The 144,179-nt window shown below is 34.6% G+C and overlaps 1 protein-coding gene across 1 annotated transcript; it reads right to left on the bottom strand.

Moving 5' to 3' along the window:
- Window positions 1–31,798: 31,798 nt before the first annotated feature.
- Window positions 31,799–126,420, bottom strand: LOC143433639 (zwei Ig domain protein zig-8). The gene is made up of 7 exons (XM_076911080.1): window positions 126,318–126,420; window positions 85,218–85,542; window positions 46,658–46,842; window positions 46,075–46,288; window positions 34,556–34,742; window positions 33,422–33,543; window positions 31,799–32,208 (listed from the first exon to the last, which is right to left on the bottom strand). The coding sequence occupies exons 2-7, from the start codon at window positions 85,372–85,374 to the stop codon at window positions 32,075–32,077; spliced, it is 999 nt and encodes a 332-aa protein (XP_076767195.1). The 5' UTR covers window positions 85,375–85,542; window positions 126,318–126,420; the 3' UTR covers window positions 31,799–32,074.
- Between the last annotated feature and the right edge of the window lie 17,759 nt (window positions 126,421–144,179).

The raw sequence follows: 144,179 nt of genomic DNA, 5'->3' as shown, positions 1-144,179 counted from the left end.
GGACGAGATTATGTCTAAAATAAACTATTTTTAATACTTATACAGAATATCTTACGCACACTTTCTCAAGTTTCCTTCAAACACGTCTAAATGTGTTTTAAACGTCGATAAACTTTGTTTTTGATGACCCTCACTTTTACTGTAAAAATTAATTATAATATATTTCCATTTAAAGTGATTTTATTATTTTTACGTGGCTCCTACCAGTTTGCAAATTTATCGAAATATTTTCTGTGCGACCATTGCAAGTTCCGGCATTGAAGTCTCCGCTTTTAACGTCGTAAATTTAAATCATGTCGTTCCTTCCGTCACTGTAACACTCTATTGTAGAGTCGAAAAAAACTCGGCATACCGAGAATGCGGGAAAAGTTCCACCTTGTAATCCTCATTGGCCGAATTATCCGGGACAAAGCGCGCAACATCGATGATGCCGGGTAACGTAATTGCAGGGTGGCGTTGATTAACACCACCGATCGAACTCACGTCACTGATCGATTGTCCCAGTAATCGGTATGCGTGCATCGATCAGGAAACGCGTTCAATCTTCCTTTAAACTAATACAATTTGCAGCCTCTACTCCTTTTCTCTTCGTACTAGCCCTGATAACACGTTTCAGACACACTAATTCCCATCGACCGAGGAAGTAATGCTCTTTGGAATTTGTGGCTTTTAATCTTTTTTAATTTAAGGAAAATCTAATTAAAACTAAATAATTAGTAATAGTCGGAATGTACAATAATTAAATCAAACTTTACAGTGTACATAAACTATAATTCTTGTTCTACTGGCAAGAATGAGATCAATTTGATTCCTAATAAAAATTCCATAAATACATTATAGAGAAGTTGTAATAAAAAATCTAACATTTGAAAACGTAATATTAATACCCTTTTCTTTATTTAACACAGCGACTCAATATTCCGATATTCTTAATAACCTGACCATACATATACGTCGTAAGTTTACCTTTAAGGAAATTATAAATAAAAGAATTTACAATACGGCTAAATAGACCTAAATTAATGAATTAAACGAGTGAAGAACAACGAAGTGAAGAGAAGGCATAGGCGCGTTTTTAAGACGCAACTTACATCTCATACGCATTTGTTATAATGACGTTCTATTCTAATTTTCATCTGCTGAGCACATTGATAAAGCTCTGTACTTAATATTTCCTAGCGTATTTCATATTTCGTCCTCAAAGAGAGTCTTCAGAATTGTTATTGTGACCGACGTGAACGCAACAAATTTTCCATGAAATGTGACGGAATGTATCGAGGATAATGTCACGAACACATGTTGCATCGTGTGAAACCAGCAGAGTATTTGTACCATTCTTGCGTCTGTGAACACCTTTTGTTTACTGAGGTTGTCTTTCGTTTAGCACTTAGCCATCGATCGAACATTTACTGGATTGTAGCTTTCACGCGTTCATAACTGCCATTACAGGGTAGAGTGATAGACATTTCAGGGATATGATATGCATGCGAAAATTGTATGAAAAATGAAAATAAAAAATTAATTTCTATCACTAATTTTAGTCAAACTTTATTCGGAAATCGTTGAACTAATTAGATTATTCTATGTTACGTACACGATTTACTAATACCAACATTCGATCACTTAACGTACACTTGGCAAAACAGTTCCGCTACTTTTGACGGGCACGCGTTACGCAGACGAGGAACACAGTTTTGTACAATGCATCAACTGAAACCAGGGTGAAACCGCAACGCGACCTCAAAGCTAGACGCTGAAGTACGTGACCACGCAGTAAAGAACATCGGCCAGCCGTAAAATGGTGTTCGCAAACTTTATCCGTCAGATCGTTCCCGTGAAAACATTGCTCGGTACAGGTCATAAAATTGTCCTTGCGTCGTTTCAAGTGTCACGGATATGCTATTTCTAGCCGGTCGTGAATTTATGGAAATTTAACCCGTTGCTAGAACCCCCGCTAACTTTCAACCCCGGATAATATTAGAGTTCTATACCGATTAGCGATGTTTACAATAAAGTTTATAATAAAAGCGGTTAATTCGGTTTATCATGCGCACGTTAGCAACAAGCGTATGTCAGATATGAACTTTTACAGAATGTTTCGATAGCTGATTTAGACTACGACTATTCCGCGATTATTGATGTTACAAATGTCAAAACATGAAACAAATTTCACTAGATTGTTCGATTTTCCACCGAAAAATATTTTCCGTTACTGAGATAATAATAATAGAGATAATAATTAATAATAAATGGAGATAATAAATAATTGTTTGAATTTTTAATGCGAAATAATTAACGAGCAATATACATGTATTTAGATAATGATTGGATTCAATGTATCGTGTTCGACCATATCATAGAATTTTATGTTGGAAAAAAGAAGAATTGAGAAGCAGAAATTTTGTAAAAATAATCATTTTTCCTTCGACTTGAGCTAAGATTTAGTGGCGAACGCTACAACACAGGGACTAAGGACAACAGAGCCACCAAGAAAGACTACAAGCATTTGCAGTGGTCACGAGGGTAAAATTAGGAGACAAGAAGATAAACTTGTGAGTCTGCTTAATGGTGTCTGTCCTGTTGCCGCAAACAAACACGTAGTCGCTTCGCGAGCTGGGCATCAACTCCTGCTGAAGGGTGTATACAATTTTCTTGGGCAAACAAGGGTTAACAAAGTGGAGGTTCTCTTTACGAAGTGGAGAACAATATTAATTTATTAATGATATAATGAATGCGCTGATCATTTCCCGTGGCACGCTCGAAAGTTTATTCAAACTGGTAACAAAGTATAACGCGCAGCTCGTCACATGTGCCACTACTCTTTTAATTAATCCAATTCCATTAATCCCCGTAACGAGTGTTTCCTGGTCTGCGCGGAAAATTTTTAGTTACATCCTCTCCCTTCGTTCTGTGTGTATTTGTATGAGGAGACATATACCTTTGATTCGGAAATTGTGGTGCGTACAGTTCTTTGTATACAGCTAACAACTTTTTATTTGTAGAGTTTCTTTTCATTGAATCTTTTCTGTATTCTATTCTGTGTTTCTGTGATATTTTTCAGTATTTCAACGTTATTTTATATTTTATTTTTGCTACATCCACTTATTAATAGTAAGAAACATTAGAGTCATATGCTAAACTGCTTCTCCTTATCTCGAATTCCGATGTTATTAAATTTTTTTACATATATAACGTACAACTATCTTATTCAAAGACCAAATAATTAGATAAACTATGTATCGATGAAATTGATAATAAAATCAGATTGTTTAAAAAGTATATTAAACATATTTCTAAAGTATTTTTTAATCTCCACTGTAAAGGCTGCTTTCACCCCCTTAACGTAAATAAAACAAAGATACGTGTCAATTTCATCTTTCATTAAACTGTGTGCTTGATATTTTTAGACAGTCTTTTGTCACGGTAGAGAAAAAGAATTCGCTTACGTAAATAACATTACGAACACCATAATTAAGATGCGTAAATATTAATAGGCCTCTAAAATATTCCTCACTCATATGAACACACAAAATAAAAATCATTTACAGTATTCTATTAGCTACGTACAATTGATAAAACGTTACATACAATTTACTAACTGGAAAAATAAATCGTCCTTAACAATTTCATCTCTGTGAGCAACGATAGCTCCACAACTAAACATTAAACCACCTCATTGTCTCTCGTAAAATAAAGGCTGTCAACGAGCACAGTAGTTTTTACAATAACTAACCTGTAGACAGCGCGACGGGCATACATAAAGAGGGGCAGCAGGTTAACCGGCACGCGTGACGAAAGGATAAAAACACGATCGCCAAGTAGGAAGTGGAATGAGGTCTCGCGCGTTCTCCAGCTAGCTGCGGGGCAACTTTTATTCCGCGGCACAACAACCCTCGACGCGGTATCGCGGCACTTCAAGCGAATTCTACCAGCATCCGTTCCCTTTGCCACCCCACTATTGGGCGCGTCCCGTTTTCTGCCCGACATTTCCGTCGTCGTCGTCGTCGTCGTCGTCGTCGTTACCCAGTCCCGTGGTCGCCTTCTCGTCCAGTGTTCCTGACTGGTCTCCTCTCTTTCACCACCCCATTTCCGTCGTGCTCTTCATTCACGCGCGGAGAAAGAGACGGCAATCGCCAGCGGCACCTTTTGTCTTGACTTTCATGAGCCCCGTCATTTTTTAGAATTCCACTTTAATAACGCGCCGCGCATCCGAAAACACCTCCCAGTGGACGTCTCTTACAGGTCGCGCACGGGAGGGTTGGCCTCCGCTACCACTGTATGTAACGAGGTCGTCAAAGGAGCGCTTTGTTTCCGGTCCCTTGTACAAAGGAATGTACGCGGCTATTCGGAGGCATCTTCGTGTCCTAGCTATCGGTATAAATAGCTCTTACGCGCACACGAGCTCTGTTCAAACGAACAGTTCACGCTCGAGGGAGCAAAGAAGGGCCGGCATCGTTGCAGTCGGACGTCGCGTCGCGATACAGTTTGGTTCCGTTTATACGACGCGTCGTCGCCACTTTCACTCTTGCGCTTGGTTTCCTCGTACACGCGCGACACTTGAGCGGTTTTTTGGACGAAAGATATTCGAAGAGTAGATTCAGGCTACTGCCTTTGTTAGTCTTTGATAATGTCGGACTAGGTAGTGTAGACGTAGGAAATTGTTAAATGGAGATTTACTTTCTATTAGATTCCTCTAACATTTTAAAATTTGCAAAAGGTTATTAAGCTATATTTTAGTGACGCCAAAAATGAAATTAAGTATAGAAATGGAAGACTGAAGAATGTCATAATTTTCAACAAACTTGAAGAATGTACGATAAATTCAATATCTTTGATGCTAACTGTGAAACTCATACCGATTCTACAAATTCAAAAAATCAATTGTATATGTGTAAATTCTGCAAAATGTTTTGTAACAAATTTTATCTAAAATGATATGGTTCTGTATTGCCTATATTCTCACATTCAACATTTAAATTAACACCTGTTACATAAAAAGGAAAGCTCTGAAAAGGCCAGAAACTTTTGAAAAATTTTTGTTTCATTCTATCAATGTTAAATAAAATGAATAATCGTATAAATGAGTAAAGGAATGCTTATAAAATGATTACAGATCAAAGAAAGAAGTCCTTTTCCAATTAGATCAATACTAATAGCGTGGGAAACAAAATACAGCAACTCCATTTATATCGATTAAAAGTAAACTAAATAACAAACGAATTAGGATACTAAAGAGATAAAATAGAATTGACTAAAATTATTCCATATAGGTCAATATACTGGGATTAGAAAGTAGTTTCGAAGTTTCCGGAACTGGGTGCTCCAATTGATGAACGGCTGTAGATTCTGAACTGATCGAAATTGAGGAAGAATTAAACGAGAAGATAATACTGGTATACTCTATTCTAAAAGTAGTTTAGCAAATTGACACCAATTGTATTTTATTATATCAAAGAATATTGTATTTATAGTCTGTCCAGAATGAGTTGTTATTGAAGAATTATGCAATATTTGTATCTCTTGATGAAACTGATAAATGCAATTCCTGATTTTTTGCAAAGTGGAAACAGAAAAATAAAATATTGTTGTTTGGTACATTTGTAAAACGTAACGATTAGTGGGTAAACCAATGTACCGGTAGAATTAGGTATGAGTTCTATCTAGAAAAAAGTATTCGATTAGAAAGCACGAATTATCACGTAATTAATTTTGCAAATCTAAGGATTAATACACTCGTGTTTGAGAAAGTTCGAGTGACGGTCAACTGCAGGGTTAACGATAATAGATAGATTTTAGCGCATCACCGATCTCGATAATATCTCGGCTAATTGCTGGTTACCCACACACCGTCAGCCGCGTATCCCTTTGTAACCTGCAGTGGTTTCCACCGAACTCCATCGTACACTGTCCACCCTTAGGACTGTCTATCGCTTTGTCCATGGTATATCATTTCATCAGATAGCGGATGTTCGATAATTGCAAGGTGGAAAATGTAGACGGTGATCGAAAATAAAGAGTAAGAAAATAGACTTTAAAATTGTGTGTTTGTATTAATGGCAGAATGGTAAGGGTTGATAACTTGTTGACGTTATTAATTTTCTAATCCTCGAAGACTCGAACAAATGTTATTTATTTATGCTACTTATGTTTACAATTGCTACTTGGATTTTTCAGAGTAACGCTCGAATTTTATTCAACCAATCATGTAAAACTTTGATTATGCACTAATACGTCACTATTTCCTGATGCGTTTATCGTGTGATATTATTAAATATTAATGATATTACTGCTTGGTAGTTAATTGTTTATTTTAATTTTTTTTTAAATCTGTGTTTCGCTAAAAAGTCCTTATTCATGCAACACAAGATAAATATTTTACGTGAGCACGTGTATCACCTTTGTCGATATACACGCTTCTGATAGAAACTCAAGATTGTTGAAGTTTTAAATACAATTCTGTTGTTATTGACTTACTTCCTACTTTTATGTTTATGGTTTAAATTTTTCTAACAACACTGCAGGATATTTTGTACATACGAGTAAAAAGACTTACTCCATCTATAATACGTTAAACGATACAATTTGAAAACTTTTGGAATATTCGAAACCTTTTTGTTTATGAAGCATACTTTACATAATATCCACTGAAATTTTTATTACTAATTGTTCACATGTAATTATTCTGGTACACTCTAAGCATAAAAATAAAATTGATTGCTATTTGTTAGAATCAACTTGCTTACACATACACCATATAGGGCAAGTTGAAGCAAGTTCAATTGGCCCACTTCAGCGACAATGAAAAGTATTAAATTTTGATAGGGCGTGCGATTGCGCTACTGTTTTATCAATCCAGCATTATCAATCGATCGGTGCACAAGTTACGGCGAAGAGAATAGAATCGAGGAACTCCGGTCCGTAGAATTGAAATTCGCGTAACGAGCGTCGAAGATACTTCCCTCGGAGTTAGAGATCCGTCGTAGGCGTCGGTCGTTTTCATTGACGACGCATCGTGGTAACCACACGATTGCGTACACGCGCGTGCATATGGAGATCGGAAAATTTGAATATTGTAATCAGTGATGGGAGCCGACCGCGTTACGACAGCGCTACGTGTTGTGCACAATGGTTACCACGTGGTATTTCGTAACTCAGAGGTGGACGAAGGGGTGTGTAAGTGAGAGTGGCCGGTAAGGTAGCCGCGTTTATTAACGCGTATGGTATCTTCAATTTACGTTCTAATGTACCGAAGCATTCGTTGAAATCTAACGCAAATGACTGTTTGTTCATTGTGACACGAGCTTTGAGTCTTTGGCATGCCATTGGGCTGCTATAACATTGTTTAACTAGCGTACCCTTTCTTTGGTCATGTTTGTGAACCTTAGATGATCTATATTTTCATTTTATCTGTGTTGTCAACGCAACAATTCTATCACCTTTTTCTAACTAATCACATACTGTAGGATATATTCCTGTAGGTCACAACGTATATACATGTATGACCACGTTGGTCACAATCGTTGGCTACTCTGACCGATAAGAAGAGAATAAGGAGTGTTAAGAAATATTAAGTGACATAAGAAACCGTATATGTACAAATGTTTCAATATTCTCTTAATATATATGAAGGGCGTTAGTTCGGTTTTGTTACGGATGAAGGAGGAGAGTAAGGCTACCTAGCAGCCCCTGCCTTAGAAGTTGTATATATTGAAACGAATAGGTAATTACGCACTTTCGGGAAACTGTAAGCGGTGATGTCCCTCTCGTGGCGAGTGTCGGGAGGCCGCCACATATTCAATAATATATAACATTTTTTTTATAATACTTTGAATGATGCTCGTTCGGAATAACGAAACAAATAATTTATTTTAACAAATAACAAACTTGGTACTCGCTCTATGTAGGGGCGCTATGCTGCGCAAATCTTAACACTTTGCCGGCCGCTGTCACGTATACGTGACTTTTTTGGCCAACCGTTACCGGCCGCTGTCACGTACGCGTGACTTTTCTTTCTCCAGCGGTTATGCTTAATTTTCATGTTTGTGTTGCGAGATACATTGTTGCAAAGCAATGTTTGACGAATGAGGAACTGTGGTTTCAATTGTTTTCCCCTCCCAATTTACCAGATTGTGTATTATTGAATTCTTTAAATACTTTGCCGGCCACATCGAATCGGATGCTTGTTCGATTAGTTTGACACTGTCTTTCGCTGCCTTCGAATATCGGAAGCTTGCGTTAAATTTTTTAAAAATTATAAAATATTTTTCGAAATGTCATACAGTGAGGAAATGTATGCTGATCTGTTATCAGACGTGAAGAATAGTTCAGATAGTGATAGTGATAGTGACAGTGATTTGGACAGCGGGAGCGATATCGTTGTAAGATTATTCAAAAATAATGCAAGACCAATAATTAGTGATTCGTAAGAGATTAGTGACGAAGAGATTTCCGTGACAGATGATTGGTCAGAAGTTGACTATGAACCTGAATCTCGCCGGCGGCAGCGCAACGGCGACTCGAGAAATGTGCGGCCGGCAAAGTGTTAACTGATTCTTGAGGGCTCCTTTCCCTCACATTATATCTATTTTCGCCCCCTAACCCTCGAAGACGAAGAGAAAGTTTGGAGTCAAACATATGTTTAGTGCCTCCAATCTCTTCGCATCGAGGGTCAAGTATTTTCTACCGTCCTGCGCCACGAGGTGCAAAGGCGACTACGGTGGTCGCCACAATACACTGTCGTTGTAATAAGCATTTTTTGTTCATTTCAATCCTGCGAATACTAGTAAGTGTAACATTTTATTCTATAAATAGTAGAAATGTTTGTATATAACATCAATAAATGTATCAAGTTAAAAAAATAAAATTAATTCAAAAGTATTAAAGTAAAGTAGTAGAGTAGATCTACGAAAATTAATCTATATTCGAAGAATACGAAATAGAGGCATTTTATTTCAAACTTTACAAGACTCTAAAAGTGTACACTACTGACATAATAATAGTTTTATTAAAAACCAAATGTACATTAGGAATTTCTCATTTGAATGAATCGCGCTTGCAATATTGTTAAAATCATATTTTTTTCTACGTCGGTACATCTGTCAATTGTTCATATATCTCTTTTTAAGCGCAATATGTCAGATAGTTTATGCGTAATAACTTAGTAAACAAGTCATTGTTTGGTGTACTCTGGGAATTTTGCTATGTCGAATTTAATTGAGCAAAGAGACTGCCTGAAATTTGGTATTTCTAACAAAATATCATGTACGGAAATGTTGAAAATGTTAACGGTAGGCTAAGGGAATTCGATAATGTAGAACACATAAGTATACGAGTGGTAGAAAGAATTTAAAGCGGGTTGTAGTGTAGTTGATGATTTACATTTGATAGCAGTTGATCTTGGTGTCTCGTTCGGATCGGTGGATGAGATCGGTTGAAGCGCATTTGTACGCGACTATTTGACCAAAAACCTCCGCATTCACCTGACATGGTCCCGTATGACTTTTTCCTGTTTCCATCACTCAAGTTACCACTTCATGGAAAGTCTTTTGAGACGATTCAGGCAATAAAGAAGAATTCGTAGAAGGAGCTGAAGGCGATTTAAAGAAGCATACTTTGAAGGGAATAAAATAAATATGGATGAACGATTGAACCGTTTTCGTTTTACTGACTAATTCCAGGTACTTTTTGATCATAATATAGATGAAGGATCATAAACTACGATAAGTAGTTTCAATAAAAGCAATGAGTGTCTTAAAACTTTTGTACCACAATGATTTTACTAGAAAAAAATCGTGAAATATTTATACAAAAATTTATTATCAGATATATTGAATATCATTTATATAAAATATGGCAATAATTAGAATAATCTTACTATTTGAATTTTATAACAATGTAAAATATATATTTCCGAACAAAAAGTTCCGAAAAACTTTGTTCAATGTTTCTTAAACAACATACATTCAAGTCTTCACAACGAGAGCGAGAGTACTTGCTGCATCGCTCACAGTATTGCATCGTTCTCGCATATTGTTATTGTCTTCCTCCAGTTTCGAAGAAATTGTTTATCATAAAATTGCTACACACGTTGCACATCATACAGTATACACTTTATCGTTAGGTTCTCAAAGTCGCACGTTAAACTACGTATAATGTGTACTATGAAGAAAAAGCGGATGATTTATAGCTCTAAAATGTTCTTCTAAAACGACTATTAGTGAGATGAGCAAGAAAATATATGTAAATCGTCAAAATTTTGCAAATGAATCATTCATTATTTTCTTTTACAGATTAAGAACAAAAATGCATTTTGATTAACAGATCAAGTAAAATTGTAAAACATTTAAATTATAAGATAAAATGTTATTTTAAGAAACTAAAAAATTTATAGAAAATTTTATTTCTTTTCTGTTTCTAATTGAAAATAACCATTATCGCACGAAAATACAACATTTTACATCTTATGTTTATGGATGCAGGTAGTACGGTCACTGTTCAGTAGGAGAACCTTTAGCATCTGTTATAACTAAATCACGTTTGCGTATAAGTATGCAAAACGTATTGCGATACCTTTAAATACATAATTGCACTTCATTAAGTCTCTTATTAAATTTCAAAATTAAAGAAGAATTGTTTCAACATCGGTAGCCAACATGCAGTACTCGCACGAGATATTAACAGTCAGTAGTATAGGTACATATATGATCAGATGCCAAAGTAAACGCACATAACATGCATTAAACGAAATGTATGCGTTTCTCAATATATGTATATCCAGAATATTCAGGACATATTCGATCAATGTTCATACGAATTAATAGGTATATTACCTTAGAAAATTTGCAATCGCCAAAATACATGTACTATCAAATTCAAGGAATAAATTACCTGGTATTTAAAATATATATAATATAAATGAAGTTTATCTATATTTTAAGTTTTTATTTCATTTTTATCGTTTTAAATTGATGAATATTTAGATCAAATAACAAGTTATGTTAAATTAAAGAAATAACCAATTTTATTTTATATCACTCTTGTGCAGTTGACAATTTTTTCTTTACTATGCATTTGCAAATACTTTATATATATACAGATGAATTAGGTTCAAATATTTAAATTAAAATTCACAAACAATACGTTTATTCGTGATTTTGATTAGAACACTTCAAACATAAAATCGTAAATAATTAATTAGCAGATGCAAGTTGTAGGAAGAAGGAAGGCAAAATTCTTCGAAGGTAATTCAATGGCATACTATAGAAAATTCAAATTTCAGCATATGTGATAAAAAGGATATAAATAGGAATTATACATTCAAAATAACTATCCTCCTGTTCGTAGTTACGTTTCCGATTAAAGCATTCCGAAGATAAGGTTTCTAATGGCGAACATTACGTGCTATCGGAAATCAGGAAATGGGAAATCGTGGAAATTCTCTGTGATCGAAATGGCACCGAAGGCGGTGAAGAAAGGTAAGAATATCTGAATTTCTCATTATTAAACGATCCGTTTGTAATTATACTGTAATATACTTGTCCTAAATTGATCTAAAAAGGAAATTGATTTTGGATATTTTCATTATTTCAAGTAATTATGCTTCCTTATGCTATTTGTTTATTATACATCCATTGATTCAAAATTCTTCGTTCATCAAACTTGTTGAAACGCGATATTTCTCTTCCTATCAATAAAGTATTGATTTCAATTGAATATTTATATAACTCTATTTTTATTAACTCAGCAATAAGACAGCCAAATGAAATTACAGTTGAGTAACGATTTCATTAATTTTAAAGTGGAAAAAGGAGATACGTGGTATTGGACCAAACGTTTTCCTTTACAAGATTATTGAGTTTTTATTACGCAAAGGAAAAGAGAGCTTCGCTCGTATTGCGTAATGGTTTAAACAGACTTATTTTGTCTGGCAGAATTATACTTTCGATTCGGAATAATTATCACGACATCTGTGCAAGAACCTCCAATAAAATTACCAAATCAACGAAATTTTAGAGAAGAGCTGCAATTGCCGTTTCCATAGTACAAAAAGAACCTCCCGTCATTTTATATGGCGTGTTCCAACTGTATATATACATTGCGATAGGAGAGAAGGAACTTCAAAAGAATTTAAAATTCAACTAGCAAAATACGACCAGCTATTATCCCTATCATATTGTTTAGAAACAATAGCTTTTCGTTAGATTTTGCGAAACGAATTTCGAAAATATTTCATTGAAGGGGAGAGATAATCTACGTGGAAAATAGGATATAGAAAAGTTTCTACCCAATTTAATATTCAGCCTGCGAAATAAATATTGTACAATTTGTTTCCTGCTGAGAGATTATTTTTTTATTGCTTACTATAATTTATTGTTTGAAAACAAATGCACTGCAGACGTTTTCGCAGAAGTTTCAATTATGGAACATAATTTCAATAATCATAGTTTTAATTAAGAACTTAATTAATATATCATACACGTATATATGTACAGAATTTTATTTTATATTAATAAATATAAAGAGATTCTCAAACATGCTGTCGTCGTGTAAAATCGTTTCGTGAAATTTCATTCGCGATATATTTAGAAATAGCAATTGTAATTAAAATTTAATTTTCATTCCAATTAATGGATCGATTTAGTAGAATTTATTTTATCAAGCTCAATAATACCTCATCAATGAAATAATCGTACTCGTAACTTACGGTACAAAAGAAAAGGAGATGATTCAATATGGGATCGAGTTGAAAATTCGATCAGTGCGCTTGGCTAAGTGACAGATGAAGGTAGTACAGGCAGTATGATTAACAGGAGTTATTGTACATTAAAAAAAAAGTCAAAAATGTAACGTAAGGAGTGATTTTTTTTTCATATGCATTTTCATTTTCAAATAAGTTTATTGCATTCATTGTCTTTTTCATCAAGGACTGCACTGTGCTTTTCATTTTTAGAATTATTTATAAACATTTAAAGATACAGTGTCATTTATGGTACACTTAAAGGAAAGACAGTGTAATAAATTATATATTCATTAATAGGATTAAAAATGGAGAATGTAAGATTTAGTAAAATTATCAAATGATATGACACTTTTCAATAATTCAATACAATTCACCACTTTACCACGGCATCTTCAAAACTACAGGTTAAGTATATTTAGATAAATACAGTAGGATATAGCCTTTGTTAATATAGTTAGTACTGTAATAAATATTATATGTATAAGAATTTCGACGCATAATATAATAAACTTTGATACAAGAAATGAAAATAGATGAAAACGAAAATTTTCATATACATATGTATTACAGAAAATGTGCATAAACGTTTTTAAGAAATAATTACTTACTTTGAAAATGTTCCAATACTGATGACCAGTATAGTATAATACTTAATATATTTTACGTCCTGTAATTTATCAGAGTCGTTAACGTTCTCAGCCCATATATTTATTTAACCGCAACGGTTACCCAGAAATTTATCAGCCGAGCCTGTAATTTATTTATAATGATCATCCGTTATTAGGTAGAAAGCGTCGGGCGAGGCTTCAATTCCCGCAACGGTGAAACGGCTACGACCTAAATGCGCGAAGGACGCAATGGCCTGTAACAGTAGATTTCTTTGCCCTGCGAATATTAGCGAAATAATAATTGTTGGCATAACCGCGTGGCAAGGCGAGGCGAAAATCCGAGCAGTCGCGCGATAATTCCAACGTAGCTGCGGTATCGTGGCCTACTGCCGCAAAATTCTACCCCTTTGTCTTCTTAATTCACGCACCCATACATAGCTGCACTCGTTACTACCATTTCATTTTTCTTCTGCCGAGCATCAATTTATTTCAATTTCTTCGTTTCGGTCAGAATTTTATTGCTTATCTACAATATTATTTAATTTAGTTGAATATTTTCACAATTATATTCGGAGACGGTGCTGAACGTTCTCACTAGCTACGCGTACTTGTACTGCTTAACCGTCCTAACTCAACTATAGGTTCTAATTAAATTGCTCTAACTGAACTGTTCTAAACGAACTGAATTGTTCTAGCGAACTGTTCTAATCGAACTAATTCGTATTGTAATTTTGGGACAGAAATATACGATCTCTACGAATCCTAAACAACTGCGTGACTACAGAATCGTAGCTGTCACCTATTGATTAATTTTTTTTTTAAATTAGTTATACACGTATTTTTACTAGTAAATTTACGGAACATTTGTCTTAATTAATTAATATATTTTTAATTGGCACAAACAGACAGAGTCTTCTTATTTTAAAAATTTTGCTAGTAGATATATGTTGCAAGTACGTTAAGAAATTAATTAATTTTGAAATTTGATGTTGTGATCATTCGTCGATTTGGTAAACTAGAAAATAGCTAATTAGCGAGCACTGCAAACAAATGTCAAAGAACCGTCACTCTGAATCGAACAAGTTGAAAACATAAAGTTCCCAAGTAAAATACCGTAGCTCGTCAAAATTAAATATTAAGTTTAGCAGGCAATTTCAGTGGGATGCCATTAAAAATTCAACTTGTACTGCGCCTCAAATTCATGAAACAGTCGTAATTAACACCAAAGTTTTGAGTCATACTAATTCCTGTCCGCGTAATGTCCGGTACGAGGTATGAATTATAAAATATTTATAACATAAATCCGTAAGACAAAGATGTAAGGCAAAGAGTATTTTTGCTCCAATAACCTAATTTTTAACAATTGCAATTTTTTTCTTACAACCGAATCTTGCTATAACTGTATTTGTTACGAATATATATTTGTATATACGTATTTGTTATAAATATAGTACAGTGTAGAATAATGATAAATAAAATTTCTTACACTGTTGTGTAACTTCTATATTGTCGTCTATAATAAACTGTAATTTTCAAATATATGTTTTCAAACATCTTTTCAACGCCAACACAAAAATTATACACATTATAAACGATATCGAGTGATTAACAGCTTAAAAATTTTGATTGGAAAACCATCTTTGAACCATCGCGTATACATCTTGACTTTTGCCTATAGCAGGAAAGAAAAGCGAAGTAAGGTTAAACGCGTATAGGATTCGGCGATTTCATTTCCGCAATTGGAATGAAACGTCGCGTTACCTCCAATCCAGCATCGCAGTATGCAAATAGTCGTGGCTCTTATTGCATTACTGGCGCACGCAGTGCGTACTGGTACATTGAATGGCGTACTGATCGATCGTTCCCCTGTGACTGTGACTGTGACTAGCGATCGTGGTTTTCCTCCATTTCACCGACAAGTACGAGGCTAGCTTCGGCCACTGACGCCACGTGTGTCGTACGTGTTCTCCGCGTCTGTGTACAAAATACAAGCGCAATGTTTACCGTGACACGTGTCATTTCAGGGGACAAGGTATTCTTTCTTGTTTCGTTCAATACAACTTCGATACCTTTCTGCCAACGATACTCTACCGGAATGAAAGGAATTACGTTTGAAGTTATTGAGTTGCGATATAAGGTTCTCTGTGAAAGTCGTGCTTCAGACGTCGATAGACAGTTTGTTAATGGCAGCGCAAAGAAACGCTGTTTCGCGTTCCTTTTTTTCCCCATTCCGTACCTTTTATTGCTTCCTTCCTGCAGCTTTAACTCTGTTTTCCTGCAAATGCAAATCTGAATATAATTAATAGGAAAATATTTACGTTATAATTAATATACATAGTGCGTACTTAATTATACGTTTACTTCTTCAAGACGGTTTCTGCTATATAATGCAAAATGAATTATTGTTTGGAAATGATTGTGTAATCAAGAATGCGAAATTTTAAAAGAAAATTAATTAGCGTGCACCATGTTTTAGTTATTTTTAATAGTTTACTTTCCTCTAATCATTTTTTTCTATTATTAGCTCTGGTTACGTTAGCCTTATAACAGCCTAATAAGTAGTAACCCGCTAACATTGTAATTGAATAATTAAAAATATTATATTCTGTTCGTAACTCAAGAAGTCAGTTTTCTTTCACATTATTTTAAATATCGCAAAAAAATATCTTCTCTAACCTTCAAGAAATTCTTCAAAGATCTAATTTGGATAAACGCAAAATAAATTAAAGTGCGAACGACATCAAAGAAGTGAAGGTTAACTTAAAAGATTAAAACCCCTTTTACTGTTTTTCTGATGTTTTCAAATTACGATCTCATTTCTCTACGTAATCGTACAGTTTCAGTGCTGTTTGCATTCATTTAATCTGACGAAGTCTCTCGTCTGGAAGCACAATCGCGTTCTTTAAATATCTGAAAAACATTCAGAACTCACATGTATTTGATAACAGAAATGGAACGCAGATTGCGTTTCCCGTTCGATATAATTGAACAGTCACCTTTTTTAATTCGTTGTTCAAAATCGATTGAATTTGATAATCCCAAGGAAACCGAATTAAATTAAAAAGCTATTAACTTAGTTGATATACAATAGAAATGAAAAAATGGTTATTCGTCAAAGCATATATTAGTAACGTCGTTAGCGTAGTTAGGAACCGTTGATCCCTCGGAGAGGACTTATTCAAAGTGAACAGAAGAAGCGTGACGCGATATAAACCTGCATTTCTCCGTGATTTAAGATTATTTATACCGGGGAATCGTGTTCACGTTGCGTTTTGGGAACGCAAGCTATGCTAAATAGAATGGGGTTGAAGGGGGTTTCAATTACTCCCTGAGGTGCGGTGTACAGCAAATGCAGGTTTCCTTCGTTACAAGTAAACACACCATCTTGTATCTAGTTGATCCCGCTTCTGTGGAGGATACGGTAATGCTCGTTCTATGAAACGTTTCCAGGTAAAACATTAAGCTCACAGATTTTTCCCAGAGGAAACTAGAATGTATTAGTTTAGATTTCGTTCGATAGTTCTGAGAAAATGTATACCTACTTAAATTGAAGCTTTGATTATTTAAAGTGAAAGATTCGATATTTATATCGAAGTTGGTTTTCTTCATTCGTACAAGTATTTACCTAATTCAAAAATTAATTAGAAATAATCAAAATAGTCAACAGATACTTTAATGCTAATTTACGATTGAAAAATATATCAACTATTATCGATAACACTTTACGTTTGAAGAAAAATTGTATAAATAAATAATCTACAATATTGATTCACAAAACTGGTGATTTTAAATAGTTTATACGATTATAAGTTGCGGTTATAAAGTACCATCGGTATAATTATTTTGGTAGTATCGATTAGAGTGATGTCGTGAACAGAAATATGTTGTAGCGTTGGAAACATTGGCGTTTCCTTCGATCCTCTGAAAACTGTCATTTTTGCGTTGACTCGTCCTGATTTTTATCCGCTATCCTTCCATCCCTCCCCTCCACCTTCTTTCCGGCCATCGAAATCTACGAAACGAATAATCGAAAGATACTCTGGCTACGAGCATTTTATTTCGAAATTCCCAAGTACCGCATTCCATTTGCAGCGCTCGCGTTGCATTTACGCATTGCGTATTCAAATGAACGGCACCGGATGTTCGATTACGCCCTCGAGACTGTGCTATCTCTTCGTTGATGCACCGAATATATATTTAATCAGAATAAATAGTAGCGCTATCGCAAAATTCGCAAAGTTGACGTTGTAATTCACCATTTGCGAATTGGCTGTTTGTAGTAGGTCAAAATATGAAACTAAATATCTGGCGCTCCAATCTGCCGTTCCTCGGTCATTTAAATACATTACCAACAACTATTTAGAATACTTTAATCAACTGTTAATACATAAATATTGTAGCAATTGGTTACACGTCTGATAACTGTTTCTTCACCAATACCAACTGGCTATGCTTCTATTATACATACATGGTGTTCACAATAATATTATAGATTATTATGACTATTATTTTGTAATAAGCTTGTTGTTTTGTAAAGCTTAAACCAAAAATTTGAATTTAACATTGAAAATTTATTTAATTTATTACATTTCGATACTTGATGTTGCCCTCCCTGCAATTAACGATGATCAAAAAGGCATATTTTCCAGCTAACACCAAGTAATGTTAAATTCAAATTTTTGGTATTAATTTAATAAAAAACATCGTTTCCAAAGGAAGAATATTTTAGTTTTTTTTGTTCATTAGAATTCAGATCACATAATTTAAAAAATAGTGGACCAATTTTTATGATGTTGATATCAATTTAAAGCTAAATGCCTAATAATTAAAAACTAATATGTCTTTTGTCCAAAATTTACCTTATGTGCGTATCTGGAGATTGAGTCGATTTACTTGCTGGTGAATGTAGTTCTCCATTTATGAACAGATTTCATACAATGAAGAAAGCATTGAAAATGATATCAAAAGTCAACTTCTACGTTCAAAATATTTTTTGATAAATTATAGTAGGTTAATCTTCAGAATACTATTCCAATTGTATAGTAAAAGTAATAGAAGTTTATTTTTAATAACGTAATGCACCGTTGCTTTTCCCTTAAAGATTGACTTTTTTCCATACACATATTCTTTATATAAAATTATTCGTCCAACCTTCTCGAAATTATGCATTTTCTTATTTTCAAACATTCACATTTACACACATACGTGCTCTTAGGAAAATTCTCGAATGTACTGATTATTTTACACACGTACGTACATATTCTTAGGAATAGTCCCGAATATTGATTATTCTTTTACTGATATTATTTAATTATGTTTATATTTTATTTAATATACTGTTTCGTAATAGACGAGATTTAAAAAATAATTTCCCAAATCGTGATCGTCTATAAGTACCGATAAATATAAATTATAAAACTCGGTTGTCAACTAAATATCTTTTAAACGAGATTATTCGAAGCTTATCGTAGATCCTCTTTACACTCGATAGGACCATAAGTAATTCACTCAATTCCCTTTTAATCCATCCTTTACGAAACGCTGCTCCATACATTCCTAATTTCATTTCATCGTTCAGGACTCATCCTTTCGTATCATCGTATCATCACCTGTGCCATCAAACTGTGCCATTTCAACGGTCCCATTCACAATTGAGATTCAATACTTTCACCCGCATTCCCAATGCAATTGACTGCTATCTTTTCTTCCTTAACGTTTTCTACTTTTTCTTTACCATATATACATATACAGGTCGTTCCCGGAATAAACACCGCCAGCGCGTTTAAGACTGATTTTAAGCAAAAAATAGTTTATAAAAACTTCTTTTCATCATTCAACAAGTACTAATTACCTTAGAAATTATGAATCTCTCTTTTAAATAATGTTATTTATTTAATTTTGTTATTAAGAAACGTATTTATATGAAAAACCTATTACATGTGAATACTGGAAGCTGTTATTAGTTTTACCATTAATCGATGCGATGTTTGAATTCCATTTAGAACCTATTGCTTGGAGACCGACCTTGTGAACTCTCGCGTCTCTATATCCAATTTCTTGCTTCTTGGTATCAAAATGTGCATCAAAAAATCACTTGATCTAAGGAGAAGATCTGCAACTGTAGAAATTATTCACCCGAAAAAGGTTCTTTCCTCCATTTGATAGGATACAATTATTTCTACTTTCCATAACTTCTTACAATAGCAGAGGAACAGTGTATATACTTACTTATTAGTAAGAGAAAAAGTGTTAAAGTTTTTAGACGATCTGCCGCATCCTCTGTACTTCCCAGATCTTTTTCCATCGGAATATTACATGTTCCTGTCGTTAAAAAATTCTCTCCATAATAAATGATTCCAAACGAAAATAATTTTCAAAAGAGGAAATAATGAGGTTTCCTAAGAGATGGGAGAAGTTGATATAGAGCAGAGTGGTTCATATATGTATAACGCAATAAATAAACCTTAAACAACAAATATTCTGTACTCATTTCGTATCAAAAAAAGGAAAGAAACTTTTGGTATACCCTAATAATTATCTATTATTTTGGATAACATGTTCGTACTTAATTATTACAATTACGTGAACATTAAAAAGAATGTTCAATTTTAACAATTTCAACTAATTAAAGTTAAGTAAATATTATGTAGTTTGTACATGTCTGATCAGTTTTTGTTTCAATGATAATCATTAATAATGAAGACATTGGTATAATTTTCATTTTTATAGCACATCTCTTACAGATCGCATAGATATGCTAACACAGCAACAAAACTGTATAATATTCTATTAGGGTATGGCAGTGACTACTCGAAAGTAAATAGCCTCATGGGGTTTATATCCCACTGAGAGAGACTTTCTCAGAGCATCCATAAGACGAAAACTCATCATTCGATATATGTACGTAGAACCACGCGCTTCGACTCTCAACTTAAAAAGTTGGCAAGTTAAACTAAGAACAGAACATGAAGTTAATCGATATAAATATTAAACAAAACCGGTAAGAATGAATTGATTGGACAGAAAGCAAATTTCAATAATATTGTTTGTACACGTGCATGTAATATTTTAAAGTTTTATTTCACGGCGTGAATTCATAAATCAACAAAAATCAATCGAGCACAGAAAATACAAACGAATGCGTAATACGTTATCGTACACACTATAAAAGTTGAAGTAAAATAGTTGCACAAATATTTAAGAGGAATATAAAATTATTATTGACCAATGCTGCAGGAATAACGATTTGGCACACCCTATATGTAGAACTGTCACACAGATATTTTTAGAGAGCAGCGCAATAAATCGATAGTTCCGTACGGATCGGGGACTAATACCAGTGAATGATTTGTGGCATAATGAGAATTTAACGTGAACGTGGTGCTGCAGAAGTCGGGAGGAAAAAACGGAACGGCATAGAAACGAGTAGAACGCACCGGTTGTTTTTCTCAATGGTTAATTTACCAGCCGTTCGAACAATTTTATGCACTTAATCACTCGATACAAAATTCGTTGAGTGAAAATTATTGTAAAATCATTGTACAGCCGCGTACAGGATTATTTTATTTCTTAGTAGAATTATTTGAATACTACTTATAAAATGTAAAAAATTCACAATTAAATGAAGTATATATATTTATCATTTCTACCAAACTGTTTAAACTGAAGGGGCTGAAAGAAAAAGATTTTGCATTGTTATTTTTTCTTAGACAGGAGGAGCCCAGTATTTAGTTTTTAAGAGAGTAATTTTTTAATTTTTCTTCCATCCATTTCCAACATAATATTTTTTTTATAATGCAAATTCTAAACTATATAATATTTTAAGACCATATTAGTGTAATACGCGTAAGCGTTTAATTGTCAGCTGTTCTAAATTTCGACGTACATACGTTGTGAATTGTTCTCGGCATGAAAATTACTATTATTTGCCCAGCTAGCTGAATATCCAAAGACGAAAGTAGAAGACAACGGAAACGCAGCGAACAATTAGCGCTTTTGCTAAAATCCAGTCTGAGTTGGCAATTAGAAGCTACAATCAGCCAATTCTCGCCGTTCCCGCGTTGAGAGCGGCAGATTGCCCGCGAGCAATTGCAGTTGGCGATTATACCATCTAAGTCGAGGTAATCGGACAAATTCACGTGCAAGTAAGATGAAAAAAAAGGCCGGGATGGAAAATGGCTAACATTACCGACACATTCAACCATCGATGGGGAGGCTCGTGGAATTTTAATCGATCTCTGAAACGTTCGTCGGCAAATCGCTTGAAAGCTTTCGAACATTTACAAAAGCAAATTCTAGACAGGAATAAGAACATCTTTTTTGACAAATTGAAATGTGCTTTGATCGAAGGCGTATCTTGCGATTGGGAAACAGAAGATTCGAAAGCAGGAAATGTTGCCATTTGAGTTTTCAGTGAACATGAACTGAATTTGAAAAGTTACAATTTCATTAATTTCATTAAAATCGTGTGTATAAGATTTATATAAGAACCTGTTCAATGATAATTGTTTATCTAACATAACAAATTACTATTCAATCCACGCTATTCATGTTATCATTTAAATATAAGAATAATACGATTATATAAATTATGTTTAACAGTTTATCTAAAGTATATTTAACAGTTTAGAAATAAATAAATAAAACGAGCATATCGCTTATTTTTAGAATATCTCACCCCGAAAATACATTTTACATAATCTATTATATTATATTTTACGGCAGATTGATGTGAATTTTCAGAAAAATCAATATTTGAACTGGTGAAAGCATTAAAAGACTCGCCCTCGTTCAAATCGATAGCCCGTCATGCCCCGTACCGCTTCCTTTTCTCACGATTTATGAATATTTCTCGCGATAATGACTCTCCCGAGATGGGGAGCCGCCGCTTCATGTCGTCCGCTTCTCGCGATTGTTAGCCGTGATGTTCTGGCCGATTAATCCTGAATTTGTAATCACGATGAGAGGCCCTGGTAAAGTTCATCGATACCTCTAGATTCTTCTCTGTTCCAAATTAATTTTACACAATCATTCCTACCTTGTTTGGAAACGAAACAGCAGTGTAGTTCTATTTTGCTATATTACGAGTTGCAATTTTCCAGGTCAGTAACGAGAACGTAGAAAGAAAGGTAAGACTTTCAAATGTAATGACACTTGGAAATATTTTTAAGAAACTATTGTTATGCGTAATGTTTACGAATTTCCACACGGAACAGCTCATTGTTTTCGTTAGAATTGCACTGCGTAACAATAGTATTAAAATCGAATTTACTGTTGGATTCCGGTTTGGTTAGTTCCGGGGAAATCGAGTACGATACTTATTGAGAGACTTTAGAGACTTATTTAGTCGCAAATTCTACAGGCAACTAATGACTATAGAAATTTGAGCTACGACCAACAATACCTAGTACTTGTGTGGTTGAGGATGAGTAAGTCAAGGTACGGAAATCAATCAGGCAAAATCAGGCAAAATTTTTATTCATTCGGCATACTTGCAATTTTCTATAGATAGTTATTTTGGTATTGTTTTAGCGAAAATGAAGCAAAAAAGAACGATGAATCGGATATGCGTGGAAATTTAAAATGATAGGATGTTTGGAAGGGTGAATCCGAGGAGCGAATGAAGTCAGTTAGTAGCGAGCAGCGACAGAGTCAAAATACTTAAAGTTGGAAAGTAAACAGTGACTAGTGACTAATAACGACTGCAATAGTTAATAAAGTATACAATTATATTAATTAATTTTCCTACAAATATAAAAGTGATCAAATAATCGGAAAATATTTCACTTTGTAAAAGAAATACCCTTTATAACAATTGCATTAAATGAGAAAGCTTAAACTTGCATTTTTGACAATCCAATTTTAGAGAAAATTACTTACACTTAAAAAGTTTATGAAAACCTATGACGCATATTATTATACCAGCCTACGTTTGCACAAAAAGTATTTAACTTTAATATTTGGTATAATTCCATAATTCTTTCATTTTTCAAATTTTGTTTCTTCTCGCTGCGCATTCCACGAATCCAAAATCCTCTACGTGAATTATTCATCGATACCATCTTTGTTCGGAGAATTCTATGAAGAATAGAGATGCCGTTAATCACTTCTAGGGCGCTTTGTGTGCATTTTTTTCCTCTCAGACTGTCATATTATATTATAAATATTGTTCCAACTGGATGGAAATGCGTCATTAACCCTAAAAGGTCAGACGTGGCACCGAAATATGGGTCAGTGTCGGATGAATGCATTTATCGGGCAACTTCCCCCATAAGATTGGAAGACGAGCCCGCCACCACCTCAAACAACATGTGTTTGCGAGCTCTTTAACGGCCGACATGATTTATGCAACGGAAGTTTTAATCCTACAAATGATAAAGTTTCACCAGAGAGGGATGATTAATTATCAATTATGATTTATCGCTCAGTTACGGATTGTTCTCACCCGCTCGTGTCGCTGTGTCACGTTGCTTCATTTTCCTGATGCGTTTCAGGATTTTTCGCGAAAACTTTAGAAAACTGTTGGAACACATTATGACTGCAATCAATTTCACATTATTCAAATATTTTTCAAATACCTTAACTTTATCAGCACACGAATATAAATGTTTTATTTCAGATATTATTGGTATTAAACAAAATTTGTGAATTTAAGAAATTTGATATCACGGAAAAGCAAAATTTCCATTTACGAACCATTCCTAGACAATACAAACAAAATTATGTAATAAACGATAGAATATACTTACGAGCTTCAAATAAATGTTTCGATAAATTCAATTTTGCTACTTATACAAAGTCATTTTGCTTTTATCCTACGATTGACAGAAATTCATTTTGCGCGATCAACATCGACTCACGGAAGGGCGGTTCCGGATGTGTACAGCATGACGGGGACAGTTTCCGGATGGATTGTCTGACACGCTAAAGACAATCCCAGGATTATGCAAATCGATAAGCATCGACCTTAGATTTACCGAACGCGACCGAATCTTTGATGGACTCAAAGGAAATGACTACGTTCTTGAAGAAATCAATACGAATGAACTCTCATGCTAAACTTTGGCCGTATCGCAATTTTTAGCTGACGTTCAAATTAAGTGGATTCTCTCCTTTTTAAAAAATTTCCTAATTTCAAAGCGAATACAAACATTTTATGTTATTGCATTTTCCTACTTTTCATACTTATATTTTAATAATACATATCAATTCGACTGGCAGTTAAAAGGCTGATAAAACTTCAAACATTAAATTAGAAAATAAAAATAGAGCATGGAATTGACTCTTCAATACATTTATTTCGTTTCACAGTGCAACGAACAAAGGAATGCTTCATAAAATTGGGATGAGTGATCAAGGTCAAGACATCCTAAAGGCCTGGTATTATTCCAACTTATTTCAGCTGAACAGAATTCAAACGTAATATCTTTAACCTGAATCACTGCCAAATTATTCCAACAAAAGAGGCCTAGCAATTTCTTTCTCTGTTTGACGTCTCACAACAGCATTCTACTCAATATCTTGCAAACCTATATATACATATATGATATATTAAAACGCTTTGAGTAAACGCATGCATAAAATGTATTTTAACAAACGATGTTATTTGTATTTTTCCTATCACAAACTCATTTCTTCTCAACAAATAAATTTCATTTCGAAATAAAGCAGATTTGAACAAGTTCAAAGTGGTCCTTTAAATCGTAGAATTTAGAGGCAAACGGCCTTTGATAAAATAAAAAATAGAATGCAACTTCTTAGAAGGTTTCCCGACACTCTTCGAGGCTTGGGGAAAGTAGCGGTAAACGAAAGAAAACCTCGCTTTCCGCGAGTCCAGAGACGAGAAGCAGTCGTCGTGTTCCTTTTAATTAAGGTTTATTGGAATTTTGGTAACGATGAGTCTCAGTTGAAAGGTATCGCATGCTTCCTATTCGAGAAACCTAAATGTGGCTAACGATATCGAAATGCACCGCAATTACAAAGGGAATCGTTGCGTTTCGAATTCAGCAGATTGTTCAACATGCTAGATCCACCACTAATATTACTTTACGGACTCTAGCCCACCTTAATTAACGAATTATTTGATTGGTATTGATCGATTGGTAGGAATTATTAATGACATCAGGTGACAAGCAATCGAACGTAGAGATTTGATTAGATTTTAACAATTACTGTGTTTGATATTTTCTAAAACATGGTCATAAATGTCACTTTTGATTACCGAACCTTTTACTGTATTTCTGTACGGAAAATTTCGCCATTCCATATCCGGATCTAATGAGATCGGAATAGAATTGTTAACCATTGAGTATCGTAGGCTTTCGCAGAAACCCAGTCCGAAGATACCATAGAGCGTGATAAACTGTCAAGCAGTACAATAGCGCTATACTGTTTTTCTATTTACCAGCAGTAAATCTTGCGTTAGTGTTGTGCCATTCTTATGAATGTACGTAACAAAATTATATGCGGTCGACAATCGCATCGACAAAATCTCAGCGTGCAGTCAATATGTCTCTTCTTGTAGAATAGCTGGCACTTTTAAACTATTGAACAGGAGGAACGCAATCTGGCAAGCGCCGTTTGGCAGTAAAACGGTTAAGGAATAAATTGTAATTCATTTATACATTTTTATGTAAAAAGTTTGCAGTATAAGCTGATACAAAAACGTATTATGCGTTTCAAAACAAAGAACAACGCAGAGTCCTACATCATAATCTTCACATTTGTACCGCGATCTTCCATTGTAATATATAGGTAGTGTGACACTTCAGTGGCACTTTCAAAAACATGATATCCACGAAAGCTACTATAATAGCCGCACCATTAGAAAATATAACATCTGCGATAGTCATTGTAGTGAAATGCAATAGCTAAAATTAATGTTAAAATACATTTAATTTTTGTAATTATAAACGATGACAAATTCTTATTTATCAGATAAACGTTATAAAATAATATCTATGCTTATTCATATTAATCAGAAAATAATTACTGATTTCAATCACGAATAAAGAAAAATTCTTGATGAAATGTAACATTTGTCTAGATTTATTGAACGAACTAAAAAGTTTTTGTAAATATGCTCAGCTCACGGTTCAACGAAAGTCTTGGATTAGAGTTTGCGAATGAATTTCGCTGGATATCACCAGAAACTGAAGCTCGCGTATGAGAGGTACGACGACTGTCTAACTTCTGAAAAGCTTGCGTAACTTTGTTAGATCTGGTGTTAAAGAAGTTTTAAAAATAATGGCGCGAGCTGAGAATCTGTTATACCGATAGTTCGTAACTCGTACGAACCTTGCAAGACTTCCACGTGCAAACTTCCACGAATAAGATCTCATCCAAGTAGTTATTTTAATTTCATTCATGTGCTTATAATAAATTCGTCGTGAACACTTTATCCTTAATTTGGATAAGATTTATTATATTTGAAAGTCAATTTTTGTTTTATATCATTTTCATTTAAATGTGAATTATAAAGAGAGATTAAGGAATTAACGTAATTGATGTGACATACTGAAAGTTTCCGAGTATTTTGTAACTTTAAACGAATATTAATTCGATTGATATACATTAAACTTGTCTTTTGTATATATTATTAATTGCAAATAATAAAGACCAACTTGGAAATTAGAAAACATTTAGTTAAGACGTTTACATTGCACACTGTGTGGATGCTGTAGTACCAACAATTTGTTTTCAATAATAGCTAAAATTATTATAAAAATTAGTTTCCTCTGTATGCTACCGTTGGTCGAAAATCTAAATTTTACCTACCGAAAAGTTACCGTTCGTAGATTGCAACGTTTCCTAAATGTACATCCGCAGATATACACATATGAGTTTCTGAAAATATTTATGACAGACGAGTTACAAGATCATCAAGATTCAACTAACGTATTTTTGTATCCTATGATTCGAGAATCTTGTAAAATTCTGTGTCACTCTCTTTAATGTCATTGGTAATGTTATCGATTCAACACAGAATGGTTTGAATTCGAACTAAACGTTATAGTAGTAGGTGTAGTATATAGATCTTGTATCTTGTCAGTGGTAGTTGGAAAATGATTACGCAGAAACTATATTCTACATTTTGAAAAAATAACTGCGAAACGTATGTTTTGGGTTTTTAACTTTAACCAAGCACCAAGCTACTGAAAATTGCTATTTGTTTCAGGTAAACGAGTTATACCTTTTTTCAAAACAATATCATGTTAAGGACTATGCGTAGGATTCAAATTATTTACAATCCACTTTTTCAAGACTTGAATACTCTGCATTAGATTCTAGATGGAATAATGTTGTTCCGTAGTTAAAAATATTCGTTGCATTCTTTTCTACAGAACTATTCCTATTTTGCCATTATTCTTGATAAATTATAGTATTGACAGATATTAAATATTCAGTGTATTTATTGTACTATTCTACTGAATTGAAAAATCTTGAATACGAAGTCGAGGCACGAAACTTGGAAATAACCTCATAAAGTACCTCCATTGTCGCCTACAATCCGTATTTCAGAGCGTCCTATGTATCATAGAACTTTACATTATATACATATATAAGTAACTTTGTTGTCTTCCGTCGTATTATTTGACTAATCACAAATCCGTGGTTCCCTTGGGGAAAAGGAAACGACGGATTCTTGATTAGTCAAATAATATGACGGAAAGTAACGAAGTTATCAGTTCGCGAATGAATTAAAGCTGTAATCAATCGCCGAACGATAATAAAGTTGTGTCCACTGTGAAATCTGAATAGCAGACGTAACAAGAATGAATAACAGAAAGACATATGGAGAAGCAAAATGACGATGGCAATTCAAATCAAACCATCGTACTAATGGAAAAGCGACGGCCAGCAAAGGAAATAAGATAAAGGCAAAAATAAGATCGAGAAAAACAACGACTGAGAAATGTCTTTTGACTGAAGTGATGATTAGCGCGATGAAAGTTGAAGAATTGAGGGAAAGTCTAAAGGAATTTGAGTGAGTGTGAATCGGAAGATGAGAAAGAAAATAGATAAGAGTATAGTAAACCACCAATCAAGAAATGAATCAGTGACATCGAAGAACTAAGCACCTTGTTCGAATGGAATGATCTTCAAAAGCTGTTATATGGAAAGATAATGCTACAATGATCAGTATCCTGAAAAGAAAGTTGTTGGGCGAATTCAAATAAAAGTAATTAGTTAGTAATTAGTAGTAATATGAAGGAGCCATGCGAGTAATCGCTAGCCAGGAATACATAAAAGACGAAGCGTTGATAGAGCAAATCATAAACGGCGTGCAGGACAGGGAAACAAACAAAGGTATGTTGTATGAGGCGTGTATTCTGCACGATCTTAGAAGAAAACTAGAATTTTACAAAAGGAGGAAAAGGAAATGATGGCGAAAACAAGAAGACACGGCATCGGCCAGTTAGAGATATAAAATCAGAGAAGACATTTGCTTTGCTTTTCCGATGGTTCAGAGGAACATGAAATAAAAAACTGTGAAAAAAGGACAAATGGATCCAAATGTTTTGCGTGTGATGAATTCGGACATTTCGCAAAAAACTGCTGAATACGGATGAAATCGAAACCTAAAGAAAACAGTGTTAACTGAGGAAATAGTTTAAAGAACAGGTTAAGTGCCTCCAGTGGACACGAACAGGGAGTGAAGTAAGTTTAATGCGGAAGGATGCGCATCGTGAAATCCTTGTAATCCATCCCTACGGTTGACTTTTAGAATTTTTACTATTTCGATGTGGAAATGTTCGTTGTCTCTAACGAGGGTATGAGGACCGAAATAATATTAGGACAAAACTTTCTAAAAGATGTCGAAACGTACATAAACCAAGGTGAAGTTGTGATTAGAAAAGTGGTATCGAAGAAACCGAAGGAGTCGAATGCACCAGCAACGCGAAGACACAACCAGAAGCCGTGCATAGCGGCGATTTAGCGAGTATTATTTTAACTGTGTAGAACAAAACGAACCGAACGTTACTGATGGACGGTATAAAGTTACAGTCAAAGATGTTAAGGCAGCGATCGAATCACATTTACATCTTTTGTTTCCACACATACATAGCTTCCAGTCGCAATAAAATCATTCACCTATGCTATTCTAGGCTGTCAATCATTTTATTGGGACTGTGTATATAAAAAGCTGCGTTCTACAAATATATATATATATATATATATATATAGATAGATAGATAGATAGATAGATATGCAATCACTGAACAGCTACGACTCGACAGTTATTTTTTCAACGCCACACAATTATTTATGATTCTTAGGTCACTTAAAATTCCTTTTAAATCCTACAATAGATTTCTGCAGTCCTACGCGAGCCGAATCGCTGTACGTCCTTATCCTCTGAGTAGTGACCGTCCCTAAGAGTCCTTAGGATCTCCCAATTGTATATTATTTATTTATTAATCCTATTATTCATTAACCGTTTCCGTTCCCTTACGTATTCCAAGTAAGTCTATCTCCTTCTACCTTAGCTTTTCTTTCTCTATTCGTACGTGATAAGGAGCGACATTTTCGTCCTTATGGTAATCAGAAGTTAATGAGTTACCGAGTACGCGTTACACAGTTAACTAGTCAGAGTGTTACAACCGACAAGTGCAGCGAAGAAGTTAGCCGCAGCACCGTATCCCGAGTTATAGTTATAACAGACATAGTTATTTCGTTGTGTCGTGTTATATTTATTACAAATTAAGTGCTGAAGCTGTGCGTTGCACTTTCATTTCATCCATATGTCTCGCAACCAACAAGCTTTGACGATCCACGGTATCGCATTTCATACGGAATGAAAAAAGAAATATAGAAATAAAAAGAAAAGTCATAGCTCAGATCAAGAATCATAAATAGAATATCATTTCGCTTTCGTAACACTTTCATACGAAATATGGATTTTTCTATTAATTTGCTTAAACATAATCGAATAACCTACCATTCTTGTTTAAAGTGCTTTATATGTTATCTTAATACGATATCTTTAATTTCTCGCACGCATGCGTTGGTCAGCGCAACATTTTTCCAGTTACCATCACCACTCGAGGCGGCGCGCGCACCTCCCGGAAGAAGAAGTAGGTCACACGGCATTGTCAGGAATTCGGTCACTGTTCCGCATTCCATCGCGTTCCGAACGTAAACTTTAATGGAGATATCGTTATGAAACGAAATCTATTTTTAATTATTCGAGGTCTTTTTTCTCGTATCAGCTGATATAAATTCATATCAGTTTATTATTATTAATTTTTATTTCACATTGGTATCCTAATTTTAAGGTATCTTATAAAAGTTTTAACAACTTCGATGCTATTACATAATGCTACGTTAATAAGTATAGATACTTTTAAAAATTTATATCGAAATAAATGATTTCTATATAAGATTAATTTTTATTTGGAAGATATTTGTAAGAATAGAAATGTTTTCTTTTTGGACGAGGTGGATAAAATGATTTCGACAAAAAGAGATGTTAGATGAAATTAATTAACGATAGTTTATTATCCAAGAAGATATGCGCGTCTGCGTACTGGTCGATTGGAATTGAATAATTTGCGCGTATTTAAGGACAAGCGATTTACACAACCGCAAAGTAAGCGTTAAATCGCAACAGGTCGACCAATTAAGCATAGTGCTTTCCCCGCTATACAATATAATTAAGGTGTTTTATGTACAGGCCATCAAGAATTGAAGATTGGAACAGTTATTTATTTAAACTACCAACATTCGCGATCGTTCACTGGGAACAATTGCGTTTTGACCTAATAAATGCATGTTACGATACTATTATGTTTTGACGTCATTATTTATTCATTGATGTTATTACATTCTAATTAAAGGTTAATTAGAACTCCGTTTTCGTTGATACTACGAATGTTTCGCGTTAATACGTTAGACTTGTTTAAACTTTCATCCAAGAATGAACAGAAATATCGTACAATACTTATCAATAATTATATCTTATGCTTTTCTTAACTTTATATGGACGCCTCAATTTTTTTGTAAAATAGACAGAAATCAATTATTTACTGATCATTATATCAAATATTTGTAAATGTACAATGTCATGTAAAATTATAGTCATAAGTGTATAATACATCCATTAATTCATTTTTACAACGTTTGCGATGTATTTTTACATAGATATACCTTTAAGAATTTAGTTGGAAGCTTAACAGGTATCTCAGAATGTTTTAAATATTGTCTAGGGAGTATATAAAAATTGTATAATATAAAAGCAACATGTTAAGTTAATCTGAATATGAATTTATAAAACAAATTTATACACCTTAATGATAAGTCGAAATCTAAAGTAAAGGAAGGAAATAAAAAGTGAATGGTTTCTCTTAAGACTAGTTACACTCTAAAATTGTCTACACTTCTGTTATAATTTTGGAACACTGTTCACATTAATTTAATTGATATGTTAAATTTGTAAAAGAAAAAAAAAAATAGTAACATGCATCCTTCAGGTCCAATAAATTTCTTAATATAAATCTTTATGATGTACATTTGTTGTCAGATTCGACCGAATCGGATTAATGTTTGTATATATTTCTGCGATATTGTTTGCAATGTATACTAATTTATTGCATACAATCGCATGTTCGGCAGTTTATATCCATTTTAATACTGATCCGTTACTATAATATAAATGTTTTGTTTTATGATAGACACTTTTAAGTACAGGGCGATGTGAATTAGTGTACATTCATGGTTTCAAGTTTTATAGTAAATCGATCAACCAAGTACGAAGAACAAGAAGACCAGTGATCGTGATGTACAAGTGGTTCATTCCTTCGTGATTGTTCGTTGATGCTGAATTCCATTGATCGTGATGAACTGCTGCTTGTTTTTCACCTAAAATAAAAATAAGTATTACAGTCGTACGAAATACCTTGACAGTTAAACAATATTTCACAATATTAACCGTGACACGTATAATGTAAAAGTGAAACGTGAAAACAAATTTTCTTATTGTTTCATAAAATTGCTAACTGCCTACTGAATGATGAATTTAAGATATGTAAGTTAATATATTGATGGTAGTACGTGTTTAAAATTAATGCAGTACTGCCTTTATTTGCCAGTATTTTTATTGCCCAATATTTTTAATGAAACTTTAATACACAGGCTATTAGAAAAAACTATTCAATATTTATATGGCACATAGAATAGACTGTACTGAATAAAAAAGCTTTACTGAATATAGGTCGAACATTGAACCGTTCGTGTAATATAAACATTTTTGTTTGTTACCATCATGATTAATCTAGTTGTTTCCGTTATAAACCGCATTCTGAATATTTTTATTTAAGTGCCGACAGATAGATTTTGTCCGGAATCAATTGGATGTGTATCGATGATTGCGACTCTTATAGTAGTATTACATAGTTGCAAAGTATCTAATTGATGTATATGTTCGTGCTATGCATGGAAGTGCTTTAGCTACGTGATGTCTTTACATGGAAAAGTTTCCTAATCGAAAAGTTCCTTCTCGGAAGCAACCGAGTTAATCCTAATACTAGTAAGCAAAAATGTTTATATCTTACAAACGGTTCATCTTTCAACCTACGTTTGCTAAGGCTCTTTTACCTCAGTGTGTTTTATGTATCATTTAAATATTGAATGGCTTTTTTCTAATACCGTGTACAATATGCGCTAATATTGTTATAACAATGTTTGTATTCTAACATTATCAGACTATACAACCCAATTATTTATATGTATTCATTTTTATTTCGCTAATGAAGTTTGCATTATTTTAATACAATATTTCTCTGTTTTTAAATTTGTTTAATATTTAGAATTTTCTAGAAAAAATATTTAATGAATTATATTTTTTTTATAAAAGTATACATTTCCGCGCGTTTAATTTCAATTTCTTACTCAATTCTTACTATATATATAAATGTATTTCTACGTTTCTCTTCCCTCTCTTTGTCTCAAAATTCGTCTCAAAAAACACATATTCCCTTTATCGCAATTTAACTAAAATTTTGTATACCGTTCTGTAACATTTTTCCATAATATACGTAGTCGAAAGCAACGCACAATATTTAATTCAATTTACCATTCAGGACGTGAATATGCACCGCGGCGGTACTGAATTGGCTCACTGAACACGAGTATTCGCCGCTGTCAGTCTTTTTCGCCTGCTCGATATACAGCTTGGTCACCAAATCTTCGTTCGACCTGAAAAACCCGTTGTCATGTTACGCGTTGCACATGCATACAGATATTTTTCCAAAATCATTTGAACGATACCTATTCAATTGTGAGACTATTAAACAGCACTAAAAATTAAAACAATTTGTAAATAATATTAAACTACTTATAACTTATAAGATAGTCAAAAATAAAAATAATAGTGAAATTTTATAATTTTATCAAAGTTTGATTTTAAAAGTTAAGCTCGTAAATGTGTCGCAAACCTGTAGTACTTTTTTTTATCCACATTTTCGATGCGCTCCCTTATTAGTTGAATTTAATGTAAATTTTATTCGATCCTTAGCATTGTTATTTAAATGATAAGAGTATCCCCGACTAGGAATAAAGCCCGACTAAAACTTGATGGATGGGACTTTAGCGTACTTAGTGAGACACTATCGACTCCTAATCTAGCAATTTAGATTCTACCGCAGCAGGCAGAAGCATGCTGCAGTCTCACTGCAATAAGAGAAGCTAGTCAGAAGTTTGTTATGTCTTGTAAATATTTATGCATAATGTTCGTATTTACGTAAAACTTGAGTAAGTTTATGTAACTCAGTACATACCATATTCTTGTATATATTAAAGTATCAGAAAATGAACAGTCGATTAGGTAATATCGATTAAAATCTCAATCGTATCGTTCTAAATCTAACGAAAATTCCATCGCGCACAAACGAACAGACGGTCGAAATAAAAAATGTAGGCGAACAAAGCAACCGAGATACCGGTGGTAAGGTCGTCGAACGACTCGTCGAACGACTCGTAGAACGCCTCAAGGGAGATTAAACGGTTCGCTCGTTACCCAGAAAGGATGCAAGCGGGCGGTAGGTAGCTTGCTTGGTGGCTCGTAGCGGAGAGACGGGACGATAAAGTGGAGCGTGTCCGGTGATACGCGGGGCACAATTGCGCATCGATAAGCGGGCGCAAATCGGAACGCGGCCTATCTACCTCCGTGTACCGTTCGATCCATCGTTCTGTCGGTGTGTATACTCACCCATTAATGTGATAAACGTTGACACGATCCGGCAACGTCTCGCCATTTTTCCTCCAGACAGGATGTGGTATCCTCGAGTCGGGGCAAGATGGCCGTGCGACACACGCCAGCTCGATACCGCTCCCGGTTTTGTAGTACCGATCACGTAATTCGTGCCTGGCCTCATCCACGATTCTGATGTCTGGAGCTGAAAGCGAACGTGACAATAGAATACATATTGCATTTTCGAAATGGCGCACCGCCGCGGTCACTAGATTCCCTTTATCAAAATTACTTTTTCGGCTTTGGTTATCAATTAAAAAGGCTGTCTATTTATTCGAAACTTTAGTCTTTCTTACCGATGACGATTTTTGTTTGGGAAATATTGATCTAATAAAAAAATCCGGGAATTTAACGCACCTAGATATTATAAAACAATATGTGGTCAAGTATCTTTGATTTTTTTCAGTATTTGTTTAAATAAAATATGAAATATAATATACGGTTATTAAAAGATAGCGAAACAACTTAACAAATGCGAAAAAACACTGACTAAAAATGAAAAATTGTAATTTAAAGTACAGAAACGATTTGTTACATAATTATTATTCTCTAACATTTGCTTGTATAAACTTTTTATGTTTACGGTGAACACGTGTTCAGACTGACGTGGACGTCACCCGTTCGCAAAAGTAAACAGCTCCTATTTGATAATTAGGTAAGCGAGCGTAAACGCGGAAATTTGTAGGAAACGTGCAACAAGGTGTCACATTCTTTCGGCTACGCTTGAAAAACAAAGCGAAAAATAGAGCGTGGAGAGTACGTGACACGGTGGTTGCTCCCGTTTCCCGGGTAAAATCTTGCAGGCTGCGGAGCCTCCCGAGATTCCCGGAGTGTACTTAAGTGAATTTTTCTGGCCACGGAATTCGAACTCGTCACTGCGGTGAGCGTTATGTTTCGTGACCAATTTGAATCGATCGATCTGATTTTCACGACACGCAGCGATGCTATGTGTAGTCGATGAATTTAAACGTTCTTATAAATAAGCAATTTGGGAATAACGGTCAAAGTCGAAGAATAATAGTTGTTATCATAGAACTCATATACTCAGAGAATCTTCTTTTGATTAGACTTTGTGATTAGTCTTTCTTTTGATTAGACATAAGTTATAGTATCTCAACGACCTGAAATGTGAATTTTTTCATTTCTGTTCACTATTTACGTATTTCGATTTATTTTGCTTTAAATTAATTTAAATATATCTTATTAAAATATAAGTACTTTGAAATGGAATAATTTTCTATTATTTTCTAAAGAACCTACTAGAAATGGCATTGCCCCACATTTAGCAAGATTAATCTACAATACATTTTCCAAGACAAATTTCTATTTTTTCAACTGTACTTGCGTATTTTTCAAGCTCGACATATATACATTTTCCAGAGCGGATCCAGGTTTCAACGAAAAGAAACAAAACCGCGGATTGAACCGTGTGCAAACGACTGAAAATTTATAAGGCGTCTTTAGATTGAATGCCACGAGTGAACCAACGACGCGAAATATCGAGCAAGTTTGTAGTTGCGATTCCTTGTGAGAACGTGTCCCAAGTACACGCCACGTTAAAGGTAAAGGTTCCGTTGGAAAATCATCTTATTGTGCATTCGCGGCATCGCTATCGATCGAAGAGGCTTTGCTGCGAGAAACTTTCCACGTTGTGTCCTAATTGAACATACGCCTCTTCAGGAAACAGGATGAACAGTGATTGATATGGTATGCGAAACTTGAGCGTCTCGTGTCCTTTAGCGTGGAAACCGCGAGGATCTATGCTTCTGTGCTGATCAGCGGTGAGAATGCTTTCACAGGTATGCGGAAACTAGAATAAACGATTCACTTTGTTTCTTCCTACCTCTAAAGAGTACGATAATGGACAAAATATGTTTTAATTTGTAACGCGCTTTAACCCTTTGTGAAAAATAATTTTACCATTTGAAACCACAATTGAACATGTTATTAGTAATTAACGCTTCGCTATTTAATTTTACTTCATATATATAAAAAACATATTTAACTTAATAAAAATTACTGTTAAAAAAATGCTCTTCTTGCGATATGGGCGTGTGCTTTTTCTCGAGGCATACGAATTCACTATTTGCAAATTTTACAGGAGAAGTGAGAGAACGATAATTGATCTCTAAATGGTTGATAAATATGTACATGGTGGAAAAGGGGGAAGAAACTCGACTAAACGGTTGTTCTTCGCTAAAGCTTACTCGAAGGTACCGTTGCACCTTCAAATGACACGTAAAGAAATTCCGTGTGCCCTAATATTACTGTACCAAGCAATAAATTCGAAAAACGCCTCGACTTTTGACGATAGCATGCTACAAACTGACTCGAATTATCGTTGTAAAATGCTTATTAGAAATCTCGAAATAAAGTAATGGCTCCTTGGGTATTGTTGCCATGGGTAAACGTATTGTCACTGTATGTTTAAGTAAATGATGCTTTATTCTGGTCAACATTGTAGTTTCTGCAATTTCTGCCGATTGTTTTAGTACATATCTATAGGTTACGGATATTTTGTTAGAAGCGAGTACAATGTCCAACACAAATACCAGAATCACGTTAGCTGTTTGAAACTTGTAGAAGAAAGGTTTAGAGTATAGTCTAGAAGTAAGTGGATTAAATGCTGCGATATAAATTATTGTATTGATCTTTAATCAAAATACAAGAGAAACTCATCACAATTTACCTGATACAGTGTAACATAAACTTTTCGAGGCTTGCACTCATTTGTACGTCGATTATAAAAGTGGTCTATGTAATAGAATGAATTTGTTTCATATAAATTTACTTTTCTATTACATTGTACCTTAATATTGCATTAATATCTCTCTAAATATCATTTTTGAACAATGTATATCTGCTTAATGATAACAATTATAGTTTGCAAGTTTTAATACAATCATTTTATACATACAAATATCGGTACTTTTAAATAATTCAATTTTATTAGTACCATTCCATTAAATCTACCGAAATATTTGTCCAAAGTTGAAACGATTTCGTACCCATGCATTTTAAAATGGATCCATTTGTGTGAAGAACAGACGAAACCCTTCGGTACACGTTGGAAAGTAACAGCACATATACGAGCCAGCGATACACTTTAAATGGTAACCATTTCAATCGGCAAGCGCTCGTTTCTCCCAGGTGTATCAATGAAACCGATCGATCAAGATGTTGCAAACGATACTCCAGAACAGAACAGAACAGTACCGTTTTTGTGTTCGGTTCGTCAGCTTGTTTTCTTCCGTGCTTGTTCCAGATAAAAGTCTTCTCCAGCCAGAGTTTCGTAAAGCGCACCCTTTCAGAACTATTATTCGGGGGATGATGGAAGTCGCTAATGCGCCAGGGGTGTTTGCATATCGCGTTTATGCTTCCCGTGGAACGATAATTTCTAAGCTTTCATCCTATCTCGAATCTGATCAAAATAAATGATCGATCTAAAATCGAAGCATCGCCGTTAGACGATTAGACGACAGAAAAAGGGTGCACTTTGTGCTCTTATCAGGGATTTTAGTCGTTCCGAACTCCTTCTTAAATTTGTTCATTTTTCAGTTTTAACTTAGTTAATGGATGTCACGCTGAGTTTACAAACATTTCTAAATTTCGCACAAACATGTTTATGAATGATTTATGTTAAAGCCATATTTCCAAATTCACGTAGATTTTACATTTTAATTACGAGTTGTACAACGATTAAATGGACTGAAGAAAAAGTGTGGTTAATATAATATGAAAGTATATGAATTACTTGGGAATTAATTTCGTAACATTGTAACTAAAAGTTTAAAAACAGCGTCATTCAAGGTAATGGCCAACAAAGCTTATAATAAATTAATAAGTTAAAAAGAAATCGAAATTTTAGGAAATACAATGTTACATGTTTTATCATTCGATACTTTTAAGGTCCTTAATTAGTTTTTGCAATTAACGATAAAACAAGTCGAGTGAAACGTAATCACATTGAATTACCAGGTCGAAAAATCATACCTAGCAAAAAGATTATGCAGATTGAGGCCACTTTACCCTCATTATAAAACTCATGAATATGCCAAAACCTAGTAATACGGATTTCTCTCGCAAACTTGAAATATTCTTAACAACCGAACCAAAAAATACTATCCACTGAATACGCTGTTTTTATTCGAGTCTTCTTTTCAGTCGACCACCGTTCGCGTTCTCGATCGCATAAAACGAAAATTGGTATTTAAAAAAGAAAGGAGAAATTCTCCAAACAAACGAGAACTCGTTCACCGTACGATGACGTCAATAGATATTGCCTCTGCTTTGCAAATTTAATTCCGCCTAACGAGCACGCGGGAATACGTTAAATCTCCGGCTAGTCCGGCTTGGCACATAAAGGCGAGGCCTCGTATCGACTGGTAATCCGATGTATTGGTCCAGATGTTGCTCGACGTTTAGCTTCTCAATTAAGCTTTTATTATCCGGCTCATAAGAACGATCGCGTAACTCGTGATCGTATCCACGAAACGACTCGAGGAGGAACCATCTTCTAATTAAAGGGACGCTCTCCAGCTGCCGATAGTCTCAAGTCGAAATAAGAAGAATGGAACGGAGAACAAAGGAGGCGGAAAGACGAGGACTGGGTCCTCGAAACCGTTGGATATGATCAGAGAAGGAAGATACAACAGGAGATTGGGCGGCTGGAGACGCGAGGCGGCCAGCGAAAATACTGTGTCGAGTTTAAGATTCCGTGAAGTCCAACGGAACGAGGACTTCCCGGCCAGAAGCTCACGAGAAAGTTTTCCTACTTTTAACCGGATTAGAAGCAAGTTTCGCGTCCCCTGCTCCTTTTTCTGTCCGTGTCTCGCGAGAACGACTGGGAGATGGAACGTTGTCGAAACGTTGACAAAGAAGCTGACTCGCGACCAATCGAACACAACGAATAGAGCGAGTGACAACAGCGTGCTTGAAAAGAGGGGAAATCTGTTACGGTAAAACTGATTTCGTTATTTCTCTGCTTTTGTCCTCTCGTACCGATCCAGCGAATTCGTTTGCACTGATTTTTATGGCATTTTATGCGACTTGTGAATTTACGTAAAGTTAAAGAGAAGATATTGTTGCGAATCAACCGCTGCTCAGTCATTGTGACACAAAATAAAATAACTAATAATTGTTTAAAGGTCTTTAGTCGATAGATAAATTACAACTTTCGTAACGATTGGTAAAATGAGTCGTTTGGTCTATCACGACCGATAACTATTTCTTTGCCAATGTTAATTGGGCATGGTATTACACATGGCCAATGATATCAAACAAGGTGCTCAACAATATCAAAGGCGAAGGCGGTTGAAAACACATTTTATATTCAAAACATATTTTGAAGCTTTTAAATGCTTGTGTTACGAATAGATGTATGGAGCGTTTTTAATTGCATTTACTTTGTGAATAAACGTTGATATTAATATTTGAAAAAGTAGTACATTAAAAGTATTTAACTGAAACTTTTGGATTTGAAAAATGTCCACATTACAACTACAACATTACATGTATTACCTATAGAAATAAGTATAGATGGTGGTTCTAAAGGAATTATTCTAACAAGCATTTCCTTCCCGGCAAAAACGGCTTCTAGCGTCATCCTTGTCCCATTTCTCTTTCAATTTCCACGCTTATGTACAGACGAAGGGCTACGAATTTAGAATAAATTTCCATTTAAAAACGGAACTTCTCCCGTTTTATCAGATACTTCTTCAGTGTTTTCATGTTACAGTAAATTTAGAAATTCCTCGAAATAATTATAACAAAATGCTGTTGGAAGAAAATCGTTCCGATAGATGGGAAAGGAAACGCGTTATGCAGAGAAACAATCGACTCGTATAACAAGAAGACGATATGGCTCCATAGTTTAATGGTTGATTTTATGAAGTAATTAAATTGGATATTATAACCTAAATTAATCCTAAATTAGATTAATTTATTACTTCTGAAAATATAAAAAGAAAAGTGTTATAGAGAATTACGTAATTTCAATGGAAAATCTCAATGTCTAAATATAATGCAGTTTACTAAAAATAGGTTTAATTTCATGAACAGTAAATAATAAATAATGTTCTTCATGTTCTACAATTTTATAGAGTATCGTCTTATTCGACGCACCAATATTCTCCAATTCATTGATAAACAAACAAAGTTTAGTGGTAATAATGAGTTAAAACACGTGAAACTTAATTATAATTTATTTTCCTTTTTTTCCCTACCCTTTATGGATTGGTTACTTTCTGCATAAAGCGAGGCATAATTTAGCGAAGCTTGAAGAAAACCGATCAATGAACAGAGCAAAGAAACGTGCGGGTCGATCGTGTTTTACAAGCGAAGGTCCACTTCGTTACTCCCTTGTGGCAGCCTTGTCGTGAGCTTCCTATTAACCGACGGAATAACAATTTTTCCATCGCGTTCGAGCGGTGCCTGGTGAATTAAAGATCAACCTGGCCGGAAGCTTGGCAAACGTTAACGAGAATTTAAAACGGGCCGTACCGAGTGTCCGTCGGAAGTTTCGACGTCGAATAGAGGACGACGATTTGTAAACTCCGTCGCGAAGTGAAAATAGCAATTTGAAGTAGCCAGCCGTTTCATGTTCCGCTGAAGGGCTTCGAACTCGAGGGTATTCGAACGTAGCCCGTATAAGCCGTCCGAGCAGTTTTCCGATCTAACAGACGAATCTATAATTTCAGAGAGCTCGATCGTCGATGGAAATTTTTATTAAAAATGCACTGAAAACCCAATAACCGTGCAGTTTTCCTAGTGAAATGGATGTATCTTTCAATTAGGTACAGCATTAAAGGCTCGAAATTTATTCAAATACATTGTAATTGAAAATTGATTGAAATAGATCAAGTAAAACGAGTAGTACATGTGTATACATATAGTTATAATAAAAGAATAGATGTTCGGAACAACAAATTCCTAGCAAAAATCCTATCTACAGGAAATTAAAATTAAACAATAATTTCATGGATCAGTTACTGCTCGGATTCGAAAAACATTATAATTGTTTCTAATTTCAAGAATTTCCAACAGTTTCCAACATTTCCAGTCCCTTGAAGTATTATAGAAAAATATAGGTTAATAAAATATTTCCGGGACATAGTTCCATCATTCATTAACGGGTTTCTGGGATTTTTGTAACAGATACCGTTACGAATACCGCAACGTGGAAGTTTCATGATCTGAATTTACAATGCACACTGAAATGAAAAATGCTCGGGTGTAAATGATATATGCGTGACGTCTATGTGCGTAATAAATGCAACGCAGCTAGAATGTAACAGTGAAGAAAGAGTTATAAATTGAGCGTTACTGCCTGGTGATGAATGCAAACGGTTGCGAATAAGTTAGTATAAAATACAATTAATTGATATAATCTACGTGTATATGTATAGCGTTGAAGTTTAGTATTTCTGCCGTCGCGGTAAAAACTAATAAACAATCGCTATATTTGGATTCGTTAAGTTCATTCTATATACATATACACTGTGACATGGTGACGTCATAAGTCAGACGTCAAGATCATACGTCGGACTGTGACATTAAGCATAAATAAGAAGGCGATCGACGACCCGAAACCCACCCTCGCGAAGGTTGCGCGTCAAGGCAACGGGAGAAGGCTCGACGGTAGACAGAAGAAGACCCTGGGAGATTGACCTTGTAGCAGTCCCGCCTGGTGAAGTCCCAAAAACCCCAACCGCTACTCCGCTGTTCCAGATGATAGCCAGGAGTTATTCCATAGGACGCGGAAGGATCAACTCCCTCCTAGCCTCTAGAGAAGAGCGATCAGCCCAGAAAAGCGCGTCGAGAACGAACAATTAGGAAAACCGGAGTGCCAAGGGGTCGCCCCTGGGGAGAAACAATTGTCGAGATCCACTGATCGATGCCCCGAACAATGCCGAAACAGCAACAATGCAGCAACAATCAGCGTTGAAAGAGTAAGAACGAGACGCTATTCTTATTGCGATCTATTACCTTTCTTTGTACAACTGATAACCGTGCGTGGTACCTTCCGAATCACTCGTCGCGTTTATTCTGTCATTTCTGTAAATCCCGTGGCCCTTTCTCGGCCGATTTCGGTTCGAGGCTATCGAGAAAGAGCCGTCAGTACCAAAGTTCGATTTTCGAGAGTGAACCCTGTCTCTCCCTTGCCCATCCCGTTCTCATACTACCTGATTCGCGACTCCCCTGTATAGCTCAGAAAGCAACCTTGTGATCGAAGGTTGTGGTTAATCGAATAACCTATACTTTCCGTTTCCGGTTTTCGGTTGTATCCCAGTGCGAACCTAGGCAAAATTAAAGTAACGATTAAACTATTCCACGTTCATAACGCCACAGCCTTCTAACAAGCTATCATTTAAATTACTAGATCTTACATATTCAATAACTTCTTGACATAACTGCGTTTATTAACCATTTTTCCTCTTCTTCTTCATCATTCTTTCTTCTTTAGTTTTTTTGCAGCTCTACAAGTGTACTTGCGTCCCAAAATATTTGTCATTCGAAAGCGAAGTATGTTAAATAGAACATATCATGTTTCATAAGATACTTCGTTGTGGATGTAAGCCACATATGTTACATACGCGGAGGAGTAAAAAATTTTTAAGTGATTTCTATTTTTTTCTTTCTTTTAATGGAACTATATGCTTTTTCCGTTAGATTAACATATAACTTGCTCTAAAGAATTCATCCACATATGGTTACACTATTATATTGGTTGATCAGCTGGATAAGATTCATGTCTACCATAGTATATCTCTTTAAAAATTGAGCAAGTCCTATTAAAAATATTCTCTTTGACTAAAAAATAGTTTGAGAACTATTACTGAAATCTTACTTACTACTGAAATCAGAACTATGAACGCAAAACAAGTTCTTTCGAAGATTTATTAAGTCTGTTGGTAATAAACGACGTCGTTTCAAATCTGATGAATAAAATTTCAGCCGCGTTAGTTAGGGTTGCAAGGATAATAGGAAGACCTCTAAAAAAGTAATTTAAGATGAAGCGAACAGACATCGTACGAACAGATCGTACATTCATCGGAAATCTTCTATTTTACGAAAACAAAAGGGAATAAAGGGAAGTGTGCAATCTCGTTCACAGACGAGGAATTGTAAATTCTTGTATAAATACACCGTGGAGCGCTATAAAATGAACGTGCGCACCCTTTAGCGTGCGCCATTACTCCAGTTTCGGTAGACGCTCGAGACGACGACTTCGCCAAAATCTGTACTGCCATCGCGTTAAACTTTCGGTACAACTGTCGTTTGAAACTGCCTCCGCCTGTGGGCGAAGTTGATTAGCTACGCGATACCGACCCACGTGATAGTAAATTTCTGGCTGCAGCGAGAATTTACTCCCTGGCTGCATAATTAACGGCAATTTTTCGTAGCGTGTTTCTAGCTCCACAGCGAATCCTTTGGTTTACGACAACGAAAGGGAAAGGATTTTGCTTTTGTTTACAAATGGAATACAGTGAATTTTACTGTAATTGTTATATTAATGTTCGTGAATTAGCACTTCTAGTAAACAATTATCCTCGTGTAAAATAAAAGAATGGACGATTTGGAAGCGCTGCAACTTCTCTGCTCACTACTATGTAAAATGATATATGATACGTAAAATGAAAGTATCTTCATTCTTCGTTTTCATAAAAAGTCTATCTATATTTCGCTTCGTATTAAACAAACTAATAATTGCTTGTAAAATATTCTCGTGACCAATTAAAGTAGATACCGTATACAATTTCTGTTTACGTTCGTTGTATAAAATTATGAGCACCAACCACCTAACAGGTCGTAGTAATTAGCTAACAAGATAGTTGTACCCCAAACTCCCTATTTACTTTGGAGACAAGTATACCAAAGTGCGACAAGTTCAATAACAACTCGTTCATTAAATAGAATTGCTTCCAGCAAACTTCACGACAGATAATACTACCACCGGTGTTCTAATCAATGATGGTAACGATAAAAGAAAACTTCACCAAATTCTTTCCAACTTTACTGTTCTTATATCATTTTGATAAATGGTACAAGTTTCTAATAAAATTATCAATATCATTTTTATATAGTGAAATTTGTATTATTTATTGGATTGTAATTTCGCGAAAGATGTAAATAGATCAAAGAATTTTTAAGCACTCTACCTTAATTACTTTCCGATCTAATGGACCAAAGAGCTCAGTATTCCCGTACTTCTTAGAAATCCAGTAATTGTTGATTATCTGTTGTCATCTACCACGTTGGTCGATCATAAATTATAATCGACAGCTTCGATGTGATATTTTTGAACTTCTTACAAGTGATATACTCTAGGTGTTCGAGGTCTGCGTAATTAACGACGTTGTAACTAATTCTCTGAGCTCAATTTCGTCATTTATATATTTATTGTATATAATCAATATGCATAATTCTTCTGCTTTCACGGTATGAGAATGGTAAATTCATGATTTGGAATTAACCAAACTGTGAATTCTATCTAAACGATGTGAATTACATCGAATAGCAATTTATGTAATCCCAAAAATAACGGCGTCTATGTAATATTGAAACTTTAGCTATCGATAACGTGGAACTTTGGTCAACAGCATGTTGCTGAGCTATCTTGCAATGCTGTTCAAGATATTATATTTAATGGTAAAACTTGAGGCGCACTCAGATCAAGACACATGGGAAACGATAGAGAAGGCTCTGAAGTTCGTATGACTAATGTCTACGGACAAGTGAAACAGGAAATTTAGCTAACTCGAAATTGATGATGGAAATTTAATGAAATAGATTCCGTATTCGTACGAAATACGAGATATGTTCTAACGTACATGATAGATATCTCTCTTTTTCGCTCGCTTAAGTCATAATATCAAAAATGCATTACCTTGAATAAATTTGCAACAAATAGAAATCAGCGTGTAAAAGATGCACAAGTCATTGTAGATTGAAATTTCCAGGTTTGCGAAAGCGTAAATATTCAAATTTTTGAAGATCTAATGTCCATAGTGATTCGAGTAATTAATTCAATGGTTCAAGAGTTTCAAGAATTCAAGACCTTCGAGAGGTTTAGAGAATCCAGTCTGTGCGAGGTCCTCGAGTTGCTGACCATCTTGGGATTCCGAAGATTCTAGATTCGATTGCATATTATATCACGTAGATTTGTCAATCTTAATCGCCTTAAATAAAATAGCCAATATTTCATATTTTGCTTTTCCCGTGTATCATGCACACATCTATGAAAACCGTCTCATATCTTCAACATAACAAACAAATATAAAAATATAAAATATCTACAATATATAATATTCATTTATAAGAACACTTGAGAATGTTAAAGAAGAAATAAGTCAATTTGTACTTCTAACGTATAAATAATACAGTTTTTAAAGCTGTAAACATATACGAACGATATTCGTTGATTTATACTACTAGTACTTCCAAATACTTAATTGTAATATATCGTAGAACGTTACCTAAAACGGTGACGTTAGTGACGAGCATCCTCGGGGGGTGCGTGTTCACTTGACAGACGTACAATCCACGATCCTCTCTGCGCACTCCGGCGATAGCTAGTCTCCAGTTGTTTGGGTATTGGAAGCTAACGCTGTACCTGGGATCGGAAATGTGAGTAGTATTACCCAGTGTTAAAAGGGATGCCCAGTCGGCGTTGCGGCGTAACCACATGACCTATAATTATGACACAGTTTCTGCAATTACACGTGATTCCGCGCGAGGGAACGTGTGTACAATTAAAATATATTTATATCGTCTGTGAGTGATTCTGCCACCTTTGATCGACAATGAATTTATCGCTTACTTATTAATTATCATTATATTTACGATTATTACAAAGTTCTAATAGTGTTCTTTATATACACATAATATATCGTAATAATTTTGAAATCTTGCGATGGTAGAAATTGAGATAACAGATAAATTAAAAAAGATTAGTAATGTTCTATCTTTAAAATGAATTATTTAAATTATTTGTACGTATAGTGACGAGTGAGAAGTGTGTTTCATTGAAATTTCAAAATGTAATATATAATATAATACCTTCTTTCCAGAAAGCATTGCAACGCGACAATCGAGTAGAGCTGTTGAACCAAGATGCAACGCCACGTTCTGGGATCCATTTATCCCCTGGCCCTCTGCATTCTCGAAATAAGGATCCCAATCCGTTACTCGGTGGTGCCTCAGCCGAGGTATTCGAAGGGGTGGTAAATTAGCAATTATTTCCTCTGCAACAAACCCGTAAAAACCTTTTGTAAGCGTGTCAGATCTTCTTTTGTTTAACTTTCCCTCTTGCTGACCAGTGCTTCGTCCGTTTTCGTCATAACCTGATGTATCTCCAAATTAAAACTTAACACTTCAACAAATTTTTCCTTTCCAATCGAATCCACTTTCTCTGTAAACTTTTAATATCAACAGGTTTTTTAATCAACGTATTTTATTATTATAATATTATATTTTTACAATATTTTTTCATAGATTATCTAAACGCTTCTAACAGGTAGAAAGCGCACGACTTTTATATACATTAAATAAAGTATATGAAATGTATAAATAAAATAAAAAAGTAAAAAGTGCAAAAGATATATATTATTGTATAAATAATAGCGTATGCTTTGGAAGAAGTTTTCCAATTTTGATTACTTTTTATTCTGGAAATTGTTCGTTCAAAATAGGAGTCGTTTAAGCGCCCCGTATCATATAATACTTATCATACTTAGATGTTAAGTGAAATACTCCCCAGTCCCGCAATGTATCCCCATTAGTTTCATTTAAATGAAACCCCCATAAATCTGAAATGTTTTCCTTCCACCGATTATATCTTCTTAATAAAAGCGAGTTCGTTTTATCTTTTTAAAGATACGTTACGAAATGGTGGGGGCGAAATAAAACGGCGACTCTAATTCCTCGAAGGGTACAATTTCGCCAAGATTTTCCAGTAAGCTGCAAACATCTGTCTTGCATGGCGTTGTTGTAATAGGATTCTCACGGCCGCGTCAGCTTGTATAGGGAAAGCGCGAAAAATGCGAGCGAAGGCGTTCAAGTAAATTGCACTCTCATTCCATGAATCATTCCGTGATCGTTGATTTATCAGCTGCGCTGTCGTTTGCTAACAACACTATTTGCCGCCGCGTAAATCATGGGAACGCTTTATTAAAGCGTTATTAAAATATACCGCCCTTTGATTTATGACGCTGAGGAAAAGTTTTCTACAAAACGGTAGATCAATTCGAACAAATTGACTAGTATGATTTTGAGACTTTTATGTCCTATTAAAGCACGTTTGTCGAAAATTTCATTTCATTCTTCTTATTTTTTTTTTTTTTTTTTTTTTTTGTTGCTTCAAGCGTAGAAAATGAATTTATTCTGGTTATTAAATGTACAGGAACACTTATTTTTCGTTCATAAACAATAAAAGAAGTGATGAAAATATTACTTGCAGTGAAAAAAGATACCATGGTAGGTATGCAAGATTTAATTAAAGTTTCAATTAACATTAATTGCAATATAGCCGTATACATTGTGCCACAACAATTAACGATATTAATTAATCTTCACAGTAAGAATTTAATTCATTTCTTAAGGTAACGAATTCTTAAAAGTAGAATACTTATCACTGATTAGTAATCAGTGATTACTACTTCCGTCTTTGCTTCTAAAGGAGAATAAAATTTAATAATATAATACGATATAATATAAAATAATTTAACGAAATACGAAGATTAGTCAAAATGCGTATCTACTATATATCTTATTCGATCTTATTCGATATTTGCCCTATCTGAACTCGATCGATCATGCGTATCAGTAACTTTCCCCCCAAACAACCGAAGTTTACAATCCGATAACTAGATTTGAATATATGTAGATTCCTCCATGCCGTAGGTTACTAATTTCAGTGAAATTATAAGGGTTCGTATAATTGGAGTGACTCTTGGTAGTAATTCAGATAATAAGAGTTCGACAGAAGTTTACCAAATTGGACATTGAATTAAATTGGCTAAAATTTCATCCGAGTAAATGGTGTTCTACCTTACAATCATGCTGTAAAGTCTATAAATTCTTAGTTATTAATTACAGGTATAATACGAGTGTATCATAATTCACCATTTTAAAGCTAAGAGAGAAAGAGAGAGAGAGAGAGAGAGAGAGAGAATTCGACTACTGGATTCAAGTATTAACGAAATCCAAGCAGTATTTAGGGGTACAGTATGGTAAAATTGTTGGAAAGCTCGAAATTGTTCGATGAGGTTTTCTCGTGTATCTAGAGAAACATTGCAATTTGAGGTTTATGGAATGTGTAGAATTTGTCTAGAACATTGTGCACGGTGTTAACATTCATCGATTATGATCCATGTGCCTTTTTTCGCAATTTATTAATTCTCGATTAATATTGCAAATGTTGAAATAGGAAACACATACTAATGGAACGTATTTATGAAAATGATTTGTCTCCATTTATAAATGTATATACATATTATTAAATTAATAATTTATACCGTTATTTATTTCACTGTAAGCCACAATTCAGTTGTTTCATCGAAATGAGCAGTCGTAATTATATCTTAAAATTGTAGCAGTGGTAGCAGAAATTAATTCAACTATGGGTGAAATATTATTATTTTTACATAATATGTTATATGAACATTTAGTTAGGCTGATTTTAACGGCAATAATAATTCGAAATCGATATTTTATACTATGAACTACTTCTTGCATAGCATTGAATACATCTATTATGTGTGATACAAAATTTATGGTAAATACTTTGCAATTTGTGCTTTTGAATCATTTTCTAATTTCAAGAATAAATCTTCAAGATCGAACATACCATATCATTCCAAATGTTTTCTGAATCGATGAAAACAGAGCCGATGTTCTTTGACTGACAGGGACTGACATTCGTCGTCCCTTTTCGCGGCGTCGAGAAGATGAGGTTCTAGTGTTTATTATGTTAAAGTTGATCTTGATCTGTCTAGCCTCCCTCAGACCTTTTTGGGCATGCCCTTAGTGACTGACCCTAAGGAAACACAGCGTTTATGCCACGGTATAAATTGTTAAAACGTCTAATCCTAAAAAATAACCTTCGTCACGAACGTGCTGTAAACACGAGCTTCGGAAATCCCACGTTTTCTGTTTCTTTATAAGAACGAATAAATAATTAAACTTTATTCTACACGATGTCAGAGTAGAAACATTTAATCAAACAGAGCACCATTCGCCGTGCGATTTCTTCCACCTTTGGGAGTAGCGCGACCGGATTTCCCGTTTCTTGGATCACGGAGAAGGCACCTTTGCCGAGCAGATCAAATCAGCGTGTCGAACAATCGGTTCGAGCGTCAGACGATGTTTGTTGCGGGGGAGGATTTGCTTCTTCGAGCGTTCAGATACGATCGCTTTCCACCCGATACGATGCGACGTCGTCCGTTTGAAACGCATCGAAGCATCAAAATCTCGAAATTCCAAAATAATCAGTAAAATCCAAAATAATTCCGTTGAAGACGAGAAAAACGTGACAGTGACGAAATTATTCAACGTCTCTATGCTAGTTGGCCTTCCTCTCTATATTAATTATTCGAGCGATGGAAACGGTACAAAAGAGGATAGAGAAGAGGGTCGAAGAAATCGTGGAACGATGGATCAGAATTTCGCCACTTAACCTTCCGACCTCTTGCGCCAGAAACTTTCGAGTAGATTTAACCTCAAACGATTTTTGTGCTTCCTGCTTGGGCGAAACAGGAAATATAATTATACAACCGTGAATAGACGAGAAGGAGTTTACGAAAGTTTATATAGAGGGAAGCGAATTCCATCGTTTCTTGAAGATGAAGTTTCTTTGAGGAAAGGAAACCACGCAGCGGTAGAAATAACAATAGAAATTAATTACATCGTTTACTTTGTTCGTTCTATCTTCTACCAATCATACTCTTAGATCGTAAATTCGTTACTGTTTTTATTAATAATAAAACTATTGCTGGTAAACTTATTTGTGGAACGAACTTTCAATTCTAAGTTCTTAGAATTTTTAAGAATTTTATTTCTTTGGAAATTTTTTCTGTATTTTTAAATAAATAATGCATCGATGTACAAATTAGTTTATGCAAATTATAAACAGCAATTGTGACAGTTAGAGTTTCTTGAAGGAACGGGAACAAATTTTTTAGGTCAATGACCGTAGAAGGGTTAGAATTTGCAATGGTAATGAGCTGTTTTAGGTTGAAAAAATATGAACAGGCATTATGCGAAAATAAAAGTTACTGAAAAATTACTGCTCGTACATTATCGGCCCGTTAACTAATGTTTATGGAACACGTGACACGACACCTCGTCAAATTTCCCTCTACGCTAATGAATTTTCTGCTACGCTGGAGAAATATGACTTTAACCTGATCGTAAAGTATCAAAGTATTAGCGATTATGCAAAGCAAGTAGCATATACTGAACGCGATTTCCTGTCTATTTTTTCAGTTGGTGCGTCGAAAAGTGACCATTTGTGTGCTGTGTCGACGAAGCCGACGTAATTTGGAGAACCTGAATAAATGTTACGTTGTACACGTTTGAAAAATAAAAATTCATTCACTCACATAAATAAATATCATATCACTACCTATATTACTATAATAATAAGTAGTAATTATAGGTTAAATTTCAATTATAAAAAATAATTCTAATAAAAATTTATTCTCATAAAGAAAGATACAATATGCTGCTAAAAAACAAATGCAGAAAAATAGTGCAAAGAGATGTAAGTAAATCGATGCTGGTATGGATTCCGAAAAGATATAAGAACTCTATAATTGACGCGCAATTACGCTCACCAATTTCTGCCATTGCTTCTACGAAACGGTACATCTTAACTTAGATGTTTTTCGCATATCCAAGAAACGAACTAGTTGCGCGTGATAATTGCGTATGTATGTAAAATAACTCAGTGTTTGCATACTGAGTGTAATAGAACATGCAGTCAGTATCATTTTAGATAGTTTTATATAATGCACATACTACATAGAATACATAGTTTTAGGATTGCGTGCATCAAATGGACATAATATAGTGTTCTACAAATTGTATTACACCTCTATGAGACTAGCTTGATTATATAAGCTTTCCGAACGGAATTAATGTAACACACATGTAAATACAAGTCACATAATGTTTATAAATATGCTTATAAAACTAGTAGTAAATGTACTAAAAATTTGGTATTTTCTACCACCAAATATGGATCTGCATATCATGAAAAATCAATTTGAACTATATAGAAGAAGGATTCGTCTAATTTATACAAGCTTTGTAAAATTTTTAACAAAAGGCGTGAAAAAAAGTTAGACAAATTTAGTTGTATATCATTTCTCTGGCGAGCAACGTCAATCCAGATATTCGATACAGAGCCAAAGTCATTTTGTTCCTTTGATAATTCCCAAGCTACTGGTAGGAAGATATTATTGAGAGCCACAACGAGTCAACATGTTACTTTTCGGACCCGTAACAGGCTCCGCGTGGAAAGTCCGTCGAGGTCAATCTCTGATCTTCTTTCAGACATCGAGGCACAGATATCCAATACGCTCTTACGTGCGTCTATACACCAACGAAAGTCTATTTTCGGTTAACGGAAAATCTTCCAGCATAATTTTATAGATGAAATAGAAAAATAGAAGGATAGATATTCGTGGTTTAAGTGTTTATCGAATTTAAATAAACAGATATAATATATACTATAAAAAAAGTTTTTCAACTTAACTTATGAATAAATAGTAAATTGAAGTTTTTAGATCATTTATTTGTCGGCGTTTTAAGTTTATTGTTGGTTAGATTTTGTTATACTTTCTTTTTGAATTGATTGAGAAAGTTTCTATGTTTGCTTAGCATCGAATTTCTTTTCATGGTGATTGAATACTTTAATAGTAATAACAGTATGCTAATAAAACGTTTTCGTAATATATATTCTATATTGCGTTTAGAACGAAATGAGTTTTCAAACATCTGCAAGAAACGCTCTCTGCAAGATATCTGCTTGATAGTTTTCTTATCGAGACACTATCACTTCGCTATCTAGATTTATGATCGGCGATGGTGTAAGAATTCTGATTGGCTGTTTACAATTCTGCTGACCTTTCTTCTAAAGACTGACTGATTAACATTTTTTCAAAGATGTCACTCAAATTGTACGTCACTATGTGAACTAGTTTATATTTATGCACTTGTGAAAAATATGTATGCAGAATTTAAATCATTTTTTATCAATATTGCTTTGTCAGTATTTAATGTGTATTCAATTTCCAAAAGGGTAGAGAATAAAAGCTAATATTCTGATTCTTGTTGCCAATCAAGAAACTATGCATGCATGTAATTGTGTTAAGGAACGTTGTCTATGCTATCCGCGATAATTGTAAGGCGTTCGCACGCCATACAGTGTATTAAGACCCATTAAATTTGATGTGTTGAAACATAGCCTAAGGCAAAGGTAGGTTCAACCAGGTCGGCTAATTCATAAAACAGCAAGCAGCTGTCTGGAGTAGGAATAATATCCAAAAAGCTACTACTTTCCAAGTCGAGTTAATTATTCTTTACTGCACGTACCTACTAAAGGTCTTATTGGTTGCTACGGTCAAGATTAGGATACGCGGGTAAGTCTCGATAGCTGCGGGAGACCGATGGTTTGGGGCGGTTACTTTATCAGAATTTCCATTAACCAATAATCTTCGACAGCCGCTTCCCTCACTGAATTTCGTAGAATGTCCACTGACGAATCCGCATGTCCTAGTTACAAAATACACCCACCGGCGAACCTTTACAAGATCTCGTCATCCATAGAAAAGAGAGTTAAAACATATGAAACATCATTTCATTAATTACTGTACTCCAACCACTCAACCACACCAACGTTAAAACTAAACGTTGGCATTTAACACAGTGTATGTTAGTAATAATGTAAATGCCACGAGACCAGTTTCTTAAATGTACATTAAAATATAGGAACAAGTTGAACTATAAATTTGAATATTACTTCAAATGAACAGAACACATAAATTGGGACTAATATCTACAATAAATATGTAATACTTTACTTACATTAAATAAATTACTAACGTACTTACTTACTAAGTAAAACTAGTCTTTTAAAAATGCGGCTGAAGAGCGACTGAAGAGAAAACATAGTTTAATGTCTGAAAATTATACTTTAAGGGGTTTACTTTAATGTTACATACACTTTAACCAGATTACATATAATTAATCAAACATAGCCTCTATAATATTCCATAATTTATAAATAAAAGATATTCTCCATAAGGAGAACAAATCTAACTGAATATAATAGATCATTCTAATAATAAAAATAAAAATAAATTGATATATATATATATATATAAAATAAAACTGATATGTATACGGATATAACTATCAGGTAACGTGGTACTTCAAAGGGTTGAACTAGAAACGGAGATTAGTAAATAACGGACCGTGAAAAGCTGAACGGCGAGGCTGTACATCTTTCCTCCAGGGGCCCCTCGAGGGGCACCTCCAGGGGCGGGATTAACAGACCGCGACGAGTTCCTCGGAGCGCGCCGGCAATAAATCGGTTTTCCGTCAACCAGCAGATCGAAATTACAATTATAGGGTCTTTGTCCGCGTGCATTTTTCCGTCAGGCTCGATATCCCGCGAGTGGCCTGCTTTGTTCCGTTCTAGGAGGAAATTACCCATCCGTTGTTGATTCGATTGTGCCAGGGTACTCGGGGTTAACGGAGTAGAGAGCTAAATGTCTTCGGCAATGGGCGCACTCTTCGCCGCTGCCGACGCCACGCGGACCGTTCGGCCCTCTGGTTGCTAGAGGAACTCGATCGTTTTACCCAAACGATATTTTTCTCTCCTTTTTCTCCCTCTTTCTCTCTTTTTATGTGCACACGCGTACTGAACGCTATCTCGGGTGTTCGGCTGTTTACGTTTAATGCCTTTTCGATGACAATCTCGCAGTTCGCCGGGTTAAACGCGGTTTAGTTTATAGTTCCCGTTCTCGATCGGCTACTTTAATCGAGTAGGCCTTTTTTCGCTCGTCTTTAAGCTGTAATGAAATTGTGAAATAGGGCATGGTGCGCGGGACGGAGTGAGAATCACGATGCAATTGGCAAGAAGTGGTTTCTCTTGTAGAGTCGCAAATCGAGGGGGTAGGCTACATTCTTTTTTATGCCGCACTTCCTTTCTCAAAGTACTTGAAGTGTGTGCGTTTGCCTGCGGTTGCTTCAACAATTTTTTCATTTATTATTGAAGAAATTTTTCATCGATAGCTACACTTAATATTATATAATATTTCTGTTAGTAAACACATTTTCCATTAATACCACTAATTAGTACTTTCTATGTTATCCTTATGTTCGAAAGTGATATTTCCACTGAAAAGGATTACATTAACTTAAGTTAACGTCACATGGAAAACTCGACTCTCTCGAAATGTTAGTCTTTCTGTAAGGATAACGAACAGAGAAACCAACGACTGGAGCACGACGCAACGTCGATACTACATATTACGAAGCAGCTTCAGAAACAAACAGGACTGAAAGTGCTTTACTGGATTTTCTTGAAAGCCTTTCGATGATAGGTTAATATCGCTGAGTTATAAGGACGAGCATCCTTTGTGTGCCAAGGATTCCTTTTACACTGCTTGTAAACAAACGTATAGGAAAGGATTATACGATGTACTAATTACTCGTGTTTGCATTTGCAATATTCACTCTTGTTACAAAGTTAGCTTTGAAACAGTAAAAAATGCATTTTTGTTATTATTGATTCTTGACAATTAGTTATAGGATATTCAGAAAATCACGTTCGTTCTCTCAATTGTATATTAATATCGCGATTTTTGCAAGTCTGCTCGAATTGATCGTTTAATCAATATCTCTAACGTTAGTAGAGATCATTCGTATATCCATATGTTGATGGTTTTAATCAATGCTCGTTCGCAGTTCGTCGTAACAGTCTCTTAGGTGCTATAGCATAAAATTAAAGTGATTATTTCTGTGACAATTCAAATATCTTTATCACAATCAAAACACTTTCATAATTTCTTGAAATGTTGACAATTAACATTCCAAGGTAGTTTGATGCCGCAATTATACGTATAATCATAATACCATACATATATGTATATATCGTTTAATTAGTTATAAATATATATAGAAACTTATAATTTTATTTTATTAATGACAATTTAGTTCCAAATATTTTATTTCTATATTTTGTTCATACGAGTATTCACAGCCTATAATCGAAGTAAATACCAAAATAAATACCACTAGAGGAATTAAACCACAGTGGTTTCTTGTAAATTCTCACTTAACTGTCCAGTTTCTGTGTAATAACTCTCCGAGTTAACTCTACTGTGCCGGAGTCCAACGATGTTTATTGACGAGTCGATCAGCAGATTCGGAGTGATATACTCTTCCTCTTCTCTTCCCTTCCACCTTCCTCATTTTATATCTATATTGTATTAGTTAATGCACCTATTTTAGTAACAGAAAGTGTATGCAAAATGAAGGTATGTGTTGTTTATTGTTCTTTAATTCAACAATTAATTTAATATAATCAGCCATAATTATTTTCAGTGATATTAATCAAATTGATCATAAAAAATCAAGCCGAATTTGTTAGAAATTGAATACGTATGACATTGTTCACATACAGATCAGAAATAATGCCATATTTTCCGCAATGAAAGCATTTACTTCATTTTCGTAACGCCGAGGTCTATGGCAATCTATATAGTAAGCGAGAATGAATGCAGATTTTATTCATGGTAAGACAAAACTGTTTAGAAATCCTAATTCTTATATTCGACTCAATGAAAATGAACAAGAATTAAAATTCTTCTTGCTATGGAAAAAATGTACTCTAAAAGAAATTTAAAGTAAAAAGGACTAAATAAAAATTTACATAATATCTCTCGTTTGTACGAAATTCTTCTCGCAATAAGAATGTTTAATTCAACGCGCAGAAATTTCTGTTAAACAGTTCATAGAACCAGGCACAAGAGATGATTCATAAAAAAAAAGAAGAAAAAGAATGGAGTAGTATTTTAAATACATATCGCCATTTTTATTTTCCCAGTTCAAACGAACGTTTGTCCTAATTAAGGTATGACATGTCATTTGAACTCGCGGATTTCGGATATTTCAGCATCGACCAGTTGAATGACGTTCGCGTCTACTATTCGCAGTTGCAATATTCATTAATTAACGGCGCGAGAACAAAGGTTCGTATCATTTATAGAAAACGTTCGGACAAAATCAGAACGGCTATGTCCCGTGACTAAAAGTTCCACTCATTGTTACGCTTGAATGACGCCCGACATATTCATCGGCGGCGTCCTCGCGTGGAGGGTAGTTCGGCCAAAAAGAGCATTAATTAAGCCTGGTGTGTCCTTCAGGCATTCGACAACTCGTGTATACCGCGAGGTGGGACGAAAAAAGAGGAGCGAAGTCGCTGCACGGATCTTTCATTAGCGCTAATGGGAAGCGGCTGAGCTCGTGCTGAAATATCTCTCCCCTGTCCCTCTGACTACATCCCTGTCCATGGCCATGCCCGCCATCTCTTTTTGCCAGTCGATTCTGCGGGAAGACTAGGATTAAAGTGGACCATCGGTCGATCGAAACTTTCCTCTCGATCGAACCGCGACCCTCGCATTTGTTAATTAGCTGCACGTTTAGACAAGTTGCGCGGTTTTTACGCTACCTTTACTAACGGCTGCGAATTACTTCCTTAAAAATTAATTTTATTCCAGAGTTTCTTCATTGCAATAAATCAAATTATCGTTTTACTCTACTCGCTTTTAACAATAAATAGCATATTCTGAAATTGATCACTTTTTTAAACACTACTTGAACTGCGTAAAACATCATTTGAATGGCTACGAATCAAGTAAAATATCCAAGTATATGTATACCTTTTAAAGTTTGATCTCTCACTACTATTACGTACTAGAAAGTATAACAGCCAAGCGGATTCGCTGTTGTCATAAAGGAGTCCGCAATTTACCATTCATTGTATAAACAAAGAAACGTGGGAGAACGGCTTTCAGAAACTCGACGAATTATTAAACCGTGACTACTCACTTGTTTGCGGGTGAACACCGCGGTGATTATTTTCCAAATGGAGCGTTATAATCCATTAACATGGAAAATTCACGAAAAAAAGCTTTTTAGAGAGAGAGAGAGAGAGGGAGAGAGAGAGAGAGAGAGAGAGAGAGAGAGAGAGAGAGAGAGAGAGAGAGAGAGAGAGAGAGAGAGAGAGAGAGAGAGAGAGGAATTTACAAATTCGTTACAGATCAGCTTCAAAAGTGCAACCCTTGAATATGACAAATTATTTGATAGAAAGTATGTTACTAAAAACATGAAACGATCTGTCTGAGTTGTATGCCAAATTTTACAATTAATGTGATTAACAAGAGAAACTGGCGTGTAATTGAATTCTTCTTTGTAAAACATTACAAAGGAGGCACTATTTGTAACGAGTATAATCAAAATGTAATAATACAATTGCCGATCTTTTCTAGGAAAGAAATTATTCACTTTAAATAACAATAATAATTTATATATGAAAATTGCTGAACATTATAGCGACTTAATTTATTTAAATTATATACAGCAACATTATAAAAATATGAAAGACATAGAATAAACAGAACAACGAATAATTTTGGACTCGTGTACAATGCACCTACAAATAAAACCTTGAATCATTAATAGGTGTTTCTCCGTTCTCAAGTTTCTCTTACAACTTGCCTACTCCTCCGTTGACTCATTAACGTGAATTCTGTTTTAAACATGAACAAGATGGCGACGATGTAAATGGCTCATTCTGCCCTAAACTTTGGTTATTCATCCCTAAATATTGCAACTTGTGCTTACATCGCATGTAAACATTAGTCGATTTAAGCTATCCTGATTATATATATTATTATTGGAACGTTAGAAATTCCTAAATCATTGGTTAATTCAACGATGTTTCAAAAATTCTAATACAAAGTGTCATACATTCATTAAGTTTCTACAGAGATACAAGGATATAGATATTGGTTGTTCAGGTACATTACTGACAAGAGTTTCATTTAAGGTAACCTTATTAATACAAACTAATTAAATGATTTAAAATTGCTTGCATAAGAAGTTTTTTTTTGCGAAGTTTCTTATGCGATAGTTTACTTATACAAGCAATGTCTAATGCACTACTGTATTTAGAAAAAGAAACATCATTGTCTTTGTATTAATCGAAATAAAAATGAATTCTCTGATTTTTATTAACCTTTAACTTCGCTTTCGGGGAATCAACATAAAATACAGTAAATCAAGTTAAGCAATTTTCCTTTCTTCAATTTGGTATAATCTTTTTGTCCTGAGCCCCAATTTTCTCCAGCAAACGATGACATGTATCATCGAAATATGTGTGTTTCACGCCACGTTCAATCGTAAATCCATTTATTTTTTATCCTAACAAACCAGTCCTACTCGAAAGCCACGTGTTCCTCGAAAAAATATTTGTATACAACAGCAGTGAAACGCTTGTCTCAAAATCGTAACAAGTGAAGTCAGCGAAATAACCCCGTTCAGATCTTTGTTGTACTCGAGCCCCCTTACTTTCCTGCGTCGCGACAGCGCAACGTTTCATCGGAAAGAAATGCGCCGACAAGGAAACCTTTGTCCGCTGCGTTCTTCCCCCCCCCCCCCCCCTTTTCAACCCTCCGCCGTTTCGTCAGCACCGGCAGCCACGCCTGCAACCGACGCATCCAACGAGGTCACCAGTGCGCCTCCCGCAATCGAGGTCGTCGCAGACGTCCCGACTAGCATCGGCCATGTAATAAATGTACATCCAAAACATCATTTGTTTCCGTGCATTGCCTTATGGCGGAGAGCATCGTCCAAGGTGAGAGGGACCATTCGTCTTGTCGGTCGTTTTTCATCGAAAGGTACTGGCGGCCGCACTGCTGATGCGGAAACCAACAGCCTCCTTCGAACTTGTACCGTGTGTAAAATGAAAGGAGGTTGCCATCTTGGTCCCCTTTAGTGCGCATTGCCTTTTGTTCAGTTGAGGTGAGACTCAGGAGGATGTACTGTTAATTTTGAATGTTGTTCGTTCACGCGTACATTATTGGTGTATAAGCAAGTCCAGAAATCAGTCCAAAGTAGGTGTCTGTGTCTGAATGCATTGTCTGCATTGTCGATTGGATGTTGTCATCAGTTGCACTAACTTGAATTTTTGTTGTTATTAAACTATGTTCAAATTGGTCAAGCTATTGCTCGAACTGAAATAATTTCGAAATACATGTTATATTCTCTGAAATTTCATGTGAGATATAGATTTTCTTAACTCATAATCTAACTCTGTATGGTTACGTATTGATTTTATTAAATTAAAGAACGTTGAAGATGTTTTCTCTTTCTCAATGATACCGCATATTCGAGTCGGTTAATTACTATGTATTCCGCGTTTCACAATGCACTAAGAAGTAATTATTTGTGTAATGAAGAATTTGGAAGTTTATTTCTGATTTATTATTATTTTTATTAAAGTGACATATAGCACAATATAAATATGTTGCTTTCAAGTAATTTTTAAGTAAAACGACTCTCGTTTATCATAGAATCATTAGCCTATTCTACGAAAAACGAGAAGTATAAGAAGAACCCTTGAAGACGGCTGGAAACACGTGGAGGGTTTAATAACTAAGCGACATAGATCAGTAGATACATGAGTACATAATTACGCATCCTCTCCTGGCCGACACCAACTTTCGTACTTCCACTTTACCGATATAAACTTGCTTAATCAAGCAAATACACCAACACTGTCCTATATCGTAAGTTTACCGAAAGGATTTAATCCTAACGTGTCAAGATTCCTTATCATGCAATTACAATCTTATCCGCGAAGGATTATAATAGCATGCATATATAAAATTTAAAAAATGTCACATACACGTCGAACACGTAAAGCAATAGTGTTTCTTTAATACTTTTTACGAAGGATGTTTACATTTTTACGACCAATTTGGTAATGGCACTCCAAAATGTAAATTCGTTGTTGAAAGAAAAGTAAAAAGAAGGGATAAAAAGAAAAGAGGAAAATAAAAGGCGGAGTGTTTTGTGCTAGACCTGTTTTTCCAACCAAGGCTACCCAACAGTTGCAGAAAATTATTATATGAATACGGACTAGATAGCCAAGTGAAGTCTTGCGAGAAATTGCTGCAGTCTGATTCCTCTGGTGGCGAATAGAAGTAAGAGTACCGCTACAATATTAAACGCGAAGAACAAAAGAATGGTCGAATTAGAAAAAATCAAATATGCGTGGTTACTATTTTAAATGTCGGAGTTGGAGGAAAAGATGATATATTTGGTGGAGGACAATATAGAATACACGAACACATGCGAATATAATATAGTGATAAAATAGATTTTTTAATTCGGCGCATGTAACGGAATAATACGAATGGGGGATTAAGTAGATCGTTAATTGAGACGAGTAACTTCGCAGCTGAAAATATTTAGCAGAGAAAGAAGAAAGTATTAGAATAATTGAACTTTTCTCTTTTTTTTTCCTACGAATAGAAAATCCTGGTAAAATTACAATTTAATTTCCCTCCAAATTTTATAGTAGAACATACAGCTTGAATAAATTAAAGATATATCATACCCTTTGGTTCGTTTCTTTGTCATAAATTAATAGATCTACTAAAAGTTATCTAACAATCACTATCAATTATTTTTCTATTTTGATTGGTTTACAAATGTTATTGCTTTATCTGAATAGTAATCGGGAAACAATGAACGCTTTGAGGTTACGGTTGAACATGTTTATATAGACGTGCGGAAATATTTAGACGGTTTCACGAAACAAACTAGCAAGCTTGCCAATTAGATTGTTTAACTTCGCAAGTTACGCTCCAGTTACAAAGTTTACTTTCCGCCAAGTTTAGAATACAGCAGCGGTTTATATCTTAAACAACACGCCGTGAAAATTCACATTCTTATCTGTCTTCAGTACACTTGCTGTTATACAATAATATCTTTATCACAACTGTTCTTAAAACTAATTGTTTAAAGTAAACATCATTTTTATTGAAGCAAGTTACTTCAGTTTTTATGAAGTAAATTTTTTCAGCATGTGCCACAATATAATAAAATCTACATGAGAAAGTGTTATATATGTAGATGTAAATTCTTTAAAGCTTTATTAAACCGTTGCAATAAAAATGGAAATTAATTACTAAGAGAAAAGTAATGACCTCGTAGAGATTATGATAAAAAGTAAATACGAACACAATGGGGAGAATTAACTATTCATTTGCTAGAGTGAGACAAAATTTAAATAAATTTCTTATGGTAATAAATTCAACTTGTTATTGTTATTAGTGTTGTACATTTCTATTATAATAATATTATAATTTTAAATGCAAAAATACCTCCTTATTTGCATCCATGAAACACGTTAAAAGTCAGAATGTTTGACTGTAATCTGAAATATCCGGTGCATGTATACAAAATACAAGAGAGCTCAGAGTATTGTAGTTTCTGATTTAATCCAAATAGAACATTCATTGATAAATCCTTCTACTGAAATTAGGTATAATCAATATTAATGATTCATCTTTGTCATAATTTCCGGATAATGAGTTTGAGATGGGAGAAAAGGTGTCTGCAGACGGGACAACACTAGGCTAATACCCTGGCATGATGACATGTTTCCAGTAACGATGAAACTTTCCACCTAATCCACTCCGTAGCTCCTCAACCGATGTACAATATTAAATCTCACGGGACTTCGTTCCCCCTGATAGCAGGTCCTCCGCAAGAAACACTTTGATATTTATTATTGGGTTTGCTCTTAGCTCGCATATTCGCGTCAAGTTCTTGTCCTAAAGTTTAAAAATTTTCAAACAACACTTTGATAATTAAAGATGTATATAATAAATATTAGGATTTTGAAAAATGTGTGGATTTCGTTTATCAAGAGAATATAAGCTAAAACTAGAGTTTTCGTAAATATTTCTATAAATACTTATTTCTGCAAATTAACTTATTTACTTATTTCTTAATGGTCTTTCGTTATTTCGTTTCGAGAAATAAATGCGATCGTGGAAAAGTAAACATTTCAGTTAATATCTTTTTGTGAGAGCCAAACGAAACGTAACCGAAATTTAATTATTTAACTTGATCTAAATTTATCTAATTTTCCATTAATTAGTACCATACATAGTATTTCTTGTTTCTATTCACCTTACCTTATAATTTATTATTAAAATTCATAAACGGTATTAATAATCATGTGAAATTAAAATTGTTCACTATCTATAACATATGAAAAAAAGAAAAGAAAGAAAAGAAAGAAAATCGAATAATCCTCTAAATTTCTTGCATCAGCTACTGGCTATTCTGCACAACATTGTCGCACCGCGTGTCAATTTCCAACTAAAACATCGGTAAACGTCGATCAAGTTGAAACCATTAGGCGTACTTTAATCCATCACCAGAGAAATATGGAAAACGTTCATGGCTTACTGTAGATTGATACAGAACGCGGCTATCCGTCGAACGATTTTGTCTGCCCGTTAGTTGTCCCTCGGTTCGTCACGAGAAAATAGTTTGTCCGACTTCCTACCGCTAGGTCTGTCGTTCGCAAGCAGGTTTCGCATAGCTCGATCCATGGGATCGATGAAACAATCACGGAGACCTGAATCGGCCGCCATGGCTGTACATATCGCTTCGATCGAATTCCGACTTTTGTGTCCCACGCACCATATCGACAACGATAGTTTACGAGTGTCGTAAGTCTTGCAAGGTATGCCCGATCTGTGCTTTCGTCGCATCGATGGCTGCTGTGAAAGAGACCCTGTGCATTCTCTGCCGCACGAAAACGTCTCTTTCCACTGTGGCGCACTCTGACTTCGGCTGGTAGTAAATTCGAGTAAATACGACCGGTGATCGTGGCACCGCTGGCCTCACCAATGTCCGACCAATGAAAAATGATGACAGCTAGTAGATACAGGCGGTTCTATCCGTGTAACCGTGTTACGTGTTTGTGTTAACGAGACCAATATGGTCGGAATCATTGCACCTCTTCGCGTATACGTGAGAGTACAATGATTCCGGTACTAGCGGACGTGACTGTCCAATCAGAGGACTGATGAGAGCAGAAGTTGGGTTGGTTAAACGGATACGAACAGAATTATTTCTTATGTTGGTGTGCACGTTTCGTTTTGAACAGCTGCATAGATGTAGCAAATGGAATTGAAAATTACGTGAATTATTAAGTCGTAGAGTTTAAAAGCATAATACGACTGGTGTAAGCATACATATACAGTTATAATTTTGGTAACTTCAAGGTTTTATCGAATCCAAAATATCGAAGTGAAAGCCAAAATTAATGCCTATACCGTTTACTATACCGTTTAGTTAAATTCGATTACCATATAAATTATTTTTTATATATTTACAAACGTAACAAACTCGGCTTGATGTAAAGGGGTTTTAAATTTGCTAATTTAAGATTGCATTTATATTGTGGTTTGCATACTGTCTAATTATATTTGTCAAAGTGATATCAAAGAGATATCAAAGAGATATCAGCAAAGGATGTTGTTAAAAAAGGAATTTGCAAGCGTGTCGCGACAAATATTCCATTCAACTTTGTAGAGTGTACGTGACGACAAGCTGTGTGCGCAACGATTCCTATCACCTTTGATTTAGTGGGAAGGTGCAATAAGCTAATGTACACCAGTGTCTGATCAATGGCTGACTTTATCTACTGTTCGTTCCCTCGCCGTGCTTCCGTTCGCCGTCGATTCTGGAAGGCGCGAAATTGTTTCGGGAGCGTGATACATCAACGTAGAGCGGCACGTGAGGAAATAATACTTTCGTTGGTGGTTGGAAAATCGCCTGCGAAAATAGTTCGTCTGTCTCCTGTTTTTTAGGGCATTATCCATTTCACGTTGAACAGAAAATAACAATTGTTTTTATAATATAATGTATATTAATTGTAATGAGATGAATTAACATTTTTTTAAAACATCTTATCAAAATATCTTACGTTTTATTTGTTTTGTATCATTTTTTAAAGAGTTTCGAGGAAATTAATGCACCGTCCATTACTTATTACTTATTACGTTGAATGCAATATTGCATATATCGATGGATTCATTTTTATTGAAATTATTAACAATTTTCATTTTAATATGCATTGAAGATAAGATAACTGATAAATCAACAATAATCATTATTTTTTTATTTGAAAATCGGAATATAAATAGTGAAACTAAAAATTGGACCGAATACTACATATCCTCGTCGTTAAATTTTACTATTAAAAGGAAATTTTTAGAAAAAATTCCCAGTCTACATTAAGCAGCGATATTTTTCGATTCATCGATAAGTCAGTTTTTCTTTCCTATAATTCCAATCAAAGAATTTGTATCTCTCCAAACATTATTATCAACGATTTTCCACGACGTGACCTCTCTAACATCAATTTGAAATTGTCAAGATTCAACCTAAGAGTCTTTCAGTACCTCTTCAAGTCTTGAAGGCATTCTAAGTAAAATGGCGTGAAAGTTGATAAAAAAAATTTCTCCGTCAAGCTCTCTCGTGAATAGGAACGGACGAAGAGTTTCGAGCAAACTGAAATTCACAACGAGACGATGTGTGCACATCGCCCAATGTTGTTCACTGTAGTGAACAGACGTTTGCAACCTAAAGAGTCTGCAGTACAACTGCCACAGGCAAGTTGTGGCTGCGACAATGACCATTGTGCCGTTGTGGATTCCCGACGCAAAAGTACGTCTCCTTCCACTTAGGGTATCAGTAAAAATATCCATCTGTTATACCCTGTACGAGACAGTAGAATTCCAATCGATTTTGATAGACTGCCTCGTATTAAAAATAGTTGGATTGTGAAAAACTGTACAAAGACAGCTCTATTACCAATAATTATTTAAGATTTGTTTTTAGCTTGCTTCATCTTTACGGACGTAGATACCTCAAAAAATATATTGGCTATGTATTCTATTTTTTGTGCAATAGTTTATCACTTGGCAATACCATTTATCTATACCGAGATTCAATATTTTTTTTAATTCGACAAATCATTTTGACGCGAATGTTACTTCCAACTAATTACTCATAAATAAAAGAAACGAATTTACCATACTAAAGTTAATCACGAACATTAACCTAACGGTTAAACACATATATGTTACACGATATCAGTCATACATAATCATTCCAAGCTATGGATCACTCATCTTACTGTAACAGATGTCCGTAAGAGGAATATAAATTTTTTGAAATTTTCTCTATTCCATTTTGTGCCATGTTAATTACATACTATTAATTGGAAAAATTGGTAAAATTAGAAAATAGTCTCGGATTCTTAGCTCCACTATATCGCATTATACTATATTACAAATAAACTTAAAAAACACGAGATGGCGTATTAGACACGCATTAAATCTTTAACAGAGATAAACGAGACCTAGGTTATGCAACTGAATTATTCCGACCATTGGAGAGCTCCATCTTGAACACAGTGAAACGTGTAATGTAACACGATAACGGCCTCCTTTTCAGAAGCTGAAAAGAGTAAAATGTCTGCGCATTTACGAGAAAATACTACCGTAGTAACGACATTTCTTAATTTTTAATATTTTTTAATGATAGAATAATACAAAGTTTGATATAATTTTAAACATATCCACCGATTTTCTTTCGTTATTGTCCCTGATATATCTCAAATCAACAACAAAAGTACAATCGCTGTTATTCTCCTTTGTTCTACTGAAAAATACGCATTGAAAATAGACTAGTGTTTGTCTGATTGTCGAGTAGACGCACTATATCGGACAGCAAAGATTCATCAAAAGTGGCAAGCGACGTGGTACTTGTGAACGACTGATTGCTCGTGGTATTGTAGGAAGTTTCTAATGTATCGACTTCTTGACCGTAGACCAGCTGAATTATCAATCACTATCTCTACCGATGAAAGGTAGCATTAGTCGTTAAAAGCCTCGAACGTATAGCCATGGCGCTGGGAGAGAGCTTTTAGATCTCTTTCTGGTCTATATTGGCGGACATTTTCCTTTGTCGTCTACGAACTTCTCTACGAGCGTAGAACTTCTTGCGCGGCTAGAGGTTTCGAAACCCGACTTCCTACAAATCGATTCGCACTTCCGGCCGATGATCTGCTCGACCGACACGACGCCTCTGCTATGATGGAACTACTTGAAAACTTCGGTTCGCCCAAGTGTCTTCCACTGATTGAACTAACAAGCAAAGCCTGCTCGACTACTGTTCGGATGTTCGACATACCGCCGTTATTTCGAATGACGGTAAGTTTAAATCGTTCATTTATGAAAAGAGTTAAGATATTTGTCGAAGCCAATATGTATAATTTAAACGTTTCTTGATTATGTACATTTCTTTTTGAAAATAGCATTCGACAAACCGTTACTTTAGTCAGAACTTTTAATTTTCCCTTATTACTCTATTCGTATTCGTGACAATATATATTATAGTTCTACTAGTCGTCACCCGGGGGTGAAACTGGTACATCATTATGAGATATGTATAATCAAAACTTACTCTAGGAATACAGGAAGCTACACATCCCACGCCTTCTACCATTGACAAGTCAGCGTATCCCCCCATATTTCCCCAATATACGTTTTGCGAAGGTTATTTAATCTTCTGCGGAAGTGCAAAAAAGCAGAGTAAAGCATTTTTATACTTCAAAAGAAGCAATTTTATTTCAATTTGTCGTCAACCCATATTGAAAGTCTCCTCGAGTCCACATTCATTTTCATTTTACACACTAAGATAGTCCGCTGTGTGTGTTTGCAAACACGGAACGGCAAACAAGTTCGGGTATACATATCAGGCAACAGTATCAAATGTGCAAAGAAGAGTGAATATTAGTGAAGTATTAATCTCTTTTTTTCTACTAACGCTAATACAAATGAGTTATTAAGATTTTAATGTATAATTTTTTATTATTTTTATTATTTAATATTAATATACAACTACTTTTTGCATGAACCAATTGTCAAGTCAAATTAAACTTTACAAACAAAACTTTAACAAATAATATCCTCTTTCGAACTGCAATGACGCGAAAACAATGAACATTGAAACAATGCAGGGTCGACTTTATGGTACAGTCAATCATGTATAGAGTTTCGTCTTTTGTCAGTTTTGGTAGACCGGCTGCAGGCAGTATATGGCACTTAAAATAATTTCATTTATTAGAATATTTTTAAGGTTATAATACGCGTATCCCTACGTTTAGAGTTAACTTGACCTGGCGGAATTTATGCGCTGTTGCCAAAGTTTCGTCTATCAACCACTGCCCAGTATCATTCCCGCTCCCAAAATGTAACGTGCTTTGGGCAAGCTGGAAGAGGTTGACTTGGGGGATTGGTTAATCGGGAAACTTCGCACCTCCCTAATGGGCCAGCCACTTGGGGGAAGGGTCCAAAGCGGGGACTGTGAGGTATTGAATTAGGAAACCTTGTAAATTTTAGTAAAAATTATCAGAAAATTGAGCTAAATTAAACTTTAGGTATAATAGTCAGTGAGTTATTTCAGAGCTGGAATCAGCCAGTTACATAACTCAAATCACTCAGTCCTTCGAAACTTCAGAAGTGCGCGTAGTCGACCGACGTGTACTTAACAAACATTTAATAGAAACCAGAGTGAACATAAATGTTCCGCCGTCGACATTATTGAAACTAACACGCATCTATATGCACATATCTGTGGTGCATTAACAATATTTTAAGGAATATTCAATAGTACAATATTACTTTAACTTGTACGTAAACATTTATTTGCAGAGGTTTTAATTACTAATCGACACATTCGGATGTTAATAACTGTAAATAAAATATTAATTCTATTAGAAAACGGAAATTACTGTTAATATAATTAAAATTTTAATATTAGCAAAGCAACTTTTGTAGCGAAATTTCGAAGAATGCAGAATTACAGATGTCCTATATATTCCTTAGCTAAATTATACATCCCAGTAACCCATTACAGTTTTTTTCCTACGCGAGAGCAGAAGAATAAAACGATCCACCGTCCGATAAGTTTTTCGTTTCACGACCCCGTCCTAGTTTGACGTGAGAGAGATCCCCGCCAAAATTGTACGTCTTTCACTTGACGTGTTTAAGGTAATGCGGTGTATTGGTGTGGCCATTTTTCTGCGGCTCCACCGAAATTACATCGCATTATAGCGTAAGTGGCGCTTTCAAGAAATCCCTTTCATGAGGAATTCGGAGTAGATAGTCCCTCGACTAAGAATAAACGGGTAACCGTAATGTCAGCTACGCTGTTTGTATTGCGATTAACTTACGCTCGTTACCTTTTCTATTACACGTTGCTTGCGTTCCATATATTTGCGTCAATGAAAAGTTTTTACTCATTGTTCAGCATCGAATCGATTCAGAAAAAATTCTAATCAACCGAATATCAAGTATCGAAAGAAATGGCTACGCTTCGGAATTTCAGTAATTTATTTATGGTTTTGTTACAATTTGAACAATTCTTTTATACTTTTATTAACTCGAAATATATATAAAATGTTAACACTTATTGGTTCATTCTGTACATTGTTCGTCTGGTAATCTAATTTTTTGTGTTACATGATTTAACATAACAGTCGATAAATGGTTAAGTAATTATAAGTAGAACTGTACAAAAATTAAAAGCAATCAGAAACAAATAATGATGTTTCAGTTTTTAATGACAAAAGGTTATAAATTATCATTTTAAAATCGTATACTATGATATTTACACAAGCTTTCCTGTTCTAAACTTGCAAACTAGTTCATAGCCTATGTACACCGTAGCTGTCACTAATTCATTACTTTGAAACCTTTAAAAAATTATTTTGAAAGAAGTCCAAATTTCGAATTTCAATCAGAACTTCCTTTCCCTCTGATGGCAATTTGTGTAAACCTACCAAGATGCGAGAGTTCAAATAGAAATTATGGGATTGCACGGAACTTCTCAAAATTGAAGATACATCTACGGTTCTTCCACCGCATATGTATCTGTATACGATAAAGTGGTTAAACTTTGTGTAAACTGCACGTAAAGTTCAGCCAAAATTTACTTGAGAGGTCCTTGTTCAGATTTCCCATGTTAATGTTTTGACATATAACTTTTCAGTAGCAACTTGATCGGTATATTATTTGTTTCTAAGGTATTTCGGGTGCTCAAAATTGAATTTTCACTATTTTTCCTTTGCGTATTCATTTTTACTTTAAATATAGATAGTCTCACTTTTTTATTTTGACTTTACAATAAATTTCAAAAATGTGTGTACAGTGATTTAATTCTGAAATTCGATCACAATTTCGAAGTTACACCTAATTGTTTTGAAATATTTTCGTGTTAATATAACAATTACGAAAATACGCTTGTAAATGTATACCGTGGCACGAAGTATCAAAAGTTTGTACACGGCGGACGGAATGAGAACTGTTAGAAGTTGCGTTTTATTTTCTCGAAAATATTCCGATGGGACGGCGACAGCGTGTTTCGATGCATAAACACAAAACTTTTGAAGGAGCCATGGTATGCGCAACTCCGTTAACAGAATCCTCCACTTTTGGCGCCGCTGCCACGGAAGTCCGAACCTACGCTCGTGGAGGATCTTAGCGTTCCGTTGAACAAGGCATCCCCTCTGTCAAAATAAACTAGCGCAACGTGTATAAGAACCCAAATTTTTTATTTTCAAATATCCTGAAGAAACTTTGGCTAAAAACAGACAGCACAAATATATTTCAACAAATTAAAATACAATTTCCGCCAACACGACACATAGAAAATTGGGGAATTTTTTAATTGAAATAACTTTTAAATTAATGGTTTCAAAACGTGAATACTTCAATATCTTTCTGTAGCGGATGATAAATTCCACTGTTTGAACCAGCCAAAAACGGAGGATTCTATTTTTAAAAAAAGAGTGCAATTCTACTTTTCGCTGTTAGATTCATCCATACATAAAAATACATAACATTCACTTCAGAATAGATTTCATTTCATTTTAAAGATACAGTTTACCCAAATATATTATACCATAATATATATCATATATTATGAAAGCTTTATGATTTTTCAATTAATATTCGAATAAAACATTACGGCGTAGTAATTGAAGTTTGCAGATTATCCTTCTGAGCAGTAAAATTTTCCTCTTTCGTTTTCCTCTTTACGTTTAATCTTAACGCAACAACGTCGATCGCGCGGTATTATCAAACACAGAGCAATTAAATGCATCAATTGATACTGTTAACAAATAATCAACTGTTGTTTCCGGATGTTGCAGAATAAGCATGAAAAAGCTCCTCAATCTACCACGATTCTAATTCTAGATATACCCACTAAATCCGCAATCCACTAAAAGCCTTTGCACTTTTATGTGTTTCGATAGAAAGTTAATCGACCGAGGAAAAATTGATGTATTTTCTGCTATTTCTGTTATCTTCATTTGAAATTGAAACTGGTACACAACAGTTTAATTTTACAAAATTCTCTTTAAATAGTCATCATCCCGTCAAATTTGAAAAATGCAACCTTGTGGTAGAATTTATAGTAAAGTGTGATCAAGTAACTACAACTCTGTAAAAAATAGGAAGAGTTATTTGCAGTAGCTTATGCTACATACCTTCAACACCATCAACATGTTATTCTATTTCGTTGGTTCTCATAACGCCTCAATGTAACCTCGATAATGGCGGTCAGTGGAACCAATTCAAAAGATTCATTTATCGAAAGACGAGCCGGTAATTCCGGCTATACAACTCCGAATGTAATTAACGAACGGCGATTTATAACGTTAGACCACAGAAGGTTTCATCCAAGTTGATTCCAAGTTGTACCAAGCCAACTTGGTACTTCTCATCCTATTAATTACCGAATTTCAAGCGCAGATCATGAAACGAGCGTCAATGAAACGATCTGATCCGAAAAAGTGTTCCGAGTTGTTCGGTCTGATGTCAGTATGAGAAGCATTATAACGCTTGAATTATTATCGAACGTTATCAAAGGACTGAACCCCTCGTCGGTACGGTGCGCGCTCATAAATGGCACGAACGGCCGTAATCCTCGAACGTGTGCATAAATAGGCGGACGAGGATGGCTTTTAACGGCTTTCTATAAAAAAAAAAAAGAAGAAAAGGAATATCGGAAAAAAGGCACTTTCCTCGGCCTTTGATCGTAATTTTTACTCTGGTTCTAACTCCGACGTTTGAATGGTTTCGTAACCGTTCCGGTTGGACAGCTCGAATTAAGAGCTCAACGTTAAATAGAATAACTAAGTTAAATTGAGGTTTGAGGGTTTTTCAAAGTTATTTTTTTATCATTTTTATTATATTTAAGAGATTAGTTGTTCTCTATTATCACTACCTTTTTGCTGATCAAATTGTTTTTTTTAAGCATTAAAAATTATTTAGAAAACTTTGTACATATATATTATTCTATGTACGTCCCATTCAAAACTAAACTATTTAAATCAAGTTCTACGATCGCTTCTAATTAGTTATTTTTGAAGAGTTCCAATTTCTATTTATTAATTTTTCTAATTAACTTCTTAGTTGAAGGTACCGGGATTAAGGCCTTGAAAACTTACGTTGCTAGAAAACTTAGTCTATCTTTAATATACATATATATTTGAGGAGTTTTTATTTTTGTGATACTATTTATAATGTTAGTAATGAGATGAATTATATATCTATCGCTAAAAAGTTAATTAATCTACATAATTTTACTCGAACGTTTTGTATCGACGTAATTGGTAAATTCAATGACTGATAAACGCGCATTTCAATTCTCACGCAATTAATAACTTTGACGGAAATGAAACTTCTGAACAGAATAGAAATAAAAGTCACTTTTGTATTTTATTCAAGAGTGCACGAAGAGTTATTAATAAAAACAAACGTTATTAAAAAAAGGCAAAACTGAAATGTATATTTGTAACGGTTTAAGTATTAAAAAATGTCTAGTGGTCAACGCGATCCGCCTGGCATCATTGCGGAATTTCAGTTGGTTAACCGTGGCGACAACTTCCGGTCGAACGAGGCGACAAATCATGCGCACCTCCACGCGTCGTTCGAATAAATTATGATGTTGAAAATGGCGCGTTTGCGTCGATATATTTCTGACTCTCTAACATTTTGTTACCCAATGAACGATCTCATCTGGTGCGCGCTATTTGCATAGGTATTTCGAAGTAAGCGATGGCACCCTGTGCTGCGCGATTCGTTTTCAGTACCACCCCTGACCTAACGTTACAATTTCATTTGTTCATTTATATTTACTGCTCGTTACTGTTCCCCTTGCACCCCCTGGACCCCCTGCACCCTTGTAATCCACTCGCGAGGAAGTAACGCACGACCGTTAAACATCATTACATGTAAGTGAGTGTGTTATTTATACATATAGGTTATTTTAGAGAATTTCTGCACGCAAAGACATTATAGAATAATTGCTTTCATGCTGTAATTTTGTCTATTATTATATTAACTAATTTATCACATGTAGAACACGTCTAGTAATTTTATTTTTATTTATAAGCCACAGAAGAGTGTTCTTAAACGAAAACGTAATATTATCGTAATATCGATAGTAAGACACATGTAGAATATATTTCAGTTTACAAACGAACATGAAAATACTAATAAAAAATTTCAAATATACGTACTTTAGTTGTTGAAGAAAGAAACAAGAACAGAACAGAATTCAGGCCAAGTCGGTAAGATATTTTACATTCGGCAAAAAGTCTTTTTTCAATAAAATTTTCAATAATCGGAAGGCAATAGTGTCATTGTGAATAAATAATTTTAATAGAAAATTATTATCTTAATTTCATCACTCAACATGCTTTTCTCCAATGATAATATGTTTTTTTGCAATTTTACTTGCAATATTACAATGTTATATTTACGTGCTTTCTTTTAGCAATTTTATGTAGAATAAGCCAGGCATAGGATATCCTAGTCAAAAACACGTCCAACGCTGCTAAATCAGTGAAAAAGCCACCTATTGTTGCCGTGCAAGTTGTCAATCGGTGGCATTACAGAACGTCCAAATGAACACGTGATATCAGTGGAGTTATTTCAGAGAAACAATTTTCACAGGTGATAATTCGTAACTTTGTTATCGTACTTGTAACATTTGTATTTTCATTCAATAATATGCAGCTGACAATCGCGATTTCGAATTCCAATAGCAAAATTTGAAAAGTATCTTTTACCATTTAAAGTATCCAACAATATAAGTTTTCAGAGCATATTTTAATTAATAATCTCCCAGACACTCCGATATCTTGTTCCAGTATTTAAAACAGTCCTATTAAATCGTAAGTTTAATATTTTGCATATTCCTTCAATTTACGTATAAAAGCTTCCAACCAATCGATACGTTAAGAACTTCATTTTCCCCTATTCTCCATATTTACCCCTGCAGTCAAATAATAATATAAGTCCCAATTCAAGTATGTCACATCGTTTAAACGTATCAACCAAAATCCATCGTCCATTTCATCCGCCGTCGTGAATTTAATTACGTCCTCTCTGTTAATTGCGAACGTCCTTCGCGTTCCCACCGACGCGACGATCTAATCGACGTAGAAGCGTATCAAAGCGCAACGTGATTTTCTTTTTTCAACCCGCGGACGGTCAATACCGAATTAATTCGAATCACTTGTCGAGCAAGTTGGCCGAGATCGAGAGATCTGCAATTAAAATTTAACCGTCGCGGCATCGTTCTTTTCGAAATACTCTTACCTTTTCGAACGTGTCCCAAATCATTTCGCTTTCTCCCTAATCCGATAAGTTATTTCGATGACAATCGTTAACATTGACTTGTCCGTGTCAATTCAGTTTTCTGTTCCCGGTTCAAGACTCCGTTTCTCATTAGTCGCGGCTACAACAGGGTACAACAGGGTGCAACAGGATGTCGCGCGCCAGGGATTTACTTGCTGACAGACGAATCATTATGCGCTGTCTGGTCTGGTTAGAACAGCTGAGAATGGTGAAACGTTTTCATCTCGATACCTAGAGATTTGAAATATTCAGCCTGTTTTCTTTTTTTTATTCTTGATCAGTCGATTCATTAATCGACGAATGCAAAAAATTTCACTTTATTATACTCTATGCAATAATAAATAATTTTACTAGTGTTTTTAATTTGTGGCGACCATCGTAGTCGCGTTGCACTTAACTCCCGAAGCGAAGAGACAGACGACAGGCTCTTGCAATTTTTAGCAGTTATGCCTAAACTTAAGAGTAAGCGTTCATTTAATTTTACGATTTCCAGAAGAAAATAGGAGAACTATAAATTATTTTTCACTAACACTGTTTTCAAAACACATTATTATAAACTCGTATTAATCTGGTAAAGAACTTTGCTGCTTTATTAAATTCCTTCATAGTCATTTTCATATAAACAACATGCTGTAATAATTAGTGTTTCCTATTTTTCAATGATTAAATGAAGGCCAGAATGACTACGTAAAGCAAAAGAAGAAATGGTTTAATAACAGCCATGTTACCATAAGTGATCAGAGCAGAGAGCGAAACAAAAATAAACTGAATCTTTGGCTGCTTCGGTGCTGCAACTAAAACATAAACACATCGTACCTACACGTCCCTGGAGAATCTCGATGGCTCTTGGGATACGAGGATTTATAAACATTACGATAGTGAAGTGGAACCAAACGGAATAAAATGAAGAACAAAATCGGTAAGAAGAAATAAAAACCCCGTAAAATGTTCAGTTTTGCGTCTTAGAACTTTCAATGTTTCTATGCCAAATTTTCAACGTTACTTTTTTCTGCTGAAATATATACTAAATAATAGCAGTCGTTTTAGCAAAAGATGTTGACAAATTTTATATTATCGAACGGTTATTTTCAATATTTCTCTTCAAATTGATGGGGAGTCATTAATTCTTTACATAAATTTTTCGAGAAATTTAACTACATATTCTGGTTATGAATAACCATTATGAATAACTAAAACGTTTTTCGTTACGAACAACCATTTACTGGCGGCTGAAATTGTTTTTGGCTGACCATATAAAATGACCCAGTTGATGTTTTCAGGTATATTGTTATATAAATGTATTTCAAAAGTTTGTTTCGCCATCGAGAACTAAAATTGCACAATTAACTTGTGGAAATTGTGGAGGGTTATTTTAATCGATTTTTGCAATAATACACCTATTTATTATTCTTAACAAAAAATTTGGACGCATTAAAGTTTTTACATAAGAAAATCTTTAGTAGTCCTAGTTGAGTAATGCTTTTATTTCTGGTTTTTATTCTGATTGTTTGTCGGCAGGACTTTTACCTCTTTTACGTTTAAGAGCGACTGTGGAGAGGAAATTCTAGAGCGTTTTCCTTTCTCGAATGCGAATTCGCAAGAATTCCGAAAGAGTATACGAAAGAATACTTTGTGTACGGTAATAATTATATAAAAATTGCTATTTGTTGTGTTGATAGTAAAAAATGAACATTTCTTATGATTTCCTTTCTTTTTTGCAGGAGTACATTAGTTAATTAATGTCTTACATAATAATAACTGAAATACTCTGCGATTTTTTCGCGTAAATTAATCACTGTTAACAGAATATATGATTGATTGAAAATATATGTATAAAATTAGAAGAAATGATTTTATTAACACAATACAATTATGTAATCTTCATCAAAGTGTATTCAGAAACGTACTCGCGTGAAATGGGGAAATGAAACGGGGAAATCTTAAAATCGAGCACGTGCAGTAGAAGCGCAACGAAACGGAATCTCGAGCGATTAACAGAAAGTCGGCGGAACGAAACTCGTTAAAACGATACAATTTACTTTCGCCGTTCGTCTAAGCGGACCAGACTTAATCAGCTTTCATTCTTATCCCTCTGAAATACCATCCTGAACGCGTTACACGTAACGTCCGTCAAAGCAAAGTGATTAACCGTTGAATTTCGGTAAAATTTTGACGGTAGCCTGTTTTACGATCGGAAAACTAGTCTAACACTGTCACGTCCATCGCTAACCAGATAGTAATTCTTGTAATTATTTAACGGCCACTCCTTTAAATATGCTTTAGTTTTCATTTTTCTTACCATTATTCGTTAATATCTTTGACCGAAAATTATAAGTTGTATATTCCTCTGAACGTGTAAGTAGAATACTATATAAATTCATTTCTATTACTGTCTTGGTTCCATTAGTTTTTTTTTTGCGTTTCCAACGAAACAACCATTAAAGCAAGGTCTGCGACGGAGTTCTACGCCGGGAGAAAAATGGTTGCTGAATTGTTCATTCACGGAAAACTTTCCTGCTCGGGAGTTTCGCATATTAAGCTCTCGTTCCGCACGGTAATTAAGTTCTTCGACGTTTACTCTGATACTGCGATCTATTGCGATGTAATGTTGAAGTGCTTTACGATGTTTCTTCTCTTGTACTGTTAACTTTTTTTACCTCTGTGATTCAATGCAAATAAATATAACCTTTTCACGAACACAGTTTTTTAATCTACAGATTATTATATTACTGTATATTCCGAATTAACGTAGAAAGTGACTTGGTAAAAGAAAGATTCGTGAAATTTTACGACATTTTAGAATACCAGACACAATTCTATATTAATTTATATAGAATATGAAGAGAATATAAAAATTGAATAATGAAAAATGGTATTGTTTTTTTTTTTAATTTTAATTTTATACCATCAAAAGTAAAAGGAAAAAGGTAAAAGATTATACATTATATCGTTGAATATGGAAGTAAATGTACTTAATATCTTCTTTGATATAAAGAATGCAGTAAAAAGGTGAATAATTGATGTAATATAACATGAAAATCCTACATTTCTTATACGATTACTTCTCTATTATAAATGGGCAAAGGAAAAAAATGTCAGTTGTCAAATTACCTTTCGCAAATCAGTGGATTTCCATGCGACCTATAAAACAGCACATACCTATAGAACACAAATTTCCATGGAAATCCTACGGTCGAGATTGAAGAAAATACCGGTCGATTCTTGATGGAATAAGTATAGAAAGAAGCTTTGCCTTTCGGCATCCTTGTCGCAAAGTAGGAAGCACATAAAATGTCTTTACAATTCGTCTCGCCACCATCTAAATGTCCTACCTTTTTCTCTGTCTCCTTGTATCTGTCTATCCACTTATCTCTAACTTTTTACGACGAAGCTTACCGACTTCACCGCACATCTCGCGCGACCTCTCCTTTACTCGTTACTGATGTTTCAAACGGATTACTTTGAAAACGAATAGCTAAATAAAGAGGTTATCGCGAAAAATATAAATTTTCGAGAATAGACGTAAACGTCTTTTTCTTGTGTACGTTCATGGCGAATGACAATATATTATGATCAAGTTATTTGTTTCAATTGTTAATTTCCAATTTGAGCAGTTCGAATTCCAGCGGGATAAAATATTGCAGATTTCAAAGCTGAATTATGCTAAGAAGCTAGCTTGTATGATATGTTCTAGTATTTTTAAATTTACTGGTAAATATTTTTTAAATTCCAATGTGCCCAATGCGCATAGAAACGATACGATTATGCCTCCAAATGATGTTTATACTCGTCAATTGAGTAACAACTCAATACGATATTACTTTGATGTTACGGTAATTAAAGCGAAGTCTGAAGCTAGAGTTATAAATCGAATTTCTGCAAAATGATATACGCAGCTGTAAACTTTGGTTACCTTATCCACAGCTTCCGTAAGTACTGTGAGACCTACTTATACATATATTTATCACATTACTCGATTCATTTTACAAACTAGTGTAGTTTCATCACAAGTAACAAGAAAGTAAGGTACATCTCCTAGAAATTGTCAGAAATAATTCTCGTCCGTGACAGTTTTTGAAAATCTAAAAAATCTTTATTACTGTAATTCTCTCGTCTGCAACTCTGGTCGTCTGGCCATACACATTTCTTTCTCTTTGAAATTTCACCTAGTTAAACATATCCATCTTTGGTAACGGTAGATGGTCAGGTGTATTTATTATCAACCGTTGTGAACCGAAGGTTTAATCGATGGAATTATGTCGTAAAATTCGGCTGCGAAACGAAAGTTATGTAGGGCGTAGCTTCGAGCAGTCTCGGGACAAGAAAGTTTCTAGGTAACTTTCCTACTAGACGAATCACCGCCACGTTCGGCTCGGTTTCTGGGCTCAGCCGTGCACACTGATCAACTCTTGGGAGTGGGTAATTAAACCTGCTCGGCTCCTTACTCTTCGACTTCGTATCCCCATGCGTCGTTTATTATATTAAAACGGAACCATGAATTCTCTGGAACAGGGCAATTAATTGCTCAGCCCGGTCCGTTATTCCAGCAGAAAATACCGATGAACTTTCCTGATCCGCGAAGATACTGTACCGATCGGTCTGTTGGATCCGGAGAGCAAAGCTTTCTCGGGGAAGAATAGAGCTAGAGGAGATAGATGACCCGATGAAATTATCGCTGGGGGAGGATGTACAAACAACAAAGTCGATGAACGTGAAAAGTTCCGAACGATGTTTCTACAAAATATCCCAAATCTTTCTACCATATTAGTTGCTGCTAAAACGTAATTATCTACATACCATATAATACGTAGAACAGTTATTACTTAGAAATCTATATTAATTATAATAGATTTATGTTTCTTTCTAACATCGCTGTAATAAACAAATTAAAAAATATATATTATTGTGACTTTTTATGTTCGATGCAATTCTTAGAAATGAAATTATAATACGGTCACCTTCCAATTGGAACAATCTTGTTATGCCTGCTTAGTGAGAATAATCTAACCCTATAGAATGCTTCGTAGTACTGACAATGGAAAGCAGATGCAATATGTAATTATTATACTCGTACATTCAATCAACACTATAGTTCAACGTTGCTAGGCAGAAGCACTTTAGATTATAATCGTCACAATGACGAACAAACAATAGAACAACGTACACCTAAGCAGCTGCTTATGCGTGGCAAAGAAAAATTTAATATATGAAATGATAAGTAATCAGTAATCTTTTTAAATGTATTGTTAATTTAACGAAAGCTTCTACGGCAAAATTAAACACGCTGTATAATTCCGGTTACTCTGTGGCGTAAATGTCGCCTTGTTTTTCCTTTTTTTCAACCCAATTACAAGTTTCAGTTGAAATAAATTAATTAAATTTTACGTACGATAGTTGCGCGTCTAATTTTTTTTATTCATTTTGTTTTTGTGTTTGTTAACACGAAAATAGAATAATCCGTGACAACTACTAGGCGAGAAACATCGCGCGAAACTTTTCTAATTTCCGTCGATACTTAAACAGACTCCGCTACGCTGAATAAAAGTTAATTATTCGTAATTTTCGCCAGCTCGAGATAAACTTTTTTCTTATTGGTTTCGATCTTGCGTCCTACGTTATATTCGTTTAACACGAATCGCGTATTTTATAACGGGCGGGACGATCAAAATTGCAATTGTATCCGCCGTTATGAAATAGTACGTAAACTTTTCTGATTTATGTCAACACCGTTGCGATTTATATCTAACGGATAGCGGGGAAACGAGGCTGTAGGAGGCTGTAGATTTCATTGGTAAGGGAAATAATTTTCTCTCGAAAAGGAAAACGATGATCCGCTCGTCGATGAGGACGTAATTAAACAGCGCCTCTTCGGCATCGTGCTTGTCGTTCATTACTTCGGAATGCTCGTGCAATAGAATGGAGTGCCAGCCGTGGTAATTGAGCGAGCGATCCTTCCAACGCGTGGATTTTTAATTTGTTACTGTTTAGTAACAATGTGTTTAATAACAATTTTTCACCAACATCGAAAGCTTTGGTAAACAACCTGTGATTAAATATATAAATATTTTATAAATCTTGATTATCAAAACAATGCTTTTTGCACGGTGAATACACAGCGACTACCCGAATACAGAACTTCCTCTATCATTTGAAAATAATTTTTCATTATTACTTATATAAATCAAATTTAAGATGTTAATCATAATTTATTTTTTATACCTTTGTTGTTTACATACGAAACAAATACCTGAAATAGCTAATGTGAAGAAAACAATAATTGAAACTATCATTCCAAGTCTGTCCAAACTGCCATGAACAATCGACATTCGAGAATTAATTCGCCAAAGATCTCGCCTGAATATTACAATTAAGATTCGGTAATACGAACGAAGAAGAAAATGCGCTTGTAAACTTAAAACATTAGAAATAAGGAAAACAGTCGCGAGGTTAGAATATTCCCAGACGTTAGACTTACATTTCTGCTGGTAACAAACGTTCTCGACGATCAATGGTAACACAGCGACGGACCAGGTATAGTCGGAGGCGCGAACAAGTTAAGAAGTTGTTCGACCGTGTTCTCATCGTTGTCGCATGGTACCAAGGCGGGGTCTCAAGGCGAAACAATCTGACGGGAAATTTGCTGGCAAGTAAAACGCCGATAAATTCACGAGCATGCGATGAAACGTGCGCGACGGTGCTGGAACGGCATCGGTGTTATTGAAAACGACGCGACGGGAAGTGACGTTGCCATTCGTTTACACGTACAGCCAAAAATCAACTGCCACGATCGACGGGTGTGTCTACTTCTCCTCCTCTTTATTCACTCTTCGACGCGATGCTCGTCGACGTAGTTCAAATTGCTTTTATGACTGTCGATTCCATTTTTCTGTGGAAAACGACTAGTTCCTCGCTTTACTTCCGCCTGTTCGACTTTGTCTCGTTAGACCAGATGTTGGAAATTTTACTACGTACCTGCACGTTTGTCGAGTGATTGTTAAATATTCTACTTTTTCTTACATTAATTAGTAACACGGTTATCATTTTAGAAGATTCAAAGTCAAATTAAGGAAAGATCATTTTGTCTCTATATAATAGAATGTTGCAAATTTTATTTTTTATTTTCGTTATATATTTTATTTGTTACAAACATTTCTGTTATGTCACAACTATTGTGTCTACATCGAACTTAAATGTTAATTTCCGAAAAAGTAATGCCCATATGTATATAATAATTGTGTTTCAAAATCATTAAATACAATATATTTTCTACTCTTTCTTAACCTTCCCTCCTTCTTAAACGGTGCGATTTGAAAAATGTATGGTCTCGTGAAAATGCAAGGATTTAACATTGTGTAGATAAATTGGGTCATGTCCGTCATGCACGAAAAATTGCAATTTGAAATTTTGAATTTCAAATTTGTAGTGTTGCAGATGCTTTAGACTGTTCCACATTTTTTAAAAGCTCAGAAGAGTAAAGAAATGAAATTTTGATTGCATACGAATGACCATTCTTCAAGACGTGAAATTTTGCCTAGGAGGTTTAAATCTTTGATCGACTTATCTTATACTTTGTTCTCGCGTTGAAAATTCATCTCTTTCCATTCAGCTTATACTATAATGAAAAAGCACAAAGGATCATTAATTGTAAAACGTATTTTGTAGTGATCATCGTAGATCCAGAAATCAATTACTCATGCAACGTTCATATTCTGCCGTTCCATATTGGGAACCACGATTGATTGAAGTTACGTGTCTGTCAATGTCGGTATTCGTAATCGAATTAAAGTCATGTCCGTCAACAACAAATCTTGATATCTCTAAATTAAAATTGTAAGATAATTAGGATATTATATCAGTCGTGATATATTAAAAGTAGACTAGAAATATTTATGGAAATTCATTGTTTCACAAATAAAAAATTGGAAACCAATCTTTTTTGTGTTACGCGAAAAGACGTTATTGTATATTAGATAACATGTACCTAGAGGATAACAACTCAAGGCAGATGCTCCTGGAAAAAATACGCGAGCATACTGTAAATATTATACATCGCTGTCATAAATTACCATCTAACAAAAAAGTCACGGTCTAGAAATCCCCAAATTTTCGTCTATAATTAATCCTAACTCCAACATGATTAAAAAATCATGTCTATCATTCGCCAAAGTAATACACAGCAACAATTGTAAAGTCGCTATTTATTGTCCCATCTGAGTCAGGTCTTTGTGTCTACTTGCATGTTTCAGGCTGAGGTGAAAATTCAATGTCAATTTTTATCCACCAAAGAATTCTAAACGAACCGCCCACGATGTCACAGGATCAACCAATCACAAATTTAGCTATAGCCCAGCCACCCATATCTACCAATCGGTACGCGTGTTAAAAAGCATCTGTTATACTTGTATTTCACTGTTATAATAAACTAAGGTATAAGTTTATACGCGCATTTACTCAAGCATCCACCCTTTCCAATTCATAACATAATTTAGAATCGAATTAAAAAAGCAACAAGTATGGAAGTAATGTACCATACAACAACTAGTAACTATTAATAATAGTATTAATATTCCTAATGGAAATTCAGAAAACTAATCATTAAAAAAGGTTAGAACCAAATTTTATCCACGTAATGACTGAGAGTTGTCATTTTTGCTGATTGTAATTAATTTTAAATTAAATTGAATCATCTGTTCATAAATCATTTCCAGTCCTTAAGGCTTTAAATTTTCTACAAATGTGTAGATATCAAGAAATCTGTAAACTGGTTAATTACAATTAATATTTCATAATAGAGTGATTTCTGTGTGTAGAAAAATAAAAACTTATAATAATTGTATCTTCATCTTTGCATTTTTTACCTTCTTTCCTGTGTTATGCATTTGAAAGCAAATTAGGAACGATGAGAGAACCAAATGTTTGGAGAAACGTGCAACATACGTATCTGTACTTCTTTTTCTCCGCATTTCGTAGCTTACTCTCGATTGCATGGCCCGAAAAAAAGAGGATTCTCGAAGCAAGACTCAAAATAGACTAGTTCACCCGCATTTGTTTCATTGCGACCACAGAAAAATTGGTAGTGCTTAAAATAACCGAAAGACCAGCTCTTAAATTGCAACCGTTCTACTATCGTGCTTTATAACTACGGAAGTTTCGTTCGAATCTTTTCCAAGAGAAACAACTCGATAAGAAATGGCCTGTGTAAAATTACAAAAAATACATGTACAAAATTTTGTTATTTTACCGACAGGTAATAATTATGTCTTTTTTATTAAAAAAATTAATTAAATTTGAAATAAACATTCGATGAGCCTGTCAATGTGCTACTTTCTTATTGCTTTTAATGGGTCTTCTTTTAATCAGATTTTTTGTCACGTACGCATAAGGCGAAATATAACATTTTGCGTATCGACTTTGCACATCGTATATGTATGCGTAGAATTTTATTACGATGCTAATACTAGGACTTTCGTCGACACTGTAAATGATGTTAAAATTTGGCGACTTGGTCTAAAAACTGCATTTATTCTTTGATGGTAGTTTTAGTTTCTTTTGAAGACATATTCCACGAGATACGTGGACTCGATAAACCGTTCTCTTTAAAATTCATTGCTGTATTAATGACTCGTAAATATTGGATTGGGTTTGGGTCGTGTTTTAATTCCCGTCTGCTGCGAGACGGTTGGCTACTCTGGCACAAACTAGTTTTCGGTCAGTTCACTGATATATTATATAGCATGATTCGCGTGATTATATACTAAAAAATTCTCTTCCTTTTTTTTAATTAAATTGCTGTAATCAACGAACGGGTGGATTTTTAATAAGGAACAGAATACTTAATTTTTTCGAGGTCGTCAGGGAACAAATACTTTTAATCTCATTAAATATGACGACACGGTAATTAACGTATCATTCTTGACAAGATGAAAATTGATCGAGTAACCATTTCTTTATTTGCAAACAGGTATTTTTGCAACACATCCATGCTACGTAAAATATTTTCGGAAATTTTTGCATGACGACGCGTATCGCATGAAGTATGTTTTTCTTATCACTCCTCATACGACAAGAATTTTCCATCGAGCAACACCTGAAAATGTTGCACGCTCATGTCGAAAAGAAAAATATGAAACATTTTACAATATCTAACAGATATTGCGTACATGTCTTGTTACACATGTGTTATATTTAATTAATTCTGTAGTCATAATTTACGCAATAACACAGGACTTTCTATTTACTACAATAGATAAAGCTGCGGGTACTTAACCGTGATTCATCTCTTTCATTTCTCCTTTTACTCTGACTTTTTATTCTATATAGTTATTCACATCTATACAGAAACTACATATAACACATATATTTTTAATTACTTGTTGTTAAAAATCAATATACAAATATCTATTAAAACTAAATGCTATTTAGTAAATAACTGAAATAATTAATAACTTAAGAAATACTTCATTAACAGATTATTAAAATCTCAAATGTGATTCGACTAGAAAAGAGTATTGTTTGGAGCAACGCAGGGACGTCTTTATGATACAGTCAATTATGTATAGTATTCGAACTTAGTATTTAGATTCAGATTGATTCTCTAGTCAAATAAGGTAAGTTAAAGATTAAATGCAATATTCAGTTAATGCAATAATCAGCCAGCTAGCTGAATTCAGTAAAGCAGTCCCATATTATTAGATGGTCATCCGAACTATTAAACAGCACCCGCTGTTAAGACTCACCTTGCAATCGAGTGATGTTCCTCGCTACTTTATGGCTGTTAACGAGCTGCTCGCGTAAATGAGTCCTCTCGCGGTGATGTTGATAATTGCCGATAACGATCGTGGTCGTCACCAGCACGAGAAACAACTTCGGCCCCCAGGCCGGTCTCGTCGACATCTTCCTCCGGTTTTCGCATCCCCCGAAGCTTCTGATGTCACGTCGCGTCTGTTGATTCCGCTGGTCTTCCGACGTGACCGTGGATTCTCCTCGCCGCCTTTAAAATCCACCCACGGACGGAACGTTCCCGGTGGCTACGCGGTGTTTTTTCAATGGCCGAAGAGAGATCTGTGAATGCGAGTTTTTAATGAATGCATGCGAAAACGGCGACACTCTCGTGTACTTTGCCGATTAACCCATACAGAGATTCTTTGATATACGCTCAGCGAGGCAATTTCTGGCAATTGCTTTTAATGAATGAATAAAATTGCTGCTAGAGATGAATATTTATAAAGGAATTGCGCAACAATTTTTCCGAAAGTTAGATGGTATCCCAAGGAAAGGTATTTTGCGTATTTTAAGGAGAAGAGGAATGTGTGTGTGTTGCGCGCGCGCCACATATACTTCAAGATACTTCTTATAGGTCGTGCAATGGATGGGTAATATTAATATAACGTTTGAAATCGGAAATTAATGTTCGTACAATGTTCTTTAAACGAATTGTGTAACATTGTCATATGAATAAATTATTGAATTGAAATTTGTTTGTATGTGAAGTGCAGATTTTTCAATTTTTAGTCACAATCCGTCTCGATATGAATATATTGTTAATTGCCAAATTGAACGACTTGTATTTCTTCTAAATTATATTTCGGTAACTGTTGGGGAGTGCAGTAATTAATGAAACGTTCGACAAGCAATAAGCGTATGTTTAACTTTCTTTCCTATGGATGACGAGATCTCATAAAGGTTCGCCGGTGGGTGTATTTTGTGACTAGGACATGCGGATTCGTCAGTGAACATTCTACCAAATTTGGTGAGGGAAGCGGCTGTCGAAGATTATCGGTTAATGGAAATTCTTCGCGTGTCCTAATCTTGACCGTAGCAAGCAATAAGACTTGGAAAGTAGTGGTTTTTTGGATATTATTCCTGCTCCGGACAGCTACTTGCCAAATGTGGCTATATTCGACAATCTCCAAAGGACGGAATTAGCGGACCTGGCTGAACCTCCCTTTGCTTTAGGCTATGTTTCAATAAATTAAATTTAATGAGTCTTAACATATATATGAGTTATATATATTTTGATGTAGAAAATAATAAAATTTTATAATGCTTTTAAGGTACAGATAGGGGCTATTTTTGATTAATTAATTAAGAGGAAACGAACAAAACAAAAATTGTTAATGTGATAAAGCTAAGAACGAATTAAAAATATAATTCCTTAGATAAACTGTAGGAATTTAATTTTTTATGGAAAAATATTTACATAACAATTTTCTAGGTATTTTTTCATTTGTTTGAAAGCGAATATATTTCATTTATTTGTCCTTTGTCACATTTAATCCATTGTTTGTTATTCGAATTGGCACAGATTTTGTTTCTCGTTGATGGTAAAATTGGAAATCTCGTCAAGAAACAGTTTCAATATAACAGAATACGTATTAATATTCTGTTGCATGTTTCTATACAGATTACAATTTACTTTCATTTATTTTTAAAATCTGATACTATAGAATATATTGCAGGTATAGCGAAATAGCTGATACGCCAAATATAATTATTCGTTCATTAGATTCCGTGTGTTTCTATAACTATTCCATTTTCTACACAAAAATAACATTTGACTTGATTAATGTTTAAAGTAAAGCTAAATAATAGCTCGTGCAACTTATAATGCTAAAGTTGGAGTTACCAAATTTAACTGGAATTCGAATTTTAATGCATCGACAAGTCGCATATAAATTGAATATTAATAAAATTCAGAATCGAAAGTTATTCATGGAATTCCGTTAAAATGTACGAATAGTAATTTATCAGAGACAGTTATTTACCTTGGCACAAAGAATCATAGCTCGTAATCACTTTGTCGAGAATGCAATAATATCTTCGATTGGGAATAGAAATGCATTTGACGTACGATTTAGTTCCCATTGTTCACGGTTATATTTTGATACTTCATTCCTGAGAGAATCGAAATTATCGATGAAAAGTCTGTAAAACATACACACGCACGCACACAATGGATAAAATTCCAATCCTCGAACCGGACGTCTAGTTTCCATGTGACATATCGAAATATTTAATCGAGACATTTCTCGTAGTAGAAACCTGACCGTTTTGAAAAGTAAATTCGACAATACCAGTTTAATATATCATGTATAATTGAAATAGTTTTCTCATATCGTTGCATCATATTATCCGACACGGTGGTAATTTCTTATTTTATAGTCTTTAATAGCTAGGTTTAAATTTGTTTAAAAGTTGAGTGAGATGGTTATCCTGGCATACATATGTTGAAAATCTATATGAAAGGGAGAAGCTAATATTCGAAAACTAATTTTTTGAAACAGCTGTTTCTTTTCCTTTCTATATTATATATTTCTATATTGTATTATTTTTATTACGTTTTGTTAATATGGAGTTACGTTTTGTTAAAATAAAAGATTTCGTAATAATAAAAGAAAATCGTAATTAAAGAGTACTGGCTTTAGAATTTTACTTCCGGTATGTGTAGCCACTGTAGTACGTCTACTAATCCTTCGATAACAAGTTTTTCTAAGCAAAGTAGGTATAATATGCAAAAATTGCATTCTATCTGATATAATTGTGGAACAAGAAATGCATAACAATTAGTACGACAATTACTTAATTTCTAATTATTAGTTCGACGTTAAGCAGGTTTGCATAGCCTGCCTGATACTATAATAATAAGAATCGAGTATTTGTACTAAAGTCTTATCTTATATACCTATAAAGCCTGAAAAAGTATCATGTATCCCAAACGTAGAACTTAATTATTTATTAACTTTTGAAAAGAATCATATGTTTCGAACGCAGAATTTAATTCTAAAGGCAAAAGGAAAGTGGAAATTTTTGAGAGTAACTGCAATTTTTTCCATCTTCGTAGCACTTACTCCTTTATTTACTGTACATTGCGTTAGAAAATTTGATTATCGCCCTATAGTGGCGCACAATCTACCCCGTATAAGGTAGACTCTCACGACTTCGAGGTAATACTTAGAAAACACGAACGCAATTTCGCCACCGCATCTCGAATCGAATTTACACAGCTAGAAAATGTGCTGTACGTGCACGTGGTGAGCTAAACGAAAATACTGGTGATAAAATGGAACAAAAGGTTACGGCGAATGGAAAAAATTTATTACAAGTAACTACATCCACTATAAAAATGTTTATTATTGAAAATAAACACGAACGACTCCTAAGAGAGATCCTCAAAGAGAAAACAATCGAAACGATTCAAGTTTTATAAAACATTTTCCAAGATTACTTTCTTCAATTCAACTCGTCACATTCGACGTAAGCACTCGGGTGTCCGCGCAAATACTGTCAAAGTCTCGTCTCGAAAAGCCGCGATCAGGCGATACTGGAGAAAAGCATGAAGGATGAGAGAGGGTGTGTCGGTCATTCTAACGAGGAGATGTGATCAAACATTCGGCATCCCGACCAAGAATCATCTATTCAAGCATTCAGGTCGCCGCGTATCTCTTTCATCTCTTACCCCGTTCGAATATCACGAAGAATTGCTTAAACATTCTGCGTCAGAAAACGGCTATTCTTCTTTTCACATTGTCACAGTGAAAAAGACAGTGTGTATAAAAGGATGTTTATGGATAAATTTCATTGCAGAAGCAACCTTGTGACTTATGATTTAATTTTCAACAAGGCGTTAATTCCCTCGAGAATTAAAAGAAAGAGAATGGGAGACTAATTTCGTATTGAACTACTGTTCATCAACAATATCCGAAAGCGCCTTTCGAGCGACGTTCCGTCGCAGAACTTCAACTACCATTTATCCCGGAACTTTTAAAACGGCGTAAGATTATTTAATCGTCACGCTAATCATCGTTGCTCCGTCGTTTATTTCAAAAGAAGCAAGCAACCTCTAATGAGCCGTGCAAAAGATGCCTCGAGTGATGAAAATTCTGTCCAGTTCGGCGTAACTTCTTTTCTGCCACTGCTTAATGTATCAGTAGAGTGAAAAGGTGAGCACGAATAACGAGACGAGCAACTGGTTAAAAGTTTAACTCTTTGCAGTACGAGGTCGCCGCCATTCACGTAATGACACTCCTTTATTTTATATTCTTCGAAAGTCACTCTCGTGTCTTACCCATGACGCGACGTCTCATTTGGTTAATTAAAAGCTCTTTACAAATTTCTTTTGAATTTTAGAATGTGCTGTACTTGATCCCTTCTGTATGAGACGTTCAAGTCCAAACTATGTATAATTTATCTATGAATTTTTTTTTAAATATATAAAAATATTTGTTCAATATTGAATTCTAGAAAAACCATATTGCTTCAACACTTTAATTTCACCATGGATTCACCATTCTAACTTTACATACATCAAACTGTTTCTCCAAAAATGAAACGTTACGTTACATTTTTTAATGACAGATAAATTATTGACAGTAGTAGATATAAAGGATCGTAGATGTTTAACAATTTCCAATTGTTTTAACATCTTGTTTCAGAATAACAATTTGAAAATCAGATTATCTACTGTTAAATGTATCGAGCAGGTTTCGATTCAACCTATGAATATCGCCACCTCGAAATATCTCTGGCTGAATGTCATGCTCGTCTTGTACTGCCCCGACATTTCACCATCGATTCTATCTATCGAAATAACAACCGATCGGGGCTGCTGATGTGCCTAGCCGTAGAGTGGCATCATTACTATTTGATTAAGAATTTATAGCATCAAAGCAGCAGTAAAGAATTTATCTTCCTCTTTGGGGTATTAATCTATCACCTGACTGGTTTTCGAACTATATTTACTACTAATCATGTGAAGAGGTTGACTCCCCGAATTTCGACAGGGTTGGAAACTTGGGACGAAGTTAGTCGAAAAAAGGGAAAAGTCTGTTCGAAACAGACTCGTACACATTCTTTTAAAACATGGTTTGTTGGTTTAATTCATTATGGAATTACTAATTTAGATTTTCGGTTTCCTGTCAACCGGTCGGATACGACGACGCTGTTTTGTTTTAGTTCCAATTATCACGAGAAAAGAGGGACAGAAATCCTGTATGAGGATGAGTACTGCGATTATTTTATTATATAATCTATCTACTTCTAATAAATAACGTTTTCTATTTCAATTCCCATGTAATTACTTAATGTTTTCATTGTTAAATATGGATAAGATCCTCGAGTCAGGCAAATAATATACAAGTTTTAGATTCAGCTTCTAATAATCATTCATGTATTGTTTGCGGACAAACAAGAAAATGATGATACCTACCATGTTTTCATAACATGATTTAAAAAATATTGAGAGACAGTATCAGAGATCAGAAAACTCTGCAACTATTACCGCAAAATTTCACGCGTTCCCCATAGAATTTGCGATTACATTACGGTAATTTACAGTTAAGTAACAAGATCAACGTGTCCCAAAGTTGCGAATTCCCAACTTCCACGCGAAATTGCATTTCCCTCGAACCGCTTTATTTCTCGAGTTAATACGAGCAGAGGCGTCAAAGCTCCCAGAAACAGCGGATTCCTTCCGCAACCAACCGTCGCTCGTGATTCAAGATCAATTCAGAACGATTGAACGTTCGATGGAATGTGAAATTCGGAACAATAAGAAAGCGAGAAGAGGAAACGGAATAACGACCGTTTACTAACCACCTTTGTCAAATGGAATGTTCTTGAAAACGAAAGAAATTAGATTCGATTCATTTGCCGAACGAACTAAGGGAATTATTATTGTACACTCGGGGAGAAAGAATGAATTTATGAATCTAATTTGAATATCAATCGAGTGTTTTTGTCTCTAGAAACAATAAAATATTTGTGTCAAATGTTAAATTCGTTGGCTTTTATTTTAAATCGAGTGACACAATTGTTACATTGTAAGCATTGAAGGTCTTTCATTTAACTTACTCGCGTTTCAAACATATATTCTTATTACCAAATTTTGTTTCCAACCCAGTTTATTACTAACCTACTAATCTTAACCTCTAACAACATCGTTCATTTCTCGTAATAACGCTTCATATTATTTTACCTAGTTTAAATAATATTAATCTGTCCTCGCCCATCGTGCTATTCGCTCACATTATGAATAAGAAAGAAAAGAAAAAAAGAAATAAGAAAATTACGTTGCAAATGGATTATTAGTGTACCTATTTTAATACAAACACATGCATAAAAGTTCTATATAATAGCTAAAATTAGAAACTTTACAGTGGGACGCAATAGAATGTCGAGTACTGACAAGAGCCATTAGTGCACGATCTTGTAACTATCGAATAAGGTTAACTAAACAAATTAAATATATTATTTAAATATAGGGTAGAATATATTGAAATAACTTTAAAAAACTACCGGCAAAAGTCATCCTCGATATTCCATTCGAGCAACTAAGCACAGAGAAATTAAGAACGCAACACCATGCACATGTAGGGTACCGGCAATTTTTGCCTCGATATTAGCCATTACATATATTATACTTCCTATTTATGTATACTCTTGTGGGAGCGAACCCACGCTGTAACTATCGTTTTTCAATATTTCTTCTATTAACAAGTTATTAAACCAAAACAGTTGTCGTCTATAGAATACATAAATCGAAGTCCGTTCATGAATAACTAATAATTCGATATAACTCTTGTCCAATACCGATTCGATGTTTGGTCGAGTTTGATGATTGTACGTGCTACATAATCGGTCACTACCTTTCGTTGACAAATCGTTAACAAAGTGGAAACATATTTTCACAGATCATCCCTTACAGACCATTGAACATTTCTTTATTTCTCACTTAATAAATATTTCGCCAAACATTTAAATAAAAAATAAATCTTTCCTATTATTTTAAAAGCTAGCGATACGTTTTTAAACTAAATCCGATTTTATTCCTGAAATATTTTCTTCGATATAATTAAAAACGAATATCAATTTACTTCAAATCGAAAATACTTTTTAAGCTAAAGGTCACTTTATAATTTAAATACACACGAAGAAGAATAATATAGTTCCGATAACAACAAAGTATATTTGCACAGTATTGTAATGTAATCGTTGGGATACCGGAGTATCCCAAGTTTATGATACGAACGAAAACACATCTGCTACTTGCGAATGTAAAACATATTCGTGACAGCATGTTACTTGATTTATTAGCAGGGCTATATAGACGTTTTGGACGGCAATCGACAACCGTATTAACAAATGTCTGACTTCATGCTGACCTGGACATACGAACACACTACGGAGACGTGACACGATACTCCCACTTTTCTGCATGGGACATTGGGGCACACCTTTAGACAGAGATAAACTAGTATATAAGATTCTTAGAATTTTAATTTTAGAATATATATAATAATTAGTATTAGTAATATAAAAATTTGTGATTGTAAGTTTTTTTTAACGAGATTCGCTAAATAAACTAGATGTAATGGCGTTAGCAGCACTGCAGTAATAAAAAGTACGCCAGCGGTTGGTCCATCGTAAACCTTACAAGGGAAAGATACGATATGAAAATAAGATATCAAATTTAAAGATAACATTAAGCTCACAGGATCGTAGTTTCGAAATGTGCTTGGCATTTTATCAAACTTTCTCAGATGTTATTTCGAGACGAAAACTTCGTTTCTACATTAAACTGACAGCAAAGACTGACAAACTTAATTCTTCATTTAAAATGTAAAACGGGTAATAGTAAGGAGCCGATCTTGTTGCAGTTGCTCCCCAGGGGCGGACCGGGGAAGCCAGCATGCATGTTTCCCTCAGTGGAAACATGGGACAATTAGAGAGTTCAGCTGGAAAAAGGGATTACAAGTGGAAACGGAATGGGGACGTGACATGGAGTTGAAATTAGACGTACGGTAAACGCCACTCTCTCTGTAAGGTGATAGAAAAACGTAAAGGGAACGAGACTTGAAACCAGAGACGAGACTAGAACTTGGAAGCTGGCAAGGAAACTTGAGAGAAAATAGTAAAAAGTGATTACAAGAGAGAGAGAGAGAGAGAGAGAGAGAGAGAGAGAGAGAGAGAGAGACTAATTTACTAAAAATGCAATGGAAGATTTGAGAGATAAGACTGATGATTCAAAATTGAACTTGTTGAAGATGAAGAAACCGAGTAAATGTGAAACTTAAATTAAATTTAGCAATTTTTAAAATTTCTTAGATATATTTTGTAACTTTTAGTAATAAATATAAATTACTGATATTCTAAAAATAACGTTTTACATATCACTGGTGCATTAAGTTGAAGACCGTGTATCGTCGCACAGCCGTGGCGCAACCTTTAGTTCGCGTTTGAAAAATTAAAAGTCGCACGAGAAGTTCCGCGGAATCTTTAAAAAATTTGTAACGGCTGCAACTTGCCGACCGAGAGAAATTGAAGGAGAGATTTTTCGTTCTAAAATAATATGAACCATAGATTCCAGACGAAAGGTAAATATTATAGAATAATAAGCGTATGCGTGTGTTGCGGGGATATTGGAGGAATAAATATTAAATAGGACTCGAGAATCAAAAGATTTTAGCTGGGGTAACCGGCATTGTCTCCTCGGATTCGAGAACAGTGTGCCCTGGAAAACTCATTTCGCAGCTGTATTTATGACGAGCCTTGTTTTACGCTAATCGAGTCGCGACGCGAGCGAAAATGGAGTCCAACAGGAGCGGCAAATCGTCTGTGGCCTTGAAACGAAACGGCAAATGGGATCGTGATGTGGCGTTACGAGGCAGATGTAATGAAAAGTGCCAACTGAGTTACAGGTAGGGTGTAATCATCGGAAAAAACGCGAAGGTGTGAAGTGAAATTGGTTCGAGTGTCCAGGAAGACGAAAGAAGGGACAACGAAACAGGAAATAATAAACCCAACTAAATTTAAGTACGCTCCAAACTTCTATCCGAAAGTATTCTAATATCTATATATAAGTTTCTATATTTATAATACATACTATAATTTTATAAAAAATATTAGAATATCCGAAGAAAGAAAAGTTGCAAAAATGGTAACTATCACTTTTTTCAAAAATTGTTTAGGATATAAAGTTTCTCAGTTTACGATACGGGCAGCACATCTGCTATTTCTGAAACAATTGAGTTTTTCCTCGTTGCATATTATAAAAGTTTACTATTATTCGATGGTTTCGATCATTAGCAAATGACGTATCATAAACTTCCATATAACCAAGAGCTTCGTCATAAATTACCGGACGGTCACCAGACGGGACCAGAGAAAGGAATCACAGAACAAATACTGCTAACAGAACTTTACGTACAGACATCCCTTACAGCTTCTTACACTACCAACACCTCCAGAAATAATTATCAACTTTATAGTTTTGTAATTCAATTGCATATATATCAATTATATTTTTCAAATATCTTACAATGATATAATGAATGAATACTTAATTTTAAATACCTTATTTGATTATTGCCCTTTACGTCTGAAATTGATCGTGTTAATTGCTATCAATAGTGAATAATATGTATGATATTAGTGCTTATATACTGTCGACTGTTTGCTTTGGATTCTGCATTCTGGTATCTTCAATAACTTTTATTGAATTACGATACAACTAACATGGATTGGGTTGGCGTGCATTTCCTCTTGGGTTTCGAGGAAGATTCTCGAAAGGAATTCATCTTTTATATTACATAAACGTTACACAGCGATAATTTATTTAAAGAACTCTTGCTATATATACTTTCAAATAAGTGTCTCGCACGAATCGGGATATCTTCCCTTCTCGTTTCACTACGTTTCGTATTTCTCAGTTCTTGCTCTCTTGCAAATCTCTCTGGTCAGTGAGCAATCGTTAAGTCCTTTCTTAGCAATAAATTTATTCTTATTTCAATATTCTTCTATCGACTAGCTTACTGCATCAAATCCTTTCTTATGCTTCCTTTGAAAGCAGCAAACAGGGATTTAATTGATGCTGAGTTATAATTGCAGGCATAACCGAATACCTCCATTCTTGTTGCATAGATCCACTAAAGACGCTATTATGAGGAATAACCAAGTCTGCGTGGATATATGCACATCTTACGGAACTACAAATACAGGTTAATTAACAATAGGCGAATCGTAACAAAAGGACGGAATCATTTTAACAATAAATAATGATACAAAATCCCAAAGTTACGTACTGTTTAGGTACAAGTGAATTTTACCAACATTATCCACTATTTTTCCAACATTTGCCACTAAAAAGTACACATTTTCTTCTCCGCTTCTATCGTACATATACAATTTCCTTATCTACCACGTATATTTCATTTACTACCAAAATCGTAAGTATTATCGCCTTTTTCTACTTTCTATGACCTTTCAATGGTTTCATGTTACAGATCGTTGAACTCGTTTTAAGATGTTCTATCGTATTATAAAAGCAAAAACATACCGATTAATTTAAAAAAATGAAGGTGACCTTCAAATGTCCGACATACTTCCACTTAAAAAAAAACTATTTTCGCGAACGGATAATCAAAGATTTCTGTGAAACTCGTAGTTACTGCCCCACCCTGTATAAGACCCTGTATAATGACATCCTTTGCGGCACTTAGTCTTTACATATGAGTCGTTTATTTTGAAAGTGATCCAAGTCCATTTATGTTCAAATCGAGATTAATTTTGTGTTATAAAATTAAAAAATGCAAAACTTTTATTCACTGTTGAAGAAATGTTTACAATTACTATGGTATGCAGGTAGTACAAAGGGGAATAGATCCATTAAACCGTTGTATTTTAGCGATACGTTTGGCTTTGCTTTTTCGTACACTGGTGCCAACTCGATATTATTAAAGTTTCTTGATTTCCCCGGACGCGGTAATAAATCCAGAGTTTTGAATAGTGCATCGTAATTCATTGATGTCTTATAGAGTGTTTTACATGCTTCGGTTCTCACAAATTGCATCCAACATATTTTCATTTAATTCGCCTTTTCTTCGTTAGTATTTTTGAACCTTTATCATTCTTTAGAGACTTAATTGAAATGGAATCCTCTCGTTCCATTTCGTTTAGAATGAACTTATTTCTTCGACACATTTTTATGGCTTCGTAATATTTCCTAGGGACAAAAAATTAATTGTTTTTTCTTAACGCTACATTAAGAATAAAATTTAAAGCTCTTATCTTACAAAATTTTACTACATAATATCATATATATTCCGTATCCGTTTGAAACTCTGAACTTGAGCCATGAAAACTGACTTGAGCCATTTTGAAGATAAACATTTTTGTCATTCTGGTATACAGTTAATTTTCGTCTTACAATATCTTAGTAATTCTAAAAATATTATTTACAATTTACTTTAAAATGGAAAGATAATGTAGAAATGTAAACATTAAAATAGCCAGCTTGGTACTTTTTCAAAAATGGACTTGGGTCATTTCAAAATAACAACAAGCTTAGAAAACTACAATCTGTAATCCATGTAGAAACCCTGTTACCATTCACGAATGTAATACAAGCTTTTCCTTAGCTGCATTCTTTCTTGGCATCGTTAAGCTACCGCAATGCTAGAGATGCGAAGTGATCGTTGCACAAAGGAGGATCGATAGACAGAGGGATGTCTCCAGGGTTGAAACTCTCGCAAGGTCTGACAGTAGTCCCTTCCAGCACTTTAGTCGCTGTGAAGAACGCTCGCTCATTGAATGAATCTTTGCAAAAGAATAGGATACTTATAGAATTAAGAATAAATCGTGGTTCCTCAGAAGGAAATGGCCAATTCTAAATTCATGCATACAATGAAAATTGAAGAGTAATTACAATAAATATGTAGATTGAACGATTAGGAAATCTACTAGTAACAAATTTTTTTAACAACTGTCATCAATTTAAATTATCTCGTAATTATAATTAAATTATTGTACTAGTTGTGCAACTAGTATTTAGAGGCTTTTCAGATTATTTAGATTTTTATCGAAAAGTTGTTTTAAAACTGCATTAAGAATAATTAACGCTCTATAAGAATGTTAAAATATTTACTTTTACCAGCAAAATCTTTCACATCGTAATATTAATTCAAGTAAAAATGAAACATGATATGAAAGAATATTTCATAACCAATCGAAGTAAAGGAATTAAATATTACATCGATACTATGAGCATAGAGCTGTGCAATTTGAATAGAATGAACGTGGAATAGAGCTCATAGTAAGTTATTTGCAACGAAACGCATCAAAACGCGTTTCAGATCAATTCGACGAAATACTTTATTCCATTAGCCAGGCTACAGTAACACGTAATGGGCGTGATTTTAATTTCGAATGAAGTATTTGCAATTTATTCTCGGACCGTTCAATTATTCATCCCTATTACACCGTTCGTGACTTTCAACTTCTCCGTGCCACGCATTCGTTCGCGTAGCTAATCCAATAAACTCCGTTAAATGTTTGTCGAAAAATATTTGACGAAACGAACGAAATTGAACGTCTTTCACGAGTGGGTGTTTAATTTATAATTAACTCGTCGCATTTTCGTGTAGCGAATTCATTTAGGAAAATTTACAATCTTTCTCTCCGAACGGAATTATTCCTGTGTTAATTAAAAATTATCACCTGCGATATATCTTGTTATCTTGCTATGCTTTTTCCTCACATTTTCCAAGACACAATTCCGCACTTCCTCAACCTTGAAATAACGAGTATACGGTTTTGTAAATCATCTTGCTGCTATTGTAGACTAAATTGTAACAACGATTATCCACAGTAATTATTTCTTACCCGATGGGCGGAAACTGTAAAAGATAACTATCCAAACTAACCAAAAAAAAAAGAACACCATCGCGTCTGTGTGCTATTCTATCTTCATGAGTCACACTCGACCTCCCGTAATGACGACTACCCTTTCTTGCAAACGACTCTCTTCAAAAGCAAATAAGGATTCCAGCAATTTCCTACATTTTCAAGTATCTTCTGCATTATCAAAAATTTAATCACTTCTCGTAAATAATGTGGCGTTTGCCTAAATTCCAGAGGCCTAATAATAATTTTTGTTTCGACTCTTTCAACGTACGAGATTTAAAACAATTTAAAACAATTTCTGTAGGAATATTTAGTTCCGCTCTGAAACGTCCAAACATTTCCACTCGTTCTTCTCCGCGCTGTTGGTCCCCTTTAAAGTTGATTCATAAATTCCTCGGCATATTTGTAATACCGCAAAATTCCAATTTAGACAGCGCAACCTACGCCACGAAATTTGAACAAAGCATTCGAGTTTTCTCAACGTCTTACAAAATGTTTGCACAATAGCCACTGACTCTAGCGCGGTCATAAGTCCAGCTTTATTAACCCCCTGGGCTCCTTCGTATAACGTATTGCCCTCGTAAATACTACTTACAAAGAAAATTAATTATTCCTTTCGAAAATCCCTCTATAATGCTACATCATTGGAAACATTTTAAAAAATATCTCGATACCATTTTGAAAGATGCATGCCTAGTACGATAGAATCTTGGACTATCCAATTTGGGCCACCGCGTCCATGATACCGAAACAACCACGGAAACGCGCTGGTCGTTCAAAATTCCACGTAAATTCGCCACTCGAGGAAAAAGTTGAGAAAGCAATCGAGAAACGAAAAGGAAGTTGTAAAAGAGCAGAACTCCCTTCTCCAAACGAGATAGCATTACCGTAGGCAAGCATATTATTTCAATTCAACAGTGAAATCGGAAATTTTGAGAGGAAAGCGCCGTTAGTTGATCGTCCGTTTCTAACGGACTCCCTTTGGAGGCGCGGTCTCGTGTGTTGTTCTCGTGACAACAGCGACTTATTAAACTTTGAAGATAAATACGAATAAAGGACAATTAAGGATGCAGCGTTGGTATGACGTGGTGAAAATAGAACAATAGTTATCTTTCCACTTTCGTAATGTACACGCTCTGTGAATGTTTGCTTTCGCAGAAGAAACTCTTATAATGGAAATACATTTTTCTCTGCAGCAACAGATGCAAACGAGGCACCAAAGTCCCGTAATTTTCCTCTGCGCTTTTTAACGCGACGTCACGTTCCGCGGGCACTGTTAAATGGCAATTACTGGAACAAGTGGGCTTCAATTGTGGTGCGTGGTTGTACAAAAGAGTTTTACATTAACAATTTTCCACTTTGTAATGTCACGTGCGTTATCATTCGACTAATCTACCTTGGCTAATCTCGAGTGTGTTACACACAATTGAATGCTTTAAAAATACACGTTCTTGTTTTATTCGCGACAATCATTTACGAGATTTATACTTCACCCTTTTTAACTACAGTTTAGCTGCATATACGTAATAAAAGGTTGTCGCGTATCGCCGTCTCGACTTACGTGAATGCTTCGAACCAGTTCTCGAGGTAAACTGTTTTGATATTCCACTTAGTTTGAATAATAATTAGCGGTAGAATAAGAGAAAGATTTGTTGAGACATTACAATATGTGTTCATTTTCTTCTTATTTGTGACTGAACGAAAGTTGGTAGAAGCTAAAGGAAGGGTGTCGCGACACAAATGGATATAACAGATGTGTCAGAAAGATAATTATCCTAAAATTATTTCGCTTATTCTATTGTATACCGGTTTAATTACAAATTGAAAATCGATGAGAATAAGCGCATGGAGTCTATGACCCCTCGGTATATGATTTCTGCCAGACATTTGGTTCACGAGGTTATTATTTAGTTAACGAGGGTCTTAATTATCTTCGCCTGATTTCACAAACAGATCATTTTAACGCATAATAATCTATGTTCGAGAGCATAAAATAAAGTAAGTATTTTCGATCGAATTTCTTTTCCAATGCGAGGAAAATATTTTTTATTCTTGCTACTTCGATGGAATAAATTGATTTGTAAATATTAATATAATTGCGAATAATAATATGCTCATCATAAGATTTAGCATTCACAGTCGAGTTCTTTATTTCCATAGTCTATTCTCCAAGTGTAGACACATGTTGGTTTTATTACTCGGTATCGTTAGACTATATTAGTTCTCACTTTTCTTTATCTTCTATTTTCAATCAATTAACAGCGATGACCGACACTCACACTTGATCACCGAACATTTCCAATCGACAAGCTTTACTTGTTAATTTTCTCGACTTGCAGAATTGTTGTCTAATTGACGCGGAAAGCTCGAAACCGTTTCCTCTCCGAGGTTATAAGGCTCGGAGTAACGTAGTGATTCGCGGCGCTGTCTGCCAACATTAATACTGGACAACTGGTTAATGAATTGTCAATGCGAATTTAATTTTCCGGATCGATATAAACAGGACCGACGCGATGCTCTTTTTCCACAGACACTCGTCGTCTCTTTTCGCAGCGTCGAGAAGATGAGGTTTTAGTGTTTATCGTTTGAACGTTGACCTTGATCTATCTGGTTCTCGTTAGACTTTTTTGGAAGTCTATTCGTCGACACCCTCCAACGTGCAGAGGGCGGATACTGATTGATATTTGCCGAAATTATGCACATTACCAATCAGCATGCTCTTAGAGTATCGTCCACACCGAAATACCGCATTTATGCCATGGTATAAATTGTTAAAACGTTTAATCCTCAAAGATAGCTTTTCGTCACGAACGTGCGATAAACACGATCATTCGAAATCCCCTTATTTATATTTTGTTCCTTCATGATGGAACATTAATTACTCGTCATTGATCCAGCATTTTGCGTTTTTTAGTATCTTAAACGGAGCGGGAAATCGGCTATCTCACGGTGTCGATACTAATTGAGACGGAAATTTATGACACTTCGCGAATATAGTCAAATATACTGTAAGGTAACATTTTACAATATCTGTGTATACTTCAATATAATTATACTTAAAATTATAATTGAAAAAGTCTAAATAACTTAATTTTCGGATTGTATATCTGTCTTATTTGTTATTATATTGTTTTCTAAAAAGACTCCGTCTACGGATAGTATTACTATATTGTCTATTAATGAAGCGTATATCTCAAAACAAATGAAATACTAATTAAAGTCGTTACGAAAGCAGAATAACGTATCCTTGTATTACTAATATAATTGTATTATAGTATTAACACTGTTAAATTTGTATACATTATTGTTCGTTGCATAATTACCAGTTATAGCTATAATGCATCCGTTTGAAGCACGTGAAGTACTCGTAAATCTCCCTTCCCTCTCTTATTTTAAACACTCGGACGTATTACTCTATTATATTATATTATATATTCATTTCGCTATATTGTATTATTCCATTTACATTTTCAATTGTTTTTTTTTTAACGGTATCAACAAAACACTTTTTTTCACTTGTACGAGTTCCTACGATTTTACTAAAGCAAAAAGTAAGGGAGTCGTTTAAGTGTTCTCGACACTGTGTCCTGGAAAGTGTGGGGCATTTAAAAAAAATCACTGCTAACTATTTCACAAAGCTCTTACAAATATCGTAGCAATCAGGCACACGGCCGTTTCTCAACGTTTCTTAAAAATCTGCCGCCTGGTAAACCACGACCAATCACTATTTTTTCACCAACACCAATTGGCCGTGCCACTATATGCATACTCGATGCTCGCAACAGCATACTTTCTAAGAAAAAAGCACGTGTTCGCGATGTTCCCGCTAAACAACGCGATCCATTTTCACCATTCTCAATACGCCCCCCGCGACTGTCGATGAACATAAATGAATTGGTGATTTCTTTCCACCGTTATTCCGTCGAACGTGATCACACCCATCGATAACACGACCCAACTCAACAATCGACTCGTATTATATATCGTGACATTTGCTTAATTGAATTTCGCGAACAACCGGATACGCATTATGGCCATTTTAACTCTGTGTCTGCGGTACCAAGTCGCACCGCGTTGGGTTATGTGAAATTGCTGGATATTTGGATTCATTTTCTCTGTGACTGTGAATACATTTTTGAAAACTGATGTACAACCTATTTTGTTATTTAGATCATCTAAATTTTTAATTACATCAAAGCATCTATCTATCTATCATAAATGAATAAGTACAAGTGTAAATTGAAATTGCTCCTATATTGAATAGCTCGAATAGCTCCTATATTATTAGTACTTAATCATTATTCAGAGTCCTAAAAATCTGAATAAAATGTCTCAGTCCGGGTCCGTATAAGAATCTTATATACCAATTTGTCCCCTTACTGGAGTGTTCGTAACATCGCACAACTTTGCGCTGAAATAATTAATAAGCTCGTCGATTGTCGTCCACGTGTTTCTCAGCCCTAGTCCGGAAAACTAAGTTTACGATACGTCAATTGCTATTGAGCATTACCCTTGATAATAAATCAAATAATATGCTGTCACAAAGATATTTTACATTTCCATAAATAGCAAATGTCTTTTCATCCGTATGATATACTTGGATTTCCTACATCACTAGTGAAGGAATGCGTTAAATTCCAAAGATGTGGAATTAAATTCTTGTAATACGATTTTCCTCTAACATATATAAATTAAATTTGTTGCATCGAACTGTGTAATTTTATGACATAATTACACGAGGCGATAAATTGTTATCAATAAAAATTAACCAAACTGCAGAACAATGAATAAAATCTAAATCATCATATTAACGCTTCAAAAATTGGTTAATTTTATTTGGAGATAATTTAAAGTAGTATTCCTTTACTGGTTTCAATTTTGTCCAGAGAAATTTTTGTTTAATTCAGTTGTAGCCCATCAGCCGTAAAGAGAAAAATGGAATCATTCCGCATAGTACGTAATTGTATCCATTAATAAATTCAGAAGTTTAGTGTAAGATATGTTTCTTTTGTACGGAAATGATATTCTATGTATGTGTGATTAATTGAATATTTTACGTTGACGTAGTTTGAAATTTACTTAATTGCAGTGTAATTTGTAGAAAATATTAGTGATTAACTTGTTCGAAAAAATTGGATTTCGTTAGTCCGAGCTATTCTTTTTATAAATTTTACTTGTGTGAAACACTAGTAACTGTAAGCGAGAATAATAGTAATTCATGATTTACGTCACTTCTCACATTTATACATGGAGGATCCAGGCTTACCTTTAGAAACAGTAAAGGCATAAGTTTGGTGGTGTATGGGAGTAAGCCATAAATTGCATTAAAAAGTCTGCAAAAAAAGATTCTGCGGGAAAAGTTTGATTGAAATTAACCAGAATAAACCAGAAAAATATCACATTAACTTTAACTTAAATTTATGAAATCTTATTATATTTTATAACTTAAGTTTCTTAAATATTAAACATTTTTTCAACAATCGTACTTCAATAGATACCTCTATCTTCGACAAAAGTGCAGCGTCTACAAATGGAAAGGTATACGATTCACTAAAAGATCGGTTTGACATTGTCTTTCCTGTCTCGCGAATAATTCAATTTATTCACGATTCTCTCGCACATAACTTCGTTTCTATTAAGATCGATGTATATGTATGTATATACAAAAATACGAGTTTTATGTGCGAGCCAAGAGCCGGTCATAAAAATTCCGTTTCATTTTCCATCGGGACGTATTTTCTCGATACATAAGTAGATATATCGCGATATCGGCCCATTTCAAGAAGGCCGTCGAACAAAGTAATAAAAATGGACATTTGCAACGCACCTGCCCAACGACAGGCCATCGAGTGTGACGTTCCTACGACTTTGGGATGCATTTCACGTTACGTGACCGGGGAACTGATTTCTCGATCGTCACTGAGCAACAGAGCCACATGACCGAAGGTTCGTTCGAGTTTTATTTTACATCGGTTGTGCTGTCATCGCAGACTTGTTTTCGTAGACGTTGTACGAAAGGATAATGTTAAAAACGTATATTAACAGATTTTATGCATGCAAACTTTTACTTTCTTCTAATGTTTAGCGTACAACCTTTCATTCTAATCTTACTAATCGAAAATAAATTCGACTTAGCATCAATCAACACTTGGAAAAAATGAAAAAAATATTTATACTAACTCAATAAAGTTACAAACTTCCATCCAAATATTCTCGCAACATCCTTCAAGTACCCATAAATTCTTGGGGAATAAAATTCCGAGCAAAGGACGTTCGCGTACTGGCCGTAACATGATTTGCCAATAAATTCGTTAATGTAGACCGCGAGCTGACCGATGAGCGGTACGCGTTTAATTAAAAACTCAATTCCACGAGGGTAGCCCCCACGGGGAAGCGCGAGCCACGATCCCTGCATCTCTGTTTAATGTAATTATTAACAGCAGACCCGTAACTTTGCGTCAGATTTCACCGTGCGCCCGTATAACGATCCTAAATGGCTACACGAAGAGCTACCATACATATGGCCTCAGCCATCTACGGTTCTTGATTACAACGATCGCAGAACTTCCAATTCTGTAATAAACGAAACTCCGGTATGATATCGATTGTTCGAAATTCACTTGCCTCTCATACGTGGGTCTCAATTCCAGTGTAATTGCTGATTTGCTACTGGAACTTTGAAATATCCATTTGCATCGTATTACACGATGACGGAACGAACCTTCGATACCGTTCGTTTCACGATTACGATTATCGACAGAAGGTTGCTGAATCGTTATTTCCAGAATCTTTGTTATACTTTTATACTTTTTGTATTTTTATTTCTCCGACCGATGAATCTCTTCAACGACTAGTATTTTATTCTAACTTGCATTTGGTAACAGATTTTGTGATGTTTCGTTTTTAATTGGTTTTAGTATTGCTGGCAAGTTTCCATGAAAGTTCAGACGTTTACGAAATTTGGTGAGGGAAGCCGCTTTTGAAGTTCATTGGTTAATACAAATTCTGTTGAAACCATCGGTCACCCGCAGGTATAGAATCTTACCCTCGGGTGACGCACACAGGAATTCCGCGCATCCTAATCTTGACCGTAGCAAGCAATAAACCCAAAAAGCCGCTCGACTTGATCAAGTAAACGACGAAGACCTTTAGTAGGTATGTGTAGTAAATAATAATTACCTCGACTTCGAAAGTAATGGCTTTTTCGATATTATTCCTGCTATCGACAGCTGCTTGTCTAATGTGGCCATATTCGACAATCTCCTCAAAGGACGGTTGCTGTTTTACAAAATTAACGGACCCGAATAAACCTCCCTTTGCTTTCTAATATACCTCGAAATCAGTTTTGATGCTCATTCTCGAAACTCTTTCACTGTTTCGTAGCATCCATGCGCATCGTAGCGTCCATGAGGTGATGGTGTCCAGCTGGACTGTAGAATGTAATAAAGTATCCAATGGCGCAATCTGACCTGTGAAACTGAGTGAGAGAGAATTTTTTCGGTTAGCTGAAACATTGTAGGTCAGAGAGTGGAAAATTGCTATTTCCAAACCTTTGACAGCACATTTGGCATATTTTATGTGCCACGGAACGTTCATCCAAAGCTGAGCAGATTATATCCGTGGCAATTTATTTTTCGATTAATATACGTTTCGATTAGAATGTATGAGAAACACATACAGTGGTCGGTACGTGTTACTTTTCGGATGCCATAGTATTCACCGGTGAGATTGTCATTTGCCTTGCCTTGTTGTATAGAGTGATGGAAAAAGTAGCATCTATAATGGAATTTAACCTATCAATGTTAGTCCTATCAACACAGGTCCCAAAGCTAACCCTTTCGATACTGAAGCTTTATGCTATGTTTGCGTTGAAATAATCTCTGTTGATACTAGTTTGTAGCGGATAGCTGCGAAAAATTGCGAAACGGAGACGTTTTTGCTTTCGCATTAAGCTTTCGTCGTGGACCGTCAAAATAATTGCCTTACGTCTTGCTCTCGCATTCAGCTACAACTTATTTTCCGTACCTCCATACTCTACAAGTATATAATAATAATATTTCACTGTCTCACAATCACAGATTGAAACATTAATGAATACTGTTAAAATGATATATAACATTTTTTACCTTTTTTGGTAAAAAGTACTATGTACAAATCCCTCAAATTTCGAACTTCTATTTAATCGCTTTGTATAATTCTTTTGCTTTATCTATTAAGAAACTGCGAAATTTTGAACCTCTAAAATGATCATCTCTGAAAAGACATCAAATCAATTTGTAAATCTAATAAATTAAAAAATTGTTTGAATTTTTAAGCGAATAGTCAAGTAATCATATAAATGGTGAAAAGAAGTAAGACGTAAAGTATAGAATACTAAATAGAAAGTAGATAGTTGAGGCTGTAACGGTAGTGTTTCAACAATTCTAGCAACACCTAACACTCGCCAACTTCCCCACGGTAGCTTTAACAGACTCATTATCAAACTCGTAACCAAACTTCTGGCTTCGTATCCCGGACGGCTGAATTATCGCGTGTCTTCGAGTTTCATTAAACGGCGCCACGTCTGAAAGCGCTTGAGAACGTTTCGCGCGTAAATCGTAAACCCGCGGGACGTTCGAACAAAACAACGCGAAGCCCGAACGAAGCAACGAATCAAAAGGAAAGCGACGGTACAAAAGCGAACAGGAGCAATTTTAGAGCTGCCCTTTCATTCCGGCCAATCGGTCAGGGCCTCCGCTCGTGGCTTTGTCCGCGATTCGTTTATCGTAGGCTACTTTAAACAGCGCGGCTACCGGTCAATCCCAATGTCATTTAACGAGAGACAAAGCACGGCTGGGCCTGATATTTCCAGAGAACCCCTTCGAGAAGGTAACACAGCGGAACCTTGCACCAACACGGTGAAACCCTGCCATTCTCTCGTTCGTAATCCAACGAATTTACAGTAGGGATCACTGGGCGCACGCCAGCCGCAACGTGCCGGCCATTTTTATTTCGGTTAACACCACTTTTTCTTCCAATTTTCTCTTCTAACTGACCGAGCAATTATATTCTATGATTTACCAATCACCATCGTGTCAACTTTCAGAATGGATCTGAGGAAAGAAGTTCTTCATAGAACATAATAGATTAGGTTATGAAAGACGATAAATTGGAATCGAGTGATATGAATAATTTAATAATTAAAAATTACAGGAGTATAATGAAGCACGTTCGGCAGGACCCTCGTCCGGTACTATTATTCTATATACCACCATATTAATATATACTTTATGATAACAAAGGATAGTTGGAAGTATCATTGAATATGATATATTTAACAAGGAACAGTGCAACCCCATCCAACTTGAAGTAACATATTCAAGAGAAGAATTTAACCTCTTTTAAAAACAAACATATTGTTATTTTTGTTCAATGTAACTGTGGAATCACAAACGATGTTCCTTAGATTTCTTTTACTTTAAATTGCATTTTCTTTTTTAAATTATATTTTCACTTTAAATATTTGGTTCTTCATGAATACACATGTACACATAGTACACATGCACGTACGTCGTGACGTATCAGTGGCACAGGATAAACGTTTTATCTAGTACACAAAGAGATAAAGCTTGTAATAAACTGCACGCCATTAACCATACAAATTGTTTTATACATTATGGAATGCAAATTAAAAAGATTTGAAAAGTGTATTATTCGATTTTAGCTTTGCTATTGATGTATATAAAAATTTGCAAATGTTTAAAAGTTGAATATAAACAGATTTCTACAATTAAAACCAGGAATGAGAAACATAACATTTCTAATAAGAAATAACTAAATTCTGGATCAAAGCTGTCTGTTTCTGTTTCATAATAATATCATCTAAATACTTAAAAATGGATGATCGCTTTTCAGGTAAAACAAAGTTACTCGATTATCCGAAATTTTCTATGTTAAATCGGTTCGTCGAGATTCTAATACATCTTAAATATACTATGTACGCTATGTTCCTTACATTTTTATTAGAACTTGAACAAACAATACACCTTCAATTATACAGTCACTTATATCACTGGAATACAATTATCTTAAAAAGGATTTAAAATTTATATTTTCCAGTCTTTACTTATAATGAAATTTAACGATTCATTCGTTAGTAATATTAATGTAAAGTGCACGTGGATTATTTCATTATGATGTTAACTTTTATTAAACTTTCATTGCCACATAATTATATTAAGTGTTAGATTATTACTGCTCACGAAACTATTATTAATTAATAATACCAATATAGTTCTTACACTCTCTTCTCTAGGAGAGCCACGGATAATTTTCTCGTTTCCAGGCATAATATGTCTACACGCCATGGCTAATATATATATATGCTGGCGTGGCACGTGTGTTAGCTAGGAAATATGATGTAAGTTTAGCGAGGAAATTTTTCTCAAGCGGTGCGAACCATGTACTTAAATGTACATAAAATTACCCTCGTGCACGTAATTTGAAAAACGGATTGACTTGCAGACGAGCAATAAATACCAACGATGACCCACAAGTGGTAAAAGAGGCGCATGGCTTGTTCTCTATGCAAACTAAAAATAAAATTAATCATAACGAATGAAAAATGAAGTGGTTAATAATGAATCGAAACAATCGAATAAAATTCGGTGTAACTGGTAACGATAAATCGTAAAAGGTACAAAATGAATTTCATTTCCCTGGTAATTGATTTATTAACCGATATAATATATAATTCAATATATTATTTTCAATGTAAACGTAAGAACAATGTGTCCAATCGATATTGTGGAGATTTACCTACGATATGATAAAAGTGGAATGAATATAAGAATAGAACGGTATATTATTAACAACTATCTAATCGTAGCTAATAATTTCTAAAAAATTTGTTTAAAATATAGTTTATACGTAACATTGCATAATTATGATATAACAATGTGCTATTAGAGTACAGTTTGGCAGTTAAAATAAAACGGTATCGTAAAAAAGTTTTCTAGTAAGAATCATAAATATCAATGCAAGTACAAGATCCCTTATCGACCCCAAGACTGTTATATTTTAGTCGTCAAACTATACTCTAATAGTAAGTAAACGAGGGTCTGTTCGGTGCGTAACTTTCTGTGTCGTCGAAGTTTACAGATTGTTTCTTACTTTAAATATGCAACTTAATTTTGTGGACATGATCGCGTCGACGCAGTAACAAGAACTTGTACATAAACTACCTGAAAGACTTTAACGTCCTTCTATTTACCCAACAATCGATACTTCATCGCACGTTTGTTATAAAAATAGGCAACGACGAAGGCGATGTAAATTGTTTACTAAATCGTTTCGTTCTGAAAATACAATATGATTAACGCCATATTGACGTTAGAGTCTCGATTTTATTAAGAACGGAAGTGGAACTATTCGAGAATAATGAATAATTAAATTGACGTGGATTATTTTATCAAATTAAAAAAACTAGTGTAAACTAAAGAAGAAGTCTGACAACCGGGAATACTCTGAATGTTTTACTATGTCGGGTTATTAAATGTGCTTGGCTGTTGAATTATATCTAAAATAAAAATATAGCTTGAAGAACATTGATATGGTAATGTAATAATTTAATAATAATAGGGTATGGAGTGTATATAAATAATTAGCTATAAAAGCAGGGCACTTTAAAAATTGGTTACTTAGGTAATTGAAATTACGTTCGTAAAGCATGATCGTAGTTGGAGCTATGCATGTTTGACTATCGAGCGTGCAATACTACTATTTTACAGATATAAATTAATTACTACGTCATACTGATATATGCAGTACTTCTTACAATTTTTAATAAATTATAATTAAATATAGATATTTAAAACAAATGTGTTTGTTCTGACGGTTGTATGTTTTTAAATATAATGCTATTTACTGTGATACTTTTAATTAAAAAAATTATCACTAATTATGCTATTAAATAATCTTATCATTTTTTTTTACATCACAATTTATATACATTAATGCTACGGTCAAATATAAATAATTTAAGAAAGTTTAAGTACTCCATACCTCAATTCTTAAATAAAAAGAATTAATTAATGTTACTGTTGCTCCTAGGAGTTATGAAATTATGAAAACTTTCTATTTTCCATAATAAATATGGTTACATTGAAAATTATTCTGAAAAGTATCTAAAAAAACATAACAATGACATATACTACTCTAATAATATATTTATATAGCTTTATGTACTGTTCACAACGCATTGCAATGCAGAACACGTAATAGGCGAAAGAGTAAAATATTACACTACCGAATCCCTATTGAAGCATCAAAACCGATAGCTTTTAAATAAACTTTTATAAGAACGATTCCCTATTGTACATGGTATACGCAAAGCATGATTGTTCTAGTTCAGTACCTACGTTAGATCATTTTTCTTTTGACCTTTCCATTCGCTGCGATTCGATATCACCAGCTTGCAGGTAATTTCGAGCTGTTCTATTGCACCGACCGAAAGCTTATATATTTTTTAATTCAACACGTACAACAGCCGCACAGCATGATCCTGATGAGTGTGCAGTTTTCATTTCGTGGCGCCGTACCTTGTCAGCTACCTTGCAAAACTTTCCAACTTGTGTATTGCATTCAAAGGATTTTATTTTCTCTATATGACTATTTTAACCTTTGTTAGAATTACCTATCACTTTATACAGAGATATGGATAAAGAAGAAAGTTGCAAATACTGTGGAATTTTTAACATCTTGTATATGAACGAACTCTTAGTTTAAATTATATCTTAGATTATAAAATAATTACTCACTATTATCAGCTTTGTTCTCTTTTACATTCATTATAAACGCAAGCAACGATTATTTCGCTAAAATACATCTATCGAAATGATGCCTTACTTGCGACTGATACATGAAGAATATGATTTTAAATCTTTCATTTACCAATATCAAAGGATAAGTTAAAGGTAACAATACACTTAAGATAACAACAATGTTTACGTTTTATAACGAATTACGTTTCCCATCAAAGGGTAACTGATCACTGCTCGAGATTGATTATCAAACATCAGCTTACTCGTAACAATATTTATTACGAAGACGACAGGTTGCTCTGTAAAATATTCTTTCCGCATACCAGCGTAATTCCGTAATTCATTCGTACTCCGCATGCTTTATTTCATTTCAGGTTAAAAGGATGTAACAACGAATGTTACCACATTCTTGCCACATTCTTTATCGATTCAAAGGCAAATCGATGAGATCATTGAACTATGTACAAATGTTCGCATCTGTAATAATTTCAAGCGATCGAGTTGATATCGCGACTTTGTTAAACCATCGTCGTGGTCCAATACTGTCGCACAGCGGTTACCGAAAATGTGACTTTCATAGACGCACAAGTCACACGGATCTGCGAGCTGTGTCCCATATATCCTCGTTTCGCGTTTTTCACCGCGAAATATTCAAAGTTGCGAGCCCGTGTCATTTCACGGCGATACGTATTTCACCAATGGCTAGCGATGATTCATTTCCGTTCGGCGAACGTCATTGCTGGCCGATCGTTAAATTCGCACTTTCCGATTACTCGTTAAACGATGTTCTAATTAGCCGACGTCCCTCTCTCATCGCCGGTGACAAACGGTAAGCCAACGGGATTGCAGTTGACAACCCTGGCCACCGCCCACGCCGCACGGCGTGTTATCTTTTCAAGTCCGAATAGCCATTTAACGTTTGTTGTTTTCAATTAAATCGTCTGCGTGTCGCGTGCTACCCGCCAGCGATGGAACCGTGCCCCTATAATTAATGAGCCTGAACGAGGTTAACTGGCAGCGTCGAGTTTCACAGCGTCGCGCGATGTGCAATTTCGGCACGTCGCGGCTCGACTAGCACCCTCTAATCGACCCTGCCCTTTCTTCCGCGCGACGCGATCTTTTTAACGGATAAGCATACTAGTAATCGGTGATTTAGTTAACGCATGTGTCAACATCGATGCCTCATTTCATTCGTTGTTTGGTATCTATAGACAATGATGGAATTCTAAAATTAAATTATTACACTTTATTCGTTCTTCTGAAGTTTCATTCAACGTATATGCTTTGAGATTAGTTTTCGCTGTTAAGAGTAAGTTTATTGTCTTGTCCAATTATCTTATAAAATTACATATTTCGGTGCAATAAATCTAATTCATATGTTACAGAAAAACCATATTACAGCAACTGAATCCTTCGTCATTGGAATTTAACGCATTCCTTCCTTTCCTAGTAACGCAGGAAATTCAGCTTCTTGCGTTGTGTGCAATGTAGCATCCGGTCAAATATTTCGTCAAAGCTTAACGTATTATAAAAGTAAAACATATGTAAAACAATTTTTTCTTATTCGATTTATTAGCAATTGATGTATCGTAAGCTCAGTTTCTCAGACTAGAACTGAAAAATGAAACTACGTTGACGTTAATCCATGAGCTTATTACTGTATGTCTGGTTTCATGTTGACCTGGACACTCTACGGAAGCCTGCGATTGAACATAATAATTTTCCCACTTTTCTAATGCAGAACATTAGGACAAACTCTTAGGCGGACAAATTAGTAAATAAGATTCTTACACGAACCAGAAGGCACACATTATTTCAGATTTTTAGATTGCGATTACATTGCAATTATTCATTAAACCATAAACTTTTAAATTCAGTACAATGTGGACTTGGACATCAATGCTAATCTTACGATTCTGAAAAAAACGATTAAGTATTAGTAATATAAGAATTTGTAATTGCGAGTGTAAAGTTACAATCGTTATAACGTGAAAACGTTTATACCAACTTATTATTGTATTATTATGGAACGAAAAAAATATTAAATTCAAATTCTAAATAAATGTTTGCAAGATCAGTACAAAGATTAGTGGATAGCAATATTTTTCGCGACGACAAATGGATTAGCGTCTTTTAATATTTTACCATATACAGAGTAATCAAGAATTGGAAATTCGATTGCCTTAGAAATTCGATTGCGTAAATAGCAATATTCGGTCTTTAGTATTGCTCTCGAACCTGTCGATAGGATTGATGGATGAGCTCTAGTTTGTTATGCTGTGGTCATTCAGTAGATATATTAAGTTATATACGGCCAACAATTTTTCAGGAGTATTGTCAACTCATCATTCACTCACGTTTTCTTTCCCACAAATTTTGTCATCTATTATGTAACATGTACGTAATACCGTTCACAAATATTTCAGTATTGTTTATGATTTATTCGATAAACAATTAAAAAGAGTTAATTTAAGAGGAACCATATATTATAAAAGAAAGTGTAGAAGATATCACACATGTATTATTAGCATAAGTGTAAAGAAATATAAAAGCCTAAAACATTATTATATTACCTGAGAAACATAATTAACAATTCGGATCAAGTCTGTTGTTATTATTCTTCATTTGTCGAACACGTGGTGACAATACGCTTATCCGTAGCAACAACAATGACCCAAGAGCCATTACTTTCACTTCCCTTTAGATTTCCAATAATATTTTACAACCATAGTCCAAGTTATTTTCGGGGCATGTAATTGTTCAAAGCCGAGGCGATCTTCTTTTTGTTAGTGCCTGCTATGGTTATACATATTGGGACACTCGAAATTTCCCAATTAGAAATCAATTATCTCAAAAAATCATTCTCAAAAAAGAAACACATGCCCACAGAAACTCTGAACAAGTAAATAAAAAAGCAAAAACACATTCAAACGTATAATCGCTGTTATTGTTATTAATAAATTCGAGTATTAGTGTACACTTATATATCTTATAGTGTTAAGAAATTCTTATGTACATTTCTTGCAATGGCTCCAACAACTCATAAAAGAATTTTTATTGCAGCTTCTCTTTCCTCTCTACTAACCATGTAGATGTGCCGTTTCAGAGTTTTTGTCGATTATGGTTAACGTACACACCCTCTGAGACTTGGATCCATTGGCAGGACTTATTAAGCGCCTTGTCAAGTATCTTTTGATTTAATTGGTTTGTTGACTATTTATGGTATATCATTAGCTATTGTGTTGAATCTTTACAAATTCCAAGACAAGACTTTAAGGCCGTAAACCCTGTACTTAGAAAAATTCAAGTATTTAATTAGAAAAAAGATAAGTAATATTTCGATGTCCCGAAAAATAGCTAGTTAATTGCGTTCATACCATAAGCTTGGTTTTGTAATTAGGAGAACGACCATTTTCGCGATGTGACGAGAGCTACGAAATATGACGAGGATGAGATATGATAGAGGGAAATTAAAATGTGAAATTCTTTTGCGTCCTTCATTCATTTCTCTTCATAACTATGTCTTCTCCAAATAAATTAAAGAATCAAATAAAAGACATTGAAAAAATTAAGCAGAAAAAATTGTCTGAATATGATAAAAAAATAACTCTCACAAAATTAATAAATAGATAACTTCTGTTTGTACGCCGTTGTATGTTATAATATAATACAATATAATATAATTGTTGAAGAAAACGCTTTTCATGCAGAAGTTCGACTTGAAAACGTCAAGAGAATATCACAGGTAAATCAACTATCACGCGATATTCCAGCGTATCTTCCGTAATTTCCTTCTTCCACGTGTATTTACCAACATCTCCACTCGCATACCGTTTCTACGCAAAAAAGAGACCGAAAAGACAGAGGAAATGCACTTTTTTTCTCTCCTTTTTCTATTTCTGGTGCTCTTTTTCTGGCCCTCTCTCACACACACACACACACACACGCGCGCGCGCGCGCAAGAGAGAGAGAAACGCGTTACTCTTCTCGCATGGCCGAAGGCGTATTATTTTTGCTTTCGTGCTCGTATTCTAGCGTCGTACAATGAAATCACGCGTCCGCCGCGGCAACTTCAACGAACCAATGCCAGTACCCCGCGACCCTGTGTGTATCAAAGGTGCTCCGGATGAATCGAGAATGCATCGAACGCGTTACGGACGAGCCGGGAAAATAAATTGTTTACGTCTTTGATTTCCCTCACGTAATAAAACATGCACCGCGGCTACTCGCAGCCATGGTTTCCTGCAACCAAGTTTTGCAAGCGCTCGCTTCGCTGAATTACCTGAAAATTTCAATATTCCCTCGAATTATTCACCACGGATTGATGTTTATTTTTTATCATTTCGAGATAAGAAGAAGATGCGAGCATGCAATAGGTTCTGTGCTCCATGGATAGAATAATGTACATTGAACAATTTCTAATAACGTTTATTAAAACGTTACTTCTTTTCCTATGAAATCTACGAAAATATTGGTATTTTATTGATATTATTCGAAGATTACGGAAATGTTTGTTTAATTTACTTTTGTTCAATTCACATAATGGCGCAGCATTGCATTATTAAAACAAATGTATAATATTTCTTTACTTCAATTATTCAAGTATAGGTAGTATCAGCTGCACATGGTTGAAGCATATTAAAATGATATCTTCAAAACTGACATGTACAATAAATCTTGACCTTATCATTTCACCCCGGTCATTGTCTCCTCGGTGAAACACGCAGAATTGCCTCGCGATCGTAATTTATAATTAAGTATGGTAACTAGAAACAAGTTTTATTTCATGAAATCTGCCACCACCACTTCAGCGACGCTGTACAATATTAATTGCTATTGGTATAAAGTCGCAAATTATACTACAATATGAATGTAAAATGCATATATCCGCGCTGTTGTTTTTCAAATTATTGTATCAATCTGTTTTTAATTTAACGGCGCGAATGTACTGATTACGGGGGATATAAAAAATTTGAAAAAACACCCCGTTTTTCAAGAAAATGGGCAATCATTATACTATCCAACCTAACAGTTTTTAACAAATTTATCAATTTTCTCATGAGGAACTCGCAAAAGTGTCGAAGAATAAAAAAGAAAATTGCAAGCTGAAAATCACATTTAATAATATACATATCGATAAGAATGCATGAAAAAATAATAAAATTTCTCGTTGATCGAAACGTGTAAATTTTTCGGAATATTTGGTTATATATTCGTTGGGAATATTGGTCGACGAATGAAAAGTGTTCCTCGTTAGAGAAGACTCGCCAGGCTTCTCACATCGCAACCGTTATTTCCAAATGCTACCAGCGTATTTCAGTATTAACGTACCGCGTGTAAATAATCTTATATTTGGCAAGTGGAGATAGTTTATTGGTCGATCGACTTTCTGCGGATGATGAAAAGCTGACACGGATTATCGTGCGCGCGGAAGAAAAAAGTGAAGCGCTTTGAGCGATGTATTTCTCCGCTTTTTGAACGGAATATGTTAAAGTTTAATGCAATTTCGCGGTGACAATAACGTTTTGTTCGCTCTTTTATACCCTAGAGTGTATTGTTCTCGCTGCGCGCACGCACCCTCTAGTGCTTTTTGACAGGACACAAGCGAACTATCGAGTTTGACGGAAGATTAGAAACGCATTCCACGGCGGATGCTCACAATTTTCATTTGGCGTGTATCAAAGGATAAATATCTATTCTGTTATCTTGCATAACGGAACAATATATTGTTCGTGAAAAAGTAATATCGAGTTAATCTGTTTTTACGGTTAAAAGCAACGTTTCCATTTTTTTTCTCTTCATTTTTTAGAGAAAATCGGAATTCATTTGAAACATATTATATTGGCTAGCTTTAAAAACAATCAGTGGATATCAGATAAAATATAATAAATTTGAACATTATTTGGTACACTTTATGTGAAATTGTTACAAACTGATTTTAAGGTAAAAAGAATTTCCTGCAATTTTGTCCATTTCGATACAAATAAAATATCGATTTTTATCGCCAATGGCGCTGTAGCATTCGTAATAAAAATATTTTTCACTATTCATCGTTTCTCTTCCAACAAATATTGACCATATTTTTATAATTACAATTACAATACGTAATTGTAAGTAAATAAATAAAAAAGATAAAAATAGGTGATTTAAATTTGTTCCTGGGTAAATTACACAAATAATTGATATTTAAAGAAGAAAGATATTTTGATCGTGAGTTCCCATGAAAATATTTGTCCGTTTTTAATGCTGTAATTTCGAAGTTCGTCCGTTTAGTTCTTCACCATTATTTTCTATCTTTCTACGTACTTTTGATTTGAACATATTTAACTTGTACATTTAAAACGATTATCTAGAGAAATATCTGAACGGTAATACGGTAACGTATAATTGCTGTAACATCGAGATTGAGGTGAGAAACTAACCACCGATAAACCGTATCAAAAGCGTTCATGATATCAGTCCGCCCAACAGATCGATTGATGTACGTAGATTAAATAGATTAAGAGGTGACCACGGTAAAGCCAATCAAAGCCTATGCGATATATCATTTGTAAGTTACCCATCGTGGTCAATCCCAATTGATTGCGTTTAATTGCAGCAACCAATTACATAACGTTCAACAATTTTCTTAATCAAACATACGTATCATTCTTAACTAATTAAATAAAAAGTAAAACATTCTTTCTGTAAGGTAATAAAAATAAATTTCTGTAAAGTATAAAAACTTTCTGTAAGGTATAAAAATACAATAAAAGACAATAAATGAAATATGATAAAATTGATATTACAATCGTCTGACTATTAACTGGTTAATACTACTTGCTTGGCTAAGGCAGCAAGTATACGTACCACATATGTATACGTCATTGGGTGGAACTGTATTTTATAATTACAATATAATTCTGCTAATATTTAATATTCTGCGAAATATTAAAATGACGGCATTAATTACGAAATGAACATTATATAAAAGTTGTACTTCCAATTTAATTTCGGTTAGCACACTTAAATTCTATGTTGCGAATTCTGTGTTGTACGAAAGTTTCTAGAATATGTACTTTAAAGCACCGTGGTATGCTGGTACGTGGCATTAAAATAACAACAGTTTTTAATTAACAAGAATAATATAAATTAAGCTGCTGGTATGAGAAAAAGCTTGCTTTATGCACCGAATTTTAAAAGCACAGTAAAACAAAGAAGCTTGAAGTAAAACGGCTAATACTAAGTGGAAGAAATAAATCTGCAGTTGGTTGTAAACTCGACAATGCCTGGTTCTAAAATTAGGAAATGAAATACCGAAAGAACTCTTTAAGTAGTTCAAGAGGTAAAAAACTAATGCTACGAATTACTTTTGAGAGCTGAAGTAATGTTATTTATCGGTAAACACTGGACATTCCGAGACGGAAGGTTAAAATTAATTAAATCGCTAAATTAGTCCGATGGAGTTAGATAGAATCGGTGTTGATTAAACAGAACTGAACAGGTGCGATATGTGCTACGCTTGAAATGGTATCTAGAATATACCATCACTGAAACGATATTGTGCCCAACATCCAAATAAGATACAGTTAATCAATATTGTGATACATCATTACAATTAAATTCTTAAATATATATCAACAAGTACTTGCATAATTGTAAATCAACGAAAATTTTACGCTCTAATATTAATACTTGTCATGTTTCACCTACTATATCTCTTTAAACCTTTCAAATTTCCCATTACATATCTTATTTCACTATCCATGAAGGTGTTATAATACGTTTGCTTAGACCGCAACTTACTTAGTTCCCCAAGTATTTCGGACTCATTTTTAAACAAGCAAACAACCTCTCAATGCAGAAAACTGTACATCTACGAGAGAAGAAAAAGTATCGTATGCTTTCACCAGTCGCTTAAAGAGAATATGAAATTCAAGGAAAGGTTCGGTATTATTTCAGGCTGTATGCCCTCCTCGTTTCTATACTTCAGACTGCAACTACGCGGAACGTTGCGGAACATAGAAAAAATATGATGTTGCTATAACATTTTTAATAAATCTTTAATTTCAAAGAAACTATAATAGTAACTAAGAAGCCTGGCTGTAGGAGCTAAACATAATATCGCGTTCGCTACTACAGTAATCGGTCGCAATACTTTTACTAGTAAGCACATATCTATCTATAATATATCCATTAATTTCCATATATTACAATTACTCGTCACGTATACGTAACATTTCAGCCTTCGAGACTACACGTTATACAACATGACGGATGGATATGTTTTGTAAAAAATACTACATTCGTATTAGAAGTATTCTATTAAACTTTCTTTATTATTTACAATTTGGGAATCCTTTTATTCCTAAATTAACTCGATCCTACATGCATACATGTATATATGACACACGATAGAATAACTTCTTTCAAGAATATCTCGAAAAAGATCATCGCGATCCAGCTAGAAAGATATAGCTATAAAAAAATCCTCTCTCTCTGTCTGAACACTTCTCTGAACATCATCAATGCCACCAAATATCGCGGCAATCTTAAACCATCTAATCCTGATCTGCTCACTCGTATTAACCCGAATCCATAATCCGACATTTAATTATTCGATCGATAAGAAAGTAACGCGCCCGATGAGTGAATCCCATATCCGTATCAATTGTCATCGATTCGATTTTCGATCTAGCACGGTTACGTGTTACGACGGGAATCGTAGATTGCACCGTTCACGTTGACACGTTTGTCAAGCTTGACTCTGTTGTCTCGACCGGCTCGGTGTGCAGACTCGATGGGAATTAAACGGACGGCTTACGAGCTTCGTCCGTTGTACCCAGTCGTTTACATGCCCGATTGGAGTAAGATGGATCACTGATCATGTAAACCGTTATTCGACACGGTGCGCGGAATCGATTATCGAAATAACGCGATTCGACCGTTCGACTGTCCCTTGCCGCATAGTGTGCTTCGACTGATCCGATTCGAACAACAAAAACTGTCCAGCCTTTGACTCAGTAATGTAATAACGCGTTTAGAATTAGTTAAACCTTTTTTTATTAAGGATAAGTCATAGGTACAATTATTGTTTATGTGGGCCCAAAAATGTAATTTTTAATTTTAAAAATATAGTTGACTACAGTCTTTTTATGGTTTAATTTATAATATAACAGTTCTCGATTATCTGTGTGAGATATTCAAGAATTTTTGGAAATTTTTATCCGTTAAACATTAATATGAAGCACGCAAATATTTCCAAATAGTTCGTTAGTTTTATGGTTATGGAGACTTTCTCGTTTTGAAAATGAATACAGAATAATATCAAAGTTCGACTAGCATTGTAGTTCAGTTATAATCTATATATCATAGTCAAACTATACTGCAGTCAAATGAAATGTTGTTCGTCTCCAAAATTCAACAATTCCAATATTTCCAATTCTCATTATCGTAGTGTACATTTAAATTTCCTTCAGAATGTTTTATTTCTGACAAATTCCATATGAATCTTTTTTATGGTACGAGACGTCATGATATCGCGGTGTTTTACTACACTTAATTACTAAAATTATTAAAACTTTAGTAGCTTGAAACCATTTTATTATTTCACTTCGTTTTACAAATCATATCAAGTTTCAAACGAAGTTGAAGCTCTTCCGAATATTCGTTCTTTTCGAGGAAAAGTTTTGAACGGTGTGAACTGTATTGTACGATGTAAAAACTTTACGTAGGTTAATTTAATTTGATATAATTTCATAATATAATGGAGCAAGGTTTTACGAAATAAATCGATTTCAGTTGAAGTAAATCGATGTGTACAAATACAAAGTTAAAATTGATTTAAATCAACTTAACTAATCTAAATGTAAGAAAACTTACGAGACAGCCTGACATATGTATTACATAGAATTCCTAACTGTACGTTTCTAGACACGTTTCACCCTTTTTCACCTCGAACCAAGTATTTGTATTTGATCTTTCAGTCGCGAAATTTGTTGAGTGTTATACTGTAATCCGCTTTACCTGAAAATAGAGAGGAACGTGCGAGGCTCGCATGCCAAAGGATCGATCAGTTTATCGCGCGATCATTTTTCAGAACGCTACGTGACATTAAATTTGTCGATTTCCTCCGAAGGGATGCAAGAGAAAAATAAATGTTAACGCGTAGGAACCTAACTTTTTCGATTCGTATCATTTAAGGTAACTGACGGCGTAGACTACGTTTCAGATGCAACATAATTATCGGTTAGATTTGGGTTTCAATTTTAAAGAAAACAAAAAGAGAGGAAGACCGTCTTTGCTTTGCAAAGTGAATGTTAGAACACGTGTGTATGTAAGTAGATATTTTAATTAAAATGTGTGCCAATCATAAAAAGGTGCAAGTCACCGTTGTTAAAGAAAATATAGTTTAATCTGCCTTTTAATGGCTCTCCTTTTATTTCGTTAATTAATGAACCCTTGATATGATCCTCAATATATTTATTACAACTTTTTAATTTTCCTTCATTTTGTACGCTTCTCATAATCAATTACCGTCATTACATAAAAGTGCATGTAAAATACATGAAAATATATTATACAATACTTTTTAGATTTGTCGATTTTTATAAAAAATTCAAAATAAAAATTCTACTTTTTTTTCAAAATTTCAATTGCTTATATCTGACATTCAGTATTCGAACCTTCAGAGTTTATCGAATTCTAAATTCACACATTCGTGCAATAACGCGAGTAGTTGATGACAACATTCTAATTGTTGAATGAACGACACTAGACGTTGATCGTTCATTTCAGAGATATGTTCTACGAGGCAGAACGAATCTCGACCAAGAAACGCAGAGCTATTCTGAGGACGGTAACCTCGAACGGTTGGGGCGGGGGCGACACACTGCAAGCGTTGAGCCTTTGTTAAAAGGACAATTAGCATTCTGCATACTATAAAGCTGCAACGGTACGTTGTGAACATTAAGAAAATGCCGAATGGTTCGCGGTTCGTTGCATCGTGGTACCGATTTACATTTGTCTGGTCAGAAAACAGGGTCATCGTCAAGAAATCCGGATCCGTATTTGACCGAGGCATTATTTCTGAATCGACGACGAATGAAATTCTGCTTGTAGACGTTCTTGAACGTCGCCGGAACCATTATCGGTACAGATCGAGAACGTAAACGTTTTCTAAAAGGAAAGAAATTGCTGTCCTTGTTTTTACGAAACTTTATTGAATTTTATCGAGCCCCAGTTCTACGATAATTACCAACGAACGCGGAACCCAAGCAAAGAGTAAATTCGACAGCGAGTATCGAAAGGCGATGAAAAATGCTCTTCGCCAGTGCGGACAAAGGGATTTTAATTAAGTGACTTTCGGCATAAATTGCAGCCATTCCAATGCATCTAATTGCCGCCTCTCTGTTTGCCCTTCTTTGAAACCCTGCCTTTTTGTATCGATTCTTATCCCACGAATTCACGCGAATAATCAAGATATACGAAATCGATTATCGAACGACCTGGCCTGCACTTACAATGGACTCTTATAGACCGACCAACCACCACTCGTAATAACATATTCCTGCCTCATATTTACGACTTCCTTACGCTCATTTCATTTTACGTGTGTTTGCATGTTCTCTATTGCGATATTTATTGTAATCATTCGAAATTGAAACTAAAAATTGAAATCAGAGGTAATGAATTCCAAACGAGTTGAGAAGTAACGTATTATTAGTTACTACAATATTATATTGAATTTTTTTTCGTGCGCGAATATTTAACGAAAATCTTTTATTTTTCTATGAAGTGTAAATACAGCTCTCAATTATATTCATTTCGATTTTTTGTAATAAAACATATATCGTGGAAACGTTACGAGGCGTTATTCACTATTTTTTTAACCCTTTTTAGTGAAAATACCGATCTCTACAACCCATAAAAATTCAAATATTACGAGTAAACATTTTCTATTGATTTATAAGGAAAAATATGTTTCTTCATTTTTCCTGTTCCCTTCATTCTAGAACAGAATTTTTTCCAGTTTCGGCTAACATAGACACGTGATGGCTGTCCGAAGGAAAAAAATATTTCGTACACAGAAAAAGATTAATTGGAGTATAAAAATAACTGTAAGCTACATTGGAGAAAATTTTATGTCAAATAGTTTTACAAAGTATAAGATGACAATTGTATGAGTATTTTCGGGGAACTATTATAGAGGTTAAGGTTCTCTTCGACTTCTTCAAGATATATATTTTAAATTTGACCTTTAATTCATTATTTCAGATTTGCATGATCACCCTTTCTGGCCACAAAAAATGTCGACAGTCTCTATTTCAACTGGTTAACAGCCTATATTTTTAGCTGATATAAGATCTTAATATTACTTTTGAATAATATTTAATACATGTGAAATTCTGCGAGAAGATACGAAACTTTAATTGCTTCTGTTATTTTAAACGTCAGTGCACGATACGCCAGCTTAATTATTTTAAATTATGCAAGTCACATGACTCAATTTCCAGAAATTACAAATTTCAAAGGAAACGAATGTTACAATAATTATTTTTGAACATATCCCTTTACATATAGGGTGTAAAGTTTCTTAAATAGGGCTATAATTATTAAAAAAAAATTAAAATAATTAAAATAACTGGTTAAGATTCAGTAAACGCACACATACATCTTTATTAGTACAATAGATATACTTCATAAACTAAGCTAATTCATTTCCCTTTAAATACAGAATAAATGGTTACATATTAAAGAATTTTAAAGCCAGACACATACAAGAATGAAAATCCTATAGACTATCGGAGAACCGTTAATGAGAAATAATGGGAACGGATTATTAATTAACATCTACGAAGATGGATTTAAAAGGCACAGTAATGTATTAACAGAATATTGATCTGTGATTCTTCCAGCAAAATATTGGTACCAATTATTAACCGCCGATTTCTAAATAACTATTTTTGTCCATCCCAGCAATGTTTAAGTTTGATGCAGATGATCCAAGTTCCAATATTTGTTCCGATATAATCGACAAATACTGATAACAAACATTGATTAGCACATATTCAAATAGAAAGACTAAGAATCTGTCGCCATTGAACACTTAATTATGACAATTTTAATATCGATAATATTGACTGTATAACACTACATAATACTGTAATATCAATGTATTTAACTCTAAGAAAAGAACGATATTTATTAACCAATGTTGCACATTTTTCGCTCTTTTATTATTTTTAACATCACGTGTGCTTTCTAAACTGAAAATCACAAAAATATTATTGCAATAATGTGATATATTACTATAATTTAAATGTTAAAAACGAAACTCTAAATATATTTTGGACAATTGACAGTTGTTGAGATTTAAATATTTTAGGCAACTATTGCAGTAGAAAATCACAATGATACTTCGCTTGTTTCCGTCCGTTATCAAAATCCTCATACACTTGCCACAAAATGAATGATACGAAACCAGTCTTTATCTGATTTTCCAGTTTTCACATAATACCTACCTACCCCATTAATTGTCTATTGATTAACTACGTTAATCTATTGACTGTTTATTGAAACAAAACACCACACCCATATAGCTAATTTTCGCATAGTTTCTCTTTCTCTTCTCTCCTCCTTTAGAGCCACCATTACAACTTCACAACCCTTCAAACGCTTACAGTTTCCTCCACTCCCCCGTATTGTCTCTGAGGTTGGCAAGGTTTCCTAATACCGCTATAGCGCTGAACTCCAAGCGTATTCAATCTCGCGGAATAAAATGAAGGTACGGAAGGGAACTTGGAACTAAACAATCGCTTCGACTTTGTTAACTAGTGGTCCAACAGGCTGCGCTGCAGTCGGTTTCTTTCTTTATTTCATCGAGACGTTATTATGAAAATTTCACGGTTCGAGATGTACGTACAACGATTGCGCCTAAAATCTGCAGAGATTCTATAAAAAGATTATTAAATTCGCGCGCGCTTCTACAGAGCACTCCAGTGTTATTGAATGCCGTCGTAGGTGTTGACTTCTGTTCTTTGACAAGAAATGTGGTGTTTCGCGATGAGGCGACCAGTCGTTACGTAAGTTTTCGCGGTTTTATATAAAAACGTAAATACATTGCCGCGTGTTCGCGCACCCCGTCTTTTCCGCCGCTTTCTGAATGCCACCACATACGTCATAATTATCACGAGTTAAGATGTCCCGAGCACGTTTTTCCTTTTTTCTTCTCCCAGACGCCGTTCAGGAAACTAATTAGCTACCGCATAACGAGCGCCGCGCAAACAAAAACAAGTCACGTAATTAGTAATTAGTCGTCGCTACAGACCTGAGCCCCTGTATCGATCTAGCGGAAAAGACGCACGGTCGCAGGACGAATATTATGTGATATTGAATGTAAACGATGAGCACGGCCAGGGATATCGGAACGTCTTTGCGTTCGTTGCAGTTTGGTTTATGAATCTCGTACATTGGGAACTACTCGTGTCAGCTAACAATACTGAATTGGTGAAGAGTGGAATTATCAATGATTAGCTTGTGATTATTTGTTCCTTTTTAAAATGAAGAAAATGTGACAGATATATGGTAAACATTCTTTAAATATCTTTTATGAACAATAATAGAAATGACTCGTTGTAAATTTGTATAATCTTCAGAAATATTTCCAATTTGTCATTTTGAGTGTTGACATTTTATCTAACGCTAGAATGCACACTGCGTTTGGAAAAAGGTCAGTCGAATTTCTTTATTCTAATCGGTTAACGTAAAGAACGTTAACTACATCACGATCATAATTATTATATATTTTGAACAATATTAGGAGAGTCAATCATAGTTTAAGATGTATATTTTTTATCTTTATTTCACACAGTTATTTGAATTATTTCACTTTAATTTTTATTACAACACTATAAAAACAATAGTATTTTTAATATAACAGATTTGCAAATGACAACAGATAATTTCTCTTCGGCTGAAATTTTCCAGCCATAGCACGGCAACAAAGAAACCATCAAGCTCTATAATTATTCAATGCCTCCACTGATGTCCAAACTTTCTAAATGAACGCGACGAAATATCTCCACCTTTAAAATTTCTCAAGTTTCCCGCGCAAACAAGCTCTCGGAATGAAAACTTTCAAACTCACTGAATGATATTCACCGTATTAATATACGACAGAAGAACACGAAATTTTCAATAACACTATCCGTAGCTATTAAATAAGGAAGCACAAAAAATACAAACTAAAACGGTGCAATCGAAACTGTTAGTCTCACTGGTAAGAAATTTTTCTTCAAACGACACCATTTAATTGTACCGCGGAATTTCGATTAGAGAAGATACGATTGAATAAAATAAAAAATTTGTCTTCAAACTTACCGATAACGATCCACCATTCACGTTTCGAAACGACGACACAGGCTCGTAAAGACGAAGAGCTCTGTTTTGACGAAACACGACAACATAACTCGCGACTCGTGCAGCACGGTCGGCTGGCGACTGACTGCTTCCAGTTTGAAAGCTCGCAAGTCCTAGAAGCGACCTCTGCCACCACCACGTGCTTTCCATGGATCCGTCGACTGCAACGCCGCGCACGGTGATCCTACGAAATCCTCGTTTTTCCTCGAAAATCTTCGTAAGCTCGAGCTTTTCCAGTCGCAACACACGATCCAACAACTTGATATCTGCGCCGATGATCAACGCGCTCTGGAAGCTATAAATAAAGGGGAGCTTTGTCGTTCCGGCCGCGGTAATCCGTTCGCAGTTGCAGCTTGCATTCATTGCCCGGACCTATGGGAATATACGATAAAGCCGTGTGTAATTCTTTCTTTTTTCCTTCTCCTCTCCTGCTAGCCGCGTTTCTGTTTTATTGAAATTGATAGTTTTTTTTTTTCCTACCGGGAAGAAACCAATTCAGAATTCTGCCTGCTTTCGATATATCGATACGTGCTACGTGGATCACACGTACATCCGGAATTTCTATGTTTGAATAACAAAAGTGTAGATATTCACGATGTTGATGTGAATGTGTAAAAAATATATAAGTTTAATATTTACAAATTTTCTTCAAACAGCATCCACCTAGAAAGGAAAGTAGTTACAAGTTAAATAGTAATAATCAAAAAATCAGTCAACGGTCCCATAACTGGAATTTGTTATTGTCATCAACGCGTCGGAATGTCCGCGAAAGAAAAGTGTGAGAGAAATGAATTATTATAGGCCGTTTGAACGAGACAAAACATTCCCGCGTATTCTCGACGATTTCTCTCTCGCGTTTCCCGCACGATGATCCAACGAATCAGCATTTAAACTTGACGAAGATTGATCGGAACGGTTAAACGTATCATCGGCCTGTTATTATTCGGTCGGCATTCGCGTACGGTTATCACGGTTCCTTCGAGCCCGAAACTGGTCTTTATTGTCGCGAGGCAAGGATTCTCTGTGAAAAAATAAAAACGCGGATGACTCGTGCGGGCTATACGCGCTCGTAAATCTCCGGCTAGTGACACGGCTGCGACCTTCCAATTACATCCGATGGATTAATCTCACGATCGAATCGTTGCTCGACGTTTTCGGGCCGGCGACCTACAACAAGGGGCCATTCGATCGTTTGTTTTCTTCTTCCACCTCTTCTACGTGCCTGCTCTTTCTAATCATCTCCGACAATGGTGAACGCGGCGGCAGAGGGTGGCACCAATGGCCAACCGTTCCTCTACTCGCGAGCACGGAACACACCAACACGAGTGCATTGAATAATCTGTCGCGAGTTTTATTCTCGCTTTTTCCACGTACGGTGAATTTGCCTGGAGATTGAATTTTTATTTATAACGGGACTACTATTCCTATTCGATCATTTTATAGTATCGATTCTGGTGCCGCGCTGTGTGCACGCGATCACTTCCAGACGGAATCACGGCTTCTGTAATCTGCTCTGCCTAATAAAGTTTGCTGTGCAAACGTTTCCTTTCAAATTGTATTTAGCTGTGAAATTTTAGCTTTTGCAATGATTTTTTCCATAATTAAATTCTATGAACGGACGCAAAGTACACAAAGTTTCATAGCTCAAGTACAAAAGCTATTTCCAAACAAAGTATTTGTAATAATGATAATAATGATAATCCATTGAATTTACTTGCCTATTACCTATATTAAAAACCTATGTGCTTCACTGATTTGATTAAATATTGCTCGAGTACAGAGCGAAACATAAATATTTATAACTGAATATGCATCAACATGGAAAATGTTCAATTTCGAAAAATAATACAGATGACCATTCTATTCTATGCCACATAAAAACATTTATATCGCTGAAAAACAAAAATTTATATATTCCACTATTTTTATTATTGTTAAGAGACACAATTTCAATCTTTCATACAACTATTGACAAAGCGAACCCTAAAATCGAACTGAATATTAATGAAATGCCAGAGCCAACCGGTGATCACTTGCAACTTGTCCCATCATAACGCAAATTTCGAACTTTACAGCAAAACGTTGCCGCAAGTTATACCAGTGTTTGTTGCGATTAAGCTATGTCTAATGTTTCATAGATACTGCTCTGCCTGCGCTCTCTGTTCTTAACAGAAGTGCTTTTACGTTAATCGTTTCCAACCTTCGGATTTAAAACTCCACTCTTTTATCAAAGATACAAATATCTGGGTACAATGAGTATTTATGTTTCGCGAATCTGAAAGAAGCTTTCGCTGAGTAGCTTTCACTCTTTTCCCCAAGCCTTTCAAGTTTATTTTAATCCGAGTTGATGAATGATTTATTCATTCCTGTTAATCTCATTAATTCACACGATACCATAGAAACGAGAATCGTTAATTACACAAACAAATTTGTTGATTGTTACTCGGATTATTGACAAATTTTATTTATAGGATAAGATCTACTTTTGAATTTAGAAATCGAGGAAAATACGAAGGTATATCATTGGAAATTGAAAAGTGCATCCCTTTCGAGATCTCCTAGTCGTTGTAACCTCTTTTCTATTATGTCTCCAAATTTTTTAAATTGTAGTTACCTTGTAAGAAATGAACTATATTCGAAAAATATTTATTTTCATTCTAAGCTTTCAGAGAAATTGAAAGTAATTTACATGACCACATTAACCTGCAGGTAACTCTCGTAAGCAAATTCATATTCTTGTAAACACAACCAACCAGACTGTAACAACTAACTAGAAATGTGATTCGCACATTAAAATATTCCAAAAATGTCTGAATATTTTTTAGTCTAGTAACTGTGTTATATCAGATGGTATTGGCAAAACATATAACCCTACTAGCGTATCAATTGTCGCTGCGGCGAGAGTTTCTGCGGCGTATAACTGGAAGCCAGGAACTGGTTTTGTCTATTCCGGCGCGACACGTCCGCGTAAAAGTTTCTGCTCACGGAAAGTAGACTAGAAAACTTAGTTCATGGGATCTTCTTAATCGGTTTACCTTGATATCCGAATCGAGATGCACCGTATCGATCTTCGATAAGTTCTTCGACTTCCAGATCGCCTTTGGCATTGCTGTGTGCGCGTATCGTACATGATCAGGATGCACGTTCGATACAAACTTCCAGTGGGAAAATTTCCTTCATAACTCGTCTAGCACGTAGATTACGAGACGCCTAACTATTCTACTGCACGATACTAACGATGATTAGATTTGTTTCATAGATTCAGTTGTGTATATGTATATCTCGTGTTACAACTTTGCATTTACTCAACATGGAAGTTTCGAAACTTCCTTTGAAATATATATAGTTTTCAGTTCGTCATATCAAAATGATTTTCCACTTTTCCACTTTTTTACATCGCTGGAAAGAAAAACAGAAATATTTATGGAGAGGAGTGCAGAGTTGTGTGCCTGGATAACTTTTAAAATTAAATTGACAAAAACATTTTATATATTACATAGTGTATGTATGAATATTTACATATTATATTAATTATAAAACTTTTTAATTAAACCTATCTTAATTATAGCATCAAAAACAATTAATAGTTTAATGATATTAATCAATAGATGTCTGAAAAATGTTACTTTCAAGATACGAATCATTAGATATAAAACTTATAATACGAGTTTTACGATATAATACGTTCTGTGATTAGAAATTTAGTTTACCAATGGATATTTACATTCTCTACAGATTAATCTTAAACTCCTTCAACCTGGTGTACATTATAATGCACACTGTTTTACTGTGCCAATATCCAAATTAAAATAATAACTATTTATGTTCGAAAAAGCTCAACAACACCGCTATCAAAGCAGTTATAAAACTGCTTTAAATCTATTATCGTTCTTCCCCTATTTTTATTACAATTTGATAATAAACCTTCGAGCAACCTATATTCATATACGCAGAATTCGTTCTTCATTTATGTTTCTCATGTATGTAGAAAGGGGCCTGAAAAGAAGAACAACCGGGAACACCCTATATATAATACTTAGTAGGTATACTTACGTACCTACGTATTACACGCGCCTCCATTATACCTACGATCTGCGAATAAGATTTATGTTGTCATTTCTTTTACGCCATCTTTTTCCATCTCGCCGTGTAACGCGTAAAAAAAACGGCGGCAACTTCCGAAGGAAGCATGATTAACGATTATCCTTGTCTTAGGTTGCGAAATCCGCAGATTCACGCGCTTAAAGTCGATCCACGGATTACTGGTAACGATTCTCATGGGCTATCCCTCTTTACGCTGGTCCGTCCATAATAAGTTGAACAGTTTCGAATAAAGTATAAAAATCGTTTTAAATAAACGCAGTCGCGACTTTCATCGGAGAAATAAGCGTAAATTCAGTTTCGTGAAACGTTGCCATGTTTTAAATTGTCTTTTTACACGTTACAATAGAGAGGGGATTGAACATTTTGTCCAACCGCAAATTCATCAACTTTTCACTTTGCAGAGTGTCCTACAATTTTTTATCTTTCGTTTCTTTTTTACTTAAAAAACTGGAGAAATATAACGCGGTTTTTCGAGCCTACCTATTTTAAGTATAATAAAATTTATTTTCAAATTTATTTTGACAAAAATAAAAGATGCATGTTTACATGTATTGTATTATATCGATTGCATTAATATTCATAGTATGTTGTAATTTTCACAATGCACTATTGTAGAAAAAAAACATATTGTTTTATATAAGAATTTATTTAATATTTTTAATGCAAGATCAATGAGTAGTCTATCATGAATTGGTACGTTTAGTATATTATTTCGAGTGGTCTAATTTGTTTTTCTCAGTATGTTTTTTTTAAATATATTCAAAAGCAATTTGGTCACTTTACAAGTCAGTGAATTGAAATTGTTCGATAGTTTAAAAGATTTGAAATTTCCATTTCTGCTACAATAGTGTTTCATTAATCTAAACATATCGAAAGTCAAAATTGTATCGATGATCGACGAGTTCGAATAATAGCAGTTCGCTTGGTATTCCTACCAAACTCAGTTATGAGTTCGTTCATGTAGCTGACATTGAACGAGAAGTGGTTCTTATAAACGAACTGTGGATCAATAGAGTTCTACTTTGTATTAAACATATATGTATCTGCCTTTCATTTAGTAATATATTTTAATATAAATGTACATTGTAGAATTCCGATTTTACAAGAAATAAAATGAAAAATATTTTTTTAAAATAATTTTTTTAATTATTAAGTTTACTGGGCCATCATTTCCCATATGAATTTCCATGTATTCAATTAATCGTAAAAGAACATAACCGGCCAACTATAGTATCGTTTCGAAAAACGTTTGTAGATTTATGCGAGGCAATTTTTGTTCGGTCGACCATTTGCGTTCCACGTTTCACGCCAAGTTCCGAATTAATTGCACTGCGCAAGTATGATCCGCGAACCGTTTATCGAAGATACGAAATTAAAGCAGCAGCACGACGTGCCTTGAAACTAATAACTCATGCTTGACCCTACATGGCTTTCATTTGTCAACTGTGTTTAACGTGTCACCGTTGCATTTCCATTGTCACGAGTGCACGAAAAACTTGTATGACGTAAAGTAACAAGGAGGTAAAAACTTTGACCCGTTCATAAACCGGAAGCTTGTGTTTTTGTTAACCAAAAGTTCCGAACAGCTCGATGTTAAATCGCATAGGTAAAACTGTTTAAAATCGCGTCAAAGTTTAGTGCTCCCTGCTTTTCATCAAAAATATTTGTTTCCATCGATATAGAAGTAATTTCCATTTTAGAATGGATAATCAATTTTCTAGGTTACATCACTTATTTCTGATTTATATTTATCAATCAGTATTGCGTTTGCTTTGTTATTTCTATATTAAACAGGGTTCTCTCATCGATTATTTGGATGTTGGTTACCCACAATTGAAGCGATACAGCTTTTTAAAGAAATATACAAATGTATAAGTTGAGAAGTAAATAAATGTTTACAAATACGAAATATGTACACACAACAATATTGAAAGGCATTAAATGAAAGAATGTTAGAAAACAATGCGTTTCGGAAGATTCAAATATTTCTGCTTGATTTCGTGCTTTATGAGTCATCTTTTTTCGACGACTCCCCGTTTCAACGTCAAAGAAATATTTCATATCTTGCAATGTTTCTGAACATTTCCAAAATATATATATTTAACATTGGGCACAGTTTCAGTATCTAAGACGCGACTCTCGTTTAGCGAGTCTCAGAGCAAAGAATCTACCCTGCAAACTCCTTCGGTAGCAACTGAACGTGCTTGCACTTTTAAAATATCTGCCGCTGCGAAATTTCGTATCCAAAGTCACGCAGCGATCTCCTGAAATGAAGCAATCGCTGGAATACAGCTTTAGAAAATTTTTAATTTATAGGATTAAAAATAATCGATATTATAAGTCCCTATTTCCAATTTTAATTGATTGAAACTAAATTTTAGCTTTTTTATGGATAATATAAATACTGTAGTTCAAGTTACATTGAAAATTATTTCTATTCTTAAATCTTCAAAAACTTTTTCTTTCAATGTAAAACATGAAAGTCTAATTCCTGATTATATCTTGTGCGATACAATATTGCACATTGATACAAAGTAGTTTGTTTTTGGTAACAGTAACACAGAAATAGTACGTAGTATTTTGTATTTATTTATGGGATTACAGTTCCACGAAACATTCCAGCTGATGGGAAACTCTATGAAATAGTTATATTTCTAATCTCGGTATTCTAAATCTGTTGAAAAGTATTATTACGGTAGTAGTATTGCTTCGCATACTATTGGTGGAAGTTGTAAATCAGAAAAATGTACTTATACATTAGAGCATATTATTTTTAACAGTCTTATTAACGCTATATATTTCCTTTTGTTTCAACTATATTTTTAAACACAGGAAATTTAATGATTCTTGGAAATAATTATAGTGGAAACAAAAATCTTTACATCATCGGAAAAGCTCATCTACCTAGGAACTCCGCGCAATGCAAATTGGTTTAAACGAGGTTGTTATCAATATTATATGTAGAGTGATTTATTTGGAAAACATTTCCTTTAGAATTAAGGTTAACGAAATGACTCGAATTTTAAATATTTTGTAACATTTCTAGTTTGGAGTATGTACACATTGTATATTTTCTTTTTTAAGATGTGGTTACTGAGGTATTGGGTATTATTACATTGCTAGAATCGTAAGTGTATTAATACTCGAGATAAACTTAGCTTCTATGTCAATTCACCTAAAATTATGGGTTAGGCCACTTCAGCGTTAACACCGCCAAGTAATGGCATTAACCAAACAATGGTATCTATTCAATAAGTTATGTTATAAACGGCCACACATTAATGTAAATATAAGTACAAAGTACAAGCAAAGTTTCCGGTTAGTATCCAATAGTAACCATATTTAGTTACTATTTCTGACTACGCAGAATGTGTATGGAAATATTGCAGAGCTCGCCATTATATATCCAAAGGATTTCCATACTCCATGAATTCGGTGTTTAAAAAAATAGAATGGAGGGAATTGTTGAGCAGACGATAAAGGGAAACTCGACGAACGTTCGAGGTCGTAAATAAAACGAATCATTTGGTTCACGCTCGATGGCACTTCACATTCTCTGCCGCCCGTATCTGTCTTCAATTTCAACCGTTTCACAATCCAAACCCGCTCGCATTTCCTCTCTCCCGTCACATTTGTTTTCTTACCAGTAATTTGAACAATCATCTAGAAATCAAATCTGCATTTGCAAAATGCAAATCTACCTCGCACTAGCGCCGATGGACTCGACGATGGACAAAATGGCGGTGCCAGTGGAACTCTCCGAGCGTCACTTTAAAAACTATACTTAGTGTGGATGACGTCGAGTATATATATATATATATATATATATATATATATATAATATTATTTTAACTGATCACCTTCGTGTTTAAAAATGTGTGCTCCGTTAATCGGATAATAATACAAGTTAGTATCAGTTTACTTTAATATACTTTAAATGTTACGTTCCAGTGTTTTTATACGCAGGTTTGGATTGGAACGCTTATCGAGAAAATTAATACGTTGCACTGATAAATTGATAAATTATTACAGTTGCACACTGTAGAATGCCTGCGAATAAGCTTCTCTGTGCTTTTCTTTTCAGTGAATCGCCTTCAGATTTCAATGTACATTTTTACAATCAGCCATTGTAGACCACATTGTACAACATATATTGTACTTTAATATTCTTTAAACGTTTCACTTCAATGCTTCCACGAATAGGTTTCGAATTAAATATTCGCGGGGGATAATCATTTGCTTCATTGATAAATTAATGAATTGCGTTACAATTGCGCGCAGCGGAAATCAAAACAAAGCACTCCGGCTGAAATCTGCGAAATAACAAAAAATAAATCAGAAGAGAGAAGAATCTTATTTGAATTTCCAACAAGCTATGGGATAGGATAACAGGAATTTACTACTTATTAAGAAAGATTGGGAGCAGTTGTGAGAATGGACGTCGAAGAAAAAAGAAAGCTGCTTTTACAATTGTATGGCCTGATTGAATGATTTAGTTTTGCCGATTGCATAGTTCCTAGCATTAGGCATTGTTCGCGGTCGATAGTTTCCCACTCGACTGACGTACACACTGGGACATGGCAGTTGACAGTTTTTGCTTGATTAATTGTAACACGCGTCATCAGCCCACGGGAATAGTTTAGACCTCTGTGAATGAGCTCATTCCCGTTTCAGCGTTTGATTCTGTTCCCTCAACGAAGGAAAACGTCGTATGAAAATTGTCTGAGAATTAACAATTTTATTTTTGCTAGCAGAACAATTGGAATAAATTAGTAGTTAATCTTATGTTCACTCGATTTAAACAATTTCCACTGAAAAAATACATTGAACGTTTAGTATATTGCGTATTTAATGCCACGTGCAAGCGTTTTTATAATAAGTGATTACGTTATTTATAGGCGTAACATTATTCTACAGATAATAATTTATAAAAAATTTTGAAAAAAATCCATGCAATAGATATTCGACCAGAAATCAGAAAGACCCAGAAAAAAATCAGAAATTCCCCCAAAAATATTAATTTTGCCCGCAAATGCCATCTACAAATCATCCCGTTAAATTCGCTGCGAGAGAAATCGAAATTTCTATCAATTGCAGATTCAACATTAAATTGATTGATAAACGCAAGTGCAATTAATGTTCATTTGTTGGGATTATCCGCGTGCAATACGTGTCGTTATAATAATATTATCATCGCGTGGTATTACAATTTCGAATCCAGATATGAAATATTCTAATTGTGAAAATAATTCGAAAGCAAGAAATTTTAGACAGTTTACGAAAAGTAGACAGTGCTCTTGATCAAAATGGAACACAGTTCGATCCGAGCTCAACAATAAAGTAGAGAATGGAATAATAAGTATTAACTCGGTTTACCTACATTTTTCTACCTTGTTCGAGGTCATCGATGCGTAATTTTTATACCAACGTGTGGAAGAAAGATGAAAGCAAGAGCGTTGTTATTACGTTATGTAATCAAGCAGTGGAGAACGTGGGGTCCTTCAGTAATGGAGAAATTGTTAATAACCAGATCTCAGATTATAAGTAGCATTCAACTTCCGTAGCATTTTCTTTATTTTCATATAGATATTTTTTGTGCAAGGGAGATTACTCTGTTAAAGACAGAAACGGGAGAGAGTAGATAAAGTAAAAATACATGTACGTACAAGGTAAAAAAGAGGAAATGTTAAATTATGTAAAGTGTTGAATGAAATTGAATTTGAGGTACAAAAAGGTAATTTTGAACGATTACGATAGAGTTCTCAATCAAGTCTATATAAACGACTGTTTTCGTTTATGAACAATTATTTCGAATATATATATATATATATATATATATATATATATATATATATATATATATATATATATATATATATATATATATGTTACAAATTTTGAATGCTAAATCTTTGATGAGCAAAATATGTTTTAAATTACTAATACCTAACAAATATATAGGAAATACAGTAGATATACAATATCATTAATATTATATTTATAATCATATTTATTGTACTAGTGACGAACTAAATATATTATACTTCAAGAAGTATTCATATAATATTCGAACCACACACGTGCTCGCGCGCACATTTCTCCAATTTAGAATCTTGCTTGATTCTACGTATTGAATGGGTTTCGGATGTACGGTGCTTTTCAAAGTGCATTTCGCCTATTTTACTACCCGTACCTAATACAATTCATTCAATTATTCAGATTAAATCAAGCATATCTTACAAAATAGAAAAGAGTGAAAAATATAGAGTTGTTTCCGTGGCGACGCGTACATGTCGTTAGCAATCGTGCAGCGAACTTATTATAATACTTGCATCAGGCACACGTATGCGCAGGCTTGTGTCATAAATACAGGCTACTCGTCGCAGGCGTCGAAATTGAGGCAAATCGTGGTTTTTGAAGTCCAACGATAGCCACAGTCGACGATGCGCATATGTAAGGTCACGTTTTCGCGTAAATAACATTTCACCGTTTAAATTATGCCGTGCTGTACCCAAACCGCGGGCTAGTCTGGAATAGAATTAAAATTTCAAGCCATTCTCTCGTTACATAAATCGAGCTTCCAAACAGCGTTGGTGCCTCCAAAGTGCACCGTAAAAGTTACACCCTTTTTTCTGTTCTTTTTTTTCCATCTCTTCTTCTAACCTGCTTCTCTCTCGTTGACGAGTCAGATAATAGTGGAAAATAGTGTGGCGACGTTTTGTTATGGTAATGCGAACGCTGGTATAAATTATAAAAATGTTGTAACCGAATCGCTGCGGGGGATCGCATTACTTTGGAACTCTTTAGCATGTGTCGTGATTAGTGGCAGCTGGGGTAGCAGTTCTCGCATAGGGTGGTGTGCAAAGAAGATTTTCAAATTTTAATTGCAAACAGTCGGAACGTTATTGCAATTCTAAAACTATTTATATATTTTGACACATTTGTTTTGCGTAAATTCTTACGCAAGAGTTGAGACATTGATAATTTTGCTAAGCTAATCTAGAAATAGCTAGAGTTCGCGGCCAAGCGGTATCAGACCCAGCGGAAATCTCGCTACATTACTACCATAGGTACCACCACCTTCCCCTAAGAAGGCACACGAATGATTGGTAAACACCAACGTAAAAGGAACGAGTACAGACATCAGAAAAGATAAAAAATAAGGAATACGAATGATCGGAACTTTGTAATATTTAATTCGCCCAATTGAACGTCACGGAATACACAAGTTCCAAGAGCTATAATCCATTCGATATTTTTCTTGTCGATGATTTTTGACAGTCATTCAGTGGTAAATGAAAAACGAAATCACGCGAAAGAATTGATGGACGGATGAAAAATAATTAGCGGGTACTGCAGTATATTCGAAATGGCGGAGCGTGGGATTCATGCACGCCGCTATAACTTAGAGCAAAAGGCAGCAGTTAGCACCAGCAGTATTTCCCTGTCAGTCGCAGCGCTCCATATGGGACATCTACCCAGCTACGTATACACACGTATGCCCGACGTAATCGGACGTCGGTGCACGTGCGTTCGCACATGCGTCCTCGCAAACATTACGGGCCCTGCAGATGCGCGATATTTGCTACAACGAAGGAAGGGACTGTCTACATAATTAGCCACGATCTCCTGTCGAAATTATCGTTACGTTGTTATCCTTTCAATTTCGCCAGGAAAACTGACGGTGTCTGGGAAATTTACACTTGTAATTGACAATGATTTTTCTCTCTCTATTCATTGTCAACTATAATTCTGAGCCTAATTATTGAAATATTATCTGGTAACAAGTGGATTTAACACTAATTTTCTAATACAAATTGCTGTTGCTTAATGCTGCTAGGCTTAATTTTCCTAGAAAATTATTTTTACAATATATTGAAATCTGCCACAATATTTTTCAATTATTTTTATCTATGTAGGGGTAAATAAAAAGTGAATTACTTTTAATTGAATCGCAAACCAAGCAGTAACCACGTTTTAGCTAACAGAGGAAGTAGAAACAGTAAACTAATTTAAACTTTCGCAGAAATATTATATACATAGGTAGACCTTTCTAAATTGTCCTGCACAAGTGTGACCGATGGTATACTTCCCCAATAGTAGTCACTTTTAGAGTACTTCAGATGTAACAGCAAGGGAAATAGTAGGATTTCAAGTTGTTTCTATCTATAAAAATGTTTCGTACAACTACTTATTCAGTTCTTAAGTGTTTTTCGCGTAGAATCTGTGGAAACGGGGAGAATAGGGGAATAATAAATTGAATTGTTTCGTAACTATTTTTACGATATTTAAAAGCCGTTTTTCTTGATGAATAATTGGAAAATTACGAAATTTGGAATAATATACGAAAGAGGGAATAAAGCTCGATGAATTTATGATGAAAAATTGACAAGTTCACAATATATCAAAGTAATTTGAACTTTTCATAATTTAGCAGCAATCAATTGAGTAACTATATAACGATACTATGTTATAATCGTTCTAAGTGATTGCTTATTTACTTCCACGCGATGCTATCATTTATAACATGTTTGTCAGGTATTGGGATAAAAATTGAATTTCATTCTAAGTCTCTTTTATATTAAGGAACATTTCTCCGAATAATAAATACTCCGAGAAATGAGAACAGACACAATTTATCATTTCTATTTATACTATATTTTCATCAGTTCATAAACAAAGTGTACTGTGAATAAATGATAATACGAAAGTACCATTTTTAAATACATTATTCAAGAGACAAAAGCAACGATGAAACATGGAAACTGTTACTCCCATAATAAGCAACACATTTGAGCTTGTCTCGTCTAATCAGAATTGTGATATTGTTAAATCAAACATGAATGATAAGAACAAACGTTCTTCTACTGCTGGTTATGTACGAGATTGTTACCTTGTTATGGAATATCGTCAGTCATCGTTTTTTGATTCAACTGAAGTCAACTGCCTTTCACGAAGCCGCACATTAACGGACGACGAGTCATCCGCGAAAGACAGAAGGGATGAGCGAATGCAACTCGATAATTTATTTACCTGTCGTATTGCCGCGGGAAAAACAACCTCCGTAACAAACGAATATTAGTTTAATTGTTAAAACGCGGACAGAGGGATGCAAGGAACCAACCGCTACTATTTATTATGCCCGTCCAATCTGGAGGTACTCTTCTCTAGCTAATTCGTACATTTCCTTTGTCTCCTGCTTTGGTTATTTCATTTGGAAGATTTGCGTGGAATATTCTGTTATGAAATGAAATAGTTTCGTTACCATAGTTGTGTGCAGAGTGCTTAAAATACCTATTACTAAGATTATTACGTTATGGAGATGAGTGATACATAGAGCTTGTATACGTTAAGTTCAATTAATTAATCTAATTAAATGATATATTGCTGCTGGTAATAATGTAGATATATTAGTTAGATTTTTACTTTAAAGATACATTACCTGATATATATTACAATATATATTCCTTTTCCTTTTCTTCCCCTTTTTTATGTGTTAGATAACAGGTACACGCATCTAATAATGAAATTACAATAATTATTGCAGGAATCATGGTTTAAAACGAATTCATCTAATCTGTACAAAATATATTGCTATATTACATTTAGTTTCCAACACGTGCTTTCATTCGCACATTCTAACCCTATGAAAATGATATTGTATTAACAACAATTTCAATGCAAGAAAGTACCGGAACAAATTTTTATAAACTCTTGTGTAGATTACTTATTTGATGTAATGCAAAAAGTTAATTATGATTACTAATGACCTTATCCAAAAATTTTTTTTATTTTCATTTTAAACGTCGATGTATCGGTTATTTCGAATTATTAGAACAACGTGTTAATTTAACTATTATGGTATAAAATTCTTTTCGAATGTTCACATAACTGTAAAATTAAATAATAAATATCGACTATACGTATACAAATCGGCAGCACAATCGATTTCGCCATTGTCTCATCATAAACGATGCATCTATTCTCGCATTAATTCCCAGTCGAACAAACGAGGATTGAATAGCGGCATTGAATAGCTCATTTTTCCATGGCCGAACTCAATCAAGTTCCAGCAATTTCCAAGCATCGGCATTCGAGATCCACAATGTAACGCTCACGAAGCACGGACACGCGTCCGCGATCGATCAAAGTTTGCCTTTGTTCCGCGGAACGATACACTCGCGTTCTTCCGCCAACGTAAACAACCCCAATTGAAAGTGAAAACAGAGCAGCGACGACGCATCGCGATGAATTGCGAACTAATTATGTTTTAAAGACATTACCTGGCCGCTTTTCAGAACTCGGGACATACCGCAGATTGCGCGTCGCAATCCGATTGCGACTGTTTGCGCTGCAACCACCAAACCACCGAGCGGATTAGTTTGATGCCGTCCACCGACCGTCCCAAAGCGTCATTTGCCTTAACGATTTCAAGCGACCGCGTTGCGAACAAATATCTTTTTCTTTTATTTCAACTAATTTAAATAAATCAGACTATTAGGGATGAGAGAGTCTTCTAGCGGAAACGATTCAGGTTGTTTGTCTTGTTTGTCGACAGCGACAAGTCAGAGAAAAGGATAACAAGTGGGAAAAGAAGAGGAATTATTGGTGAAAAATATTTATATGCGTTAGTATAAAACAAACACCCATGCGATGTATAAATGACATTTAAGATATAGAATTCTTCGTATGTAGCAACGTATAAAGAAATTATATGAAATTTCTCTCTTAGGAAAGTACATAGAAAATCTTATATTCGAATATGAAAACTACCCCTATCTCTAAAATAAGAAATTTTATTATAAAAATATCTAGAAATATCTATCTAAAATAAAAATACAATAATATATTTATTATAAAACTATATTATAATATACATTAATAATAATGTTAATTACGTTTTACTTTTCATAAAAAGTATTTACCACCTATAATTTTTTAATACGGTTCAAGTCAAAGTCATACTGCACTTCCATCATTGCCGAAAGTTGATAAATATTTTTAGACGATATAGTAATTGTAGTTTCGTTCGTCAGGAAAACTATGAAATATAAAAATCGATACTTTCCTCTGCAGATAACTTTTCTTCAGTTGGATAGATAGCACAATTTCTAGTTTATCTGTTAATTATAAACAAAAAAAACTTGTCTATGTGTGTGTAGGTTAGTTACCATTTTCTACTCGCATAAACATATTTACCATCCACCGTAGCTTAGAAAGGAAATTCTGTTAAAATTTATTTTAATTAACAAAAAAGTGACACAAGCGTAAAGAGGGAATATTACTTTAAGAGATTTTTAAAACAAATATTTAAAAACAAAAAGGAACAATCGATTCTTTAATCAAGTGGACGTCGTGTCGTGGTGGAATACTTGAAGGGTGTGTACAGGAAGCAAAGTAAAATAATTTACTCAATTTAGGTATCAGAAAATAAGGCAATAATATTGTCGGTATTTCAGAAAATATGATACAAAGTTTCTTATGGATGATAAGTTTGTTTTGTATTATAGGATATTTCGTGTTCAAACAGCTCTTAGAAAGCGAACAAATGAGTTCTGAGAGATTTCTAAAATATCAACCTACGCTATGTCCTATCGAAATTTATTATCACGCGTAAGAAAGAAAATTTCCTCCTTACCTTTGATAATTTTATCGAAAACTGGTATTTTAGTTTGTGTAATTTTAGTGATCGTGGATAACTACCTTTCTGCCGGTACGTACTCACAAAATCGGTGAAGCAATTTCCCTCTGTTGGTAATTTTCTGATTCAATAATAAATTTCATTCTTTATTATTTATAAAATAAGTTTAAATAAAAAGATTTTCATGTGTTGTTATAATTCCTTTCTAAAACGCCACGTTAAATCACCCCCTTTTCTATAATACATTCATGAGGTGCAAGAAACGTATCTTTGTTAAATATTTCGCTATTTTATCATCTTAAAAATGCACAAAGATACAAATTTCGGTTATTATACCATGGTTTTTACGCCAACATCGAGTACAATACACATGTGCACGCTTGAAAATGCCAACTTCGTTTTGACTTGCATGAACGAAATCGAGAGTCGATCGATTAGGATTCGTATAATGTGGGGAAGTAAGTAAAAGACATTGAATTCGTTATCTCTCATTAAAACGATTTGGTGCTTACTTAGTTTCCAAAACTCTCCGACGTAGAACGTTTAAGTGAGTTTTACGGGTTGTCCCCATCGTTTCATTTTTGCGCACACTTTTTGCTCCCTCGCGATAAGCTGTCGTTTCATGATTCCTCCGTAATACTTTTAGAATGAATGCATTTCTCTTCGCGGGGAGGAAAGTTTAGTGATTTTATTCGCTCAACTGGGGCAACTTCCATGCACGAGTAGCAAATTTATAATATTTCTTTTCAAGGATGGATTATATCGGTCTTGTGTAAATATAAATAACGAGTTTGGGTCAGATCAATACTTCTACCAACTGATAAATCTACTGAATTTTTATTGCACTGGACAAATATCATAAATTAATAAAAAATATTGTCACCGGGAAGCCGTAATATAATTTTATTCTTCCAATTATTATACGAATTTAATAGAATATTTTGATGGATATCAATACATTTGATTTCATATGCTTAATGTTCGTTGAATCTATCATTTAAATGTGTTTCAACGAGCTGTAATTCATACTCCATCGTAATTTGTACTAATCAATACGATTTTGATATGTCACAATTGCTTTAAATACACATAATTCGAGTTTATACAAATTTTGTGATACTCAATATCTCTTATTGTTCTTGTGTTTTTCTTGACGTTAAACTACACCTCTTATTCTGATATTTACTTACTATGTATTAAAAATTGTAAGAGTACCAATCGATACTAGAACGTAGATAATTCTTCATCTTCTATTGTTGAATCATCTTTCTATTGTTTGAACAGATATTATTTTCATCTCTGGCACATCTCTTACGCGCATTTGCATTGGTACCGTTATCAATTCTATGCTATAGTAGATTTTCGGTAAGGTAACATTACGGCGATACAGCGTTCTACCGTTCGAACGTTATCACACTGATATTATTTATCAGCACGGCCATAGTAAAGCGATGATACCGCTCCTGTCGATTCAGATGTTCATCCACCTCTGCGCGCTCGTTCGAGAAGATTTGATATTCTCGCGAGACTGAATAAAATCAAGCTCAGAGTAGATTCGTGTTAATTCGTTATGCATTTTTTGCTGGTTTATTTATTGATTATTGAAAAATACATTTTGTATATGTGTGGGGAATGAAATGTGTGCAACGGTCGAGACGAAACACAATTGAAGAGTGACGAGGAGCGGGCTTGGCAAGGGAGTGGACGAGGAGCGGCGTCGTAGAGTTGTATCGATTAAATATACTATTAATGACTTTTCATTCATTTTCTTGTCTTCGTTTTATCCCATGTATATTATTACGTTAATTCAATCCTATTCGCTGTGAAGACATATAACAAACTTTTACATGCAACAAACTATAATAGAAAACACGTTGCTTCGGTTTGCTGTGGAATTTAAGAAAGAGAAGATAGGAAGAAAGGAGAAGGAAGACCGGTTTCATCCTGGGCCTGCTAATGGATTCATCAGTAAGCTATAGTTACTTCGTTACTAGCAGATCCTGCCTTAGACCCGGGGATGTTATGAATAGTAACGGATAGAGAATTGTGCACTTTCGGAAAACCGTGGCTGTTGTTGT

Source organism: Xylocopa sonorina, chromosome 3, assembly GCF_050948175.1.
Source record: "Xylocopa sonorina isolate GNS202 chromosome 3, iyXylSono1_principal, whole genome shotgun sequence".
NCBI lineage: Eukaryota > Metazoa > Arthropoda > Insecta > Hymenoptera > Apidae > Xylocopa > Xylocopa sonorina.
Note: the sequence above shows the minus strand (reverse complement) of the source record. Positions and strands in the feature narration are given on the sequence as shown.

What these genes read in the sequence shown, in the direction of transcription:
- LOC143433639 (XM_076911080.1), bottom strand. Translation starts at nt 85,374, where the DNA reads ATGTCGACGAGACCGGCCTGGGGGCCGAAGTTGTTTCTCGTGCTGGTG. An exon ending in CACTAACGTCACCGTTTTAG is followed by an intron (nt 34,743 to 46,074) that starts GTAACGTTCTAC and finishes GTTCGCTTTCAG; the next exon opens with CTCCAGACATCAGAATCGTG. An exon ending in AACGTTTATCACATTAATGG is followed by an intron (nt 33,544 to 34,555) that starts GTGAGTATACAC and finishes CGGGTTTTTCAG; the next exon opens with GTCGAACGAAGATTTGGTGA.